Source organism: Periophthalmus magnuspinnatus, chromosome 2, assembly GCF_009829125.3.
Source record: "Periophthalmus magnuspinnatus isolate fPerMag1 chromosome 2, fPerMag1.2.pri, whole genome shotgun sequence".
Taxonomy (NCBI): domain Eukaryota; kingdom Metazoa; phylum Chordata; class Actinopteri; order Gobiiformes; family Gobiidae; genus Periophthalmus; species Periophthalmus magnuspinnatus.
In genome coordinates this window covers 15303513-15421021 of record NC_047127.1, presented here as the reverse complement: position 1 = coordinate 15421021, position 117509 = coordinate 15303513, and the positions used below count along the sequence as shown (strand labels likewise).

Below are 117509 nucleotides of genomic sequence, written 5' to 3'. Positions count from 1 at the left end.
ATGTTTAAAACAAGGAAGACCTGGGAGACCACAGAAACTAGGATTAAACCAGGACTAAGACCAGGACAAAGACCAGGAGTGCAATTATGTATAATACAGAAACAAGAGGTCAGTCCAGACTAAATGAAAACCACTTCTGGACCAGCTAGACCCAACCGTTTGACATAACAGCTGTGATGAGTGTGTATTTAACTGAACATGAAAAAGTTTAGTTCTTTGAGTGTTGCTGACGCTGTGTGACCAGAAGAGGGCGATGTTATGCACAGAATTTATATAACTCAAAATACAATAAGCAATAATAACCAGGACCAAACCAGAACTGGCCCAGTACTAAACCAGAACTAGAACTAAACCAGGACCAGATCAGGACTAAATTGGGACTAAACCAGAACCACACCAAGACTAAACCAGGACTAAACCAGGACAAAACCAGGACTAAACCAGGACTAAACCAGGACTAAACCAGGACTAAACCAGGACTAAACCAGGACTAAAACAAGACTAAGTGCAACTGAACCAGGACATTTAGGTCTTAATCAATATTAAGTAGGTCTAACCAAACTAAACCTACTCTAAACTAGTAAAAGCAGGACTATATAAGCTCTAAACCAGGACTGAACCGGGTTTGAACCACTAAAACAGGTCTAAAAATGACTAAGTCTATGCAAACTCGAAGAAGCAGAACTAAACCATGACTATAACAGTAAACCAGGCCTAAATCAGAACTAAACCAGGACTAAACCAGGACTAAACCAGCACTAAACCAGATATAAACCATGACTAGCCCACTCCCAGCCCACTCCCCTCATTAACTCATCTTCCAGTCGTGTGTGTAATCTGCGAAGGTCGTTGTTAATCTGCTTTAATCCAGTTCTCAGAAAGGAACGGGTCAGAGTTCGTAGCGCCTGTCTCTATGATGAACCACCTCTGCTTTTAACGCAATTACACTCAACCAGAAATGATATAATATAGTGGCAGAGTGGTTAGCCTAGGGATATAGGAGGGTGGGTTTAGTCCTGCTTTAGATCTCTGTTCTTACTCACACCTATGGTCATGAGCAGCCGAAATGAAGTTGGGTGCTCCCTCAGAGCACCCAGTCGGCTGGCTCCTTGACCCAAATAATAGATGGATGAATGAATAAAAGGGTATCTACACACAGGGATATTGCTTTGAATAGGCTCAGAAGTACTTTGATCTAAAAGAGTTCTAGAGTGCCAGAACATTAGAGTGATTGGACAAATGCATTGACCTAAATATGATTGTACAGGCTTTATGTGAAGAACTAAAGCATGAAACCAAGGCTAAACCAGAACCGAACCAGGACTAAACCAGTACTAAACAAGAACTAAACCAAAGCCAGGTTTAACCCATGTCTAGATGATTAAATTGAACCAATTTAATCAGAAATAAAACTTGACAAAATCAGACAATATATAGAATGAAGTTAAGGCAAAACTAAACCAGGACTAAACCACAACTAAACCAGGACTAAAGTACGACTAAATCACAACTAAAACAGAACTAAACCAGGACTAAAGTACGACTAAAGCAGAACTAAACCAGCACTAAACCAGGACTAAACCAGGACTAAACCAGGACTAAACCAGGACTAAACCAGAACGAAAGCAGAAATAAACAAGGACTAAACCAGGACTAAACCAGGACTAAACCAGGGCTAAACCACAACTAAACCAGGACTAAAGTACGACTAAAGCAGAACTAAACCAGGACTAAACCAGGACTAAAGCAGGACTAAACCAGGACTAAACCAGGACTAAAGCAGAACTAAAGCAGAACTAAACTAGGACTAAACCAGGACTAAACCAACACTAAACCACAACTAAATCAAGTCCAAACTGGGATTTAGCTAGAACAGGACCATGACTAAACCACTTGTAAACCCGGGCTAAAACTGGAATAAATTTGGGCTCATAAACAAGGGCTATGTCTACTCCAGGACGAAACCAGAACCAGAACCAAACCAGAACTAAACCATGGTCTAAACCAGGTCTAAACCAAGTCTAAACCAAGGCTAAACTAAAACCAAACACCAAACCAAAATCAGGCCTAAGACTAGACTAAAACAGGATCAAAACCAGGATTAAACTAGAACCTGACCAGGACTAAACTAGGACTGAGCAAGAATCACACCAGCTCTAAACCAGGACTAAATCTGGACTAAACCAGACTCAATCATGATTGCATGTATGTTCAAAGAGGACTAAAGAGAACTCCATGTCTTCGTTAATATCTCTGCTCTTCACATGTTTATGAATAGGACTGAAATGACTCATACAATCAGAGGCGTCACTTCGGAATCTCATTATAAAAATCTCATCTTTTACAGATCTGTGAGACCATTAATGAGGTCAGTGAATACAAAAGCCGGTCCAATATGTTTACATTCATTTAACAAAGCTGCTCACTGGAATAATCCCTATAGGAGATGTGTTCTGTTATCAGGCTATTTTTAAGATAAGGATCAGAACAGTCCTGGTTTAGTCCTGGTTTAGTTGTTTGGTACTGGCTTGACCCTGGTTGGTTGGGTCCTTGTTTAGTTCTGCTTTAGTCCTGGTTTAGTCCTAGTTTGCTCTTTGTTCAGTTCCTGGTTTAGTCCTGGTTTAGTCCTGGTTTAGTTCTAGTTTGATCCTGGTTGGTTGCATCCTAATTTTGTCCTGCTTTAGTGCTGGTTTAGTCTTGGTTTGGACCTGGTTTGATCTTGATTTAGTTCTGGTTTTTACCCCTTTATTCTTGTTACATAGGTTTGAATATTGTTTGGTCTCTCATTTAATCCTGGTTTAGGTCTAGAGTTAGTCCAGATTACAGTATGTAGTAGTAGTAGTAATAGTAGTAGTAGTAGTAGTAGTAGTAGAAGTAGGAATAGTAGAACCATTTTTAAAATATAGGTGGTTTTAATGTACTTAGTTTGAATAAGATGCTTTCTTTTTGGAGTGGGCTTGCCTCTCAACAGATCTGATATTGTAATGCCATACTGTGGAACATTTCAGGCAATGCAAACATCTCAATGCAAAATATAGGCTCTGCCCTAATATGAGCAGTGTTATAATTTGCTTTGGTTTAGTTTAAATTCAAATTTTGGGCTAACGGTTTAGTCTGAAACAGGAAATATGCAAGGGACCATGGTTTTACTTCACTTCAACTCAAGCAAGTTCCTCTTTGAAAAAACACACACCTGGAATAAAAAAATAGTACTAGTAAAAGGGTAATCTGGTGACCGACAGCTAAATTAAGATAAAGTAAAAGATAGATTAACATCTTGAACTAAAACAAGACTAAACCAGGACTAACCAAGTTCTAAACCAGGACCAAACCAGGTCTACCCTCGGTCTAACAGTGACTGACAATGTGCAGGACTAGACCCAGGTCTAGACCAGGACTAAACCAAGTTATCAGTCAGGGCTAGTCCCGAAAGTACACATTGGTACTACAGTGTATTTTAGGTCTGGTTCAGAACTTAATTAGTCGCTATTTTAGCCCTGCCACTACTACTACTACTACTACTACTACTACTACTACTACTACTACTACTACTACTACTGCTACTACTACTACTACTAGTACCTCCACCACCACTACTACTAACTACTACCTAATCACTGTTTTGTTCCCGTCTGATAGTATCCCGTACAACTACAAATACTTCTTATCACTCTTTTTATATTTATCACAGTTTCTCATAAGCCTGTATTTCCTTATTTGATAAAAAAATTTCTTCACACTTCCTGGTTTCCGTCCAATCAAAGAGATCCAAATTCATCTGAAATCTTGGTTTTTCCCTCTGCTCTGCTCAGTCTGGTCTCACTCTGCTCATTTCTCTACTGAATATCACACCTTAAAATCAATTATAAGTAAATAAAAGTATTAATTATGGGGAATTTTGCAGCCAATGAAGGACTTTCTATCTTTGTCATTGTAAGTATTATTATTTTTTTAATATTATTGAATACATTTTAGTCTTTATTTTTATCAGTATAAAGTAACAGACAAATATTACTATATATGGTCCTCATTTTTAGTTTGAGTTTTTTTTTTATATATATAAATTTTATTGCAGTAGTAATTGATTATAGTATTAATGAATCATAGTTTTTATTAATATTTGAGTAATACTGTAAATTTGATTGTGTTTTTTAAGTGCACTTATGTGATATTTGCATGTAAAATATACTTACAAACTAACAGAAAAGTACATACAATTAAAAATAAATAATTAAAAAACAGAGTTTTTGTTGTATTTTTATTATTAACAAAATGAACAGGACAGAGCTGGTTAAAGTTTACATTTGAAATATTCAAAGTACTATTACAGTCCTATTACAGTCCTCTTAGCATACTCTTGTGTATGCTTTTGTATTGTTGTACTGTTGTATTGTTGCAGAGCAGTATTTAAGAAACTGTAAACTGCCATCAAGTACATTTGGACAGATATAGTTTTTACAATGTCAATAACTGTAAATTATAATGGTGCTTTGGAGGTAAAGTCAGGACTAAACCGGTTTCATAATAATCTTCGAGTTTATGATTTTTTTAATTTTTTGTCTTCAGTTGATGAATTCCGCAGCCGTGTGTTGTAATAAAGTAACTTCTCTGATGGAGGGTGCAACGGTGCTCATGTCCATGGAGATGCTTTTCCTTTGCCTGAAATGTTCCATAATATAGTATTAAAGTTATCGATCTAGCATTGAATCAATGTCTTTATTGCTGAAGTATACCATGTCTCCATGAAGATAATAAGTTTACCGTGGATCATTCTGGGCAAAGAAGCAACACCTCCATGGAGACAAGCAGAAATGTTACATGGTGCTCTTTAAAATATAAAATAAATCCTTTGCTGTCTCCTCTTTCAGTTGGTCTGGTTGGGCATCAATGCGTACCTGTTTGTTCACTTTTACATGGCCTTCCTCACCCCCAGATGGTTCTACACTAGAGTCCTGCTCGGGGTGAGTCCTGGTTTAGTCCTAGTTTAGTCCTGGTTTAGTCCTGGTTTAGTCCTGATTTAGTCCTGGTTTAGTCCTGGTTTAGTCCTGGTTTAATCCTGGTTTAGTCCTGGTTTAGTCCTGGTCTACTCCCGGTTTAATCCTGGTTTAGTCCTGGTTTAATCCTGGTTTAGTCCCGGTTTAGTCCTTTTTAGATCTTGGTTTAGTTCTGGTTTAGTCCTGGTTTAGTCCCAGTTTAGTCCTAGTTTAATCCTGGTTTAGTCCTGGCCTAGTCCCGGTTTAGTCCCGGTTTAGTCCCGGTTTAGTCCTGGTTTAATTCTGATTTTGTCCTGGTTTTGTCCTGGTTTAGTCTTAATTTAATCCTGGTTTAGTCTTAATTTAATCCTGGTTTAGTCCTGGTTTAGTCCCGGTTTAGTCCTTTTTAGGTCTTGGTTTAGTTCTGGTTTAGTCCTTTTAGGACCTGGTTTAGTCCTGGTTTAATTCTGATTTTGTCCTGGTTTCGTCTTGGTTTAGTCTTGGTTTAATCCTGGTTTAGTCCTGGTTTAATTCTGGGTTCGTCTTGGTTTTGTCTTGGTTTAGTCCTGCTTTCATCCTGGTTTAGTTCTGGTTTAGTCCTGGTTTAGTCCCAGTTTAGTCCTTTTTAGGTCCTGGTTTAGTCCTGGCTTAGTTCTGGTTTAGTCCTGGTTTAATTCTGGTTTAGTCCTGATTTAGTCCTGGTTTAGTCCTGGTTTAGTCCAGGTTTAATTCTAGTTTGGTCTTGGTTAAGTCCTGGTTAAGTCCTGATTTAGTCCGAGCTTCTTTCACGTTAAACATGAATTATTTCCTTGCAGAAAGCCCCTTTTGTTTCCTCTTCCTCTAAACTCACAGCTGTTTTTAAACAACTTTTACTGCTAATGACCTCACTGTAGTACTAGTAGTAGTAGTAGTAGTAGTAGTGGTAGGAGTACTACATTAGGGTCAGTGGTAAAATAGCCAAGAAATATACTTAAATTAGAGCATTGTTGCTTCAAAATAATATTGTTCAGTAGAAACTAGTGGTGCAGTGCAGTAACTGTCTGATTTATCATTTGATGTTACTGTAAAGTGAAAGACAAAACATGAAATAAGCCAAACTGAATCATATCTGAAGGAGCTGCAAGAAGCACAAATATTCAAATCATTTCATATTGTCGACATAAAGCTCAAGTTACTTTAGACTTACTTAGACTTACAATGGGAAGAGGAACCACAACTTTTACTCAAGTAAGAGTACTGTTACACTGTACTATATATTAAAACTATCACTTCTAAATCACCTCTAGAATCAAAGCACTAAACTCTGTGAATCTGAGTTGCGAGAAATGTGATTTTGTTCAAAATGATGAGTGACCAACAAGCTCCTTCTTTTCAAATGCTGAAATTAACAAATCCGATTGGGCGATCAGGGGTCCACCGTCTGATATCTTTCTGTCCAGATTTACCAGGCAAAGCAACAGTAATGTGAATGTGTAATGTAGTATTTTGTATATTTGCATACTTTCTCCACAGCATGCTTTGTCCTGGGCCCGGGCTCCTGCTGCTTGTCTGAACTTTAACTGTATGCTGATCCTGCTCCCAGTCTGCAGAAACCTCCTCTCCTTCCTCAGAGGGACCATACAGGTACTAGAAGACGGATATTACATTCCTGATATATAAATAATACTCAAATCTCTCACTTTCGATACTAAGGAATATACTCATATACTAGTCTATGTGTCTTATACTTGCTCTGATACAGCTCAAAATCATTCTACATCTATTCAGGGAAAGGTTCATTTCTGTCCTGTGAATGAGATCATTTTAGTATTGATACTTGCTCAAATGAGTATCTAGTTTCGATACTTGTTTTAGCACAGATTAGTATCTGATTTTCCATACTTTTTCTCATAGACATGCAATGAAAAATCTGTGTATGTGACGGTAATTTTAACCGCATAAATATACTCATCAATGCAAAAAAAAGTAGATACTCATTTAAACAAGTACTGAAACTGAACAAAAATTCAGTCCTAGTCCTGGTTTAGTCCAAAATAAGTTCCAGTGTTTGTCCCAGTTTAGTCCCAATTTTGATGTGAACACACCCTTAGAATAATCTGTGTCCTTAACAGAGCTACAGACCTATATTCAAAGAAAAAGTGTTTTTTTTTGTTTTTTTTTTAACGATTATACACCCACTGTGCAAAGCTGACTCACCCAGCGTTGTATGAGGAGTGATTCATGCAGGTTTGAGTGATTTTCATTCTCCTGTACTCATATCGCTCTCACTCTCAGTGCTGCAGTCGCACAGCCGCTCGACAGCTGGACAGAAACATCACCTTTCACAAACTGGTCGCCTACATGATCGCCTTTCACACAGGTACTGCACAGCGTACTACAAATACACACAGATACTGCATTAAAGTGAATACAATACATACATAAACACAGATAAGACTTTAAAGTTCACCGCTACACTCATTTACACTCATATCTTGATTAACAGACACAAAAGTGAAATAAAATAGCAGGAACATGTAGAGCACATGTGTCAAACTCAAGGCCCGAGGGCCAAATGCGGCCCGCCATGTCATTTTATGTGGCCCGCTACAAGGTAAATTTAAATGTATGTCAAGTGAAAATGTCAGTTTATCAGAAGTTATGCGGTTATACAGACATATTTTTTATATCTTTGCAAATTTGAGACAAACCATTTTGCTGATGTGGCCCTCGGTGAAATTGAGTTTGACACTCCTGATGTAGACCGAACATTAATATGAAAATTTTAAGACCAAAATGACAATCGTGACAGCAGTAGTTACAGAGAGAGAGGCCACAGTTTTTCAATGTACACAATGACTTTTTTTGGCTGGGCAGTGTATATATACAGTCTGTGGGTAAAAGAGGAAGTGCTCTGTGTTTTTAAACTCCACACACCTTTACTAGAATCATTTGAAAATTTGCAGCCATGCCTAACTTGCCACATCTATTGTTTCTGCCTTGTTGAAAGTTCTCCATTTCTCTATGCAAACCAAAAAGAACAAAAAACAAAAAGAGACAAATCTCCATTCCCAAGCTCATGGTGGAATGGAGTATTTTGAAATTTGCATATGTAGATGGCCCAATAATGCAGGATTATGCAAACCTGTGTGAATGAAACAAAACACAACTCCATGTTTTTGATGAGGAAACGTTACAACATGCCTAAAAAAAGCCATATGAGTCAGTTCTGTGTAATATAGGACCTTTAAAGGATTGAAGATTTGATTTGAGCCTCTGTTTCTGCCGTGATGCACATGATAAAAGTACTACATACTGTATATACACACACAGATTAAAGCTTTGATGGAGGAAACTGGGTCAATTCAAAAGATGATATATGATGACAATATATGATGTATAAATAATCTGTGTCTCTGCAGCGGTGCACATCGTCGCTCATCTGTTTAACTTTGAGTTCTTCATGAACGCTCAGCTGGACCAGAACCAGACCCTCCCCTTTATCCTGTCCCAGATCGGAAACAACGACAATGCCTCCTTCCTCAACCCCATACGCTCCAATGAGACGGTAAACACCAGGTTTAGACCGGGTTTAGACTGAGATTACACCAGTTTTAGACCAGTCTTAAACTGGGTTTAGTTGGGTTTTGACCAGGGTTTAAACTGGGTTCAAACTTGATATGGAGCAATGAGAGTGTAAGACCAGGTTCAGGCCAGGTTAGTTTCAGTCCCATGGCACTCTGTCCCAATACAACATTATTACACCAGATTAAAGTTTCCATTTCCTCAGATGAGCTTTTTCTCAAAACACTTCCTTGTTTTGGACTTCTGCTTTACAAAGATCAAGGAGTTTATTAGACTTGCCATCTGTGGTTTTAGTTTAGTCCAGGACCAAGATTCAGTCCTTCAGTTCTATTTTTAAATGCAGTGGCCACTTAAACCTTTTTATTATTGCCTCTTAAACTGTGATGGAATGAGGATGTGTTCATGTGATGATGAACCAAGGACAAATTTCCAACAATAAAGTTAATGTTTAGTCCTGGTCTAGTCATGGTTTAGTCCTCATTCAGTCCTGGCTCAGCTCTAGTTTAGCACAGGCTCAGTCCAGGTTCAATCCTTGTTCAGTCTCTGTTTTCTTTCTCAGACAATCATCATGTCCACCACATCTGCGGGTCTAATGGGTGTGTCATCGCTCTGGTTCAGTCCTGGCTCAGTCCTGGTTCAGTCCTGGTTTAGACCTGGTTTAGACTATGTTTTCTCTCTCTTTCAGACCCAGACCATTGTCATGTTCACCACAGTTGCGGGTGTGACGGGCGTAGTCATCACTCTGGCTCTGATCCTGATGATCACTACCTCCACAGAGGTCATCCGGAGGTCGTACTTTGAGGTCTTCTGGTTCACGCACCACCTCTTCGTCATCTTCTTCATCGGACTTGTCTTCCACGGATTCCAGTACGAAAAGACCTGGTTTAGACTTAATTTAGATCTGGTTTAGTCTTTGTTTAGACCTTGGCTGGACTATAGTAGTAATAGTGGTAGTGACAGTAGTAGTAGTAGTAGTAGTAGTAGTAGTAGTAGTAGTAGTAGTAGTAGTAGTAGTAGTAGTACTTTCTCTTATGTTGTATTCCGTGTTCATGTGTATATTTCAGGCGTATAGTTCGGGGTCAGACGTTTCAGAGTCTTGAGACCAATAATCCAGAGAACTGCTCCGATCACTTCCAGGACTGGGGCAAGAACGGATCTGACTGTGCTGTGCCCGAGTTTGCAGGAAACCCCCCAATGGTGAGTCCTGGTTTAGGCTGGTTTGATCTTGGTTCAATTATGATTTAGTCCTGGTTTAGAACTAGATTTAGACCTGATTTGGTCCTAGTTTAGTACTGGTTTAGTTCTGATTCAATCCTGGTTCAGTCCTGGTTTAGACTGAGTTTAGACCAAGTTCAGACCGGGTTTAGACCGGGTTTAGATTGGGTTTAGGCCACATTTAGACCAGGCTTAGACCGTGTTTAGACCTGGTTTTGACTGGGGTTAGTCCTTGTTCAACCCTCGTTCAGTTTTGATTTAGTCCTGATTTAGTCCTGGCTTAGACCAGGTTTAGATCTGGTTTAGTCCTGGTTTAGACCAGCTTTGGCTCTGGTTTAGTCCTGTTTCAGTCCTGGTTCAGTCCTGGTTCAGGCCTGGTTCAGTCTTGTTTTTTCTTGTTGTTTTCAGACGTGGAAGTGGGTGGTGGGGCCCATGTTCCTGTATGTTTGTGAGAGACTCGTCCGACTTTACAGATCACATCAGAAAGTCGTCATCACTAAGGTCTGTAAAAAATCCAATACTAAGATAATGCATCTAGTAGAAGAACACAAATAAAACTAATGCATGTAGGACAAGAACACAAATAAAACTAATGCATGTAGTACAAGAACACAAATAAAACTAATGCATGTAGTACAAGAACACAAATAAAACTAATGCATGTAGTACAAGAACACAAATAAAACTAATGCATGTAGTACAAGAATACAAATAAAACTAATGCATGTAGTACAAGAACACAAATTAAACTAATGCATGTAGTACAAGAACACACATAAAACTAATGGAAGAGATGTATTTAGACTGATTCTGCATGTTTGAGGAATCCTCTTTTCCTGCATTCAAGTCTTGAAAATTTCCGTTTTCACCTACTCCTTATCTCCGCCCACTTCTCTGTGCTTACTTGCAGTTATTTAAAGTAGGGATATTATGCAAAATCATCTTCATGGAGTTTTCTGCCATGTTCTAACGTTGTTCCTTCATCAAAAGAATGCCTGAAAAGGTTTCAGGTGTCATCCATGCATGTTTGAGTAATCTAGCGATCTCTCCTGGGCTAGTTACTGATATTCACTGTTATTAACTTGAGCATTAGTACATCAAGATAGAAGTTTAATGCTAAAGTGCACTGTTAAATGTGTATACTTTATAATACATTGTTTTGGGTCAATACAGCATTTAAATGTATAGCAAAATATAGCAATAAAATGTTCCATGGTGACCTAAATATGTTATGTGGTAATTTCAATTCAATTCAATTCATTTATTTTTGTAACGCCCAAAATCACAACAACAGTTGTCTCGAAGGGCGTTCATGTTTTGGTTGATGGGGGAAACCGGAGTACCCGGAGGAAACCCATCCAGACACGGGGAGAAACATGAAAAACTCCACACAGAAAGGCCTGGTGACCCGGGGATCGAACCAACCTTCTTGCTGTGAGACATGAGTGATGGCACTCAGTCACCGTGCCGCCAAGACACAAAAAACAAAACAACAGGAAGAATCAGACACAACAAGAAAAATCAGACACAACAGGAAAAATCAGACACAACAGGAAAAATCAGACACAACAGGAAAAATCGTAGCAGTTAATAACAAGAATCAACAAGTACCAATGTGCAAAGGAAATAATATAATAATAAAATAATGGTTTGACTAGTCGGCCATTAAATTAATTGCTAATTGCAGCCCTGCCATTGTCATATTTTAAATGCCCAGAAGATAGCACGTCTTTGGTAAAGGCGTTGTATCTGATTTCTACTCTTTTAAAAACCTGAAAAACAGAGCTAGTTCATTTTAAACCATTCACAGTGGTCCAGAGATCTTCCTCACTTACCTTATGCATTCAGAGCATCCTAATTATTCACAGCGATGAGTTTATAAGAGCATTTCACAGCCCCGAGTGGAGTTTTGCTGTCGTAGTAAAGTTAATAACAAGCATGCTAACTGCGTACTTCCATATTCTCTGACAATAAAATGTTTCAGAATTCTCTATATATACTATACAGGCATTATACTGGGAGTCTTTGTAGTAGTCCCTTATGTACATACATTTCATACAGTGCTGTTCTCCAACTCACTTTTTCACAGAGGAAACAGTGATGGCCTTCAAATCCATCAGCCGTAATACAACAAACGGCAGAGTGAAAGAGTGGATCCAACGGTGTCAAACAGAGGTCGAATTAGATGCAGAAAGTACACAATGGGCTTATTTTGACCTCAACAGCTGCTTTTACAATATATCTGTACTGACGCAAAACACATTTAGCTAAAATACATGGGAAAAATGGGTACAGAGTGAGGGGGAAGGAGGGGCGGGGTCTGGGGGTGTAAAGAACCATGTGATTGGTCTAAGAGGTATCCAGACTTCAAACTCCACCCCTGCAGCCAGGTGTTTGCAATCAGAAACACCAGGCTGTAATAAGGGCAGTCCTATGTGATGTCACCAAGTACTTGAAACTGCACATTTTAATAAATTTTTACCAGAAAGAAATGCATCTAGTCTGCGATAAAACTGCCAAAAAATAACTAGGAACAATAGATAATACTATTAAAACACCACATTGATACTTTACTGCTGATGTCCTAGGGGTGTGATGCTAACTGTAGGCACTGCTCTATCTGAGGATTTGCTCTGGTCTGAGGTTAAAAAGTTTACGGCTGTGTTTGTTAATGTGTGCATTGAGTCAGCATGGTAACTGATGAACATTCCGCCATATACGTACATGTAGAACACCCCCGGCATGAAGTCACCGCAAAGTACGTATGAATACAGTATGAATACACAGTTTAGTTGCAAAATAAAAGTTGATGTAACGTTTAGTTTCACTTTGACTCACCATTCGTCCCTCTGTCCTGCAGGTCGTGATGCATCCCTCACGTACGCTGGAGTTACAGATGAAGCGTAAAGGTTTTAAGATGGAGGTGGGTCAGTACGTGTTCATCCAGTGCCCGAGTGTGTCCCGCCTGGAGTGGCACCCCTTCACCCTGACCTCTGCCCCCGAAGAGGATCACTTCTGCGCCCACATACGCATCGTGGGAGACTGGACCGAAGCGCTGTACAAAGCCTGTGGAGGAGACCGGCCCGAGCAGCAGCAAGCGTGGACCATGCCCAAGTGAGAGAGGGCTTTGGCCTGGGTTAGACCTGGTTTAGACCTGGTTTAGGCCTGCCCAAGTGAAAGAAAAAAGGAGTGTTAAATGGTTAGGTCTAGGGTTTGGAACTTGTTTGGTCCTAGTTAAGACCTGGTTTGGACCTGGTTTAGTCCTCTTAATCCTCTCTCTCCTCTCAGTCTCGCTCTCAGTCGCTCTCAGTCTCTCTCTCAGTCTCGCTCTCAGTCTCGCTCTCAGTCTCGCTCTCAGTCTCTGTCTTGCTCAGTTCTCTCTTAGTCCTCTCACTCCTTCTGTCTGTCTCTCAGTCTATTGCGCTCTCTGTCTCTCTCTCTCTCTCTCTCTCTCTCTCTCTCAGTCTTTCTCTCTGTCTCTCTCTCTCAGTTTCTCTCTCTCTCAGTCTCTCTGCTCTGTCTGTCTCTCAGTGTCTCTCTCTGTCTCTCTCTCAGTCCCTCTCTCAGTCTCTCTCTCAGCCTCTCTCTCAGTCTCTCTCTCAGTCTCTCTCTGACTCTCCCTCAGTCTCTCTCTCTCCCTCTCAGTCCCTCTCTCAGTCTCTCTCTCAGCCTCTCTCTCAGTCTCTCTCCCAGTCTCTCTCTGACTCTCCCTCAGTCTCTCTCTCTCCCTCTCAGTCCCTCTCTCTGTCTCTCTGTCAGTCTCTCTCTGTCTCTCTCTCAGTCTCTCTCGCAGTCTCTCTCTGACTCTCCCTCAGTCTCTCTCTCAGTCTCCCTCTCAGTCCCTCTCTCTGTCTCTTTCTCTGTCTGTTTCTCTCTCAGTCCCTCTCTCAGTCTCTCTCTCTGTCCCTCTCTCTCAGTCTCTCTTTCAGTCTCTCTTTCAATCTCTCGCCGTCTCTCTCAGTCTCTCTTTTAGTCTCTCGCCGTCTCTCTCTCTCTCAGTCTCTCTTTCAGTCTCTCTTTCAGGCTCTCTCTCCGTCTCTCTCTCTCAGTCTCTCTTTCAGTCTATCTCTCCGTCTCTCTTACAGTCTCTTTCTCCGTCTCTCTCTCTCTCTCTCTCAGTCTCTCTCTCTCTGTCTCTCTTTCAGTCTCTCTCTCATCTCTCTCTCTCAGTCTCTCTCTCTCTGTCTCTCTTTCGGTCTCTCTCTCGTCTCTCTCTCTTTCAGTCTCTCTCGCCGTCTCTCTCTCTCAGTCTCTCTCTCTGTCTCTCTTTCAGGCTCTCTCTCCATCTCTCTCTCTCTCTCAGTCTCTCTCTCCATCTCTCTCAGTCTCTCTTTCAGTCTCTCTCTCCGTCTCTCTCTCTCTCTCTCTCTCAGTCTCTCTCTTTTAGTCTCTCTGTTAGTCTCTTTCTCCATCTCTCTCTCAGTCCTCTCTTCGTCCTCTCGTTAAATAATTTCCATGTTTCTGCTTTTCTGTGAAGTGTTTACAGAAAAATGACACGTCTGGACTTGACGACTGCAGAAAGTCTGCGCCGCGACTAAAATGACAAGAACAATTACGAGTACAAAGGACAGCGGATACACCAATCTGAAATAATAAGCACTCACTCAGGAACGCTGCGGGCTACGGCGAGCAGCAGGGACAAAACACAACAGGGAACTGTGAAAGAGACACAAGGGCACAAGGAGGGAGGATGCAAGTAGAGGAGACAAGGAAACAGAAACTAGGGCCTTGGACAGAAGGTGGAAGTAATTTAAAAGATTTTCAACAAACCTTTGTTGAAAGAAGATAGAGTAAAATAAAACTTTAAAAAGCAAAGGCACTAAACAAGAACCAAGGCTAAACCAAGACAACCAAACAAAATCAGGACAAAATCTGGGCTATACCAGGACTGAACTAGGACTGAAGTAGATCTAACCCCGGATTAAACTAGGACTGAACCAACTCCTTACGGTGAAGTAGGACTAACCCAGGACTAACCTAGGTCTAAATCCCAGGTCTAAATGAGGCCTTACCCTCATCTAAAAGAGGACTAAACCAGGTCTAATCCCAGGTCTAAACGAGGCCTTACCCTCATCTAAAAAAGGACTAAACCAGGTCTAATCCCAGGTCTAAACGAGGCCTTACCCTCATCTAAAAGAGGACTAAACCAGGTCTAATCCCAGGTCTAAACGAGGCCTTACTCTCATCTAAAAGAGGACTAAACCAGGTCTAATCCCAGGTCTAAACGAGGCTTTACCGTCATCTAAAAGAGGACTAAACCAGGTCTAATCCCAGGTCTAATTCCACCATAATTTAATGATTCTTCATAATATTCTCAGCCGCTCCCAAACTTTTCACACAGATCTAAACAAGATCTATAACAGGGCTATTCTAGGTCTAATCTAGAGCTAAACCAGGTCTAAAAGTGGACTACATAATTTCCATTGTAGTCTTAAACCCTGCCATAGACGGTCTTTCTCTCCCGTTGGTCTGGTTATGATCCTGATCTAACCCTGGTCTTCCTGTGGTTTTAGGATTGCCATCGATGGTCCGTTCGGCACAGCGTCAGAGGATGTTTTCCGGTATGAGGTGGTGATGTTGGTGGGAGCCGGAATTGGAGTCACTCCTTTTGCCTCCATCCTGAAGTCTGTGTGGTACAAACAAATTCAGAACAACCAGGACACCTACACCAAGAAGGTAAGACCTGGGTTTACACTGGGTTTAGTCTCAGTTTAGTTCTGGTTCAGTCCTGGTTCAGTCCTGGTTCAGTCCTGGTTCAGTCCTGGTTCAGTCCTGGTTCAGTCTTGTTGTGTTTCAGATTTACTTCTACTGGTTGTGTCCGGAGACTGAGGCGTTCGAGTGGTTTGCTGATCTGCTTCAGTCGTTAGAAAAACAGATGACTGAACGAGACATGAGCGACTTCCTCAGCTACAACATCTACCTCACACGATGGAAGGATCAAGAGGTACTTCCACTACTACTACTACTACTACTACTACTACTACCACTACTACAGCTAGGTTCAAGGTTCAAGGAGTCTTTATTATCCCCAAGGGGCAATACAGGCCACACATAAAAACCATACACACAACAGTAAAAGCAGCAGTAAAACACTTCTCCCACTTTGCCTAGTATGAATGTGGTATGTGTGTATGAGTGTTGGTGGTGGTTAAAGGGGTCCCAGTTTGCCCCAGGACAGCTGTAGCTACTGCTGTTAAAATAGTTACCAGCACCGAGTGTGGAGTGAATATGCACTGTGTCTCTGAGTGTCAAAAAGCACTATTTAATTATTTACATTCTGGTTAATTTTAACATTTCCTGGTTGACTTCAAAAAACACACACACACACACATTTCTGACTGTTCCTCTATGATTGGTGTGCAGGCGGCTCACTTCCGGGTTCACCACGAGGCGGAGAATGATCCCATCACTGGACTCAAGCAGAAGACTCTGTATGGAAAACCCAACTGGGACAATGAGTTCAGCAGCATCGCAACCAAGCACCCAAAGTAAATACACTACTACTCATATTATTACCACTGCTAAAACTAATGCTACTGCTACTACTGCAACTGCTACTACGGTTGCTACTACTCTTACTCTGCTACTGCTACTGCTGGGATTTGACACACCGGGATGTAGCACTATGGGAGGGCATCTGACTCTCTTGTTGTTTCAGGACTAAAGTGGGCGTGTTCCTGTGTGGACCTCCTCAGCTCGCGAAGTCTCTGGAGAAACAGTGTCTGTCCCACTCTGAGGCTGATGTCAAGTTCATCTTCAACAAGGAGAACTTTTAAACCTGATCAAGACCTGCTTTAGACCTGTTTTAGACCTGTTTTAGACCTGGTTTAGACCTGGTTTAGACCTGTTTTAGACCTGCTTTAGACCTGTTTTAGACCTGTTTTAGACCTGTTTTAGACCTGGTTTAGACCTGGTTTAGACCTGGTTTAGACCTGATCAAGACCTGGTTTAGACCTGGTTTAGACCTGGTTTAGACCTGGTTTAAACCTGATCAAGACCTGGTTTAGACCTGGCTTAATCCCAGTTCAGTCCTGGTTTAGTCCTGGATTAGACCTGGTTAGGACTCTGGATGGGCCAATATTCGTTAATCGATATTTGCTGAAACCGATATTTAACTTTCAAAATCCACAGTGAAGCCCACAGATGTATCTTGTAAATGTTAATGTAATTTTTCCCTTTTGTAAAAATAATAACAAAATGTATTTATGTGATGTAAGTCATGTGTTACATGTTTGAGTCCCACAGATATAAAACAGTGTGACTCATTAGTCAAAAGAGCACTCAGAGAATGAGGCAGTGCAGAAAATATCGGTATCAAATACTGACATCAGCCAATAAAAATATCGAAGACACTGTATCGATATCGGCCGATAAAAATATATTGAAGAATCTATTGATATGATAATGTGCACCTGGTTTAGACATGGTTTAGTCCCAGTTTAATCCCAGTCTAGTTCTGTCATAGACCCTGGTTTAAATCTGGTTTAGTATTCGCTAGGTCATGGTTTAGACCTGATCAAGACCTGGTTCAGACCTGGTTCAGACCTGGTTCAGAACTAATTGCAGACCTCTAGCTGATTTCTTCATGTCCATTGTCAGTACTTCTGTTTTTGACAAATGGAGGCGGACATTTTGAAACTTTGGGGTTTTTGACATTTTCCTCTTCTTGTTTTCAGTTGCAGACATATTAATGAAATTCCGGCTTTCAAAATTCGGACTTCCCCTTTTTAAAACCAGTTTCCAGAGAAAGATTTACTTACACCTGGTTTAGTTCTGGTTCAGTCATAGTTTAGACCTAGTTAGTCCTAGTTCTTCCTGGTTTAGTTCTAGTTTAGTCCTGGTTTTTGTTTCAGTTCTTGCTTTAGTAGGAATTGATATGGTTCTAGTTTAGACCCAATTAAACACTGGTCAAGGCTTACTTCAGACCGGGTTTAGTCCTGGTTTAGTCCTGGTTTAGTCCTGGTTTAGTCCTGGTTTAGTCCTGCTTTAGTCCTGGTTCAGTCCTGCTTTAGACTCTTTTTGACATTTGTTCTTTTTCTAGATGCAGCTAACAACTCATTTTAAAAGAGAAGAGATATATCTCAACATTTTCACAGCAAAACTAAATAAATAACTATAAATATTGCTTAAACTGATCCTTTGCACATTTGTGTCACCTGTAAAAACATGTTGTTTGGTTAAATTTATTCGTGCTGCTGCAGTGGAGGTGATGGTGGTCACTTTGGATGTTGCTGCTTCATCACATGGCGTCAGTGTTTGGAAATAATAAACTTTAAACTTGACTCAAAGTGAAATTTATTTTTATTGTGCTATTTATCACCGATGAACAACTTTTATTTTTATTTAAAACTATTCACCATTCATTTCAGTCCCATTCATTACTATACTAAGGTTTATTCCTAATATATGTAGACCCTGGTTTAGATCAGATTTTGTCCCCACATAGACCCTGGTTTAGTCTTGGTTTGGACCTGGTTCAGCCCAGACTATCCTAATTTGAATCTATATTCCTCCCATGCTTTTCAGTCCTGTTCTTTATGGTGTTGAGTCTTTATATACTGTTATCAGCTTTAAAATAACAGATCAAGACTTTGTTTTGTTCCTTAAACTTCATGATGAAATCTTTAGCCTCCATCTTGTTCCTTTGGCTGTGTTCAATGTCCCATGATTCCAGTGGTATTTTTCATTTCAGAAAGATCAGAAAACAACATTCAAAGTACAAAAAAATAAAAAAAGAAAAAAAAGAAAAATAAAATGCTACTACTACTAATAATACTGCTATTTTTTACAATCTCACTACATGCAATTAAAATAAGTGTATGTTCATGAGTACTTTATGCTTGTAGTATTGTCAAAAACTACAGAAGCTACAGAAGTATATAATATCAATATCAATATAACATCTGTGATCAGTGCTTTTCTGATTTTAAAATGCAGACTTTCTTTCCAAAATCAGACGTATATATCTCGGTTACAGAAGTAATTATATTGAATTATATTGACTCTATAATCAGTGCTTTTTTATTCAGTAGTGGCAGTCACATTTAAACTAAAAAGTTTATTAAATCAAATAATTCAAAATACATTTCTTTACAAATGTGTTTTTTTATTTGGCCCACAACAGCAGATACATCAGAACAGTGACATAATAACAGATTTTAAGCAGAAATTGAAACATATCTATTTCTTATTGGCATTATTGAAAAAGGCAAAAAAAAAAAAAAAAGTCCACTTTAAGGCGTTGCATTTGTGGCACTATAGCGCCCCCTGTTGATCTCAGAGGGCATTGCGTCAACCAGTCACGTGCTCTCATGCATGTAATGTGATTTTACTGCAGTTTGAAACATAAATAAACGTTTATATTTTGTTTTGTTTTGTTTTAAGCGATAGACAAAGCAAAGACACTGACGATGCAATACATGGTGCGGTTTTCCCATTTGACAGTGCAGCTGCCTGGAAATATCAGAGAAATGAAATGTTATCACAACTTTGACCAATCACTGCTTTAAAAATGTCCCTGTGTGTCAGGTGCAATTCTATCCTCCTACAGCCCTATATCATGCAGAAAAAACTTTGACACAAAACCACAGACATAATAACCCTAATGCCTAGAAAATGCTCTTCTTTCTATCATATTTTGCGATCAAATGTTGTGTGTTTGGATAAATATAGTGGCTGAATGGACTTTGTCAAATAGAAATGTAAAAACAAAGATCTTTTGTGTAGACAGATGATCCACTCACCGTCCAGAGCTGTGTCCCAGAAACAGGAGTTCGCTGCGTGAAGTCCAGCTCCAGTTTTCTGAGTCACTGCACATGTCACTGACAAAAAATGCCCAAAATATTATGAAAAACATGAATAATTAGTTTAAAATTAAATTACTTTAGCTGTTTTGACTTAGGCTAAACTAGGACAAAATCAGACCATAGATTTAGCTCCTCTGGTTTGGACCTTATTCTTCCCTGGTTTAGTCCTGGTTTAGCCAATATTCAGACCAAATTTCTAGTCCAAATGAATTCATACTTCTAGTTTAGATTATGTTTATTATTTCCTACTTTTTACCTGCCTCTGTCTTGGTTCAGTCCTGGTTCAGTCCCTGGTTTAGTCATGGTTTAGTGTCTCTTTTTCTCACCTATATACTTGTACTGTTTGCCCAGTTTGCACAGGTCACTGATGCAGCGTTCCAAAATGGCCGCTGTCCATTTGTTGACCTGGTCTTTGTTATAGTCCTCTCCTCCGATCGTAGCATCTACACTCTGAAATAATTAAATAAATAATTACTAAAATACAAACAAAAGGCACACACAGGCAAGTCAGGAGGCTGTCACACCAGCTGTAAAACTGTACAAACCCTGAGGAAATAGGACACAGAGGAACAGGAGCTAGTGTTCTGTATCATCAGTGATCATTTCTAATAGTGACAAGGTCCATTCTTCTGCTGTTTTTTATCCAACCACACCACAACATCTGAAGATTAACTAGAGACATATGACCTGCCCCCCTCTCAGTCTTACACTACAGGGACATGGGAGGATGGGAGGGCATCTGACACACAAGGATGTAGAATATTACAGAGCACTCACCTCTTTAACAATGGCCTCTGCTTCTTTAGCACCAAACGATCCCTGTTAACAGTAAAAACAAAACATTTAAGCAGAATTATGTCTATTATAATATACTTTCTGCGGCTATAAAACAGGCAAAAATATTATTACTGAAACATATAGTTCTTGGAGTGGCCCATTTGTTTTTCTAATGCACAGATGTAAATATCAATCATTATATTTTATTATTTCATTAGATAATTGATCAAAATGTAGTGAAATGTGGAAATAGTGTAGTGGCATCTGCTCTAATGGCCAAAGGGCGTGAATGGTGGGTTGATTTATGCCGAAAAATACAATTAAAATATGTTTTAAAGTACTGACTTCGTAGCTGGTTTGTGTGTCCTCCGTTCCCGTCATGTTTCAGACAGTTTGAGTGAAATATGTGCTGATGTTTAGTAGCAATGAGGAGAAGTTTGCGGTAGATTCCGCCCTTCTGTTTTATCAAAACAATCAACGACCGGTGAAAGAGCGGCCACATCCGGGACATTCATGTCGGCTGCTGCCACCTGCAGGAGGTGTAGGGTACTGCAACCGGTTCAGTACTGGTTTACCTGGTTTAATCCTCATTTAGTCCTAGTTTGAGCCTGGTTCAGCCCTGGTTTAGTCCTCAGATCTGGTTCAGTCCTGGTTCAGTTTGCTCCATAGAAGAAACAAGTACTAAACCAGGACTAAGATATGACTAATCTGCAGATGTTGTGGTGAGGTTGGATTAACACTGGATGATGGGAGGGCACAAAAATGAGAGAATACAGGAGGGTGTGAGGGCATGTGACACACAGGGATACAGGAGGATGGAAAGGCATCTGACACACAAGGATATGGCAGATATAAATCTGAAGATTTATGCCTTCTCACAAATGTTAATGCTCTTGGACAGTTTTATGAACTTTTGACTAAAGCTTGCATTTAAAATAAGTAGATTTGATATTTTACAGAAAAATTTCAACACAATTTCGCAAAAAACAAAAACACAAATATAATTTTATCAGAATCACAGGAATTTTATTATTTATTCTTTACAGCCTCTGCAGCAGAAACAGTTAAAATCCTCAAACATGGTCGCCATCGCCAAGTCCATTTGGTGCAAAAATCCAGAAGACATCCTCTCCCTCTCTCTTTCAAAACACAGTGCGTTCATTTTAATACACAAGATCCAATACCACAATGCACCTGGATGCAGCAGTCTTCCTTTTCCCCCCCGACTACTTCCTGGAGGCGGAACTAGAGCCAGGAGGCATCCAATCAGAGCAGAGAGAGGAGTGAGTGACAGAGTTGTAGTTGGAGCAGGCACGTTTGGATACTGTTGTGGTCAGTCTCACAGGAAATCGCCGTGTCGCGTTCCGACAGCGAAGGATTTTGTGAATTTCTGTTTATTTTGATTTTTTTGGTGGTAAAATGTTCAGATGATTTCAAAGGTTTTCTTGAGCTCCACGATGAGCTGCCAGTCTGATTTCTGCATCTCGTCCCTGAACCAGTTTTTCAGAGCGTCGATGGAGGCACGGGTGATCTGAGGAGGAAGAGCAGAAAACTATTATTTAAAATTCTAAATAATTAAATCACATCTAATGAGGACAAAACCAGGTCTAAACTAGGAACAAACCAGGTACTAAACCAAGATTAAACCAGGACTAAACCCGGACTAAACGGTAGAGGACTCAACCAGGGTTAAACCAGGCCCAAACCAGGCCCAGACCAGGCCCGGGCACATATGACGGGGCACATATGAGGGGGCACATATGAGGGGACACATATGGGGGGACACATATGGGGGGGACACATATGGGGGGGACACATATGGGGGGGACACATATTGGGGGGGACACATATTGGGGGGGGGCACACATTGGGGGGGACACATATTGGGGGGGGGGCACACATTGGGGGGGACACATGAGCGGGCAGAGCATGGGGCAGAGCAGTGGCAAACACAGATCCAGTGGCCTGTGGCGCTTGCTGTTCACTGATCTAATGGTCGCTGCCCATTCATCTCTAATGGCCCAGGACTTACACCTGTTCCACCCTGAGTGTAAAAGTTAAACTTGGACATAACGCAGAGGGCGTAAGTCTCGCTGGTTCACTAGTCATAACTATAGGCTGTCTGTAATTGTCAGAAGTCAGACCCGTGCACTCCGCTCCAGAGAGAAACCTGGGACTAAACCTGGGACTAAACCTGGGACTAAACCTGGGACTAAACCTGGGACTAAACCTGGGACTAAACCTGGGACTAAACCTGGGACTAAACCTGGGACTGAACCGGGGACTGAACCGGGGACTGAATTTGGGACTGAACCAGGTCTCAGTGAAGTGATGCAGACCTTGCTGACGATGATGTCCGTGGCCTCAAAATGGCGTCCGAACATCTTGGGCGCCTCTCCGGGAATGGGCTCAATTTTCACACAGATTTCTTGTCCTTTTTTGGCTGAGTCGACAGGTTTGTGATTCATCTCAATACTCGTCACAATGCCAATGTCCACAAACTGAAACATAACACAATATAATTATAGAGAAATCAGGAGTCTAACCCACAGCCTACTGAAAAGGGGACAGGCTAATCACTCTGCCACACTCACCCCTTTGCTGGGCACACAGACTGGCGTTCCTGTCTTTAAGACTCCGGCCTCCACGTTCACTCCCATCACAATGGGATCTCTGGAGTTAAAGATGAACTGAGGCAAAACTCTGAGCTTCACCGGGAAAACTGCGATATGTCTGAGGAGAGTGAGTGTGTATTTTAAGTTTTTGTGGTCATTTAAAAAAATAAACCAGGACTAAACCAGAACCGCAGCAGTAGTAGTAGTAGTAGCAGCAGTAGTTACAGCAATAGTAGTACATACTTGAACTCCTCCTGCTTGGCCTTCTTATAGTCCTCTCTGTATTTGGTGAAGGCATCGAAAAGGTGGTAGATGATTTCAGCCGAGAAGATCCTGACTCCCAAACTGTCGGCCATCTCCTGACTCTCTCTCTCCACTTTAACGTCAAACGCCAGGATCACAGCATACCTGAAAGAGACCGGGTTTAGACTAGGACTGAGCAGACATTGAGCCGGGACCAAGCCAAGCGAGACTGATTTGGGACTTTACCACGACTAAACCAGGGACTAAACCAGGGACTAACCAGGGACTAAACCGGGGACTAAACCGGGGACTAAACCAGGGACTAAACCAGGGACTTATAACATGAGTTGTTCAGGTGAAACTCACTGAGGGTCATGTTCCAACATGGTGGATGCTTTCATAACATCTTTTTTATGAACAGGACCGATGTTGATGCCAGCATACTGCAAAAAGAGAAAACACGTACATCTCCTGAAACTTTAATCAATATTAAATTATTATTTATATTCAAGAATTTTAAGCTTTTATAAATTTGTTTTAGTAAGAATTGGAAAAAAAATCTGGAAAAGTAAAAAAATACAACTTATTTATATTGCAAAGCCTAAATGTAAGGTATTATGTGTTAAACTGACTTACAATGATTTAAACCAGTACTGAGCCAAGAACCTGACCAGGACTCAACACGGAACCCTTCAGGACTAAATCAGGATCAAATGGGTTCGAAACCAGAATTAAAGCATGACTAAGCTTGACTAAAGCAGGTCTAAAGCAAGTCCTAATTAATAAATAATTACTTAAACAACGCTCTGAAGGTTTATAAACTCTTGTACTGTATCACTGATCCATATCTGGAAATAACATCACTGTTCACCCAAGCAAAATGTAGTTATAAATTTTTATCGACCAAAGATAATGGCATTTGAAAATGAGATATGCAAATAAGTGTGGCTCTAGACTGTGGTCTGAACATTTAAGATTAGATAAACTGTCCAAGAGTTATGTATTCAGTCTACAGTGATCGATTAAGACAAAGTGTGATGTGTGCGCATACGACCATGAGAAAGCCATAAGCAAAGATTAATCCCACAGCAGTGTCTAGCTCATTTATCTGAATTCACTTCAGTCAATGGCTTCTTTTTTTTCCTGAAAGTGATTGTCAATTGTTCTGTTCTTGTAGAAAGCAGGACTAATTGAAGTACTCACAGGGACTTTGGAGGTGCGCAGGAACTCGAGCAGAGCCTCCAGAGAGCCCAGAGTGGAGGCCTGGACGTAAACACCCTTCTCCTCCAGCTTTATGGAGCTCAGGGTCTGTCTCAGCTCCTTTATCAACTCGTCCTGAGAGAAATACAATTGTAGCATTAAAGCAGACATACTGTGGTGTCTGCTCTACAGTTATAATCTTTGACCTCCATGGATCATTATTTTAAAATTTTAAATCACAATATTGATCAAAAATTACACAATAAAAGACAAGGATGAAAATGGGGGTAGATTGGAACAATAATGTCTTGAACACAGGAAAAATAAATATTACTCAAACACAAATCAGTATAAATACAATGGAGAGGGTCACTGAGAAGGACACAATTATAACATGTTTTAAAAGCTCTGAAAAGTCGATTTTGCACAGTAGGTCTCCATTAAAAATATGACCTAAACCAATAATACAGTATAGAAGAAAAATCATAATTTCATCATAATGTTCTCTAAGCCAGGTCGCTATTTCAATTTTATCACAGTTCATGTACAACATCTTTCTACTGCCTTTAAGAAGTAAACAAAGATATCTGCTTCTACTGAGGGTTCACACTCTTTGTAATTGGTTAAATTCAGCTTTCTGTCACTCACAGAGACTAACCAATAGGAGAAGTGGATGGGAAAAGGCGAATCATCTCTGTAGACTGGCACTAAGTCACTGGAGCTGATCCTAATTTGACTTTATATAGATGATATATAATTATCGGGAATCCCTAAACACAGTCTCATACTTCTTGACAGTTTAAATGTAGTGAGTATTATTTTACCCTGAGCACTGGGATCTCGTCGTCCCTGTGTGCCACCAGCAGAGGGAGCCCTGCCAGAGCCTTCTCCAGGTCTTTGCCCAGAATCTTCACTCCCTGAGACGTGCACACCTCTTTGTGCTTCTCGTACTGATTCTGTGAACATAAATCATTAATTAATTTACAAAATACTGTTAGATATCTTGACCTAGTTTTCTTCAGTGCTGAGATTAGATTTGCAAAATATGTTTAAAAGTAGGACTCTGTTCAGAGTGCACATTGTAAACCATGACTCCGTATGAAACTATACTTTTACTTGTGCATCACTTGCTTGTTGTCATATATTTGGCTTTCTGAGTACCACCAGATCTAAACCAGGTCTATAACAGCACTATTCCAGGTCTACCCTAGGGCTAAACCAGGTCTAAAAGTGGACTACATATTTCCACAGTAATTCTAAACAGGAAATGGTCTAAAGGAGGACAAAAAACTTCTTCAATTTCCCACCAGATGTGTACCATAGTTTGAGAAACATTTTCTAGAGACAGCAATCTCCATGCGGCAAGGAGGACGCGTACCCTCTATCAGAAAAAGTCATAGTGCAGCTTTATCATAATTAGTTTGTTTGTACCTTGACCCTGAGCTCCTTGAGTGGAGGAGGCAGCAGTAGACCTCTGATCTGTGTCACTATGGGCCCCTCCACACCAGGCACAATGATCGTCTCTCCCTCTCTCAGCCGACCGTTTATCAGAATCACATCGATTGTGGTGCCCATGCCAGGGAGAGCCTTCACCTGCAGGGGGAGACAGCGAGAGGGTTAGAGGAGAGTGAGGGAGAGAGGAGCAATCGCCTGAAGAAGAGGGAGGAACAGAGAGTGAGTTAGAAGAGGAAGACGGCAAAGGAGAGGAAAGAGCCTTCACCTGCAAGGAGAAACAGAGAGAGACAGAGTGAGTTAAAGAGAGGGAAAAAGAGAAGAGAGATCTCACCTGCAGACTGTGAGAGGGGGGAGTTAGGAGGTAAGAGGAGATATTTTAAGTAAATATAAAAAAAAAACAAAAAAAAAAACATGAGTTCATACCTCCATGACCTGCGCCCGGAGCTCGTCGCAGTGCGCTAACCTCTTCGCTAACATGGTCTGAGTCAGCTCCACTAAAAGAGCAATCAGGTTCCCCATCCCGTCCCCGCTGTGAGCTGAGGTCGGGATCAGGGACACGAAGGTCCTTGGGTCTTTGTTCTCGAAGAAGAGAGCAGCGTTCAGGCCCTAAAGAGGAGAGGAGTAGAAGAGGGAGTAGACAATGATCAGATCTAATGCCCCCTTTACAGTGCATTCAGGCACATCCAGGTATCACTGTATTAGTGAACAGTCTGTACATGTTTTATATATTATGTCACATTTGAAGGCTCGGTGGATGAAGTGAATAGAGGTTATGCAATGACAACATTTTTATTTGAAAAACGCTCCTCAACATTCCAACCGAGTGGCACTGAGGCAGAACTACAGGCAGCATAATAGACAAAATGTGTCTCTTTGCTTTTTTGGCCTCATGTCCATGAGGATATTTTTTCTCCCCACAGCAATTATTTCCTCAAAACTCATGTTATTTAAAGAAATAAAGATAATCAGTGTGATACCAAGTGTATCAATGATGACTGTGAGCATAGTTTGCAGTGTTCCTGTTTAGCTAATTGTTAACTGTTTTTTTACTGCTGACTTGGCTCTCTTGTTTTAAATGTCAGATACAAACTAAATAATATTTAACTGTTGTAGATGTTTTTATTTGTTATTAAACTGCAGCAGCGCTTTCACATTTTAGATTTAGCGTTTGGAGCTTTTACAGATGCACATTTCATCACTCTCTTTTGACTCTCATGTACCTTTGCCTCTCACTAATACAGTTCCAAAGGTTGTTGTCATCTGCATAATCTCTATTGACCTTATTATGCCCCATCCGCTCACTACATGCACCTAAACTGCACTTCCAGAATAAGGTGACTTCTATGTGAAGTAGTTTGCTTGTTTTGTCTGGCACTGCAGTACCCTAACTTTAACCCTTCATTCCCCTGTACCTGCTGAGCGAACTCCACGATGACGGCCTTGGCTCTCTCATCAAACTCGTCTTTAGTGTTTTTCTTCTGTTTCTTTAACGTTGCCACAACGTCAGTGTCTGGGCTTTTCTTCCAGTCATACAGACGGTCGATCTGAAAAAAAAAACGAGGAATTTAACACAAGCAGAGGGCCAAGGAGCACAGCAACTATCACATCCAAGTATTTTAGTTAAAAGCGCTATACCTGATTCTTTTCACAAGTATTTTAGTAAAATTACCCCAGTACAGATATATTGTATAAGCTGCTCTTGAGGCCAAAATAAGTCCCCTGTGTACTGCCTGCATCTAATTATAAAGTGTTTTCTCGTTAGAGAATGAAAAAGTGCATGTTATGGGGGTGACAGTAGCTCAGGTGATGGAGTTTTTGTTCACCGATCTGAAGGCTGGAGGTTCGAATCCCACTGTCAACATAAGCATCATATGTCAAGCGGTCAGATCCACTGACCCACATGTTGGTGGTGCAATTCCAGTGATGAATGCTGTCAATGTGTCTTTGGGCATGGCACTTAACGCACCTCACCCCCAGTGTCTGTGTACACTGGTGTATGAATGTGTGTAAATGGGTGAGTCATCATCATCCTTCATGTAAAGCACTTTGAGCCTTGAAGGTTGAAAAAAGTAAAAATCAGGGACAGATCCTTTAATATTTAGTAGTATGCATTCAAGTGTCTCTTTACACACCTTAACAACAAACAAAATATTAGCTTAAGTGTGTAGGACCTTGTTGAGTGCTACGATGAAGGGGCATTTCTTCTCCTTGAGCAGGTTTATGGACTCGAGTGTCTGAGGCTCTAGTCCGTGCATGATGTCCACCACCAGGATGGCAATATCACACAGAGAACTGCCTCTATTCCTCAAGTTACTGCAAAAACAAACAATTTAACATGGACTTTTGGTTCTGGTTTGAATTTTCATTTCAAGAGGATAAAGAAAAGTTACCTGAAAGACTCGTGTCCAGGTGTGTCAATGATCAGCATCCCAGGGATCTTTATGTTTTCATGATCAAACTGCAGGAAAAACAAAATCACATTTAAAATAAGCCTAATTCAAATACAACTGGTTGCAGTGCAAATTTAAATTGTGCAAAAATTGGGCTTAAATTAATTTCTTAAATTCTGGTAAATTAATATTTTTTATTTTACAACTTTGCTTCATCATTTTACTGCTGCTCTCTTTGTACTTTTTGTTACAAATTTTCTCAAGAGGGGGATCAGATAAAAGTTTTCTTATTTTCTTATCTAATGTTGGTGCTGTAATTAAGTCTCAGTGATAATAATCCATGAGTGCCGTACGTTTTTGACCATCTTTGTCTGCTCCTCGATCGTTTCTTTGGGGACGTTTGTTGCTCCAATCTGCTGCGTGATCCCTCCGGCCTCTCCGTCCTGAACGTGTGTGTGCCTCAGCTACACAAACAAAACACATTTCAGACTTCCATATATATGTTCATGTCTATAGAAATGAATACATGATGTTATTTCTCCAACCTTGTCCAGGATCTTGGTCTTCCCTGTGTCGACATGTCCCAGGACACAGACCACTGGAGCTCTGAGTGTGTCCACGTCGATGTTCCTCATGTTCTCCACACGACGTTTCTGACCCAAAACAAAACATGACATTTTGAGGACGCTGAATATTCAAAAGATATACTCTGATTTGTTATTTGCTACGGCAACCGTCCTAACTTTTCATCATTAGTGGTTTTCAAATACTAGAAAGTGATAATGTCAGACTGCCAAATTTCTCTTATGGGACTGTACTTTCTGTTGAAATGTCCAAATGGTAAATTCACAAATTTCGAATGTCAAATGTCTGATCCTTGTTTAGTGACTAGACCCAACTGTAGAACCTACTTTTTCTTAGTACTAGCTGGAAACTAAGCTATTTTTCTGTTCTAAAATTCGATTTGAGCTGTTGAGGGTTTAATAAATAACTTCCAACACTCATTACAGATGCAAACTGACTACTAAAGTGTTTCATTCTGACGTTTATTTATTGCAGTTTGTGTTTTTGAACCATATTATACATTTAGAATAGTTTTTGGGAGAATGCTTTAAGGGCATAAATCAATTTCAATACGTTTTCTTGAGCAAATGACTGCACTTCAAAATGTGTTCTCATGACAGGCCTGACACTGAGAATATGTTACTTCTGTATAAATCTCCTGACAGTGTCTCACCTCTATCCTCCTCTTGGCGCGGTCATACAGACGCTCCTCCTTTGTCCTCCCGTCATCATCATCGCTCTCACTGCTCTCGTCTTCGCTCTCTTTCGGCCGTCTTTTTGAAGTCGCCGCCGTCGCCCTGGTAGCCTCTGCTGCCGTCGATGTGGAAATCTCCTCCTCACTCTCCTCCTCTTCCTCGTCCTCCTCTTCCTCGTCGTCCTCCTCTTCCTCCTCCTCCTCTTCATCACTTCCCATTGGCTCCGGGGCGATGGCAGGCTCCTCTTTCACCTCGATGTGGACTTTCTTCAGCTCTGGAACCAAAAAGAAAAAGATGAGTTTTGTTTACTCAAGGTTTTTTATTACTGTAATTCTATTTGAGAGAAACATTTTGATGCTTAGTACTAATAAACCTCAAAAGCAAAAACACAAAAAAGTTAAAGAGTTGGGTTGAAGATGTTATACTCGGGATATATTACTTTGTCTTGAATGTTCCACAGTATAGCAATAAATGCATCAATCTGCATTTATTAATTTACAGGTGTTTTACTGTTAAAAAATAACATGGGCAAACAAACATTCTGCCTGTGAATGAGGGCCCGTCTCCACAGATCTGACCTGGTGGTTTTATTACCTTTCTCCAGAGACGGATATGTTTAATGCAATACTTTGTAACATTTCAGGCAAAGCAATAACATCACCATGGAGATGGCAGAGACAAGTACCTTGTGGAGCAAGCATAATTTACAGACTTTTGTTAAAGTTTAGTTTTAGTTCAAAATAGAACAAACTTGGAAACAATAATAAGTAAGTAAATAATAAACTGACAAACCTTTCTCTTCGTCGCTGGCGATGGCCTCCCAGTCGTCCACAGCATCGGCTTTTACCTCTGTAGACAAGAACAAAAAACAGATCATCAAAAACTAAACAATACAAAATGTAGAGTGATTGAATGTTACAATGAGCCTCTGACCTGAAGGCTGAGGGGGCGGAGTCTCTGTCTCCATTGGCAACGGCTCTGGAGTCTCTGAGGCCGGTGACGTCACCTCTGAAGTTTCTGTCAGAACAATAAATGTTTACATTTATTGTATACAATAATTTTATTATATCGCAAAAGAAAAATAAAATCTGTCAATTACACAAAACGCTGTAGGAGTGAAGACGTTTTCGCTGCTCATCCAAGCAGTGAAACGTCTTCACTCCTACAACGTTCTGTCCAGTTGAGAAATTGTATTTTTCTTTTGTGATGGATCAGACCTGGACGACTGAGGGATTACACAGATATTTTATTGTATATTAATTATATATACGTGTGTGTTCAGGAGTGATGTTGTACCTTCGGACGTGGGAGCATTGAGTTTCTTCTTCCTCATGTCTCGATAAACTGGCTTCTTCTTTGGCACAGAGTCTTTGGATGGCACTTCGACCCCTGAGGAACAAGACAAACTTGACTCACTAGAGTGATTCATGCATATTTGAGTAATCTTTTTTCTCCTGTATTCAAAACTTCATTACTCTAATCTACTTCTGTTTTCACCGCCACCGACACAAACCCACTGCTCTGTGCTTACTTCGTTCTCCAATTTTTTAAAATTAATCTATGATATGCGTAGGATTCGTCTTTGTTTTGTAGTCATTTTGGCACAGATGAAAAAAAAAAGCTGCTTGCTCCAGTGACCTGCAGCTATCCATCAGAGGTGCTGACAGCATGTGGCGCTTTGTTGTGATGACTTCACGCAATTTTCACTGCAGTCAGGGGACTTGTTTCTATTATTAAGTCGTTTGAGATCAACACTGTGATTTAAAATAATAACATAATGATCCACAGGTGTCATCGATTATAACTATAGAGCAGACACATGCGCAATATGCTTACTTTAAGAATCAATGTTACTTGTACTTATTGTTCCAAAATGCATGCATATATCCAGTCCCTTTATGGGGTTGTAGAGGTTCTCAAAAGAATCAAAAATCTGGTACCAAAACTAGACTAAAAAAGTCACATTCACACGATAGCAATAAACCTTTCCTGAATAGCTTTAGAATGATGTTGAGCTGTATCAGAACAAGTATAGTGCACATTACAGGAGTACATTAAATATAAAGACAACTTAGCAAGGACCACACGGGCCACCACCAGAGGTGACCTGCTGATCCCCCTCAGACAGACAATGGATGGGAATTAGCCTTTGGGACCACTAGGGAACCTACCTGGTCCACTGAGGGATTACACAGATATAAGGACACATGGGAATGTAACAGAAAGTACTACAGTTTAATGTTGAAAATGACATTCTATAGTTTAAAGTGTTTTTTATTATAATCGTAATTAGTATTGAGTATCGAGTTTATTCCTTAGCATCTCAATCAAGTTTAAAACTGAAATCTTAGTATCTTCTCTCACCCTGGGCCTGCAGCATCTTGAGTGTTGCCTCGGCTCGGGCTCTGGCCTCTTTTTGAGTTCTCGTCAGGAGTTTTCCTTCTTTTTTCAGTCGCTCTTTTCTCTCCTTCTCTTTCTGCTTCTTCTTCTCCTTCCTCTCCTGCTCCAGACGCTCCTGGGGTCACACACAAGGCAAAGGCAAATTTAATTTATTAGTAAATTATGACATGGACAAAAACTATGAGAAAAGCATTTAGTCGACAAAATAAACACTGAATAATACTTTATTTAATACATTTAAAGCACTAGGTCTTGAACCATGAACCAAAACAATAATTAAATGGGGGCAACACAAGCGCAGAGTATTTGTCCACTGATCTGAAGGTTGGCAGAATATGTGTGTGAACATGTGTGTGAACGTGTGTGTGAACGTGTGTGTAAACGTGTGTGTAAACGTGTGTGTAAACGTGTGTGTAAACGTGTGTGTAAATGTGTGTGTAGGGGTGTGTGTGAAGGGGTGTGTGTGAATGTGTGTGTGAACGTGTGTGTGAACGTGTGTGTGAACGTGTGTGTGAACGTGTGTGTCAATGGGTGAGTGGTTAATTAATATAAAGCACTTTGAGTGCCTTGAAGGTGAAAAAGCCCTATATAAAAATGTGACCATAACCATTTACTATTATGATATATTCCATTATAATACCAACTATTAGAGCAAAAGTCTAAGTAAGTATTTTTTTTTATAATTTGTTAGTGCACTTTTTTCACTTTGGGTGCATTCACACTTGTACTAGTTTGTTCCTCATTTCCTTAAAAATTAGTCTTGATATAGACTTGGTTTGGTCCTGATATAGTCCAGGTGTAGGTCCAGATTTAGTTTCAGTTTAGTTCCACTAGATTTTGGTGGTTGGTGTTTTGGTGCTGACAGAGACATGGCTGCCTGTCTGGACCAATGACCTCTCTGCCACCACCAAGCACTCATTCACACAGCACATACATAGTGAAGAGAGCATGTAAAAAGTTAAATAAATGGAATGAATTATTTATTTATTTTTTTTTGTAGATTTTTTGTCACCTGTTCAAGCCTCTGCTTCTCGAGCTCCTCCAGCCTCTTCAGCCTCTCTTCCTCCTCTCTCCGCGCTCGCTCCTCCTCCTGAAAAATCACAAACAAAAAACATTCAGCATGTAACTTATCTGCTACTCAAATTATTTAATCTAATTCTAATTTGATCAGTGATTTGTAATTCAGTTTCTTTTAACAAAAGTTTTCCAAAAAAAAAAGTACAAAAATAATGACGTAAATAATTACCATAAATTTGTGGTAGAAATATAAAAACTACTTCAGTTAAGTTGTTTTTAGGGTTACAGTGTTATTTATGAACCTTTAAGATGACTTAAATGTAAACATTTAACATGTAACACACAAAATCTGATACTGAGTGAGTACTCAAAGACCACGATCAGAAGAAAATCTGATGATTTTGCCATTCTCGTGGCATTTTCTTCAACTTTTAGCACCAGAAATCAGATAACCAGATTTGGAGTGTCTTATAACATTATGGCATTATGTAATAAAAATGGCAAAATACAAATTAAGTATTTGTAGTTTTCAGCCATAATATACCAACACTACGTATATTATTCTCACATCTAGAAACTTCCAGTCAGAATATTTTCTTGTTTATATATTTTCTAAAATAGAAATGATCATTTGACTAAAATAATTAGACAGAGAGCTAGTTTGTAAATGTTTGTCTCATGTTGTACCTCCTTCATCTTGGCCAGTGCCTCCTGCATGGCTTTCACTGTGGCTTTACTCGGGCCCTTCTTTTTCTCCTTCTCCTCCTTCTCTCCTTTCTTCTTTTTCTTGTCCTTTTTCTTCTTGTCCCCTCCTTCACCGTCATCTTCAAAAACATCAAGAGATTTTTATTTAGTAATTTAAGATAACATTTATAAATTCCCTGGGAGTCCCTGCTGAGACTGCTGCCCCCTCGACCCGGTGCCGGATAAGAGGAAGAAAATGGATGGATTTATAACTTGACAAAATCCAGATTGATACAACATTGGTAAAAGTTTGCAGTTTGCATATACCTGGTTTAATCCTGCATCAGTCCCGCGTCAGTCCCGCGTCAGTCCCGCGTCAGTCCCGCGTCAGTCCCGCGTCAGCCCCGCGTCAGCCCCGCGTCAGTCCCGCGTCAGTCCCGCGTCAGTCCCGCGTCAGTCCCGCGTCAGTCCCGCGTCAGTCCCGCGTCAGCCCCGCGTCAGCCCCGCGTCAGTCCCGCGTCAGTCCCGCGTCAGTCCCGCGTCAGTCCCGCGTCAGTCCCGGTTTAGTCCCGGTTTAGTCCCGGTTTAGTCCCGGTTTAGTCCTAGTTAAATTAGACCTAGACCTAGAATACTTGACTTAGACAGGGTTTAGATGTGGTTTAGTCTTCGGTTGGTCCTGGTTTAAACCTGTACAAACCTAAATGTCCCTGTGTGTCCATGGGGTCTTATTCTGTGTAAAAGTTTGGATTAGTTTGGCAGTTACCTGTTTTTTATGTCCTGGTTTAGTTCTGTGTTAGTCCTGACTTAGATTAAGTTATCCCAATTACAGATAAAATTATCCTTGTATTTACCTTCTCCTGCTGGGTCTGCCCCCTCAGCCTCCTCTGGACCCTGACTGGCTGGAGGAGGAGCAGGAGCAGGAAGTGTAGCAGCGGCTAGAGTGGGAGTGGGTGGGGTGTCTGGTTTCTTGTCATCTTTTTTCGCGTCCTCTTTCTCCTTCTGTTTCTGCTTCTTCAAACGCTCCTCCTCTTTCTTCTTTTTGTCCCTCTCTTTCTTTTCAGCCTTTTTCTGAGCGGCCGTTTTGATTTTGAAGCCGCCATCATCCTCCTCCTCGTCATCATCGCTCTCTGCCTTCACGGCTTTGGCTTTGTTTTTCTTCTTCTTGTCCCGTCTGTCAAAAGAGCAACATTTTAAGTTTAAAGAATTAAGACTGCACATGGACATTTTGGAAATACTTGAGTAAGACCTGGTTGGAGTCACGGTTCAGTCCTTGTTTAGTCCTAGTTGAGTCCTAGTTTTGGCCCTGCCCCAGTTTGGTCCTGGCTTAGTTCTGGATTATTGAATATTTAGTCCTAGTTTATGTCTCCTTTAATAGTGGCTGAGTCCCGCGTTTATGTTGCGTTCCAGTCACCCTCGGACGTGGAGAACTCAAATCAGAGGCAAAAATTGGATGCACGTTCCGGCACTAACAGCTAACAAAGCAACTTTTGAGTGTGAATTTCTGCTTTTGTTGACATCAGCCCTGTGTATACAGACCTAATGTTGCATAATGAAACATAACAGCACATTTATAACTGCAGAGGCTCAGCAGCTGCACAGGAGCAGGTTCATAGAAGCGGGTGGATAGTCTTTCTTATTCTGTAAAGCACTTTGAATTACCTTGTGTACGAATTGTGCTATACAAATAAACTTGCCTTGCCTTGCCTTGCCTAAAGAGTGTCTAAAGGCAAAATAACATGAGTACTATCAATAGTTTAACTGTCAGATATCAAAGTTTATCTATATGCAGGGCGTGGCCATTTTGGATTTCTCAGGATCTGGAATGTTCTGACTTCCGGGACTATGGGGTGATCCAAGAGAAAAATCCAACCTCCAAGAACAACAGGGACACATCATTAGTCTGGGATTTAGTCCCTGTTTTGACAATATTCAGTCTGGTTTAAGGCCTAGTTTCGTTCTGAACTGGACTTGTTTGGAGAAATATTATTTGAAATCATTATTTATCTACAGTCAAAGTTAATCTAGAATACACCAGTCACTGCTACGTCATACTTGGAGGTGAAATCTTCATCATCTTCATCATCATCGTCCTCGTTCACTGCAGGCACTGATTTCTTCTCCTCTGCTTTCTTCTCCTCCTCTTCCTCCTCCCTCTCTTCTCTCTCCTCATCCTCTCCCTTTTTAGAGCCCTTCTTTCCAGATTTGGCTTTGAGGCGAGAGAGAGAGTCGTCATCCGAATCAGAGGCTACAGAAGTCTAAAAATGTATTTGATAAATTAGCAATGTAAGATCAGAAGAATATGCATTAAAATTGAATTACAGTAAAGCATCAAAGGTGGGTTGAGTAGCCAAAATGTACAAATACTATTACTTAAAACACAACAGCACAAATAATTATTTAACCAAGTAAGAGTAAAATCTAAAGTGTTTAATGGTATTGGCAATGCAACATCAGATTTAGACCAAAAATTTCCAAAAAACAGATGATCAAATTTGATACTATAGTAGAAATAATAGTAGTAGTAGCAGTAGTAACGGTAGAAGCGGAAGTATTTGTAGTAGCAGTAATAATCCATCCATTTTCTTCTGGTTACACTGCTTAGAAACGGTAGAAGTAGAGGAAACAGTAGCAGTAGTAATTGTAACAGTAGTAGTAGCAGCAGCACTAGTAGTATTTGTACCTTTCTCTTGTCCTCTCCGTTGCGTTCCTGCTCCTGCTCTTGCCCCTCCTCTTCTTCATCGACACTCGCAGCTTTTTTGCCTTTACGAGTTTTCTTTTTCTCTTTTGGAGGTTCAATGATCTCCGGTTCTTCTGTCACGTCTGATTTCTGTAAAAATACATTTTTGTTTAAGCTGCATTCGTGTAGTGTTTATCAAAAATAATTATTATTGCTACATTTAAGTGTTCTTGACCTTTTTTCCTCCTTGTTCAATAGTAAGCTCCTCCAGTTCTTTCAAAATGTCATCCTCGCTGCAAAGAAACAAATTCACATTCAAAAGCTTAATAAGCCTTAATGGTAAACATAAAAAACAAGTATAAATTGAAATAGTACTTTTAGTTATTAAGGGCTGGGTAAAGTGACACTGTAGGTAAAAATGAATGATACATATATATCAAATCAAAGACAGTGATGAGGTCTATCCACTACCAAAGGAAAACACAAATAATAATGTATTTAAATTAGGTGTGGGCGATAGGTAAAAAAAAAAAAAATAGCACAGTTTTCTGAAAGCCATGTCACAATTTCGATTTGATCACGATTCATAGACTTAGCGTGTTTATATTGCCTGTAAAAGCTCAAGTCATCTCCTGCTCTTGAAAGTTCATTCTTCACAGTGATTGCTTAATTCAACATGTCACTCACTCAGAGGCAGACCAGTAGGAGAAGTGTTTTTGAGCCTAGAGCTACATCTATCGATATAACCAAAACTGCATATAGTCAAAAGGATGATTCTTTGTTTATTGTCATATCGAAAAGCCCTAATTTAAATATATGGGATTTGTCTTACTCAAAATCGTCTTTTTTCGCGCCCCTTTTCTTCTTCTTTCCTTTTGCTTCTTTAGCGGCTCCGGCTCCTTCAATTTCTGCGGCAAGAGCATCTAAGTCCACATCATCTTTGGCACTGCAGAAAGAAAAGTTAACAAAACCAAATTGAAGTAACTAGATATTAGTCCTGCATAATGAATCATTATTCCATCAAAATCGCAATTTGACTTGGTGCAATTATCAAAGTACTTTACTGAAAAATCTTGTTGTACCTGTAGTTTAGACCTCTAAAAACATGTTCTGAAATATCCCTGTGTGTCAGATGCCCTCCCTGTGTCTCCATAGGATCTTAATCTGTCTATAAGCTGTTAACCTTGTAGTCTAGAGCTCTAAAAACATGTTCTGAAATGTCAGATGTGTCAGATGCCCTCCTTGGGTCTCCATGTGATCATATTCTGTGTAAAAGCTACTAACCACTCTTCAGTCTCCTCTCACAGGTTAATGCACCTGGAGTTGTTTACAATGTGCACTCTGAAACAGAATCCTTCTTTTTAAACATGAATTACAATTAAAAATGCAATTGCAATACTTGACAGAAAAATTGCAAATTAGTTGGGGTTTTTTTTGTTTTGTTTTTTTAACAAAATCATGCAGTAGTACTAAATATTAAGTAAAGGCCTCAGTTGGTATAACAAAAAAAATTGGTCACTAAGACAACTACTAAAATAATCATTCTTTACAGCCCGAGACTAAACCACAGTTTCAAAACTGGGACACACAGATACGAACTGATGGCAGCTGATAACAGACTGGTGGGTCACGAGAAGTCTTCAGCTAGAAATTTAAATTATTTACTACATTATTAGTTCAATTCACAAATTATGGTCTTTATCTTCTAATCTTAGGCTTGTAATTTAAGTTCCTTTAAAACCTATGCAACCACCTGCATAATCTCAACAAGCAGAACAACGCAATGTACTGACTCTTGAACAATGTAAAAACTGACTTAGCAATGATAGTCCTTTATCTTAACTTCCTTGCAAAAAAATAGGCCTGTCACAATAATTACTACACTGACTTATCATTCAGTACATATATTACAATATTATATTACAGTATTTTTTGGGGGCCAATATTTATCATGCATACTTTTTCTTTGCACTACAGGGAAGTTGTCTATACGGTAAGATTTGCATAACATAAAAGGTTAAACTAATTATTTCTATGACTCATTACAGATACAAAGTAAGAACTTAAGTGTTTAATTCTGCCATTTATGTATTGCATCTCATGTTTTTTTAACAATATTGTAAATTTACAATCGTTTTTGTGGTATAAATCTGCTCTTGGGTTTTTTGTAAGTGGTATAAATTAGTTTCAGTATTATTGTTTATCATCTATATTTACTTCATCAATATATCACACTTCAAAATGTGTTATTGTGACAGGCATCGTAATAAAGTACATATAACTATGAACTTATAACATCATGCATTTGTATTTATATTGACATTTTAAATAATTATCATAAACTATTTGTGTTCAGTATATTTTCAGTTTAAGTCAGATTACTTGAGTGCAATTTTTGGCAGTGGGGCTTTTGGCTTGAACAAAACGACTGGACATTTTCTGCTGACAGTGCACAACCCATTCACATTACCAAGCGTTGCTCTCTTCTCCAAACTTATATTCCAAAACGTAGTCAGAATTCATATCATATTTACTTAAAAACATCCATTTATATTTGATTAGTGAAGAGGAAGAGTGTTGAAAATATTACTCAAGTTATATTACTGAAAATATGTTGTGTGCAAGGCTGAAATGAGTTACTACATGTTTGTCAAGATTTAGTTTCATTAAGAAAAATTAGGCAATAGGCGATCAGAGAATTAAGTGTTAAGTAAAGTAGATTGAGGACATCTTACAATCAAAATCTATGAGGCCCATAGTTCATTCATTCAACTGCATTGTTCCAGTTAAATTTTGTTTTAATAAGATGTATGTATCTTAAAAGAAAAAAAACAATGAAAGCCTTTAGATGGATACTGTTAATAGGGTAATAATGGTTGAATATTTATACTGGATGTTGTGTTATCGTGACAGGAAGGGATATAATCGATTGTAAGAATTGAGACAGCTGTCAGTGAAAAGTGTTGCAATCCGTATCTGACAGCTAGTCCACGAAGATGCTAACAATGCTCATAAACTCCGCTAAATTACATCCATCCGTGTTAGCCTTTAGCTCGGGACCTTAATGAGTCAAGGCTGCCCGGGTTTGGTGCTCCTCTCCCGGGCGTCAAATATCACATGGAGTCGCTGATTGAGCAGTTAACTCCGGGGGACAAGATGCTAACAGCAGCTAAGTCACCGGTTCTGTGTCAGCTGTGGCGGGTATCTGAAGCTAACATGCTAAATCCAGCAGGGATAAAGCTGTTTCAAACCGGTTTAAGTATCCTTTAGCTCGGCTCGGCTCAGTTTAGCGCTCTCGTGTGTTGTGTAATTCACCTGGAGATATTTAAAACACACGGAACACCTGCAATGCCTATGACGCGTGGTTAGCATCTCCCACTAGCGGCTAAGCTAATAGCCTGGAATTATGTTCAATACGATGGTTTGGAGGCTCTAACGCCCGGGGAAAGTTTGCCCATCACCCGTGCGGGAGGTCAACGGGAGGTTGCCGGTGTTGACGGGGGTTTGAGTACCTGTCCTCCCCGGATTTCTTCTGTTTTTTCCCCATGCTGCTGCCGTGTTCTCCGGTGGTTCACTCACGCAGACACACGACGTTGGTGGATCACATCGGACCAAGATCGTCTCTGCCCTCGGCCAGTGGAGAGAGCACACTCCGTTGCTTTTCCTCCGACTCCCGTTACCATGGAAACACCACTATTGATAAAAAGAAATCAAAGGCTACATTTTTTTATATATATTTTCAGTTTTGGTTGGAAAGTATTATAGATTAATCAAATGTTACCGAACACCAAGTTTAGTTTAGTTTTTTTTTTTTACAAGGCATGACAACCTACAAAAGAAAGTCTACGTTATTGAAGAAAAAAAAAATGACGTACAGTTGAAAAATACATTTACCACTTATAACAATATATTTCAGAGTTCATTAATAACTAAGGTAATCACAACAAAGTACATTTCTTCGTACATTTTTAATGCAATTAATGTTATAATGGTTTATAACATTTCTTTCAGAGTGATACCTCAGTTTTGTGCATAGGAACCTCAGTCACAGCATGTTGTACTGCGCATGCGTGTTGGGAATTAACCTTACTGTCAGGCCTTAGAAAGTTAAATTACCAAACTCAATCATAACAATCACATTGTAAATAAGAGTCTAATGCCACTGGTTTTAAAATATAAATTTTTATTTTACTGATGATGTGTAATAATAATAGTGTAATTACCATAGTATTGATGTAAAAAAAAAAAAAATGACTTTACATCATTCCTTTATTACTCAAACTCATAAGCCCAGTAAAAAGTAGAATCAGTGTTGCTGGTTTTCTGGTGATAATAGTAAAACTACATCCATAAATACTTGACTTTTAAATAACAAATAAAACACATTGTTGTACTGTTACATTATTTGGAGTTTTCCAGTCTTTAGGCTCCATTTTGAGGACTTTTGGAACCACTGAAAGGAATATTTTGCTTTGAATTGTAACTTGGCATAATTCTGAAAGCCATGGATCGAAAAATACACAGGTTCTTTATTGTAAAATTAAGGTGTAAATATCCCCTCTTTTCCACCGTCTTCCTGTAACCCTAACCCATCACACTGATGACAGTATTGCTCAACTTGTGCAGTCTTCTTTGCGTTTCGTCTTGTTCTGATTTTATTAGTGTTGAAACTGCAGCAGCCACTCGATGTGGACAAAACCTTTCTCCCGTCAACACATCACAAAGTTCATTTATAAGTGTTTGTTGAAGCCATTGGTCTTGAACAGTAATGACGATACTAGAAATTAAACCGTTTTTAAGTTCAATATGTAGCTGAGCTGTGGTGTGTTCAAGTGTCAAATCATCAGACAGGGAAAGTTCAGTTTCGATAGTGAATTTCGGTGTTTTGCCGAAAGTCCAGTCCCAGCTGCGGAGCTCTGACGCCATACAACCAATTCCAGGAAATAAAGATTCATCAGAAGGATCCAAGAGACTTAATGGAGACGAGAGACCAAACTCTGTGGAAAATGAATAAAAATGTACAGCTGAAAAACAAAAAAATATCTCTAAGCTAAACTGAATTAACCAATGAGGAAAATGCATACTTTCAAAGACTTAAACATAAATGATTTTGGAATAAACCATGTCTAAGTCAAGCATAAACCAGCATAAATTAATACTAGAGATTTTTCAGAGTAAAGGTGCACCATGCAACTTTTCTACTTGTTTCCATGGAGATGTTATTGCTTTGCGGCAATCACGTACAAAGTTAGAATGCATGTTTCTCAAGGCATTTTTAAGCAGCAAATGCTCAATAGATCAAAGTTTAATGATATACCGTGGAACATACCTGATAAATCTCAAAGAAGACAAGACCAGAAAAGTTACATAGTGCACCTTTATAACTTAAAACGTATGGTGCATATGAGAGGTTAGACTACTCATGTCACTAAAACATAGTTAATATTCAAGATTTCAAAAAAGTTTTTCCTACTTTGACCATTTTGGTGAAGTTTATAAATGTACTTCCTAGTTTGACATGAGCAAAAACAATGAATAACACGCATTTTTCCATCAAAGTAATATTCAGTAAAATATATACAATACAAAATATATCTGACAATGAGCGTATTAAACCAAGTATTTCTGTTCTGTGAGTAAAAAGCATTATAACATGGTCAAAAGCTCACACCTGTGTTAAACTGTTGAACCAGGGCCTGCGTTAGCTCCTCCCACGTCAGTGAAGGGGCGTGGTCTGTCAGGTTGGTTACCGAGGAGACGACACTAGGCGTGGCATTGCTGTGGATACCAGGGGTCGAGGGGCGGAGCACGGATTGGAGGGCGGAGCCATCAGCCGAGTGGAGCAGCGTGCAGTGGTGATAGGAAGCCTTACGACTCAACCGTGAAGCACTGCCTGGAGGAAAAGTGAACACAAAGGGGGTTAAATACAAGGAGCTGCAGTAATATTAATATAAGAATTCTACACTTCTGCTTATAGTATTGGAAACAGTAATGCATTTGATTTGTATTAGAGATAGAACTAAATATCTGTGTTTGGTTGGGCTCTACTGTGAATGTCATTGCCAGTGAAATGGTTTTCTTTATTATTATGCTATTATGTAGAGCGTTATCCTATAGTAATGTACTGCAACTGAGTTAATCACATATATAATTATGGGGAAATAATCAAAATTGGACCCGTATATTAACAGACCATATCAGCCAAAAAGCATATTGTTGGTGGGTCTTTAATTTATATAACACTTTCTTGACTCTTTGCATTGTGCCTAGGGGTACACAGATAGATAGAAGTGAGCCTTCCGATATGATATTTTTCCTTGCATTGATTGATCATAATTTTAAATTCTATGTTATTATTTTTTATTAAAACCAGATAAATTGATTTTAACGATTTCAGAGCATGATCCCAAAGTCTGCTCCAAACCACACGCTTTTACTGTCTCTGGTAAAACCCTAGGCTGATCAAGTTAAATTCAAATTCAATTAACTAGCCTCTCTAATCACCAAGCCAAGTTCGTTAAAAAGTTGTGGGACCAGCTTCAGTCCTGTTTTACCTGAGATCTTGTATTTCCCATTAAGAACTATATCTAGTCGCTCTGTAGCTCTGACATCCAGCTCTGGCCTGGCTCTCCTCAGAGCCTCCGTCACCACCTTCAAATTTCTCTGACGATCATAGAGTTTTCTGCAGCTAAAAAACGTCAGGTTAAGATTCCCCATGTCATGATAAACAGTCCCACCCCCACTACGCCTACGAGCCAATGGGACGCCAGCTCTCCACATGGCACCCAGGTCACACTCCGCCCACGGGTTTTGGTGTCGACCAATCACGACAGCAGCATGACTTCTCCATAAGAGAAACAAACGGCGGTTGGTTAGATCCACGTTAGTCTCAATCCAGTCCTCCAGCGCCAGGTTTTGGTGAATGTCTGTGGATTTGGACTGGAAAATTAGACTTCCATCTTTAGTTAATTTGGAGTGAATCCCGGCACTGAAAAAGCCAGATAAATGAGTTCTAACTGGGAGCAAACCAGTCCAAAGTCCAGGCCGGAGAAACATTTTAGAAAGCTGATGGTGTCACCTCAACATGATGAGAAATCTGTAAAAATATAAATAATTGTAATTAAACAAAAAATATGACAGAAATCAAGCTACTTTACTCAATGTTCAGACTAAATGTCTTCCGGTTCATATTTTGCTTGCCTGACCAGCCAGTCCCTTCTACATTCTGTAAAGTTTGGTTTGTAAAATGTGTGGTTTTGGCTGAACAGCTAAATATTTTGCTATTTTGAACAGCGCAACCTTTAAAAGTATGCATCAATAAATTTTAGTGTGCAGTTTTGGGTACTGACATTTAACAAAATTAGTACATAAGAGGAAAAACATAATTTGATTTAAAATGTTTAAAATTCCAAATATAAAATAAAAAAAATCATTAAAAATAAAAACTCATTATGATACAGTCACAAGGGCATCTGACCTGTTCAATGTGTTGAATGATTGAATGTAGGCCTCGCTAGGACTTGGTTCACAAGAAATTATCACATTACTTAGGAGTCTAATAATGGAATAAATAATGTTCTAGTTAAAACTTACACATTGTTTGGTTTTGGGTTTTTTTGGTTCAATAAATATATTTTAATCCATTTAATTTTGGAGGAGGAATTTAAAGTCAGAAAATCTAGTATGTTAAATCCATCATCACTCAACTTTTAATCATTACTTTTTTTTCTTCCAAATGATGTCATGTAACATTTGTTCCCTGGTGCATTTATGTTATTGGACACGTCGAGAGCAGAGGTGGCATACACTTTATAATGATAACGCTCAAGTATTTAACTTTTTGTTTCACAGGAATTCCAGATGTTTGTAAGGCATTATAAGATTTGATGGGGAGTATTTCACATTTGGAAAGGTTTACTTTGAGCCCTGAAGCTCAGGAGAATGTGGTTAATGGATTAATAGCATAGTTTACATGAGTAAAGTCATTTTTTTTAAAGTGCTGTTTTATCAGCTAGCTGACTGAAATGTATTTATTTTCCTTAAAAAAAACACATTGTCCAAAATGAAGATTTTAGTTTATGACGTACGCGGTGACGACACGAACCTTTCACTGGCCCAGCAGCTGAAGGGGCTTTAGCTTTAGCATTAGCTTGGCAGAACAATTTTAGCAACAATTTTAAAACCGTGGCTAAATTAGACTTTATTCCATATGTAGCTCAAATGTCTTTTAGGTAGAGTTTATGCGGTGACGTGGACTCACGTGTTTATGGTTCAAGCACTGCTCCTGACCTGATACATGCCCGACACGAGTGCCCGAAATGCAGCGGAAGAGACGAACCAAAACAAACGCAACTATATCCGGTCTGTCTTTTCAGAGTAAAAGTACGAGTAGGTTTCTGGAAAATGGGGCCTAAAATCGCCTGTGGTTCAAAATACCTTTCCACACAATTTTTATTAGATATATAGGTATATATTAAATAATAAAATAACCTACTTTTATTGTATTTAATGAAAACATGTATCCAGGCAAGCTTGAATTTTATATTTCAATATTAACAGGAGTTTCGCTTCTACTTTTCTTAACATCTGTATCTGATCTAGTAATAACAAAATTATAATACAGAATTTATTGTTATTAAACAAGTTAGCTTGCAAGTTCTAAATATAGTGAAGTCAGAAGACAATGGAGTCACATAAATATAATAACTAGTCTATTATAAATAACATTTTACAAGAGCATGAAACATAAGGGAAACTTTAGTATTGCATTATATGTTTCCGTAAAAGGAGGGCACTATGTAACCTTTCTGGTGGTGCGTCTGCCATTTGCTCGTCTCTATAGAGATGCTATTGCTTTGCCGGGAAAATTCAATTTTATGGCCTTAAACTAGCTCCATGGAAATGAGTTACAAGTCAGATCTTCATCTCCATGGAGATTAGCAGATGGCAAACCTTAAAAGTTCATGCTTTGCTTTTAATTTATTTTAGACCAAGTTAAAACCTGATGAATCGTCTTAACCTCACAGTCCTGTCTGACCTATAACATTAAACCTCTGTAGTTTCGTGTCTCAAACGTCACATCAAGGAAGAGTCAAATGGGGCCGAGAGAGGAAGACCTTAAAGCCACATCCTGAGAGAGTCTGCAGCCGACAGCCTCACAAACTCTTCTATAGGTGAGTGACTTTATATTTAAAAATAAATACAGTTTGTTCTTATATTGCAAACATTAATCCATTTTGCGCAGTAAACTGTTTTAGGGAAGTGACACAGAAGGCTGTATTCAAAACTGTAACTTTGCTCTTTGCCCTTGACTTTTTAACCCAAATTTCACAATGTTTATTTGTGCAAAGTGCTGCTTTCTGTATAATTTATATAATTTTAATACATTCAGCAGCATTTGTGGACAAGAAAATGAAAAATGGAGATATAGCCGCATTTGAAGCTGCAGGGTTTTTTTTGTCTTAGATTCAGGAAGTATTGCTATGTAGTTTATGGGAATTTTAAAATTAGAAAAAAGAGACATAAGATTTTGGCCTTGATCAAACTTTCGAAACGTGGGTGTAGAAGCTCATCTGGCTTTACTGCTTTTATGTGGCGCTTGTTTATGCACTGTACGTTTCTATTGTTGTGCAGCTCTTTGATATTATTATGCTTTATAATATCTTAAAGATGTAGACTTTACTCATTATTCAATTTTTTTTATATATTAAAAAAGTTGGTATTTTCAGTCCTGGTTGATATGGCAAAATAAATAAATAACTTTTTTTCTTTGTATTGAATGGTCACAATATACGATTCAATGGGTTTTATATAAATATGGTTTAAAATTTCTTCCTCCAAAGTCTTGCATCTGTTCCAAACCACATGCTGTTACTGACAGAGGATTGATTGTAGGCCCCTCTAAAAAGACCTAAGATGATTACTGCACATTAGAAACTACTGGATCTCAATTTGATCAATATAAGAATGATTGCACAACTCCAAGTATAAATATATTCCCCCTCTCTAATTACAACAAAGGTGTACTGAATTCAGAGACACCGAGGGTTACCAAGGGATGTTTAGAATAAGTCAATAATCGTGGTTATACTGGACACAATAAGTTAACTAACTAACTAAAAAGTTCGATCTATCCTCCATAAAATTAAGCCTACATATAAAGTGCTTTTTATCTGTCTGTCTATGTCACACTAACTTGATCTTATTCATAAAGTTTGATTTGATAAAGCTGGTCACATACTAGAGGAATGGTGATCATGGTGACTTTTTTATTCAAAAAGTCTGATTTGAATTAGGAATTACACTATTAAATTTCACTATTAAACTGACTTAATAATCCTGAATAATTGGTAGATTTCAGATTGTAGAATGTGATGATGTCATACTCCCAGATGGGCGCAAGAGACAGATTTCTCTATTGATTACGCTGTACTTTAGCATGAAATCTCCAAAAGGTAAATTCACAAATGTTGAACCTGATCAGTTCCATTAGTGACTGGACACAAGAAGTCACTGTATTACAACAAATCTGCCATATTCACCATATTCACCATGTTCATTTTAGCTGCCCCCATCTGTAGTAAATATTATCAGCCTATTGAATATTGTAATGTCGTCTCATGTCCCCCAGCAATTGTAATATTTCTTCACACAATGTTGATACTGTGACAGTTCTAAGGCTAATTAATGGAATAGATAAATGTTCATGTGAGTTCAACTATGTGTGCTGCAGAGGTACTCAAAACTGTTTGTAAATAATATTAAAACAAAACTAAAATCTATATGCTTCCTGCTTTAGACTGTTAAAACGGCAGTCTGATGCAGCAATAGTTTGGAGATCTGGCATAGATAAAGCTGTTGACTTCCTGTTGTGTTTTCACAGGTCACTTTGTTGAAAATGCGAAACCGCAGCTCTCAGTGACGCCATGACGGACCCGAGACCATTTCCTCCTCTTCCTCCTCCCCCTTCCTCCTCCGCATCTCCCAGAATGCACCACTGCACTCTGCCTCCCCCCGTCATCACCTCCCCTCCTCCTCATCATCAGCCCATCTCACAGTTTATGAACCATTCTAACCAATCACAAACACAGGTAAACTGGATGGCACAGTGGTTGGAAGTAGTGTTGTCACGATACTAATAACTTGATTTTGATACTAAAGAATATACTTGATCCTCAATGTTGATACCGATACCATGATGATAATAAAAAACACACTTTCCACATTAAATTACATTACTTTATTTTATATTCTCATGTATATCTGTGTAATCCCTCCGTGATCCAGGTAGGTTCCATAGTGGTCCATGGGTGTATACTAGTCTATGTGTCTTATCTCTGACAAAGCTCATCATCAAGATCATTCTAAACATATTCAGGAAAGGTTCATTTCTGTGTGTGACTTTTTTTAGTATTAATACCTGCTCAAATGAGCATCTAATTTCAGTACTAGTTTTAGGATAGATTAGAATCTGATTTTCGATACTTTTGACAACCCTGGTTAGGAGTCTCAACTCTTGTTGAAAAGCTTCTTGTTTCAATTTCATAAATACTGTTTTGTTCTTGTATTTTTCAGCACCATTTCGCAGGGCAGAATTTAGACACGGCTTTGGAGAGCAGTGACTGGAGCCCAGCACAGTTTCCCAGCATGCTTAGCGACTACATCTGCCCAGAACAGGTACCGGTAACTATCACAATGAACTTTTATATTGGTTAATTATCTGCACTTATTTTTATGCACATTTTTTTTATTAAATAAAAACACTTTACACAACCTAACATTATGCAAATGTTGATCAACGAAAATGCCATTAACTTTTGTAGACAGTGTAAATAAGCTTTAAAGCAGGGGTCACCAACCTTTTTTAACCTGAGAGCTACTTTATGGGCACTGAGTCATACGAAGGGCTACCAATTTGAGACGCTCTTCTGAAATAACAAATTTTCTCAGTTTGCCTTTAGTTATACATTATTAATAATGACTACAGGTGGAAATGAGTATTTATGCTATAACCTGGCACCATACATCTTTCCGTTTTTTTAAGGTCAATGTAATGTTGTGCACTGTCCCTGTTTCAAATAAAAGTATACCATACCATACCATACCATAAATGATACTCATCTATGTGAACACACTGATCACGTTGCAAGACACTGATCACATTAATGATTTCTCAAAACAATTATCAACAATGAGAAAGGAGGGAAACAGATATCAGTATTCAGCACTTTAACTTTACTAATCTTAGTAATTGTTACATTTCCAGATGACACTTACATCACTACATCTCATAGGAAAAGTGTCCCATTTTCACCATGTTTCATAAAGTTATCAAATATGTAATGTTAAAGAAAAATAAGCTTACATATTTTAAATAAATCTCGGTTGCGATGAGTGACTTTTTCACCGGTGTCGTGAAAAAAGCCTGTTGTTGACCCAAAGCTGCGTTTAGCTCTGGGCTTGTTCTGCCCATAGTGTGCGCCCCCGTGGGGAGTGTGCGTCCCCGTGGGTAGTTAGTGTGGAGCTTTGTGAGACGTAGTGAAATGTCCCTCCACATTGTGCCGCTTTGCCGTCACCACAATCGCTCCACAGATGAGATACGCACAGGTTTCTTTTACGGTCTTAAATCGTTTTGAAAGTGATCACTTTATTTTCTACCATGTTTTGGAGTAAGAAACTGCATTCAGCGCATCCAGCGCTCGCGAGCGGAGCACTGGTTTTGTCACGCGCACAATACTGACCTTTGAAGTGAGTAGGTCAAAGTTCACCTTAACTTATCTAAACTTCACGTATAATGAACATATGTTTAAGATATTGTCATTTTAAAATCTATATAAACGCAAGGGTGATTAAAAAAAAAAAAAAAAAAGCAACAGAATAAAATTTAATTTTAGATGCAGCTCATTAGTGAGTTGTGCTATTTTTAGAACCGGTCTGCGGGCGACTCATGTGGGGCTTGGGGGCGACATGGCGCCTGCGGGCACAGGGTTGGTGACCCCTGCTTTAAAGCATTATGTAACTTTTCTGGTAGAGGGTATGTTATTGTTTTTGCTGGAATATTCCACAGAATGGCATTAAGCAATGGAATTTCCATGGAGATAAGCATGTAACATCACCAGGCCAAGTTATTGGTTACCAAGAAGTGACCAAGGCATCTAGCCTGCAATTATTCACTTACACTCAAGTTTAATGCCATACTGTGGAACAGTTCAGAGAAAGTAATGAAGATAATCAGATGATGGACCCCCCAAGTAGTACACTGTTAGCATGCTAGTTGTTGTTGGTAAGTGACGAAAAACATTGGACCACTGTAAATCATTTAAAATGAACTAGTTCTGTTTTTTTAATGAATTAATTTATTTATTTTTTACTTACTAAGAGAGTAAAACTCAGCTATGGGGGCTTAAATGTCTAAACTCATTTGCTATAGATCAGATTTTTACCCTAGTTTGGTAAATAATGTTAAATGTATTAAAAATGTTAAATGTCTTTGCAGAATTGGGATCTCCACACGTCAAATCTGTTCAACTCTGCTTTAAACTATGACTCATTTCAGTCTGAAGTTTTCCACTATCCCGATCCTCAATGTCATCAACCCAACAATGTTTACTCCCAAACCTCCTCCACGGCCAACTTGTCCCACTGGGGGGCGATGGAGCCGACCACACCCCAGATTCAGTGCTCATCTCTGGGCTACACCTCCAGAGACGCCACCCTGGGATCCTGGAGCTCTACGGAATATAACTTCACTTCAAATACAGACAATTTTATTCCGTTTTATCCAAACAGCTACCAGGAAAACCAGTCTTTCCTGAGTCCATCCACACCAGGGCCTAGTCCACATTATCCTCCCTCCTTTGTGACGAGTCCGACTGGTGAAAACAGCATGGAGAGACTGGGATATCAAACGTTTGTGGAGCCGGGAACATTTACTGTAAATTCTGAAATCACAAGTGTCCAAAACGACGTGATTTACAAACAGACACAGCCGAAGAAGACGACAAGAGGAAGAGGAGGAGGAGGAGGAGGAGGAACGAGACCACGCAAGAGTCGGACATACAGAAAAAAGGTTAGTAGGGTTGTCAAAAGTATCAAAAATCAGATACTAATCGATACAAAAACGAATTCGGAAACTGCATACAGTACTCATTTGAGCAGGTATAGATACCAAAAAATCACATCCACAGGACATAAGTTGAGCTTTCTTCAACAGTTTTTGTGTAATTTTTAGCTTTATCAGATCCAGTGTACAATAACATAATAAATGTAACATAAAGATAGTACTATTATTATGTATGAAAATCACATACTATCTTCATGGTGGTATTGTAATCGATATGGATTATCAAGTCTATTCCTTTGTATCTGTCATGATGTCAGTTTTCCCTGTCCTCCCGTGCTCTCTCCCCCTCCCCTACCTGTGTGTCTGGAGCTGGGTGGAGTGCCTGACTCCTCCCGTGCACACCTGGGGTGCATCAGCCTAATCACCACCACCTGCTGCTGAGTACAAGAAGGCTTGGCAGTCTACACTCGGTGCCAGACCGTCCGCGTGTAAAACATTCCTGCCTCCACTCGCCCAGCTCCTGCCGTCACGTTCCAGTCCCGGTATCGTCTCCTGCTCGTCTCGTCTCCGGCTCGTCTCGTCTCCTGCTCGTCTCGTCTCCTGCTCGTCTCGTCTCCTGCTCGTCTCGTCTCCTGTCCGGTCCTGGTCTCTGGTTTGTCACCCGCTCCCCGCTCTGGTCTTCGTCTGCTCCGCCCGCCCTGGTACCGCACCTGCTTCTATCCCCGTCCTGGTCCTGTCCTGCCCGCCTCTACCTGCACCGCACCCGCCTGACCCGTCTCCCGCTCCCCGGTTCCTGTACCTGCTCTTGTGACCTGTTTAAAGACTGCATTTTCACCGCTGTAAATAAACACTGTTAAAACTGCTCTGGTCTGCATCCTTTGGTCCTATCCGCACCGTTACGACAGAACGGTCTGGCCACTATGGACCAAGCAGGCTCAGACCCGGACCAGACGCGCCGCCTCACGCACTCTCACCCCGAGGCGGTGCTGGGTCAGCATGAACAATCCATTCGAACTCTATTGGAGCTAAATCAGACATTGTCCCAGCAGGTGGCACAGCTTAACCACCAGGTGGCCGCGCTCCTCGTCACCCCGCCTGCTGCAGCTGGAGCGCCGCCACGCCTCCCGGAGCCGAGAGGCACGGATCCGGAGCCGTATGCTGGACAACCTCACCTCTGTCGCGGATTCCTGTTCCAGTGCGAGTTCATGTTCCAGCAATGCCCTTCTCGTTTCAGCTCGGGGGCCACCAAGATCCGGTATATATGTGGATTACTCCGGGGCAGAGCTCTCCAGTGGGCAGAGGCGCGCCTAATGAAGACGTCTGTGGATAGCCTGGATTTTAATGAATTTGTGTCCACGTTTAAGCTGGTGTTTGACCACCCGCACTACCAGGACAATGCTGCCTCCCGGTTATTGACTCTCAGCCAGGGCTCCAGGACGGTAGCGGATTATTCCATTGAATTCTGGACACATGCGGCGGAGCTGGACTGGACGGACAGCGCGCTGCGGGCTGTGTTTGTGCGGGGCCTGAACGAGACTTTGAAAGATGAATTGGTTTCCCGGGACGAACCCCCCGACCTGCGGAGCCTCATCTCCCTCACTCACCGTATTGACAACCGGCTACGGGCTCGTCGCCGAGAGAGACGCCGGTCACCGGTCCCGCCGGAGCCACGCGCTGCCCCGCCCCCGCCAGATGAGCCCATGCAACTCGACAGGACCCTTGTGTCGGCCGAGGAGCGTCAACGGAGGCGTCGCCTGGCCGGGGCTTGCCTCTACTGCGGTGAGCGCGGACATTATGTGGTCACTTGCCCAGTTCGGCCAAAAGGGGGGGCCCACCAGTAGCGCTGGGAGTACTGGTGGGCGAGCAACACATCCTGGACTCTACTAATAGACTGCGGCTCAGCGCCACCCTGTGCGTTCGCACAGAGACTTTATGCGTTTCCGCCCTTATCGACTCCGGGGCTGAGAAGGACTTTATTGATGCCCAAGTCGCGGAGCAGCTCGGGGTCTACCTGGAGCCCCTCGAACGCCCCTTAAATGCCCAGGGGCTCAATGGACGTTTTCTGGGGCACATCACTCACATCACAGAACCTGTCACCGTGATTCTGTCCGGCAACCACCAAGAGAACCGTCAGTTTCATGTCCTGTCCTCCTCCGCTTCTCCTCTGGTCCTTGGTTACCCCTGGCTACGCGCCCACAACCCTGTTTTCGATTGGGCCAGGGGCGGAGTTTCGGGCTGGAGTCCCGATTGCCACGCCAAGTGCCTTCGGTCCGCCCTCCCTCCGGCCGGGAGGTCCGTTCCTGTCGCTGATCCGTCCCCAGACACCCCCAATCTGTCCTCGGTGCCTGCTGAATATCACGACCTGGGGGAGGTTTTTAGCAAGAGCAAGGCCCTCTCTTTACCGCCCCACCGCCCATATGACTGCGCCATTGACCTCCTGCCGGGTGCCCCACTACCATCTAGCAGGCTATATAACCTGTCTAAACCTGAACGCGAGTCAATGGAGGACTATATCCGTGGGTCCCTGGCTGCCGGAATCATCCGCCCGTCCACTTCACCCGTGGGAGCGGGGTTCTTCTTTGTGGCTAAGAAGGACAAATCCCTGCGGCCTTGCATTGATTACCGGGGTCTGAACAATATAACTGTAAAGAATAAATACCCGCTTCCCTTACTGGACTCGGCATTTACGCCCCTCCACGGTGCGACCATCTTCTCCAAGTTGGATTTGCGGAATGCGTACCACCTGGTGCGCATCAGGGAGGGAGACGAATGGAAGACGGCCTTCAAGACACCCCTGGGACATTTCGAATACTTGGTTATGCCCTTCGGTCTCACCAACGCCCCTGCCGTATTCCAAGCCCTCATCAACGATGTGCTCCGTGATTTCCTTAACCGATTCGTCTTTGTTTACTTGGATGACATCTTGATTTTCTCGCGGTCCCCCCAGGAGCATCACCAGCACGTTCGCCAGGTTCTCCAGCGCCTCCTCGAGAATAAACTGTTCGTGAAAGCTGAGAAATGCGAGTTTCACGCAGAGGAGGTCAGCTTTTTGGGCTTCATTGTGGGGCGGGGCCAAGTAAGAGCTGATCCTGAAAAGATCCAGGCTGTCACTGAGTGGCCCGTTCCTACCAGCCGGAGACAGCTCCAGAGATTTATCGGCTTTGCCAATTTTTATAGACGTTTCATCCGGGATTTTAGTAGGGTTATCTCGCCCTTAACTAAACTCACCTCTCCTGCTTTGCAGTTTGCCTGGTCTCCTGAGGCGCAGACAGCCTTCGAGAAGCTTAAGAGACTATTTACCTCCGCTCCCATCCTGCACCAGCCCGACCCTTCACGGCAATTCATCGTGGAGGTCGACGCCTCCGACTCGGGAGTGGGGGCCGTGCTTTCGCAGAGGTTCGACCCCCACAACCGCCTCTGTCCCTGCGCCTTCTTTTCCCGGCGATTGTCCTCGGCCGAGGTCAATTATGACGTGGGGGATCGGGAGCTCCTTGCCGTAAAGCTGGCCTTGGAGGAGTGGCGCCACTGGCTCGAAGGGGCGGAGCAACCATTCATCGTCTGGACCGACCATAAAAACTTGGAGTACATCCAGTCCGCCAGGCGCCTCAATCCCCGTCAAGCTCGTTGGTCCCTCTTCTTCAGCCGCTTCAACTTTCTCCTCACCTACCGCCCCGGATCTCGGAACGTCAAACCAGATGCCCTCTCCCGCCAGTTCGCCCTGGAGGATAGCCCGGTCACCGCAGAAACAATTATCCCCTCCTCGTGTGTGGTGGCCGCGGTCCATTGGGATATCGAGGACACCGTCCGAGAGGCCCAGACCAACGACCCCGACCCAGGTAACGGCCCTCCAGATAAACTGTTTGTTCCCGATTCTGTCCGGTCTCAGGTGCTCCAGTGGGTCCATGCCTCCCGTTTCGCCTGCCATCCTGGTGCCGGTCGCTCTCTCTCCCTCCTCAGGAGACGCTTCTGGTGGCCCACGATGGACACAGACACCCGGGCTTATGTCGCCGCCTGCCAGGTATGTGCTCGGGCCAAGGCCTCCCACTCACCCCCTTCTGGTCTCTTGCATCCTCTCCCAGTTCCTCGTCGCCCTTGGTCCCACATCGCCTTGGACTTCGTGACGGGCCTTCCCCCTTCCCAGGGGAACACGGTGGTTCTCACCATTGTGGACCGCTTCTCCAAGGCCGCCCATTTCGTTGCCCTGCCTAAGCTCCCCACAGCCAAAGAAACTGCCGACCAGCTGACCAGTCATGTCTTCCGACTCCACGGCATCCCGGTGGACATCGTGTCCGACAGAGGGACCCAATTCACCTCTCAGGTATGGCGGTCTTTCTGCAACAGTTTGGGGGCCACGGTTAGCCTCACGTCCGGGTTCCATCCACAATCTAATGGGCAGACGGAGCGGGCCAACCAAGACCTGGAGTCGGCCCTACGGTGCACAGCCTCCGCCAACCCCGCGACCTGGAGTACTCACCTGCCCTGGATAGAGTACGCTCACAACTCCCTCGTGAGTTCCGCCACTGGTATGTCTCCCTTCGAGGCATCGCTGGGATATCAACCCCCTCTCTTTCCCACGGAGGAGAGGGACCTCGCCGTCCCGTCTGTTCAGCGCCATCTCCAGCGCTGTCGCCGGATCTGGAAGAAGGCCAGGGCGGCCCTTCTTCGGGCTGGAGCGCGCACTAAGGCGACGGCCGATCGCCACCGTGTCCCGGCGCCCGTATACCAACCTGGCCAGATGGTTTGGCTCTCCGCCAAGACGGTCCCGCTGAAGACGGACTCCCGTAAGCTGTCCCCCCGATTCCTGGGACCGTTTAAGATCATGAGGATCATAAATCCATCGGCGGTGCGCCTCCAGTTACCCCCGTCTCTCCGGATTCATCCGACCTTTCACGTCTCCCAGGTTAAACCAGTCCGGACCAGCGACCTGTGCCCTCCGGCCGATCCCCCACCGCCCGCCCGAGTCATTGACGGCCACCCGGCGTTCACCGTCCGCCGCCTGATTGACGTTCGTCGCCGTGGTAGGGGCCTCCAGTACCTCGTCGATTGGGAGGGTTACGGTCCGGAGGAGCGATCCTGGGTGCCCAGGGCACGCATTCTGGACCCCGACATGGTGAGAGACTTCCACCGCGCTCATCCTGACAAGCCTGGGGGTCCACCAGGAGGTGGACCTTAGGGGGGGGGTACTGTCATGATGTCAGTTTTCCCTGTCCTCCCGTGCTCTCTCCCCCTCCCCTACCTGTGTGTCTGGAGCTGGGTGGAGTGCCTGACTCCTCCCGTGCACACCTGGGGTGCATCAGCCTAATCACCACCACCTGCTGCTGAGTACAAGAAGGCTTGGCAGTCTACACTCGGTGCCAGACCGTCCGCGTGTAAAACATTCCTGCCTCCACTCGCCCAGCTCCTGCCGTCACGTTCCAGTCCCGGTATCGTCTCCTGCTCGTCTCGTCTCCGGCTCGTCTCGTCTCCTGCTCGTCTCGTCTCCTGCTCGTCTCGTCTCCTGCTCGTCTCGTCTCCTGTCCGGTCCTGGTCTCTGGTTTGTCACCCGCTCCCCGCTCTGGTCTTCGTCTGCTCCGCCCGCCCTGGTACCGCACCTGCTTCTATCCCCGTCCTGGTCCTGTCCTGCCCGCCTCTACCTGCACCGCACCCGCCTGACCCGTCTCCCGCTCCCCGGTTCCTGTACCTGCTCTTGTGACCTGTTTAAAGACTGCATTTTCACCGCTGTAAATAAACACTGTTAAAACTGCTCTGGTCTGCATCCTTTGGTCCTATCCGCACCGTTACGACAGTATCAAAATCAAGTTTAAAATTTTAGTATAATGGCAACACTATTACTCATACTATTCTGTATGTTTTGATTCATGATATAAGCTATGTTAAAGGTGCACTTGTAACTTTTCTAGCGTTCCATAGTATTACATTAAACTTATCTATCCTGCATTTATTCAGTTGTAGGTGTTTTTATTCACTTTGGATAATACACATTCTTACTGCAAGTGGGCTCACCTCTCCAAAGATTAACAAAAAGATGATTTTAATTATGGTGAAAGTATTTTGGGGAAAAAAACATATTCTGATTTGCAATTTATAGTTTCAGGATTCTGTTCACATTTTAAATTTGTCCAGTTAACATCCGAGAGAAGACTGAAATCTGAGCTTTCAACCAATCAAAGAATCCCATGCATTTTAGAACATCTTTGTAGAGGTCTTAACTAAAGGGTTAGCAGCTTTTGCACAGAATAAGACCCCATGGAGACACAGGGAGGGCATCTGACACACAGGGAGGGCATCTGGCATTAGGTCTAAACTACAGGATTAGTTTTTGCAATAACAAGCAAACTATTTTGTTGTTCGCAGAGGACATTATCTTACCTAAAGTGATTTCAACTGTTTCTGAGTTTAACTAAAACTTTTTTTTCCAGATCAAAGACTCACCTGAGCCGTCTGTACCTGTGGATGTTGCGGTTGTGACGCCTCTTTCATTACCGCAGCGCTGTGGTGTGAGGAAGGAGGAGTCAGAGTTGGCAGGTCACAGGGAACAGACTCAGAATCGCAGCCTGATGAGCGTGATCACAGACGGGGACAGGAGTCACTACAGGCCTCCCCCGATCCTCAGCCCCACCAGAGCAGGGGCCGGGCTGCACTGGGCTGTGGCAGACAAATGTGAGTTTAAGAATGCACTATGTAACTTTTCTGGTAGGAGTGTCTGCCAACTGTTTTTCTCCATGGAGATGGTACTGCTTTGTCAGGAATGATACACAATATGGTATTAAACGTATCTATCTCCATGGAACGTGACCAGGCCAATTAATAAGCAGCCCCAGTCACAGTAAGGATGCATGTTTTTCAAGGCAATAAAAAAGCACATCTGTAATTGAATAAATGTAAGATATATGAATTTAAGTAATGCCATAGTATTGAATATTTCATGCAACACTACCTCCATGGATACAAACCTCTAGACCTGACCAAGTAAAAAGCCCCCAATTTGAACAGCATTTATTGAAATAGATTACTTACAGTTACACAATCTTTAAACATATCGGTAGTTGTATTTTGTTTCATTCACACATGTTTGAGCTTTCCTGCATAGTTACTCTGCAGAGGTCAAAACACTACACCTTATGATGTCATCAGGTGGTAATCCAGAAATTGTTCCCTTGTGTTTTTAAATCCATAGACCTTCACCAGACTCATATTGATCATTTCTGTGCTCAGATTGTCGTCACTAAAAAGCATCTCACCTTTCAGCTATTGTTATTTACACTGTTCATCTTTAGGCAGCGCTGTTTTGATGGCGACGGCTTCATCGGGAACACTAACCTCAGGACCCATTGCACCGTAAGTACAATAGGTCTGCTCTATATGGATTTTATGAACTATTCGTACCTTTTATTTTACATTGTCAGGTGTATCAATATTGGGCGGAGCTTCCAGGCCCAGATTCCACCCCTCAGAAACAGAAGACATGTCCACTGTGACTCCCACAATGCACTGCTACTGTGGAGGCCACTGAATGAGACGGAGCCATCTGAAAATCAGCAAAGAGGTACAAAAACACAACACCTTTAAACCTGCAGCATAACCAGGACATAACCAGAACTAAACCAGGACTAGACCAGAACTAAACCTGGACTAAATGAGGGAGAACCAGGACTAATGCGGGACTAAACCAGAACTAAGCCAAGACATAACCAGGACTAAACCAAGACTGAACCAGGACAAAACCAGGACATAACCAGGACTAACGCAGGACTAAACTATGACATAACCAGGACTAACACAGGGCTAAACCAGGACTAAACCAGGACATAACCAAGACTAAAGCAGGACTAAACAAGGACTAAACCACGACTAAACCTGGACTAAACCAGGACCAAACTAGGATTAAACCTGGACTAAACCAGAAGTAAATCAGAATTAAACCAGTAAATCTGAGATACTTTTTGGGATCAAGTAAAATAGCACATAATTATGTACTGTTTATAAATGCATAGTAATATAGCTAATTAAAAAACAAAAAACAGATTAAACACATTTTCAAAATCAACTAATCTTAACTGCAAAATATACAATTGACTAAATAAGCAACATTTATTTTGAAGATTACTTGGTAAAGATTGTAATTACATTTCATCATTATACCCAAAGCTAAATAACATTGCTTCTATACACTACAAACTAAGTTATATACTGATAAGGGAGGGCATCTGATGTTCTTAAATTGTACTTATGTTTGATTTCAGTGGAGGCGTTGCTGAAGTTGGCTCAGTCCAGTGCAGTGCCAAAAGGCGGGACTAAGCCTGAAGACGTGCTCCTGCTCCTATCACAGAATAGAGGGGACTTCCTGGTAAGACCACTTTAAAAATGCACTACGTTTTCTAGTCTCCATGGCAATGCTATTGTTTTTATTTGCCTGGAATGTTCTACAGTATGGCATTAAACATATCTTTGTTGCATTTATTCACTGGTCAAAATCATGCATTATTACTGTAATCTGTTTAGCAGTTAGTTCCTAGGTTGGTTAGCCTGTGTAGTGAAGGTGCTGAGTTATTGGCTGATGTATAATTGTAGTGCTGTATTCAACTAAAGTAATTCTTGTTGCCAATCAATTAGTCAACTAAAAAGGGGATGTGGTAATCTCAAAATTGTAATGTATGCCTGTGTATCTGACTCAAACTGCACTCACAAGACATGCAAAAACTATTATTTATGCAGAAAAAACAAAACATTTATATAGACAGAACAAACTTGTGGATCATGAGTTTAATCTGTCTTTTTCCTCTTTCCTCACTCACTTCTCCTTTCTGCTGTTATGCTGTATAAATCCTTATAATATAAAATGATCAGTCAATATCATTGACCGATTAAACAACTAAAGGTCTATTTGATGATAATATTAATATTAATAATAATAATAATAATAATAATAATAGCCAACTAAATACCAGACGTTTCTTTTATTTTTGCAGCTCACACTGGAAAAGTTGCTGACACTTCCCAAAAGCATCAACAAAAGACAGGTATAAATATAATATATAATATAATGATTATATTCTGTATAAAATGGTTATGCTCTTATGTTCGTATGCTCCTCAGGCTCCCAAACGGCACTCTCCAATAACACACAACTACATCTAATGTGTCTACTCCAGGGAAATGTCTGTTATATTTTTTTTTTGTAAATATGGTAAATAAATAAACTAAATCAATGCTTTTTTAAAGAAAGGGAACTTTATTAAACATGAAACCAGGACAAAAGTATAAGTAGAACAAGGGGGGGTCACTAAACCAGGACTAAACCAGATCTAAGGTAGAGCTAAACCAGGACTGTAGAATATGGATTTAACTAGGACTAAAACAGAGTTAAACATGGACTAAACCAGAACTAAACCAGGACTAAAGTATAAGCAGAAGAAGGGGGGGGGGGTCACTAAACTAGAACTGAAGTAGAACTAAACCAAAAATAAGGTAGAACCAAACCAAGACTGTAGAACTAAACTTGGACTCAACCGGGCTTAACCCAGGACTAAACCAGGACAAAATCAGAACATTACACTATTAGTACTGCAGGGCATTGCGAGACACTTTATTAGCTGAATGATTCCAGTCATAATCTAGTTATTTTTGCAGTGTCTCTGTTTGTTTAAGGAAATTTTGCATGTTTAAATTTAAAAGTAAACCAAAAAAACGTTAAATGCTTCTTAAACAAGCAGACTGACACAAAACCAGGATGTCCTCCGTGCTGCTGTGTGCCTGTATTTCCTTTGCTTCTAAAGTTATTCTGCAAAACTCCTCCTCTGAGTGCAAAGTCCGCTCAAAGTACCCTGGGAAAGTAACAAAGTAACCTGGGACTAAAACAGGACTAAAAACAAGAGGTAAGTTATGATACAGTTCTTCAATAGTGCACTATTTTACATGTAGTTTAAGTTTTGTTTTTATGGTTTAGTCTTGGTTTGGCATTTCCTTCGGCTAAAAAAATTCAGGTCAGATCAAGAATAGTTCAGTGAATTTCTATTGCACTGGGCTGATAGCACTGATAGCATTGGATTTAAATGCGTTTATGTAGTGCCTTTTTCATCACAGCTTGGCTCTAATTATAATTTAGGACACTCTAGTCAAGGTAAAATTTATAGCTCTAGTTTAATGCAGTTTTAGAGTCTAGCTTTAACCATTTTAGTCATGTCCAAAGTTTGAAAGCCAGATTGCATGATCACACAATGGTTTATCTCCTATTATCATTGTTCCGCTGACCGAGACTAAAGACTAAACCAGGCCTGTGCTAGTTTTCCTAAAAATTGAAAGCTGGAATGTGTGTTATCTCTACTGATTGCCCTGGCCAAGAATGTTTATACTTTAATTTAACGTTTATTTATTTGCATTATTTTAACCCTGGCTTGATACAATTTTGGGTCTAGTTCTGTTGCTAATTTCTTATATATTGTTATAAGGTTGCCATGCACATGTTTAATGTAGGCCTGGCTATAATGCTGGGAAATACTTGCACCAGGAGAATAGAATCAAGCTAGTGTTGCCACAAAAGTAAAATTTCAAACTTGATTTCAGTACTAAAGAATAGACTTGATACTCAATACAGAGTCCAATACCACAACGATAATAAAAGTAACTCTTTATTTAGACAATAGAATGTGATTTTCAACATTAAATCATAGTACGTTCTATTATATTCCCATGTGTCTTATATCTGTGTAATCCCTCAGTAGCTTCCATAGTGGTCCATGGGTGTATACTAATCTATGTGTCTTATACTTGTCTGATACAGCTCAAGATCATTCTAAAGATATTCAGGAAAGGTTCATTTCTGTCCAGTGAATGGGATTTTTTTTAGTATTGAGTATCTAGTTTCAACACTAGTTTTAGTATCAATTCATATTTAATTTTCAATATTTTTGACAGTCCTAAACCAAACCAAGTAATGATAAGGAGAACATGAAAACCTGTCATATGTGCACTTTAACTGTTGTGTATTGTAGTCTTCCTAAAAATTAGTAAGTAGGCTCATATTAAAGAACTGACCACTTTGACAGCAATGGGAGCTTTAGAAACAGAAGACCAACCTGCACCAGTCAGTCCACTTAAACCCAAAAAACTGAAGACCTCCAAGGACGTTCACTTCAGCGTCCTGCCCGATAAGTATGAGCCTCTGGAGGAAGAACGCGATGAAGAGGAGGTGATGGAGGACACAAAGGAGAGACTGAGGAGGAAGGAGGAGAAGAAACGAAAGAAAAAGATCAGATACAAGAAGTACAGGAAGGTAAGACAGCACAGGGACAGGGAAGGGGGACAAAATAGAGAATTAGTACAATGAACACTGCAAAAAAAAAAATTGGGAGATGACATTGACAAAGTGTCTTATTTTAAATTAAATAGTTTTGAAACTACTAGAACAACTTTAGAAGAAATTTTATCTACTACTGGCAAAAGCTCTTAAACCCCATTCCATATCTCTATGTATCTGACCAAAACTGCAGGGGGATTTCAAGCAAAAACAACAATTTATGCAGCAAAAAGTACTAGGAAAGAACATATTTATATCAATACAGATTAAACTTGTAAATTATGAGTTTAATCTGCCTGTTTACATAACTAACTCACTCACTTCTCCCTTCTGCTGTTGTCCCTTACAAATCCTTATAATCTTTTTGTTCTTCTGTTTGTTGGAGTAAATTTGAAAGTAAACTAGAATTAAAGGGTGAATATTAAAGTAGTAATTAAACATAAGTCAGCAAAAATAGCATCTGAAGGATTTATTAAGCTTATCCAAGGATCAGGGTGAATATGCAACATCTACACCAGCACTGAACTAAGGTGGGGTTTGTCCAGGTAAAATCTACAAAACTGGGACTAAATCCGGACAAATAAATGATGGTGAAACACAAGTATCTACTAAAACTACCGTAAATGACTTTAAATGGGAATAGGAATCATCGTTTCCCATAGTTTTTGCTCATACATGTGTTTTATTTTGTGCAGAACATGGGTAAAGCACTGCGGTTCAGCTGGCGCTGTCTAATTGCTGGATTACAGAGTTTGGTTCCCGTTTATATGGGACCGATGGCTGCTGCATCTTCTGTCGTCACCACAGCCAACACTGGACCCACAGCACGATGAGGTTCAATAACAGGAAAAACAAGACATGGATGCGCAATATTCACTACCAGTTTTGGAGCTATTTTAATGTGAACTTTTCTGTTTTTTTAATATATCAAGTATATGATTCTTAATTTACAATATTTTGTAAAATTGTTTAGTTGTTATGTTGCTTTTGAAAGTGGTAACTTTTTCAAAGGTAAAAGTGACTGGATGACTGGAGAACTGAAATGAACCAGGATTGAACTATATTTAACTACCTGTCTATATATAGAGCAATATAGAGCTCCACAGTCCCACCTACTCTGAAGTCAGCTCCGGTTCCGGGAGTAAATTTTCCATTCATTTTCCCCATAGAATTTTGAAAAAAAAAATAATATTAAGAGTTCAAAGGCATTTCGGAGGATAACCAGCTATGTGCTGACTAATACCCATAAAGCGTTTTTTTTTTTTTTCGTTTTTTTTCTTTGTAAAGTCCATGGGAAAAGTGAAAACAAAAAATAACAAAATATATGAATTTGGAGGTCTTGGTATTCTTAAACGGTAGACCAATGGCTAACTTAATGTGACCTGTTTCACTAATAGAAGCCTGTGTACAAGTGTAACATGTGAGTTGTTGTAAGTTGGTTCACTTTAAGAAGTATAAAAAGGAATTGGGCTATGGACATAATTTCTCTCTGTCACATAAACTTGCACTTGGGATAGTTGCTGTTGCTTAGAATATGGAACTATAGATTCACCATGTCGTTGCAGTACAGTAAGGCTGACAGTCCTGGCAAATTTTTTGCTCAATTTTGTCCATTGTTCGAGTTCATTCAAGCCAAGTTAATATACTGTATGTAGGTCAGTAATATCCTCCAACTGCCTTTCACCTGAATGTTATAGAAAGAAAGCTACTTGCACAAAATGTAAAATGTTTTCTGATTTCAGGCTTATGTGCAAAAGGTGAGCATTTAGTCAAACTTGTATACTTGCAGTGACCACCTCAAATTGGAAAAAAAGGAGGGACATGGTGGGACGGACTTGGGGAATTTAAGCTCATAGATAATAATAACTGCAATACAACACCATATAGGTTTTAGTTTTAGCAATTGCGACACAGAGATTTGAATGAAACATGTTTTATCTGAAAATCTAGAGGTGGTGACACCATGCATACTCAAATAACAGATCAGAATAGATTAGATTAGACTAGAATAGTCACAGTGTTGTAATTGGTTTTCATGGACACAAGATGGCGGCCAGGTACCTGACAGAGCGTCCATGTGAGAAACCTCTGGAGAAGTGTTTTTCTTGCGTCTTGACACTAAAGAGAAAAGAGGAGGGGTTAAAGTTTGTCGAGGAAAGTTCACTGGAGTCACCGTCTTGTTTTGGCAGTCCGGAGAGTTGACAAATGACAGACGCAGCTGTGAGAGTAGAGAAATAGGAGAACCGGGGGCACGCAGCGGAGGCTCAGCCCGACATGACGCTCGGACATCCCGCGGAGTGGACAGCTCTCAAACCCGGGTGCTGACGGCTCCCTGCTGCATAACTGGAATTACTTTTTAAAACTTTACACTGCTTGGAGTATTTAATACGTGCAAGAATTAAAATTAAGGTACGTCTGTCTGAATTAAAGAGGGAGAAATTATGATTTAGGTAGCTAACAACACTCGGTAAATCTACTGACCTCGAGTAACCATTATGTTTCCACTGCAGTTGGTGGTTTACTGGCGTATCTCGTTATTTTTTTCGTCTTTCTTCTTGTTTTTGAACATTTTAACAGTTCCATCTGCCCTAATCTGGAATAATATCTAATTTAGAATTGCTGTGAAGTTTTAAAACACCAGAATAACCACCATGTCCCCGCTGCAGTTGGCTGTTTATTGGCGGTTGTCGCTCATTTTCGTTTTCTCGGCGTTTCTCTTCTTTTTGGACATTTTAACGGCTGCAGCAGTGGCGGACACGTGTAGCCATAACAACGGCACCGAAGTCACCGCGAGGACAGGCCTCAACCAATCAGAGCCCGCGGAATTATCAGACCTCAGTGATGATTGGACGGGTTTCAGCTGGAGCCAAGATGTGAGTTTAAATGATTTATACTTTCATGATTTTTATTTGTATTTATTGTATTACTTATCATATTATTTTATTAGTATTTTTAACTGCTCAGTGTGCTTAAATGAATAGATGAACACTGACTGACTGATTATTTTTGTTTATTTAAAGAGCTATTTTCTGATCTTGGTTATAATAATGTTTCCTTATCAAAAACATATCTGGAGTTGCGTTTTGTGTCATTCACACATCTTTAACACACAAACTTTGCATATTTAGGCTAAATTATTATCTCAAACAGAAAACACTCACCTTATGATGTCATGTGGTAATACAGGAAGTGCTCCAGTGTGTTTTTAAACTCCATACACCTTCACTAGAATCATTTGGATAATTTCAGCTCTGGAATTGCCAATCTCTACTGAACAAAAGGTAAGGTAGCTGTTACCTGTTACAGCTTCATGACATCACAAGGTGGAACAGAGCATTTTGAACTTTGGAGATGTAGACAGACTAATAATAAAGGGTTACTCAAACATGTGTGAATGAAACAAAACACAACTCCAGGTCAGTTTTTGAAGAGTTGACAACATTATAACATGATTTTAAGCTCGCAAGACTTTATTTTTCATAATATAGGCTAAAACAGGCTAGATTTATTCATTGCCTATGTCCGATAGGTTTTCTAAGGCATCTTTGAGCTGTAAAACACGTAATAAATGTGAGATAGCAAGTTTAATGCCATATTGTGTAACATTCCAAGGGACAAAATAATATCACAATGAGTGTGGGACAGGTGGGAAAAGTTACACCTTTATAGAATACATTTTTGCTTTAAAGATGTTTAATTCTAGTTCAGACCTATATTTTGTCCATTTTAAAATTGTAATTAGCAATAAATGTGGCTTCCTTGTTTTGAGTACCGGTAGTCCTTATTTCCCGTGTGAATGTGCACTGTCATATAGGACAATAAAACGTTAACGACTAGCCAAAATCATCAATAGTTGGATAATGTTTACCCTTTGTGTGTGAGCTAAGCTGTTATGACTTTTGCACATGTCTGCACATGTGAGTTTGTTTGTTTTTCTGTTAAAGTTCCTCGAAGCTGTTTATTTTGAACCTGAATGCAAAATCACGACGCTGCCAGTTAATAGACAAGAGCTTAAACACAATGTTACCAAAACCTCTGTGTTTAGAAGACACCACAACCTCCTGTATTAATATTAAAATGCACAGGTCCAATGTCTCTAGTTAATCTGCAGATGTTGTTGTGTGGTTTTAAAGCATGATATATCACTACTGAGAAATCTTGCAGTAAATGATAATATTGAAAATACTTTATGCCACTGAGGCAAAGCTGGAGAATCATAGTAAACCTATTTTAAATATACTGTGTCATTAAAAAGCCTGAGCTGTAACAAATACATAGCAGAATGATAATCAGCCGTATAAGTCATTTATTCTACTGTCTACAGCTCAAATCTCTGTATATATAATTGTATTATATAAAAATGGCAAAAATTTCCATACTATTATAAAGAAAATTTAGCCACAATAAATATTGAGCCCCAACATAAATAAATAATTAAATAAGTCAGTATAGTAAGCATCATGACCTAGTGATGTGACCCTCATCCGTGAGTCAGCTCTTTTGAACGGTTCCTTAACGTGAACATTTTTTTAAAGAATTTAATCTTTTTTTGTAATTTTGTGCATTTATATCCTTATTAACGCTGAATACACACAAGAATCAGAACAGAAGCAGAGAAGGCAGCACAAGTGAAAGCTTTGTGCACAAAATCTATTTGACGTCATAATTATTGTTTTGCAAAGTTTTACTTAGAATATGCATAATTCCAAAGGGTAAACACACTCTCACTCACTCACCATTTTAAACACATCTGAGCCTTGGTCTTTTCTCTCTGTGATTAATTTGTAGATAAAATTAGTTCTCATGTTGGCTTCTGTCATATAAATAAACAAGCCAGTCTTTTGAACAGCTCTTTGAAATGAAAAGATCCAAAAGATTTGGATCCCATAAAAGAGCCAAAAGTCTCATCACTAGTTGGATAAATGTAGCAGGAGATTGGACCTTGTCACTTATACAAATGATCAGGGAAAACATTTGTGGATTTTAGTTTTTGAGAGTCCTTATTAAAATACCAGAGTGACACAGAATATTAGCTGTTTTGTGTTTATTTATTTTCATTTAGAGTCCCATCATGTTTGTTATTTTTTGATTTATATTTGAGAATCATTTTATAATGAATTGAATGAGGATGAAAACATATTTAGGTAGTTAGAATTTTAAGATGGTTCAGCCCTTACATGGTGTTTTCAAGTTAAGAGAGTTCATAGTTGTGTTTGTAACAAAACAGAGGTGGAGTCTTTTTACGCTCAAGTCAAGTCAGAACAAGTCATGTGTTTTTAAGTTGTTGCAAGATTTTATACAATAATACAATAATATATAATAATACAATATACAATAATATTCCAATTTCTAGCACGTTTTGTATTTAATTAAAATTGTAATACAATTTTTATTTTATTTTATTGACTGCAAGACAAAGTCATACCAGCCATATACAATGGTGACAAGTGGTAATAAGACATACCCCAAGGCATGCCAAGGCATACCAATTCATACTAAAGCATACCAAGGCATACCAAGACATACCAAGGCATAACTACGCTTATATGTATCTGAATATATATTTATATATGCGTATATATATGTGTGTGTGTATATATATATAGTCATATTTATATTTATGAAGCTAGTAAGTTGCTATATTACTTTGAAATGTATGTATATGAGTAGTCTAACCTGTCATATGCGCTACATAATAGTGTTGTCTTGTTGAATAGTACAAATCTATTTTTTTCTAGTGTAATGACTTGTTTACATGGCTCCTCTCTTGTAGTCCGTGTGCAGTTGGAGGAGGTGGCTGTGTTATGGTCAGACTCTCTTCATGGTCGGGCTGCTCCTAGGGTCTCTGGTGGGAGGAGCCATTTCAGACAAGTAACATAATGCAATCATTTACAAATAACATTTTCTGCATTCTGTGACCCTCTCCTCTGCTTCTCTGACTCTCTCCTCTATTCCCTCTGATCCTCTCCTCTGGATCCCTTGACCCTCTCCTCTGCTCTACGCCTCTGCTCCTCTGCATCCCCTGACCTGCTCCTCTGGTTCATCTGACCCTCTCCTCTGCATCCTTTTGACCCTTTCCTCTTCGTCCTCTGACCCTCTCCTTTTACTCTGCAGGTTTGGTAAGCGCCCGGTGCTCTTGGCTTGTGCCTTCCTCCATTCTTTCTGTGGTCTGGTCCCTGCGGTGGTCTCTCAGCCGATCATCTTTCTTGCTGTTCGATGTGTCACTGGACTCTGCTCCTGCATCATCAATAACTGTGCCTTCAGCCTTGGTAAGACACTCTTATGTTTTATCATTTTATGTAGTTCTACAATCTACTTTCTAGACTTTTTATAATGTAGTTTTATATTGTTTTTGTTTTGTTGTTGTTTGTCACTCACCTTGTGATGCCATTAGGTAGGTAGGTCTATATATTGCTATTGACAGGTTACTGATCAGATTTAGAACAAATGACTAAAACCCATACAACCCTTTTCATCTCCTTTTCCTCTTTCTTCACCCCCTTTACCTACCTCCTCTGTACCTCGCTCACCCCTCTCTTTCTCCTCTTCTTCTCTCTCTGTCCCCTTTCACCTTTTTCTACAACCCCCCCCCCCCGTCTCGTTCCCCCTGTCTCCTTGTTACCTGCCTCCTCTCCCTCCCTCTTTCTCTCCCTTCTCATCCCCTCTCTCTCTCCCTCTCTCTCTCCACAGCTGTAGAGTGGACTCTGCCCCCCTCTCGTCTCTGGCCTCCTGCGGTCCTCCCGTTCTGTTTTAGTCTCGGGACAATGGGCGGCGCCTTTTTGGCCTGGGTCAGTCCCAACGTGACCTGGCTGCACCTGACGCTGTCCCTGCCGCAGATCGCCTGTCTACCCCTCTTCTAGTTTGTATTTACTATTAATATACAATATAGTAACTTTAATACATGTATTTTTACTTACAGGTCCTGGTTTAGATATCAAGGTTAACACTGTAAAAGAATTTTATTGTTATTAAAGGGGTGCAATGTAACTTTTTTGGTAGAGGTTTCATAGCTTGTTTTTCTCCACGGAGATGTTATGGGGACAAGCATGGCGACACCACCAGGTGGAGTTACAGGTCAGATTTTTGGAGAAGCAGTCACTGAAAGAAGACATTTTTTTCAATTTTATTAGCAATAAAGCCTCCTGTAAATGTATACAAGATAGACATGTTTATAGACCTCAGACTCAAAGGTTACAAAAATGATATAAGTAAACAAAAGATAAGCAGCTTGGTCACAACTGGTAAATAGAATGTAGAGAAGGTGTCAGCGGTGGTCATCTGGACACTGTTTTAGTGATCAAGATGTTTTGGCTCCCATCCAGAAGACATTTTCAATTTGATGGAATGGGCTTGAAACTGTAGACTGTATATATAAATGGACATAGCTAACCTGCTAGCTGCCACGTTCCAAATAGGAAGTGATCATGGGTGAGCTTCCGCCTCCATTTCACTTTACACTGGAAAACTGTTGCCCTTCTCCCTGTAATGACTGCTGTCAGGCTCGTCATTTTGGTTTTAAAATGTTTATATTAACCCGCTTTCCATGATCCTGATGTTTTTATTTCACTATTTTGTCCATAAATCAAGATATGAACATTAATAAAAAAACAAATCAGGCACTTTCTTTCCACTTTTCTTTCTTTCCAAGGTCACTCCCCCTAGTGTTAGCAACAGGTTGGAATGACAGCATTGGTAAACACCTGTTCTCAGGTAAATCAGCAGTGCGGATGGGAAGGGACGTTGCCTTCAACAGCCTTGCTCCTGATTGGCTCTTTGATTCCTATGATACTTGCCCCTACAACTGTTAGCCTCGATGACCTTCATTTGACTGGAACCTGACTTTATGGGTGACATCACACTCACTTCGTACACTTCTTTATACACTATAATGTCAGAATTATCTTTTTAAAATCTCTATGGGTTAAACATAAGCCTAACTCAAAATTTTGTGATGAGTGTGATGCTACAATCTCACTTTATAATGCTATACTGTGGAACATTCCAGGCAAAGCAATAGCATCTCCATGGAGACAAGCAGGTGGTGGGTCTTCCATGAGAAAAGTTGCAAAGTGCACCGATTTTTTTAAGTTTAGAGATACCTTTCAAAAATGTCCCATTGATAAGTGATGTAATGTTACTTCCTGTGGTCAGCTGGATACCAGAGTCTCCACGTTGGCTCCTGTTAAAGAAGAGGACGGACGTTTTGGAGCGTTACCGCAGCAGCAGCAAAAAAGACAAACACTGTCTCGACCAAGTACGACTTTACATTCAACCTCATAACATAAAGATGTACGATTTTCTATTAAACTTTATTGCATATTTAATTCAACAATGAGTCAAAATCAGATTAACATAGTATTCCCTTCCTGAGCTGGACTAATTAATCAAGACAATAAACCAGGTGCAAACAAGCATTAAGCCAGAGCAAATAGAGGACTAACCAGGACAAGAGCTGCAACAACTAATTGTCTCATCATCATAAGTACCGTATTTTATAGACTATAAGTTGCTCCAGAGTATAAGTTGCACCAGCTAAAAATGCATAATAATGAAGAATACAACATATATAAGTCACACTGGACTCTAAGTTGCATTTCTGGGGGAAATTTATTTTACAAAATCCGAGACCCAAGAACAGACATTTTATCTTTAAAGGTTATAATAATAAGAACAATAAAAATAGAGAACTACAGGCTGAATAGTAGTACAGCACGCAAATATAACAGAATGTATATTTATTCAGCTACATGAAGCATAGACAGAACTGAACATGTGTCTGGTTTGTTAACGTAAGATATTCATACTTAATCAGATAACTAAAGCATAAAATCAGATAACTAAAGCATAAAAAACAAGCTAACAAGTTTACTCTAGATCTCACTCCAAATCACTAAATCCATTGAATTCTTCATCCTCGATGTCACTTCAACTCCAGAGATAGATGAAGCGATTTTCTTTTAGGGGGCATTTTTGTTCAGTCTTTCTCAGATGTCTTTATAATTACCGTAATGTTGAAATTTTCAATTTTCAATGGTACAGGAGTACCTGATGGTACTACCAGTAGACTGGTACACAAGTCTACAGTGCCCTTGCGCGGTTGTCAGTGTGACAGTATCAAAGATGTGAAAATATATATTTTAATAATTTCACATATAAGCGAATCTGAGTATGTGCAAAAAAGTGCAACTTATAGCCCTGAAAATACGGTCATCGACTATTAAAAATAATGATCTCTACTAGGACTAAACTCGGACCAAACACCAGTACCAAATCAGGACTAAACTAGGACAAAACACTAGGACCAAACAGGACTAAACCTGGACTAAACCAGGACTGAACCAGGACCAAACACCAGGACCAAACCAGGACTAATCCAAACAAAGACTAAATCAGGACTTGATTTTGACCTAAACCAGGTTTAAATTAGGACAAATTTAGGACCTTTTTCTTTTCTTGACTGTTTTATATTTTCATTTTGTCCATTTTCAGCTGCTGGACTCTGCGTACTCTGAGCTACAGAAAGCCACTGAGGCCAAAATAGAGACAGACTCCGCCCAGTGTGACATCGTCCACCTGCGTCACCCCGCTGTCCTCAAACGCCTCTTCATCATGAGCTATATCAGGTAAGAATCTTCATCAAAGTTTAACTTTAAAGTGGGCTAAAGTTTTACATTTTACTTTTGAACATTTTAACTTTGGCGTTCTATATACTGGTAGATTATCTTCAGTCTGGTCAATAACAGGCAAGCAGATTAACCAACCTTCTCAGGAAACTATCAAAAGCTGTCCCAGGGTGTCCCCTGCTCTTAGACACTCCTTCTCAACAAGGAAAACTTGTCATGTTTTAGTTGGAGGAACAATATATGTGGTTAAAACCCCAGTCAGTTTGATACTGACAACCCAAATGAGAGGCTCATGGAGGCTCAGTCCGCTTTCTGATTGGATAATTGTCTGGAGAACCAAAACAACAAATTAACAGCTTGGCCATCAGGTCCAATGTTTTTGTGATCAAAGTCGCTGTACTTGATTTCTTAAAAACATAAACAAACTAGAAGTAGTTCATTTTAAGTGGTTTGCAGTGGTCCAAAGATATTCTTCACTTACATTAAGCATTCAGACTAGCCAATCGACAGAAATTTCGGGACCGGGGTCAAAAAGCATCACATGGGCCCCTTCTAGTATAAATGAATAGGAAAAGGGTCAAATTCTGGGCCATTAAGACAATGGAGCCCAAGACAACAGACCCCTTTGTCTCCCTGTCGACTCCCCCACATTCAAAGCATCCTAATTATTCACCACAATAAGTTTATAAGCACTTTTCAGAACTTTCAGAGACCAGAGCAGAGTTTTGCCATAATGCTCGAGCCAACTAGCATGCTAACCGCAACACTTTCTGATTCTCAGACAATAAACTGCTTTATAATTAGATGCAAACAGTACACGGGACTTATTTTGACCTTAAGAGCTGCTCTTACAATATATCCGTACGTGTATAGATGGGGAAAATCAGGTACAGACCCTTTAAGGATAAATCAGCATTAGTTATTATCAATAAAAGCAATATTTGATTTAAACATGTTTACCTCATATCTGGGCACACAGATAGGTCAAGTTTATGTAATTAAACACAAATTTCTACATACAATTTCTTTAAACTCTGCCCCCCCTCTCCACAGCGTTGCTTCAGCGTTGACGTACTACGGCATCTGTCTGAACATTGGATCGTTTGGTGTTGGCGTGTACTCCGCCCAGTTTTTCTCCGGCTTATCAGAAGCCCCCTGCCTCCTAGTTCCATTGGTCAGCTTGGGACGGCGACCAATCACAATCCTCGCTCTGTTCCTAAGTGGTGCTGCCTGCTTCCTTTCTCTGCTCATGTCAAAGTACAATTGTAAGGAAACACACTAGGGTCAAATGTAGAAAATTACTCATTATAAAGAAATTAAAATCAACACACATTTTCTTAGAACCTATGCCACAATTTTCATTTCATAAGAACCCTTCTACACGCTTGTTCCAGATCCAGCTCTGATGCTGACGTGTTTTGGCTCTGTTCTATTCCTGTTTTAGTCCTGGTTCAGTCTTGATTTCGTTCAGGTTTAGTGGCAGTTTAGTGTCAAACTTCATGTGGTGGGTGTGCCTGTCCAAACTTGTGATCCACAGATGTTGAAACTTCTCATTATTTGTTTGGGATCAGCTCCACAAACTTGTCATATTAATATTATGTCTTAAATTCCTGACAAGACACAATGAATTTGGGTTGAATAATGGGACCACTTTCTGAAGCTATTGTGAAAAACTAATCCTGAACAGTTTCTGTCTCATGTGAATTGCCCCAGTAATTACAGAGATATTAACCGTAAACCAGGTCAACAAATCTGCAATCTGACAAGTTAAAAACCAAATTCCACCATAAAGTCTGTCTCCATTCTAATACTGTGATGTCTTTTGTCCAGGTGAGGCTGTGCTGGTCATGTCCTCCGCTCTTCTGGGGAAGCTCTGTATCTTAATGGCCACTCTCATCTCCAACCTGTACAGTATCGAGCTTTTCCCCACCATTGTCAGGTAAGTATGTCTACCGTTACTTTAAAGTAATATTATTCAAGTAGAAGTGATTCAAGACAAGTGAGAGTAGAAAAGTATTTGGTGAAACTACTCACTTGAGAGTAACTTCATTGTCTGAACATAACATCTGATGTATAATTTAAAGTTAAAGTAACACTGTGTAGCTTTCTGGAAGAGGCATGTGACATGGATGCTCCAGGGAAACAAATTAAATCCCTACTTCAGAACATTCTCCATAGCGATAGATACATTTATGATGGTATACTGTGGAATATTATAGCCAAAAGAGCAACATTTCCTTGGAGACAAGCAGGAAGAGGCCCTCCTCCAGACCAAATATGAGTCTGGTATGTGGAAATACAAGCCTGCTCAAAGTAAGGACTCATGTTATTTGACCTTTTTCAGTGCAGTAAAAAACATCCAAAAGAAAAGTTCATGCTTTTTTTTTTTTTTTGGTAAAAAGTTACATGGTGGAGCTTTAATGTAATTGGAATGAATACATCAAACACCAAAGGATGTGCATGGCATACGGTGGCAAAACAAAACTAAAAAAATCCTGTCTGAAGGAGTGCTTTTCATAACAGAGTTTGCCATCATGATAACATTAACTAGCATGCTAACCACACACCAGCCTTACTTCTCGGACAATAAAACACTTTATAATTACATGCAGACACTATACAGCTGACATATTTTGACTCTCTCTACTGGGGCAAGACACATTTTGGTCAAAAACATGGGAACAGGGTACAGGCCCTTTAATACCCTTAACTTGTTAATTTTGGTTCCAGGCAGCGCTGTGTGTCTCTGGTGAACCTCTGCTTTCGACTTGGATGCCTTGCCAACACATTAGTCCCACCCAGCTCTGATGGAGCAATCTCATTGGCTGCGATGTTGGTGTATAGCAGCGGACCAATCATAGGCTGCGGTTTGTGCCTCTTGCTCCCGGAGACGAGCGGAACGCCACTTCCTGATTCTGTTTACGACTGTCAACAACAAAATAAGCAAGCAAGCAAAAACAAGACCAACAACAGTGACAGTATCCTCTGCTGGCGATGGTGAGGGAGAGACCTGGTTTATAACTAGTTTAGAGCTCCTATAGCTCCAGGCATAGTCTTATTTAGTCCTGCTCTAGACCAGGCATAGGTCTGGTTTAGTCTGAGGTTAGACATCTTTGGAAACTAAACTTTTCTTATCATACACCTGCTGTAGGTAAAAGTGGGACATGGCAGAGGCTGGGCTAGGCCAATTTTAGTCCTGGTTTCTTCCTGGTCTAGTCCTGGTTTATTCCTGGTTTATTCCTGTTTTATTCCTGTTTTAGACCTGGTTTACACTTAAAATTTGTTTTTTCTCTTCCAGGACCAATGTAAGCACCCACAGCTCGCAGACAGAGATACCTTCTACCAAAGAACCTGTCGGACTCCTGCTCTGATCTCCCACAGTGCACCAGGAGAAATATTGGGCAATTCCTTAAGGTCTTCGGTTAATCCTGGATTTACCCATGGATAAAACATTGACCTAGTTACAAAAGCTGTTAAAGGATAATTAACATAACATTTCAGTTATACCACCCCTAAGAGAGTCCAGATAAGTTTTAGTTCGTAATATAAATAAATATAATAGTATAGTTTCTAGCATGTGGTAATGAAGCAGAACATGTATTTCAGTGAATTTTTTATATCAGCCTAACATTACAAGGATATAGGATAGGAGGGCAGCTGACACACAGGGATATAGGAGGATGGGAGGTCAGCTGACAAACAGGGATGTTGGAGGATGGGAGGGCATCTGACACAAACCTGGTCAAAGATAGACCAGGGCCTTTCTTCAAATGTGTTTTATATTTTTAAAGACAAAAACCTGGTTTTATATTGTGTTCCTCAAAAATGACAACGGATTCTTTAAAATGAAAATGGGAATATATTTGGATTTTTTTTAAATAATGTCTTTAAGTAAATAAAATAAGTGTTTGTTGGACAATCTTTTGCACACTCAATATTTTTTGTATTAAAGGGTATATTAACGCCCTTTTCTGATCCGTTATGTCATTTCCTCATCACAAACAGACCTGGAGTTTTGTTTTGTTTCATTCACACATTTAACACACAAACCCTGTATATTTAGGCCGAGTTCTTCTCTCAAATGGAAAACACTGTTCCACCGTGTGATGTCATGTGGTGATACAGGAAACGCTTCACTGTGTTTTCAAACTCCATACTTTTTCTCTAGAATCATTTGGATAATTTCAGTCCTTGAATTGCCAATCTCTACTGAACTAAAGGTAAAAGTTTCCAGTTAAAACAACCTCTTCGTGGCATCATAAGGTGGAACAGAGTATTTTGAGCTTTGAAGATATAGACAGACCAATAATAAAGTGTTACTCAAACATGTGTGAATGAAACAATGTATGTTTGTCTGCGCTAGCAACATCATAAAATGGTTTAAAGCTTACAAGAGCAATACAAGCCATAAAAAACAAATCCACTTCTCAAATTTCAAAATAGCTTTATTCCATTATTACAATACTATACCATAAAAATAAGCAAATAGAAACATTTTGCTAATTACTTTATAATAATTATCCACAAAATTCACCTAAAATAACCATGCGACCAACCTTCATGCGCAGAAAAAGTGCCATTATTTAGAATAGAAGTTAGTGCAAGTCAGAAGATAATTTCACAAATCAAAGCAGAAAATATAAAACAGGATGTGATCATTTTATTTTGAAACGGGGGAAATTTTTTGTTTGAGCACAGAGATGTCAAAATACCTAAAAGTTAAATAAGTCACAGTAGACATTTTATACTGCTTTCATTACAATAGTTTTTAAGGCAGTAAATACAAAGCAAAGGCAACATTTTGATATGTATGCAATACATTAGTACTATCTGCTGGTATAAGCTTGTATTCAGTGACCCTTTTCTTTTTACCTGATCCTAATATTTTGAGTAACTAGTTTAACAGCAAAAAACATGATTTTTGTCGTTGTGATAGTCTTTTGTATTACCTTCAGTTGGTACCCTAGTTGTAGTTCTTTCAGTAGTATTTTTTTGTCCTGTGTTATTTCCATAGCTGTAGTTTCTTCAGTAGTTTTTTTTTATTGTGTCGTTTCTGTAATTGTAGTTTCTTCAGTGTTTTTTGTTTGTTTGTTTTACCATTTTTGCACTATTTGTAGTTTAAGTCTTTTTTTCACCCCGTGTCATTTCCATAGTTGTAGTTTCTTCAGTAGTTTTTTTTTTTTTTTACCATTTTTGCCCTAGTTGTAGATCCTTCAGTTGTTTTTTTACCGTTTCTGCTGTAATTGTAGTTTTACTTCAGTAGTTTTTTTACCCTGTGTTGTTTCCGTAATTGTAGTTTCTTCGCCCTTTATTTTTGCTGTAGTTGTAGTTTCTTAAGTGTTTATTTTACCCTGTGTTGTTTCCGTAGTTGTAGCTTCTTCAGTAGTTTTTTTGACCCTTTATTTTTGCTGTAGTTGTAGTTTTTTTTCCCCTTTACCCTTTGTTGCCATAGTTGTATTTTCCGCAGTAGTATTTTGACCTTTTGTTCTTGCCATAGTTGTAGTTTCTTCAGTAAGTTTTTGGACCCTCTGTTACTGCGGTAGTTATAGTTTCTGTAGTTGTAGTTTTTTCAATAGCTACAGTTTTAATTTCAATAGAAGTTAGCTGCAGTTTTTTTGACCTTCTGTTATTGCTGTAGTTGTAGTTCCCTCAGTAGTTTCTTTAATCTGTTGTTTCCGTGGCTGTAGTTTTTTACCCTTTGTTGACACCATAGTTGTAGCTTTTGTAGTTGTAGTTTCTTCAGTATGTGACGAAGTTGGCGGGGAAGATGCCCGTTCTGCCATCAGCCGTCTGCCCTTCCCACCAGTCGTACTGAGAATCGGTTTTAGTGATGACAGTGATGTGTTCACCAGGGGCAAATGACAGGTCACCGGGCTGTTGTCCGGTGAACGGGTGTGTCGCCGTGACAACTATAGGAGCTGAAGAACCCCCATCTCCCCACGCTTGTGCTCCTGAGGCTGCAGCGCCACCTGCTGAAGATGCAGGATAACATTAGCCTACCTCTAATAATTGCAAAAATCTACTGGTGTTAAATCAATCTTCACCTTAATATTTTTTATACTTATAGCTCTACTGTGGAACATATTACTCAGTAAATAGACTAAATACAGCAACTGGTTTTATTATGGGTCTTTTGTTGAAAAATACTTTGAAAAACATGCAGCCTAGTGTTTTGTTTCGTTTAGCGTTTTGTTTGCTCTTGTAAAATAGTGGCACATAAACTGAAATGTTCCACAAAACAGCTTTGAATAAAATAAATTGTATTTTTTAGGTTTAGTTTACCTACCATAATTATTTGGAGTGTGCCTCGCTGCAAAAAAAGGAAGGAAATATTGCTTTTGAAAACTGCCATACATTTTGTTTAAATGAAGGCATTAAATGACGCCTCTTTTGGTGAGGTCATGACTTACATGAAGTATCAGATTTGTAAACGGAGATGCTGGGGTACAGTGTATTTTTACTGCCTGTGAAACAGAAAAATATTCTCATTTGATCATTTACAATCAAATACAGAAATATAGTGAATTAAATCATTCACAAATATATATTTATGATGCAGATTTAGCCTTTCCTCTCTATCCTTTATGTATCTCTCTCTTCTCTGACAGTAGCACTTGCTTATCTCTCTCTACTCTCCCTTCCACTCCCTCCTCTATTAAAAGTGCTTATTTTCTTTCTCTCCTCCTCCTATGAACATATTGTATCAGAAGGTTGTGGTACCGGTGGGCGGTGCAGGTGGAGGCCGGTTCTGTTGATAGTGGACAGGTGGAGGAGATGGTTGGTATTTCGTGGGTGGAGGTGGTTGGTAGTTCGTGGATGGAGGTGGCTGGTAGTTCGTGGATGGAGGTGGCTGGTAGTTCGTGGATGGAGGTGGCTGGTAGTTCGTGGATGGAGGTGGCTGGTAGTTCGTGGATGGAGGTGGCTGGTAGTTCGTGGATGGAGGTGGCTGATAGTTGTTTGTGGGTTGAGGTGGTTGGTAGTTGTTCGTAGGTCTCTTCCCTGGAGGAGCAGGTCTGGATGGAGCTGTGGATGCCTGTAAATAAATGGAGAGGGTGTATCTCCAGCTTTTAATTATACTGGACAAGCACTGCTTCCCTTGATCGCCCTGACCGTATGCCATTGCTATAACGACTTATCCTTCAATATATGATAGCTAGATCAATATATTTTGGAGCTCAGTATCATATATATTTGCTGTGTGGAGAGATTTCAGGTATTGTTGTAATACAAAAACATTTGAGCTTAAGAGAACTGAAAATGGAACTTCCATGGCTAATTACTGCTTCATTCTGCAATTTATTTGGTGCTGCTCATGCTTTATAATGATACTGTCTAATTAAACATTTGTTCCTTGTGATGATGATCATCATCATCATCATCATCATCATCATCCAGCTTTAGTGTGTCAATAGCATAAAATAGTTTCAGTATTATTGTTAATTCTCTATTTTATTATCGTGCTTCAAAATGTGTTATCGGGACAGGCCAAACTTTGAATTGTGCCGTTGTCTCTCACCCTGGCGCTGGGGTTCTTGCTGATCCAGTCGGCCGTGTAGGCTTCAGCGTATACCTCTAAAATGTGGTACAGGTCGTAGCATTCGGAGGGAGGCTCCACGTCCCCGTTCAAAATGGCCGACGCTCTGATTTCACGACCATAAAACCTAAACATGATCAATACCCAAGAGGTTATGGTAGGAGCAGTAAAAGTAGTAGTAGTAGCTGTCACATACTTGCACTTGGTTTTCTTGTGTTTAAAGGATAGGAGTAGTACTAGTTCTATCAGTAGTAGTAATGGTAGTAGTTGTAGTAGTAGTAGTATTTTGTTTCATACATATTAAGGTAATAGCCATACTAGTAGTAATGTACACTTTACTGTCCCTTTAGTGAAATTCGTCCTCTGCATTTGACGCAGTAGTAGTTGAAATAACAGTACATTAATAGTAGTAGGAGACCAATCACAAGTACAAAACAATCTATTTTCAGAAATACTACTCCATGTGTTTAAAAGATAGTGGTAGTACTAGTTTCAGTAGTAGTAATACTAATAGTAACAATAGTATTTTGTCACATACTTGTGTCTCCTTGTGTTTAAAAGAAGTAGTATTAACAGAAGCAGTAGTAGTATTTTGTCTCATACTTGCGGTTGGTCTCTTTGCGTTCGATGAGGCCGGATCCCTCCAGTGAGATTCCAGCGAACAGCCCTCTGGATCTGCAGTAAGTGAAGACAGCAGCCGGACTCCTCAACGCCACGTCTGCCTCCACGTTTCTGAACGAGAAATGAACATACGTGAATCATTTTTGTTTTTACCAAAATGATTCAAATGCCCACTATGTAACCTTTCTCATGGAATGTCTAGAACCTTCTGCTATTTTTTGCCTGGGATGTTCCCCAGTATGGCATTAAAGTCAACTGTAGGAGACAGAAAAGTTGTTGCGTGTTTGCTGGATGTGTGCGTCTGGTTGGTCGAGAGCCGAGGGGGCAGGGCTCACATGGGCAGGTGTGTGTGCATGTATGTGTGAAAAGGCGAACTCACCTCTGGCACAGGTGTTGAGAGTCACGGCCGAATAGCCATAATTTTTGTTGACCGCCAGTTTCACCTTCATTTACTCATCTTACCACAGCCTCTTGTATCCATCCCTGTCCATTCGCTGTGCTGCTCTGCTGATAGCTCTGTGTGTTTGTCAATAAATCACCGCAAAACGCATGTTGGATCTTGGCGCATTTGTTTGCAATAACCTCCCAGCCCGTCACAAAGCTACGAACCTAGGACCCACTCTGGCTCTCACCGCGACTTCACAGTTTAAGGGAAGCTGCTATACTCAACTCAAGCTTTATTTAACAGTTTATTAATGACTGACCTGCCCATGGGCCCCACAGCCACAGTGCAGTTGCCTCCGAGCGTCAGATTCCCTCCTTTAGAGAACGCCTCGACGGCAGAGCGTTGGTTCAGGATAATCACCAGATCTGAAACCTGCAACAGACAATAAAACTATCAATAAGTCTGTATTCCTATAGTGAAACATCAAAATAAAATTAGAATATGATTTTTGTTTTAGACATTTTATAAGCAGCATGGAGAAAATGGATAATATCTCTATTGTTATTTTGGAGATATGCTTGTATCTGCTCTATAGTTATAATCTATGACACTTGTGGACCATTATGTTATAAATTAAATCACAATATTCATCTAAAACAACTTAATAAAAGAAACAAGCCCACGTTAGAAAAGGACAGTGCCCAATGGTAGCTGGGGTTGATCTACAAAATGGAGTCTTGAAAGTAAGCGATTATTAAAGCTTGCCCAAACATTCACAAATCACTCACAAGGAGAAACAACTGTAACATGGTTAAAAGCTCTGCAAAGTCGATTTTGCAGAATAGGGCAGATTAAAAAAAATACCTCAAAAAGAGACAGAAATGTGTAATTTGGCAAACAAGTATGACATTTTTGCACTTTTGTGGTTCATTTTTTGCTCCATTCTCGTTTTGTGCAAGATTTAAACCTTAACCAGGATACTGCCACACATACTTAATACACATTTGAGCACAATCCTAATTGCACAGTTAAAATCTCATCTTAGTGATATATATATATATATATATATATATATATATATATATATATATATTATAATTAATTTTAAAAAAAGAGAAAAAAATATATATATATGGGCCAGGATTAGAGCTATGACATTAGAGCTATGACTGTTCTGACCAGTCCATGTGCATGTGCGTTTCTCTCACACACACATCCCTGGAGGCACTCTGTTCTTTTGCCTCCCATTACACAGCAGACCCATGTCTTTCTTGTGTGCTCCCCAACCCACAGCAAACCAGCTGAGCTCCTCTCCCCCTGGTCACACCCACTCCCAAAGCAGCATAATTGGAATCATTTTGTCATAAAATGAAATGGAGTTGATGACAGAAAGACCAAGAGGATGTGAAGAAATTGCAGCTTTAGGACTGCAGACGAAGACACACTTTAGGATAGCTTTGTAAACAGCCTCACATGAATGAGCAGCTCTTGTATACATCCAGATCAAACCAAACTGTAGACCAGCGCTCAGCCGATACAGGGAGGGGGCGAGGGGATGTGCTCTGCTGCGAGCATCCAGCATGCAAAGCCTTTTGTTTAAAAAAAAAAAAATATATATATATATATATATATATATATATATATATAAATTCATATGCGCATGTTTTTATTTGGGATGGCAACCCTAATTCACCCCGCAGGAATGGTTACTGAGGCTCCAGGCCTGTGGTTCACACCATATGGACACGAGGAGGGCCAAAAATTTTAGTTACACAATAGTTATTCATATTTTCATAACTTCTGTTGTATCCTTTCTTATTTGATTTTGTTAGAATTAAATATACAAACCAACCAATGTTGCACATTTTTTCTAGTAACAGACACCATTCTTACTAAACAGAATGGAAAAGATACGAATTGCCAGTCCTAACCTCTACGCCGATCTCAAACCCTCCTCCTAAACCGGCAATCCCAATGGCGGAAGGCGCAGACCAACCTGAAATCACAAACACAGACCATTTAAATTACAGGTGCACAATGGAATTTTTCTGGTTGGGGAGCTGCCACTTGCTTATCTCCATGGTGATATTGGAGTTTCAGAATGTGGAAAAATTGGGACTGTTGTTATAGCGATTATATAGTAATATAGTTTAAAACAAAATATTATTAAATGTGGCATATAACAGGAGCTGAAATCATAAAGGTTTTCAGCTTTACATATTACACTAATAAATGTCAAATACAGAGAAGTTGATATAGTGTAAAAGTGTGCAAGATTCCATACAAAATTAAATAAATGTTTTTAAATTCTCACGTCTGTCTGCAAGTCGCGCTATGACGATGCCACTTCCTCCTCGAGCTGTGATCATAAATCCAGCTTTGATCACAGAAATAATGGCCAAACCCTCCGCTTTTGCGATCACATGAGCTACACACAATAGAAAATAAACAAGAATTATTACAATATATTTAATTATGTAAGAGGAGTAGTAGTAATAGTAATAGTTCTAACCAGGGACATCATTAATCTATGTTTGGTGTTAACAAAAGTCATTGTAGAAGAAATAATAATACATCAGTCTTAAGTAATGCTTTTCCTGATGCTCAAAGTCTCTGTACAATTCTGTGCATTATTCACTCACTCTTTGCTCTGTAGTGGTAAGATACTATTGTAACCATAGCTGCCCTGGGACAGATGTGAGGCTGCCAGTCTGTGCCATCGGTCCTTCTGACCATCATTAACACACACACACACACACCACATTCATAATAGGCAATGTGGGTGATGTGTCTTGCTTAAGGACACAATGGCAGCTTAGCCACAGGCGTCCCACTGTTGCACCTGATATTTCAGTGGTCTCCCATCGAAGTACTAACCAGGCCCAGCCCTGCTTAGCTTCAGAGATCAACACCAAAGACCTTGACTGGATCACAGTAGTAATAGTAACAGTATTACTGGCATAACATACGTGGGATAAGTTTGTCGGGTCCATTTCTGTTACTGATCTCAGTGAATTCTCTGAGGATTTTGGCAGCTTTTTTAGCCTCTGATTTTAGATTGGAGGGTATTGGGTTGGCCACTGCAAAACAGACAAAATACATAATTTCAAGCAGAGAGAAATGGGAAATTGCATCATTAATAGAGAAGTTTTATTTAAAATGACTACAATTAACATGGCATGTATGGTATGTAATTTTAATAGCCTATAAATGTTATGAGTCCATGTTTTGAAATGGTCTCCTTGCTCCTGTCATGTCACTGCTCCTGTCTGATCCTCCACACCTCTGTATAGACCTTACATACACACACACACACACACATTATATATATATATATATATATATATATATATATATATATATATATATACACCCACCCCAACACACCCCCACACACCCCCCCACACACACACATACACACACACAGGGTGGGTTTCCTCCGCAGGTTGGCTGGGCACACCCTTAGGGATAGGGTGAGGAGCTCAGTCACACGGTAGGAGCTCGGAGTAGAGTCGAGAGGAGGCGTGGCTCTGGCATCTGCTCAGGATGCCTCCTGGATGCCTCCCTAGGGAGGTGTTCTGGGCATCCCCACCGGGAGGAGGCCCCGGGGAAAACCCAGGACACGCTGGAGGGACTGTGTCTCTCGGCTGGCCTGGGAACGCCTTGGGGTCCCACCGGAGGAGCTGGAGGACTGCCCCCGCGACCTGGCCCCGGATAAGCTGAAGGAAATGGATGGATGGATATATATGTGTGTGTGTGTATATGTATGTGTGTATATATATATATATATATATATATATATATATATATATATATATGTATGTGTATGTGTGTGTATATATATGTGTGGAACTTAATAGGCCTTTAACACTTCAGGAAATTATACTTTTCTGAAACATGACATGACAACTGTACTTAAGGAAACATTTGAAGTCGATTCATTGTGGAAATATTTGGAACCAGTAAATCAGGTTAGAGCCGTGTCAAAAATGATACTGTGTGACGTGACTAAAAGTACGTCCTTTACATTTCAAGCAAGATATATACAAAATACAGTGATTGTATGTTAAACAATCAATATACAAACTATCTGTATCAGGATTAAACTAATCTTAAACAAGGAATACTTAGAGATAACATCTGAACAGCATCAGTAGCCTAATTTTGAAAACAAGAACTAAAAAAATATCATACTTTCGCTTTTGATTCGCCCCCCGGTCGCCTCTTTATCTTTCATGAACTTTTCTGAATAATTTTTCTCCCTTTACAAACTGAATAATTCCACTTACTCGTGTTTTTGCTGCTCTGTTCCGCTGTTTACCTGCGCACAGGTGTCTCCAGCGCTGTTGGCTCACTTCCGCCTCACGTCACCTTAAGAGCCGAACGTGGACTACGTCACACCGACTCAAGTTTAAATAAACTGCAGTTTAAATAGCAACAGAATATTTCTACACAACACTTTTTACTATAAAAGCACCGAAATCGAAAAGAAACATAGTTATTACTTAAAACGACAATACTAAGTAAATGATGTTAGTTAAATATGTGATATTTCTTTAAATTTGAATTCTTTATAGATTAAACGTTTATGATCATCTTTTAATTTTCACGTCGACTGACATGCGTGATTACGTCATGATGACAGAAAATCGGGCTAAAACTTTTGTTTGTTACATAATAAAATTAATTTAATATGAATATTTGTATTATGACACATAATTGCAATGACAGGCTGTGATTGTTATGAGACAGATGCACATAAAATAATACCCAATTTAAATAGCATGCACATTTAAACAAATGGACCCTATAGGACACAGGTTATAATAAAAACACACACAAAGCCACACACACACAGAGTCAAGAATGGAACATTGGGTAACACCACAGAAGGGGAGCTGAAGAGGATGAGAAATGTCCCAGTACATCAGAAAGAATAGGATGTGAAGTAGGATGAAAACCAATATCTGAATATGTTTTAGCGGGATGGCAAGGTCAACTGAATCAAATGTAGAACTTAAATCAAGCAAAACTAAAATTGAACATAAATCTTGGTCAGCTGATAAAAGATCATTTGTAACTCTGATAATGGCTGTTTCCATGCAGTGTTTGGATCAAAAGCCAGACTGGAACTTTCAAAAAAATATTAATACTGTTCATGAGTCACTTGAGTGGCAACAATGTTTTCAAAAATTTTGGCCTAGAAGGGCAAATTGGAAAAAGGCCTGAAATTGTTCGACCAGTCCCCAAGAAGCTGTCACTCGACCCCTCAGACCTGAACAATGGCATTTTTAAAGCCACAAGGTAAACAACCAGATGATAATGAACAGTTCGTAAACAAATAAAATGGGCCCATGGGCCCAGTGTCAAATATTTCCTTCATGAAACGAGCAGGCATAATATCCAGTTTATAGGTAGCAGGATTAGCATGGCAGATAAGATCCCTTAAGATATTTAGAGATTGGTTCAAAATGCACAACAAACAAGACCAACTCTACATAAAATCTGTTTTTACAAAAAACACATCTTGATTTAGCAAGATTTGTCTCCTCTGCACGGCATTTTTAAGTTTTTTTTGTGGCAGCATTGGTGATTTTTAAAATGAGTGCGACTATAAAACACTTTTCCACATTGTTCACATGGGATCCTCATTTCTTTGGTGTGGCTCAGACGATGTTTGGCTAACCCTGATCGATAAGTGTAGTTTTTACCACAATATTCACAGTTAAACAGCTTCAGTTTGTCGTGAACCCTTCGGTGTGCAACCAAAGCTCTTTTTCTGAGGAACTTCTTATCACATTGATCACAAGAATATAGTTTCTCTCCATTATGAATGAGTTTGTGAACGTTTAATGCTGAACTGTGTCTAAACGTTTGACCACACTCTTCACACTTAAATGGCTTTTCCCCTGTGTGAATCAGCATATGAGAATTAACATGAAACCTGTTTGAAAAAGTCATCCCACATTCGTCACAGCTGTAAGGCTTCTCTTGGCTGTGGATTCGTTTGTGTCGGTTGAGATTCCCTCTGTCGGTAAAGGCTTTTCCGCAGGTCTGGCATTCAAAGGGGCGTGCGCCGCTATGGGATCGGGAATGCCGTGAAAGATCCCCCGAGGAGGTGAAGCTTTTGGGGCACTCGGAGCAAGGGAAGGGTCTCTCTCCAGTGTGGGTGCGGAGGTGGACTTTGAGGATGCTGACCGAAGCGTACAACCTTTTACAAATGTCACAACGAACTGCCATCTTGTGTGAGGAGGAGACTTCTGTGAAATGCAAAGACATAAGCATAAGCTGTGTTTAAGCAAGTTTTCAAAGAGTATAATCTGTAGTCAACAAAAGAAATACTTGGTCAACACTAGGGTTGTCAGACACACTGAATATCTGCTACTAAGTGATGCTAAAATTTGTTTTGAAAGTAGATACTCATTTGAGCAGTTATGAATACTAAAAAAGTCCTATTCACAGGACAGAAATGAACCGTTTCTGTATAGCATTAGAATGATCTCGAACTGTATCAGGACAAGTCTAAAACACATAGACTAGTATACACCTCATGAGCAACCTGCTCCAATTGTCTCAGGTTTGAAGGGTGCCTTTTCCAGACAGCATGTTTCAGCTCCTTCCAAAGATGCTCAATAGGATTTAGGTCAGGGCTCATAGAAGGCCACTTTAGAATAGTCCAGTATTTTCCTCTTAGCCATTCTTGGGTGTTTTTAACTGTGTGTTTTGGGCACATTTCTCTCTAGAATTCCTTGATAGTCTTGAGATTTCACTGTACCCTGCACAGATTAAAGCAAAGCAGCCCCAGAACATAAAGCCTCCTCCATGTTTCACAGTAGGCACACTGTTCATTTCTTGATATACTTAATGTTTCCATCTGTGAACATAGACCTGAGGTGCCTTGGCAAAAAGTTCCATTTTTGTCTCATCAGTCCATAGGACATTCTCCCAGAAGCTTTGTGGCTTGTCAACATCTAGTTTGGCAATTCCAATCTGGCTGGCAAAGTCCACTTTGGCTCGAACAACAACGGATGGTGAAATCTGATACTGTTGTTCCTTGAGGTTGAAGTTCACCTTTAATCTCTTTAGAAGTTTTTCTGGGCTCTTTTGTTACCATTCGTATTGTCTCTCACTTTGATTTCTCATCAATTTTCCTCCTGCGGCCACGTCTTGAGGAGTTGGCTACAATCCCATGGATCTTAAATTTCTGAATAATATGTGCAAATGTAGTAACAGGAACATAATTTTCTTTCTAATCTCCGGGGACAACTCTTTCTTTTGCTTCCTCTGGTTCATGTTGAGTGTAGTACACACTATGTCACCAAACAGCACAGTGATGACCTGTAGCCCTATATATAGACCCACTGACAGATTATAAGATTGTAGACACCTGTGATACTAATTAGTGGACACATCTCGGATTAACATGTCCCTTTGGTCACATTATTTTCAGAGAACCATAATTTTTGTCCAGGTTTGTTTTATGAGTTTTTTTTTATAATTCCGTTGAAGCCTGGTTGAAAAGCAATGTCTGACTTTCATTGGTTAAGTTTCATAGAATTTTTATTTATTATTACTTTTGTCAGATTCAAGTTATTTCTGTGACCATTGTGAGTTTCCTTTCATTAACCAAAGGGTACCAACAATTTTGTCCACGTGTGTATTTTACGCTGCTTTGATTTTTTTCAGATGTCTGCTGTTTCCGGCTAAACTCGCTACAAAATTTACGATTAATTCTCAGCGAAAAGAGGTTTGAAACGTCAAAACAAGTTACTAATCCACACGTGGCGCCAGAGTCACAAGAATACATGAAATACGTGCATATAAAACAAGGAATATTCACCTTAAAATGAAGAAAAGTGGAGTTTACAGCACAGCAGCTGCACGCGCAGAGCGGTCTGTGCGCGCTCGAGACAGCGCCCCTAGTGTCTGATGTGCTAAATGTGCGCACAAGAAGACCACTGCCCCGACTGAGCGGCTCTCCCTGAGATGCTCTTACATACCGCGCTCTCACACCCCACGAGTTTAGACTCGTCTACGGAGCATAAGGTCAAGACAGTCTCTCACACACAGTAAACAGCTGCTACTTTTCATCAGAGCAGGGCAGAGTGGAGCTCTCAAATCTACTCAAGTGTTTTAGAAGACTCATAACCACTCTTCCAGCCCTGCTCTCAGTCTGATTGTTTTAAAAATGTGTCGGGAGGTTTGGGGGCTCAATATTTATTGCGTACAATTTCTTTGTAAAAGTGAGGAGGTTTGGAGTATTTTTTTGTTGTAATACAATCAAATTTGAGGTTGAATAAATAACTTCTGTGTGTAATTATTGGTTCATTCTGCCATTTATTTATAGCCTTTTAATGAGATTGCCCATTTTAAATGGGTCAGTTTAAAATGGGCAAAATGGGTTTGTGTCAGTGGCATAAAATACAATACTATCGTTTATCACAGTATTTCTCCATAGTGATATATCATGCTTCAAAATGTGTTTTTGTGACAGGCCTACTACCACGTTATGTTATATCACATTTCCACCAAAGAATTCTGACCTGTCCTCCAGCTCAGTTTAAATCTTAACCAGGTCTAAACCAGGACTTTGACTCAACCAGGAAAAAACATATACTGAAATAAACCAGGTCTAAACCAGGACTGAACCAAGACTAAATCAGGACTAAATCAGGACAGAACCAGGACTAAATCAGGACTAAACCAGGACTGAACCAGGACTAAACCAGAACTGAACCAGGACTAAATCAGGACTGACCAAGACTAAATCAGGACTAAACCAGGACTAAACCAGGACTAATTCAGGACTGACCAAGGACTAAATCAGGACTAAAACAGGGATAAATCAGGACTGACCAAGGACTAAATAAGGATTGACCAAGGACTAAATCAGGACTGAACCAGGATTAAACCAGGACTAAACCAGGACAAAACTAGGACTAAAACAGGACTGACCAAGGACTAAACCAGGACTGAACCAGAGCTAAATCAGGACTAAATAAGGGCTAAATCAGGACTAAATCAGGATTAAACCAGGATTAAACCAGGACTAAACCAGGACTAAACCACTGACTTAACAAGGACTAAACAAGAATTGAACTAGAACTAAACCTGGAGTGAAACAGGACTAAACTAGGACTGAGTCAGAACTAAACCAGGACTGAACTAAGACTAAACAGGGACCTAGGTCTATAGCAGACATGGGCAAACTATGGCCCAGGGGCCACACATGGCCCTTTGGGCTTATTAATTCGGCCCGCCGAACATGACCAAATTATATTAAAATAGGTAAGGGTAAACCTTGTTCAAAGTTTTTCTGCTGTATTTATTTAACTGAAATTGTATAAATTATTATTCATTTAATTAATAGATTTGGATTTAATTTAATTTAATTTAATTAATGGATTAATGGATGAATTAAATTAATTAATTGGAAAACAATTTGTACAATAAGCCTTACATATTCATGCTTTGCTAGATGTCACAGGCCAAATCTCTAATGTCATATTTATTTATTTGACTGGGTCAGTGCATATTGATGAACAGACATGATTCAACATGAATGTAAATACGCTAGATCAGAGGTCACCAACCCTGTGCCCGCGGGCGCCATGTCGCCCCCAAGCCCAAGCCCAAGGATAATGGGCTGTTGTGACGTGTACAGCCGCACGAGGGCGCCTTTGCTCCACGTTATTTCTGTTTCAGTCACGTTGGAAAGGTATGAAATATTTATCATGTGAATTGGATTTCAGAGTGTTTTGTGCACGTCAGGAAAGACAGAACATGTTTACGCACAACTAACGCAAATTATAAATTGAAAATCACGTAAATACCTTTAGTGGAGCACTTTTTCCCATAGTTTCTGAATGGACCTAAATAACCTGAAGCTGCAGTGATGCGCCGCAGATCGGGAGGACTCAAGTTTGCCTGGAGCGTCGCCTCAAGTTACGACTTTATTGACAGATAAGTTAGTAACATTACTTTAGTATAAGCTTAAAAACTCAAACACTACTCTATAGCTAATAATTTATTGTTTTATTGTTGTTAACTAACAGCATAAGCTATTGTAGAGAGTTAACAGTAGCTAGCTTAATTGGACCGTTATGCGCTACCTGATCCGTCACTAACTTGGCAAACGTTTTATTAATTAATTAATACGCTTCGGCTGTTTACACACGCTTGTAGTGAAGATAACATAAGCTAGTTAATGGAATTTGATGATTCTACTACAGCTTATTGTAAACATGCAATACATTTGTTAAACTCAACTTTTTCCCCTGTGATAACATGGAAACGTGTGTTTTTAGATCCCTAGGTCCTTTTCTGGTGAAGGGCCTTGCACCTGTTTGTCTCCATGGAGATGTTATTGCTTTGGCTGGAATGTTCCACACTTTGGTAGTACTCTGAACTGTCTTGACATTATTCAATTAAATGGGTTTTTATTGCTAAAACAGTTATTCTTGAATGGGTGTCGCATCTCCACAGATGCATGGATATAGATAAGTTTAATGTCATACTGTGGAACATTCCTGGGAAAGCAATGGAGCCAAGTAGATGCCAGACCTTTCTCCATAAAAGTTACATAGTGCACCTTTAGTTTTACAATATGAAATAGCTTTGACAGAAAAAAAAGCCCATTGTTTATTCATTAATTATTTTATATTCTTGCACATTTTTTAAACTTTAGTCATGATAACATTCTGGTGCTATTCTCTATTTCCAGGTTGATGTGATGTTGATGGGAGTGTGAGAGCTGGAGACCGTGGAGCACCAGGGGGCATAATGGCACAGAGCGGCCTGGGACAGAGCAGCTCGGTGGGGGGAGAGCGGCTCGTGGAGGTCCAGCTCAGAGGAAAAGCTCCATGGGGCTTCACTCTGAGAGGGGGAACAGAGCACAAGGAGCCACTGGTCATCACCAAGGTCTGAAGGGGGAATAGATAAAGGTGGATTGTGTAACTTTTCTGCTTGTCTCCATGGAGATGTTATAGCTTTGCCTGGAATTTTCTGCAGCATGGCATTACAAATATAATTGAATAATTGCAAGTTATATTAGTTCAATCTCTGTAGTACTGTAGAAGAATACTCCAGGCAAATCAATAAAATCTCCATGGTGACAAGCAGGTGGCAGACGTCCCTGGTGAAAAGTTACATACTTCTCCTTTAAAATGTACAAGTCGTGGGCTAATACAAAATTATGCAACATAATCTATTATCAGCCATTTTCCTTGAAACTGGAACTGTTTGGGTTATGATAGGAAGGGCATTTGGCATAAAATCAGATCAAACTGATTCTCCATGCAGTGTGTCGACATCTGTTCTATTATTTACAAGACGATTCCAATAATTCTCCTAATGAGTGGTACTATCTCAGAATATAATTTACATGTGCAATCTTTAATGCAAACTGCAATGACCCTAAACCAGAGGAGGTAGAGAAGCCAAAATTTGTACTCAAGGAAGAGTAATGCTACTTCAAGATAATATTACTCAAGTAAAAGTAACATAAAAGTTAACGTAAAGCTTTTGCCACTTGTAGATCTACTCATAGTGGGAAGACTAACCACAACTTTTACTCGAGTAAGAATACTGTTACACTGTACAATAAATTACTCAAATAAGACTACAAGTATGCTGCTAAAGAAGTATTCTGAAAGGTACAGTTTTCTCAAAAAGTTCTCAGATAAATGTAACCTAGTACTACCCACCTCTGCCCTAAATCGGGACTAAATCAGGTTCAACCCTGGAGTTTAAACCAGATCTAAACCAGGACTGCACAGAGACTAAACTATTGTACGCTTATTTATTTATTTATTTCTGTCTTTGTGTTGCAAGGTGGAGGAGGGAAGTTGTGCAGCTGCTGTGCGTCTGCAGGTCGGGGATGAACTGGTGGGAGTGAACTCAGTCATTCTATGTGGGTCTAGACAGGAGGCCATCTCTCTGGTCAAGAGCTCTCACAAGACTTTGGCCCTGGTCCTACGAAGGTAAAAACTCTTAACCCAAACTCAGACAAATGCTTAGCTCAACCCTTAGTTATTCTACATTAACACAGTGTGCCAGATCAGGAGGGCAGGACAGTTCTTATCTGCCCTCGTACAGTTTGTGTGTCCTCTTCTGACACTTCTGCAGTCATGTTGTTATTGAAATATTGATATTGTTAATGAAGATAAGATATATTTTTTTGGTTTTGTTAAAGTTTTATTTCAAACATCAAAACAGCTGTTGTAGAATAAATTGTTGTAGTAGAGGTGAAGAGAAGAGGCATGATGCTGGAGTTTATTTACATCAGAAATTTATTTACATCAATACAGGGCCCAGGACCTGGAGACATGAACGCCAAGACATTATGACATAATTGTGTTGTCTATTCCAGTCTGAGTATTATACCTCTGATGACGTAGGCCAAGATAACTGAGCTGGCTGTGAGAGCCCTCAGTGCAGCACAGACATGAATTTTCACCAAGGATAAAAAAATCACGTGTTCATTTGTACATTAGGCATCTTCTTCTTGGACATTAATATTGAACATTAATATTGCAAAATTATATTATTATATTATATATTATTTATATTATTTCATTAACCTTTTCTATATTGTCATCATTTATCATAACTTTTTGCTCTGGTGTGATTTTGTGGTTCCTGAATAGCATATATTTTCTTTAGTTTTACTTATATTTACTGTTCAATATGTGTTAGAAAGAACAATATTTTTCAGGCTCAATAAGTATCTTCTTTGTAGAATTCGGGAACTTTTTCTAATTTTCATGTTGTAACAAGGTTATATGACATTTGAGCTGTAGATCATTAACGTCTGTGACACATTATAAATATATAATAATATAAATAGATCTAACTACTAAAGTATTTCATTGTGCTGTTTATTCATTGCTGATCTATTTTTTGGAAGTGACATAAAGTACTTTAAATGTTACTGTTTATCATGATATATTGCACTTCAGAATGTGTTGTGACAGGCCTATTTTCAATATCATGCAGCACTCAATCAAAACAAAACAAAAAAGTAAAAACTATATCAGTGCAGCATTCTGTGGATCCAGTATAATTACAGAGACAGAGGGTAAATCTCTGTCAAACTTGTGAAATCTAATGAGATAAACATTCAAACTTGTGAAATCTAATGAGATAAACATATAAAGCCTTCTGTGCAGAGTCTTATCTGAGCGTTGTTATCAGACCCTCAGAGGGCCCCTCGCTCCCACTGCTCTCTGTCTCTAACAAAAGCCACTTTTGTGCCTTTGAGCCAAGTGTTAGCACAGCACAGATAAACCAGACAGCAGCCTGGACACATGCACTAGCTATTATCACATATGGACCTGCAACAGCCAACCTGAGTCTGTGAGGGGAGCTGCCCTTTCATTTGGTGCCATTCAGAATACAGTTACTTTGCTAAAATCAAAGGAAGACATTGCGATTTTTTTATTACAATTTTGTTTTCCCTAATTAGTGACAAATAAATACATAACAAACAGTGCAACAAACATAAAGCTGTTTTAATCCCATGTCATGCTTTTTACACTATAATTTAATAAACTCAACATATTCAGAATACAATACTTGGACCAATGCACCAGTATTGTGTAACTGGTGACATCGCCTGCTTGTCTCCATGGAGATGAAGTTTAATGCCATACTGCGAAATATTTTAGGTATAGCAAAACACCTTAATGGAAACAAGCAAGTGGTGGGCTGTCCAGAAAAGTTACATAATGCACCTTTAATTACCAAATCAGCAGATGACTATTTCAATTATCAATAAGCTTGTATTATTTTTCAGCCCTAACCTGAGCAGCAAAATGTATTTCCCTATATTATGTGAATTTGAGTTGTAGGCTATTCTTCATTCAAGCATTAAAAACTACAAATTGTAAGCATTTCTTGACCTATATTTAAGTTTTCTCCCTGTTCCATCTCCGTCGTCCATCTTTGTTTGTAGTCCACGGCTTACTTTGTAGTCCATCTCGTACTCTGGTCCTTTACTACAGTTACTACGATGATCTGGACCTGGCTGCACTTGTCCCTTTGCAGCAAATGGCAACACGGACTTAAACTCTGAATCCAATTACAAGCTTCACAAGTGCATGCTCAGCTTTACTGCTCACCTCCACTCCATAGGGGGAGCCACTCACTTTAAACTACAATCTCTCCTTTAAATACTCAAATCTGTTAACATTCTACTATATAATATCGCTTTACACACTTATAACCTTTTGCATCAGAAAAAGACTAAACCATTTTGAATAGTGATTTTTGAGTTATTGTGGTGTTAAAGGCAGCTTTTCCCCCTCTGAAAAACCAAAGTGGTATGTTCCATGTTGCCTAGGTGAGTTGACAGTGCTTAGTGGGATATCAGAAGGGTCCATTGTTTCCCAAAGCTATTAGTGGTCGCTCCAGGCGCTTTTTCAATCTCCCTGTCCCTCTTTTGGAGATGTTTGGATTTGAAACTTAACTTTTTCTGTCAGGTATGTCCACATTCACTTTTATAACTTTAACTAGGTCACTGAATGGATGTACTTAAAGGTTGAGTTGGAGGTTTGTAATTATGATCTGAAATCTAAATTGATAATACTTTGAGGTGTAAATATATAAAGGAGTGCTTCTGTAGTTTTAGTTGTAATTGTAATAGTGTTGTTACACTACAAAAATTTCTGTTCTGATACAGCTCAAGATCATTCTAAAGATATTCAGAAAAGGTTCATTTCTGTCCTTTTTTTTAGTATCTATACTTGCTCAGATGAGTATCTAGTTTTGACGCTAGTTTTAGTGTTTAATTTTTGGTACTTTTGACAACCCTAAAAAGTAAACCATTTGTTTAATTAACTGCAATAAGGTTCTTTCTTAAGTTGCATTAAAGGTCTTACATTTAATCAAATTTCTAGTATGGTGCAAGGTTCATTTAAACATGTTGTTTTTACATTTTTACATGCCAGCGTTGGTAACTACGGTATTACAGACTTGTTTTGTTGGTGCCTTTTGTCTGGCTTAAATTGCTTTATCCAGGTCACATATAGTTATTTCTGATGTCAGGATAAAGTGAAGTAAATTTTATATATATATTTATATATATATTTGGAGAACACAGAAGCACCATTGTAGTAAGGATTGATTTACCTTAGCCTAGATTTTTGTTACAGGTTATACCTACTGCACTGAGCCTGTGGTATAAGTTTAAGGATATTGTATACACACACTAGCACTGTTTTTTAATGTATATGGATTTATATACTATACTATGTGTTTTGTTAGTTTTTTTGTTTGTATTGTATTTTGAACAGGGCACCCATGAAAAAGAGAGTCCAAGTGCTCTCATTGGGTTCCCCTGTATAAATAAAGAAAACAGAAGAAAGGATATTGTGATCTTTAAGAGGTTTGCAATAGCTAGAAATATTTCAAGGTTAAGCATTTTTAGTAAGAAGCATAAGGTTTAACGTTGTAATATCAAAAGTCTTAAAGTCAACATGAAGAAATTTGTATTAACACTAGTCTTTCAATTTTTATATATCTTTTTAATTTAACTTTGTGGTTTGATTGGACATATAATAGTCACTCAATTATTGGGTTGGACAATCCTATTTGAGCAGTGGTGGAAGGTAACAAAATAAAATGAGTGTACTTGTGTACTTAAGTAGAATTTTTAGGTATCTGTACTTTTTACATTTTACAGTGGCTGTATTCCACTTTTACTTCATTACATTTGAGAGCAGGTATCTGTTCTTCTGTATCTCTACTACACTACATTTTTGAACTGGACTGAAAAGTAAAAAGTGCGTTTCATATGATTTGGGAGGTGATTTTGACCATGTTCATGATAACATCCTGAATAAAGTTTTCAAGTTTTACTTGAGTAACAAAATTTAGTCCTTCATCCACCACTGTATTTGAGGCATACAACTGCAGCGATTAACTAGACTAATTCTGACTTGCCAATTATTAAAATGTATTTTGACAATCGTCATTATCTGACTATAACACATTCTAAAGACCTTTTATAGAAAATCAAAATGGCAAAATAGAACGCAGAGTTTCTGATTCGCAATAACACACTATCTATCATGAAGCCTTCAGTCACCATCACTATTTGCTCACTACAGTTAAAATAATCGTTCCGTCAACCCAGTATTGTCCATTATCAGTTTGTTTTAATTCCACAAACTCCTCCACAGAGATATGTTTATGAGCACCTGTTGCTTGTGCCAGTGTTTTTGCCATAGGAGACAGAGAGTTGCCGAGAGAGGGAAAGAGAGGAGGGGAGGGGGAGTAGTTTTTGGGAGTTCATGTTAATCCCAGAGCTGTGATGACGCCTGCACTTTCCTTTGTTTCTCATGTGAGTTCACTGTCTGGCCCTCAGTGTCTGGACTCCAGTGCAGAAAGGAATGAATGAATCAGCTATAAAACAGAGAGGAGATGGAAGGGGGGGGGGGGGGGGGGGGCACAGGGACAGGTGCAGACAGGAGTGAGGTGTCCAGGGGAGGGAAAGGTGAAAGGTCATAAACAGAGTGATTAGATGTCATGTTTATAGTTTCTGATTGGCAAGGAAAACTATGCAAAAAAGCAAAATAACATGGCAAAGATGAAGAAACATTCAAATCTGTCAATTGGACAAAAACTTGTAGGAGTGATATGACTTTTTCTGTTACTATGGATCATACCTGAATGACTGAAGGATTACACAGATAACGTGGCAAAGACAAAAATGAAAAGATTTATTTATTCTGAAAATCACTGTACTTTGTTCTGCAAGTACAACAGTTACTCTAAAAATCCATTGATTAACCAACACCAAGTATTTTTGATGATCAGATAGATTACACCTAGGACCCTGGCCCCACCCCTGACTCCACAAGCCCCACCCCCTGGGCTAAATCCCATTGTAATCCTCACACGTTTGGACTATTTTAGACCAGGACAATGAGTTCTGATCTGAGTGAGTCCAGTGAACACACACGAAACTGGAGAGCTCCTTTAAACCATAGACTACCGTATATACAGTCCATGGTTTAAACAGGGCGGGTCCAGGTCAGTCTGTGCAGCTCTGAGGGAGGAGAGGGTCATTTGAGTGGATAGCTGAAGTCAGTTTACATTATGAAAACTAAAGAGAAGAAAACTAAGTAAGGAAAGTAAAAACAATTAACTTCATATAAATATAACCTGAAGCAGTGGTTCTCAAAGTGTGGTACGGGTACTTCTGCTGGTAAGCCAGATCAATTCTAGCTTTTTAAAATGTATATAATTTCTTAGCTTTCTTTCTGTTAGTTTATATTTAACTACTACTACTAGTAGTATTACTTAACTTCTACTTAACCTGATTGAGCCCTATTTTGGACTAGGAATGGGACAATAAACATTAATATTGCTTATTGTCTGTGGTACATTTTGTGATATCTGCGACAAACCTGATCTCCGTTATATCACCAAACTGTGCAGAAAAAGCTACACATCCATTATGTTCTTTTGTATATCACGGCTGTTTAAACACTCAATTATTCATAATAAGAAATGATTAATGTATTTATAAATAACATTTTTACACAGCAATTTTAAATACCACGATATTATTGTTAATCACAATTATTTTGGTCATAATCATTGTGACAGATTTCAATATCACTTTGTTTGGACCTGGTTTAGTTCTAGTTTGGACCTGTAATAGACCTGATTTGGTTGTACTTGGTGATAATGTTGTGGAACTAATGATTCATTGATCATTGCTTGATTAAGTTGTTGTTGTGGCAGACCTACATATGTTGCTTGTTTGACAGTAGCTCCTGAGGTGAGGTATCTCTGAGAAAGCTGGGTCAGAGTTTAGTGTTTAAGTTTCTTCTGTTGAATCAAACCTGGTTCATGTTGCTCTTTTGCAGATCTATGACAGAGCAGCACAAAAGCTAACGTTAGCATGTCCATTGTCCACGCGCCAAGAACCTATCTAAGTACACACAGGAGGACGTCATGGCCTAACACTTCAGGAGACAAGAATACTACAGAAATATTACTAAGAACTTCATTGATGCAAATTCCAATAGAGTCCATGATACATTACGTAACCAGATACAGGCTTATCTCTAAAAAGGGTCTTAAAAGTTCACTAACTTGTATTATTATATAGAATAACAAAATGCATTTCGATTTTAATGTTCACAAAACCCTTAATATTAGAACACAATTGATTTATGAATTGAAATAATGTTTTAACAGATTCATCCTTATTGCAGAAGTCAGCATGTGTATAACTTAACTATTTATAGCAAATCAACATTGTTTAACACAATGCAGCATCTTGTGTTGATATGTGTATTATTATTATGTAAGTCTGCCACGATATAATGCCGTATGATATGTTAAGTTCAGCCCTTTAGTTATTTTTAGTTGTAATGTACACCCATCACAACCAGATAAAACCACACTGTAGTTTAGCTAAGAGAAATTCCTCTGCAAAGAACAAAATATACTGTATTTATATTCAGAAACTTTGTACTGTAGTTTAGAACTCCACAAACATGTTCTGAAATGCATGGGATTCTTGGGTTAGTTTAACAATTCAGATTTCAGTCTTCTCTCAGTCGCAAAGCTAAACGTAATTTGATTTTTTGGAAAAATGTAAAGCATCACTGCCCCATCACTGAGTTAGTATTAGTAGGCTGAACTTTGAAATAATTGTTCATTATAAGGCAAACCTTTAGAGTCTTCCCCTCTCCAGTGTAACAGAGAGACCTGTGGGAGTTCTGTTTGTGTTAAAGGATAAACCAGGAAAAAGGCTGCCAAATTCCTTTAGAGAGGAATGAACCGTCTACTGTCCGAGAGGCTACCACTACTACTACTACTATTACTACTACTACTACTGCAGCAACTACATCCTCTGCTGTTACTACTAATACTACTACTAACTTCTCATACTAATTATGAATCTGAAAAAATAAATAAACTTGAATTGGAATTGGCTTGATTAATTGTCATTTTGTTCTACCAATATATTGTGCGATTATAAGTGTTGGTAAATACTGTTAGCTGTAAAAGTATAAGTCACAATAGCAGCAATAGTAGTAGTAAATAAACTATGAAAAAAAACATTGACCTAAATCAGGACTGCCCTGTTTCTTATAAACTGCTTAAACAGGACAAACCTAAAGTAGATGACTAAACCCAATCTCTCAAACCCTCCTGTTTGTGGAAAAATAAAGCATTTTTTTGTCCCCATCATTCACTGTTTGCCCCCCTTTCTCCCGCTGCGTCGTGCCCCCTACAGGACTAAAACATGGTGGACATAGCATCTCGAGCCACGATGCCGTCTGAGTCTGAGGTGCACGTGGCTCGCAACTTTCTCACCAAGATTTTACGAAGTTCCATGAGGTATTTCCCTCAGTGGTAGATCAGTGAAAATATCGGTGCATATGTAATTTTGTATGTGTTTAGAGTAGATGTGGTTGTTGTACGAGTCTTTTACATTTTACACATTTGGTCCACATACAGTAGAAATGGCACCCAAAACATGCACAGTAGTCAAATCCTCCAGTTACTTCCAACCAAGATCCTGGCTCAGACCTCTGCTCCTGACAGGTTTAAACACAGTAATATTAATATATGCACAAAGGAGGATGATAGTCCAAAACATGCATAACAGGTCAAGTCCTCCAGCTAAAGTCGTCCTGACCAAGACTAGCTCAAGATTTGGAGATGGGCCACTGACAGGTTTTACCCAGAGACACTAAAGGATGGGTCAAATGCAGAGGACACGTTGCCCTACAGGCATCAGAGTCAAATGTTTGTTGACCATTTCACATCTTAAATATTATTGCCAACACAGTCTTTCTGTCCCATAAGGTTCTACTGTCTATGTTTACAATGTAAATTAAGAGAAAGTAGTGTAGTCATTTCTACAGGCCTTGAAATGTATTTTTCAATGCTAACTCAACATGTCTCTGTTTACCATGCTTTCAAGGAGGAATCGATTCAAAGGGTATGTAAGAGTAAGAGTTGATCAAAATCAAATCCAAATGGTTAACTGAAAAATAACAAGTGCAGAAACATCACTTAAACATTTGATAGATATATTAGAAATGTATTTTGCTTAATAAAAACATTGATTTGGACATTATTTTGAAGGCCATATACTGCCCACCTCTGGCTATGTTGTCAGTACAATGAATAGAACAGTGTGAGTTATATGGGGTTGTTGTTGTATTGCAGGAAGCATGGCTCAGGGTCGCGACCTCACTCCTGGCACTCGTCGAAGCTGACAGAAGAGGAGACTTCTGGGAAACAGGCCTCCGCTCCGGTGTGGCAGCTCAAACATGACGCCAGGTACAACACTGGAACAAACCCTTCAGATCAGATGACTACAAACGCTTTTACACCAGGGAAAGTACGGCAGTGCTGTGCATAGAGCATCAAAGGCACATAAAGGGCACATATAGAAAACCTATTGTGTATTTTATCCAAAAGGTAACAATTTTTATACTAATAAAAGTATTTGTTTGTAGAGTAGACATTTATAACACTCAACAAATGAACACAGGTACGACAATTATTATTTTTCCCTATAAAAAAGACAAGCTTGAAAAGGGCACTAGAGGGACAAAAGGTCTTAAGCCCCCTTAATCTGCTGGTGACACTTAACCTACAATTTGATTTTAAAACTATTTGATTTTAATTTCATACATGTCAAATATTATCTATCCATCTGTTTGTATTTCTGAAGAGCTGAGCGATATGGTGATTAAAAAAATGAATTGTGATCTCTTTTTTGTGATATCATCACATTATGATTCAGTACTTTTCTTTTTAGGACTAAACCAGGATTTATCCAGGGACTAAACCAGGGACTAAGCCAGGGACTCAACCAGAGACTAAACAGGGACATATATTCAAAGATTTACATGAATCATTGTGATAAAATTGAAATACTGAAGGAGGACCGGGAGAATGTTTTTAGCACACCGCCCATCATTATTTCTATCTATCTGTCTGTCTGTTTATTTCATTTAATCAGGCTTTTCTAGTATTAACATAAGCATTTATACTATACTGTGTTTCTTGTTTTTAGGCCCAAATCCTCCTCTCCATCTCCAGATGAGCAGGTCCAGCGTCAGTCATTAACCTCTGCTCTGAGCTCAGCGAAACCTATGGAGCGACTGGAATACTCTTCACACCCTTTAACCCCGATGAAATACTCAGCCAATTCTGACAGCCCCAACAACAAACAAGACCCAGCTCTCAGCTGTCTGACAAACCCCAATGTCCACGATCCTCCATTCAGAAAGGGAACCAGCTCCGAAAACATCTTCTTCAAGGGGCTTCACCAGGACAGAGGGCGTTTTTTGGGCAACGGTGGCTGGGAGGGGACACAATACCAACCCATGTCTCGTCTGTCTGTGGGTGGAAGATCAAATGTCGCCCCTGTTTGGCAAATCCCAGAAAAGAAGAAATCGCAGTCCCCTCCTCCGCCTCCTCCTCCACTCAGAAGTGACAGTTTCGCCGCAACTAAAGTTTTTCCATTTTCAGACAGTCCGCAAAAATCTCAAAATCGATCCATGGAGCATTTGATTGATAATAATCTAAAAAATCAGCAGGATAAGTCAGAGTTAAGAAGAAGTTTGAATCCATTACCTATTAATAAAGATTCGCTACATCCCAGTTCAGCTGCAGATTCTAGTTACAAACAGTTACAGCCGAACAAACTATTTTCCCTTTCGAGTATTGACGTCAGACAGTTTGGTCCTCAGCCGGTTCACCAAAGACAGTACAGTGATGAAAGCCCGTTATATTTAAACACAAGAACTGTCCCGAACGCTAAAAGTCAAAGTGTAGCGAGCTATTATCGCAGCCTGCAGGATCTACCCAACAACGGCCGCAAAAATCATCGAAGCGCCACACTGAACTCACCTGCGATTCAAAATATTGGGAAATTTTACCGTCCTGCACAAGATCTGCACAAGTCGCATTGGTTAAGCAGTAATGAATCAGGTTTGCAAATGGACTTTAAGGCAAAAGCGTTGTACAATCTACCTCCGGAACGAAATGAACAGTTACAGTTTGATAAACAAGATGTTGTGAGGAATCATGAGGAAAGTGATTTGAAAAAGCAACTTGAGGTAAACAGACAGCAAGACCCATGGGTGCCACAAGAGGACCATCGGATAACACCCCAAAAAACACCTCTTCTGCATTCGCTAGCACAGGAAAACCGCTCTTTAGCATCTTTAGCCAGCCAGGGGCCTAACGACGCTACAGCGAGCGGGAAAATTAGCCGCCGCAGTGACCGTTATGCCACAACTCTACGAAACGAAATCCAACAAAAACGTGCACAACTGCAAAAAAGCCGGAGCGCTGCCACTTTGTCCTGTGAAGTGGAGGAAGAGGAGGAGGAGAGTGAAGATTGGAAAACCACGGGAACGTCCAATACTTACAAGGATCATCTAAAAGAAGCACAAGCTAGAGTTTTACAAGCTACTTCATTTCAGAGACGAGATTTAGAACCAATGACCAGTGTCAAACCGAATGGGAGAGTACGAGGCAGAAAGCGCTTACCTTTAGCCAAGAGAACGCATTCTTTTTCTGAGCCTGATAAGATGGACAAGGTCGGAGTGGAAGGAGGGCATCCGACACAATCTTTTGAACGCAAGAAATTTACTGAAACAAAACCAGCTTTTTCTAAACCAGTAGCAAAACTCAGTGCAAGTCAGAGCAATGATGGCACAGGGACAGAGAATGAAAACAGTCAAATCCAGTCCGAGCTGCAGAGGTTGGGGACGTTCGCAGAGTACCAGGCCACGTGGAACAAACAGAAAAAAGAAACTAAAACTCAAGGCAGATATCACTCAGCAGAGAATATTCTAGACACAGACGACAAATCTGTGTGTGTCCATGAACGATCCAGGTCCTCCCCATCTGCAGACTTTCACTCAACAGTAAGTTGCTCCTGTCTGCTCCTGTCTGCTCTTTCCTGCTCCTCTCTGTTCCTGGCTGCTCTGTCCTGCTCTTCTTCGCTCCCATCTCCTCCTGCCTGCTCCTGTCTGCTCTTTCCTGTTCCTGTCTGCTCCTGTCTGCTCCTGTATTCTCCTGTCTGCTCTTTCCTGCTCCTGTCTGCTCTTTCCCGCTCCTGTCTGCTCCTTCCTGCTCCTGTCTGCTCTTTCCCGCTCCTGTCTGCTCCTTCCTGCTCCTTTCTGCTCCTTCCTGCTCCTGTCTGCTCCTGTCTCCTCCTGCCTGCTCCTGCCTGCTCCTGTCTCCTCCTGCCTGCTCCTGTCTACTCTTTCCTGTTCCTGTCTGCTCCTGTCTCCTCCTGCCTGCTCCTGCCTGCTCCTGTCTCCTCCTGCCTGCTCCTGTCTACTCTTTCCTGTTCCTGTCTGCTCCTGTCTGCTCCTGCCTGCTCCTTTCTTCTCCCGTCTGCTTTTTCCTGCTCCTATCTGCTCTTTCCTGCTCCTGTCTGCTCCTGTCTTCTCCTGTCTGCTCTTTCCTGTTCCTGTCTGCTCCTGCCTGCTCCTGTCTTCTCCTGTCTGCTCTTTCCTGCTCCTGTCTGCTCCTGTCTGCTCCTGCCTGCTCCTGTCTGCTCCTGCCTGCTCCTATCTGCTCTTTCCTGCTCCTGTCTGCTCCTGCCTGCTCCTCTGGCTCTGCTCTTCTGGCTCTGCTCTTTTCTGCTCCTTTTTTAAAATGCATTTTTCATTTTGTTTTGTTTTTTTCAGAGTAATCCTTCACCATGGAGGGACAATCCAATCCAACAGAGCAGCCAGACCAGGTAACAGAAGAACACAACTGCAAAAAATATATTTAGGAAAAACTAAAAGCATGTTGTTTGCATAGCATGTTTAGCTCCCTGCCCTCCACATATTTTGTCTTGGCCTTTCTGACTTTTCATTCCTGTCACTAAAATGTAGTATGTATTTTGTTGGTGCCATATTCGAAACTTGTCTTGTCTCCGGATCGTATCGCGTCGTATCGCGTCACTGTTACACCCAAAAGTACAAAAATGCGCCTAGTTTTTGAGATTTACGACTGAAGTGGAGGGATCGATTACAGCAGACAATGAGCGCTGATCTGTGGCCTACATGATTTGGATTTCTGGAGCCAAACAGAAAGGAATCCTAGACATTTGCTTTTGTGTAAAATTAAATCTATTATGCAAAATCAACTTATCAGACGATTCTTTCTCATTTATCCTGTGAAATTGTATTTAGAGTAATTCATGAATGTTTACTTCATCTTTACTTTCCTGTATTCAAAACGTCATTGTGTGGTTCTACCCGTTTTCACTGTCACCCGTATATGCCCATTGCTCTGTACTTAGTCCCTTCTCCAATTTTATTTTCTTAATTGATGATATGCCTAGGATTCGGCAGCATCGCGAAGTCATTTTAGTACAAATGAAAAAAATCTGCTGCTTGCTGGTGTGATGTGCAGTTATCTATAGGAGGGGCAGCATGTGACGCTTTGTTGTGATGACGTTTATGGCGATGTCGGTTCCCATTGGACACCGTCATTTTCTAACGTGGAGGACATCGGATTTCTTTCTTTATTCAATTTAATTAGATCAATATTGTGATTTAAAATGTCGAAATTATGAACATAATGATTCACGGGGTTCATAAATTATAACTATAGTAGACAAAAGTACAATACCTATTCCTTAATGCTTTACTACTGAACATTTCTCCTTGCACCCTCTATTGGCTTTTTGGAGAAACAAACTTAAGGACTCAATAAATAAATAAACAGTTAAAAATATAGGAGCATACAAAATATGAATGCTGAGATATACTGACAAGACTGTCACAGTGTTGATGTAAATGTATTTTATTGGAGAGTGGAGAGTGGTTATCTGTCCCGAGCAGCTGTGCAGGAAACATGGAGAAGACAATAGATGAGTGGCTTAAAGAGATAATGGACAAACCCACATGTTTGAATAAGGTTAAATGCCAAATGGCTGTCTTTGGTCTTATAAAAACAGACAATGCGTAAACTACTGCATATTGGACATGTTTATATTAGTAATTGAAAATAGTGACGATTTATCAGAATAACTGTTGCTAAACAACTACTGAAATAATCACTGACTATTTTAAAACTCGTCAACTGAACAATACACACAATTTTATTTTATTTAAAGGTTAACTTTGTAACCTTTCTGTTGGAGGGTCTGCATCTGCTTGTCTCCATGGAATTGTACCGTAATTGATATCTGGAACTTTCCACAGTGTGGCATTAAGCTTATCTATCTCTATGAAGACAAGCAGGTGCCCCACAACAGGCCAAGTTACGGGTCAGATCTTTCACTATAAAACACATGTAATGGAATAAATGTTAGATATATTTAATGCCATACTGTGGAATCTTCCAGGCAGAGCAGTAACTCTCCCTCTGTGGAGCTCAACAGTCCCACCCACTTCAAAGTCAGCTACGGTGCCGGGAGTAAATTTTCCATAAACTCTTAAAATTATCATTTTAAGAGTTCAAAGGCATTGTGGAGGCTAACCAGCTACATGCTATCTAATATTCATAACATGGTTGTTAAGTAAGCACATTTAAAATGGAAGATTCTGAGAGATACTTTAATAACTTGGTGGTTTATAAAGTTTCAGTGTATGTTCTAACTAAAGTGGTCATTAATTGCAACATAGCTGATTAACCCTGAGCTTTCACACTTTCAATATACATTTTTTTTTTTTTTTTTGGAAAGTCTATGAGAAAAATGAATGCGAAATTTACTTCCGGAACCAGGTGTGGGTGGTCACTGTTGAGCTCCATGGAGACAAGCAGGTGGTAGACCCTCCACCAGAAAATTTATAGTATGTTCCATTGACCTCCACTGCTTATTTCCTAGATGTAAATAGAACATAATCAGGGAAATACTTGAGGTTTTTATGTCCTCTATGTCATTTTATTTTGTTCATATTTCTGCAGAGAGGAACCAGAGACTGCGGTTGAACCTCCAGACCACAGCCCACAGCCACCACCCTCCATGCCCAGGAACGAGTGCCCTTTCCTGGACGACCACAACCGCCGCTGCCTCAGTCCGAACCCTGGAGCTCCAGCAACTCTTTTAGCTCCAGAAACCACATCCTTAAAGCCAGAGCCTACCCAACCAGAACCAGAGGGAGACAGCGCTTTGCCCGTCTCGCCTGACCCAAACACTAGCTCTCCACAGCTGTGTCCGGCCAGGATCACCGACAGACCTCCAGCCGAGTGCGCTGAAGGCTCCCCCAGGTAAGAGGCTTATGCTGGGGCAGCGTTATGTAAAGCTCCCACACAAGAGGCTTTGGAGAGGAGGATGTAAACAAGGGCACGGGAGACTTCTGTACCAGGCAAACAAGTTTTCATGTTTTTTTTATTATGACTTCCTTTGATGGGATAGTAACTGCAGAGACAATTTACACAGATAGAAGGCATTTTTCTGACAGTTTAAATCTTCATTTAACAAAAAAATTGTAAATTGTTGTCTTTTATTTTTAGTCTAAAAATAAAATCATGGTTGCTAGGTTACAGTTATGAAATCACCTCTATATATATGTCACTGTTACCTGTGTCCAGCCAGGAAGTAAAATTATAAAACAAAAAAAGAAAAATTGGTTAATACAATAATTGGTTAAAATACAATGTTCTGAAATGTGGCTTTTATGTGTTTGTTTTTAAACATAAATGCAAATTAAAAGAAAGGGAAAGGGATGTTTCTATAATATGTTTTAGTTATTTGTGATATTTTGAACTATTTTGTTTTCTGGGCATTAGAATTAGAGTTACTAATTGGTTAATAGCTTCTATGGATATATGGAATTAACTTGCTGCATATGTAATTTTTCTCTGCAGTTAGACAGGAAAATGTATTTGCACAAACAAGAATATAGAGTAAGAATAATAAGAATAATAAAGTGATTTCTCTGCACTTGGCCATACCTTCTTGTCAATGCCCAAAAATACTGAGATTTACATTTTTGTTAATATTGCCCGTCCCTGATCAAAAGACATATTTTTAGAAATTTTTTATGATCTGTGTCTCCTCAGATTGGAGTGTGAGTCTGCTGTGATAAATTTGAGCCCTGTGAGGAAAGTCCCAGTGAGAATCCTCCACTCAGAGACAGGCCCTGAGCGCTGCCTCCTGCCACAGAACAGTGCACCGTCTTTGGGCAACACTGGCTGCTCTGCACCCTCTCCCACCAGTGCCTTCACCCCACTCCCAAAACAAGACAGTCCACAGCCATCACAGACCTCACATGTAACGGGGTAAGTGTAGGCCAAATTAATATTTCATATATAGGTTTGTGGAACTAATCTCATCTTGATGAGGTTCAAAATTTGTGGATCATACGTTTGGATATTTCTTTTAAAAACAGTGAATCTTGAACCTGGCTCACGTAGATGATTGATATGTGTAGAACTTCAGTTCTAAACATCATTCTGGAAAAGTTGAAACGTTATAATAAAAATCAAATTAAACTTTATTTAAATCCAGCTGAGAGAAAAGCACTGACATCTTTCCCTCCACAATGCAAGTGCTTCCTCTGCACGATTTTCACAAACTAAAAAATATCCTGAAGTACTTCCTTCAGCATCTCCATGTTTGTTTTGGTTTATTTGGGCGCTTCACTTTTGGCTCCGCCCAAACCATAACATTGCTCTGTGATTGGTCTGAACCCTTGTTTAACCAGGCAATCGCACCAGTGGGAGCTGGGTCAGATGGCTTTTCGAGAGTTTGTAATTCATAAATTTTATGAGAATTCTTCTTGCTGGCTTAGTGAATTATATAGGACCCTGCCCTCCATCTGAAATTAAAAACATTATTATTATTTGTGCTATAATGTTTGTTTATCACTCTAAATCTATGGCATTAAAATGTTACAAATTTGCCCAGGCCGGACGCCCTGGAGCCCACTTACCTGGAGCCCACTCCCTTGTGCCCCTCGGACACCCACACCGCAGAGGATCTGAAGAGGGCGGAGCTAGTGCGTGACATCATGGACAAAGACCGGTCTCTGGCTGAAGTCCTGGATCAGAGTGGCCGCAGAACCACCATGGATCTGATGGAGGGACTATACCCAGCCGAGGAGGGGGTCCTGGGGGGCAGCACACAGAGGCGCAGGGCCTCCACCTCCAGAGCTCCAGCCTCTCCACGGAACAATGACAGGTGGACCTGGCATTTATTATGGAATATAGAAATCTGAACTTTAAACTAATCCAAGAATCACACGGGTTTGTGGAGGTCTAAGCTACAGGGTTAGCAGCTACAATGTCCTAATCTTCTCATGGTATAGACATGACTTAATCCTAACAATTTCAGTTTGTTTGTTTAGATCAGGCGTGTCAAACACATTTTCACCAAGGGCCACATCAGCAAAATGGCTGCTCTCAAAGGGCCAGAAGTAAAATAAATGTAACTACTTTTTAAATTTGTTAACTGTTTCTATATTTATTACTTATTCAAGTTACAAATTTTGCATATGCGTTTGCAAAGATGTTAAAATATGGCTGTGTAACTGCATATCTTCTGATAAAACAACATTTTAATTTACCCTGTCGAGGGCCACATAAAATGATGTGGAGGGCCACATTTGGCCTGTGGGCCTTGAGTTTGACACATGTGGTTTAGATTATAGTTAGACTTAGTTTAGTTCCAATTCCAAGCCCTAATTTGGTAACTTAATATTGATTTAGTCCTGCATTTATCACTACAAATTATAACATTTAACGCCACATTATAGAAAATGCTACCATTCATCACTGCCCTCTAGTGCTCATAACAGAGACTACATACATATGACTCAGTATTAAAAGATTTAAGATTTTCATTTAAAATTTCATAAACATGACCTATCTGTGTACCCAGATATGAGGTAAACATGTTCAAATCAAATATAGCTTTACTGATAACTGTTATACTGATTTATTCTTCATTACAAAAACATTAGAGATGGTGGCCAGGTTTATATTATAATTTAGTGTTTTGGTTCTCAAGACAATTATGCGATCACAAAGCAGAATGAGTCTCACATGAGTCTCTCATGCCCCAGAACAGTGTGGGGCATGAGAGACAGTTTAAATGCTGAAATCCAGTTGGTTTAAACCTAAAATGCTTCTCTGATCTGAATGGTCACTACCTAAACCCCAGCACCCGCAGCCACTCATGAATCAGAATGCCTCTGCAGCTCAGCGAGTGAATTCTGGAGGTTCTTTCACATGAGGCCTGTCCATTTACTGACAATGAGACAAACCTGGATGTGTCTCTATCTGCAGGTTGAGGCTCTGGCAACACAGTTTCAGTTGTGACTGTAGCACCTTTATTAAACAGTAAGATTGCAGAACACATACAGTTCTTTTAAGTGTTTTCTGTTGGTTTCAGGAGAGAGGAGGAGAGTTCGTCTCTCTCGGCCTCTGCGTGTCTTGTCCCCAGTTCTTCTTATTATAACACATCTGCACCTAAAGCTGAGTTGCTCATCAAAATGAAGGACATGAGACAGGAGCTGGAGCAGGACTCAGAGGACGAACTGGACACAGACCTGGCCAGCAAAAAGGTACAAAACTCACCACAACTCTGTGAAAATATCTGTACACTCTGTAGGGACACAATGCCAGAACAGTGTAGATATATTATACATAGACGTTAGTATGCCTGATGATGATGACTATGATAGAGAAAGTTATACTGGACAAAGTGATATTTAAATGCTGGTTTGGGGGCTCTGAGGAGGTAGGGACTGGAAGAGACATGAGGTGTGATTACCTATAACTGTCACTATAACATATTTTGAAGCATGATATATATTGCTACAGAGAAATATTGGTATAAATTATAATATTGAAACTATTTTATGCCACTGATACAATAACAATAATGCCATAATTATAGTAACCATTTTTTACTAGACGGTATCATTCAAAAGACCTGAGCTGCAACCAATAAACAGTGGAGTGAAGAAATATTTAGGCATAGAAGTTAATTATTCAACTCTTTTCAGCTCACATCTAAAAAAAAACCCTAAAATCTCCCCTGTGTAACTTTTCTAATGGTGCACCTTAAAGCTGAATTACACAACTTTTTTCTGACAAATGAGTAAAGTAAATTTTTCCCTACAAGTGCATTTTAAAAGCAGAACCACTACAAGAAGTTTTTATCTAATTAGAACACATTTTATGCATTTGAATACCAGTCATGTGCCAAAGGCATTGGGAGAGATACGAAAAAGTTAGATTGATGTTTACCTACTTCCTCCTTTCACAGTTTGAAAATCAGGTACCTCAGATTTAACCTAAAACAGGCACATAGGTTTTACATAAAAAACAGTCCAGCTAGATACTCCCCTGGACACTGGCTCAGATCTGGTTCAGTTTTACCCTGACACACTTCCATGTAGAGTTGTACATTTTGAAGTGTCATCTGCTGTTGTTCTCCAGTTAGAGCTGATCTGGAGTCTGGCGCGTAAACTGGAGGTGCTTCGTGACGCCCGGGAATCTCTTCAGGAGGATGTGGAGCAGAATGAGGCTTTGGGCAGAGAGGTGGAGGCGACGGTGCAGAGGAGCTGTCGACCCAATCAGCTTGAGCGCTTCCGGATGTTTGTGGGAGACCTGGACAAAGTGGTGTCTCTGCTCCTGTCTCTGTCTGGACGCCTGGCCCGAGTGGAGAACGCTCTGAACAGTTTGGAGGAGGATGCGCCCAACAACGAGAAGGTAGCAGTGAAAAATGTCATTCCCCATTTCATTTAGATAGTTTTAAATATAACATTAAGAGGCAGCGAAGTAAGTAAAAGTAACAAACATTCAGTGTCACAGAACGACAATACGAAGATATCCCCAAAAAAGATATTGATTCACAGGGATCAGGCCATGATTTGGTTTTCATCACCACATGGACCAGCTCTAGTACAGGCGCATTGAGTTACAGAGGGCTGCTACGTGTGAGGCTCAGGATTACTGTAGAGTTATAGAGTAGAGTTAAATGTTCTACAACCAGATACTAATGTGTCACAGCTGCCATGAGTCAGACTGACAGAAACCACCAGCAATCACTACCATCTTAGCCACTGCCATCAAAACCAAGGCTAAAGGCCAAGGCTCGTCTGGACTGGTCTAAACTAGGGACTACGCCAATAGTCAGGACTTTAGCAGGACTAAGCCATGCCTAAAGCAGGACTTATATAGGCTGAATACATACAGTTCTAAACCAGGACTAATCCAGACCTAATGGACCTGAACAGTGACCACCACCCCTGGCTCCGGAAGTAAATTCCTCATTCATTTTTCCCATAGACTTTCTGAAAAAAAAAAAAAATTAAAAGTTTGTATGTTTGCATATGACTAATTACCACAATATCTATAATTTTATTTAAAATCTGTTTTCCTCATGTCTCAGCACACCCTGACGGAGAAGCGTTCGCTCCTGATGAGGCAGCACGAAGATGCCAAAGAGCTGAAGGAGAACCTAGACCGCAGGGAGAGGCTGGTGTCTGTCGTCATGGAGACGCACCTCGACCCCGAGAGCCTTGACGACTACCGCCATTTTGTGAAGATGAAGTCTGCGCTTATCATCGAACAGCGCCGCCTAGAGGACAAGATCAAACTGGGAGAGGAGCAGCTCAAGTGTCTGTTGGACAGTCTGCCACTGGAGCAGAGGCCACTGCTGTGAAGAACAGACTCAGAGGGACAGAGAAAGTGAAACTGGACTAAAACTTCTCTGAGAGTTTCATCGAGTTATAATGATGTCCTGATAAACCTCAGAGACCCTCCACAGTACTGTTTAGTCTCATTCACATATTTGTCTCAGCTAAGGTTGTCAAAAGTATCGAAAATCAGATACTAATTGGTACTAAAACCAGTATCCTAAAAAGATACTCAATTTGGCATATTGACACTTAAAAAATCCCATATTCATGAATAAATGTGACCTTTTTTGAACAGTTTTAGATCTTGAACTTTATAAACACCAGTTTAGAGCCACACAGTAACTTATAGAAAGCACTATTATTTTGTGCTGACAGTGACGTTCTATATTATTGTCTAAATTGTTGTTCTTCTAAATTGTTCTTTTTTCATTTTGTGGTATCGAAATTGGGATCAAGCCTTGAAATTTCAAAAATCATGACACTATTTTTTTGTCACAGTCACTGCATTCACGTTCTGATCTAGGGCTGCAGGCGACTCAAGAAATTATTTGATTGACGAAAGTCTTGTCCTGTGAATCAGTCAGTTGACTAAAAATAGGTGTGGCATTAGCAAAAGCTTAAAACTCAAATCTCAGTGATCCGACTATATTTGGCCCAAAATGCACTGGCAAGATAACAGTACGAGTAAACTGAGTAAAAAGGCAGAATACATTCATTCACCTCCGTCTGACTCTTTCTCCTTTCTGGTGTTGAGCATCATAATTAATAAATAATAAATACATCCTTTACAGTCCTAATAAAATATGTAGTTGAATAATATACAATTTGGTCGACTAAGACTCCATCGATTGATTCAGACTAAACGACTATAGGTTTACAGCTTGATTTCCTCATTTCTGTTGCCTTCACAACAAAGCATTTATTAGTGTCATGTTGCTTTTGTTTTGAAGATTTGTGGATTTGACTTGACTTAAAGGGGCATTATGTAACTTTTCTAGGGAAGGCCACCTACTTGTCTCCATGGAGATGTTATTGCTTTGCCCAGAATGTTTCGCATTATCTTGCGTTTCTTTCATTACGGATATTTTTATTGCTCAAAAATACATTGAAAAACATGCAGCAGGGTCTCCTCTCCACAGATCTGTCCTGTAACTTGCTCTAGTGAAATTGCCTGCTTGTCACCATGGAGATGGATAAGTTTAATACTAGACTCTGGGACATTTCAGGTAAAGCAACATCTCCATGGAGACAAGCAGGTGCCTACCTAAACTATATTATTTAAGTATATTCTTATATCCAACCAAATAGTAACTTATAAATACTAAATCTATTGTAATGTATAATGTATTGTAAATACTACACTTCTTATTCTCCTCCAGTGACTGAAGTGAAATGTGTAATCTTATTGTTTGAAGATGTTTTATAGTAACTTATTTTAGCCTTTGGAAGTATTTAACCCTGAGATGAGACATGTGAACATATGAAGAGCAGCCTGAGAGTTTAAGAGGAGAGGCATGAGGCTGGAGTAAAGTTTATTTACATCAGTACAGGACCCAGCACCTGGAGACATGAACCCTCTACACATTGTGATAGTGTCGTCCACTGTTCAGTTTAGTACAGTCCAGTCTCGCTATGCTTCCGTTGTAGGGAGTATTATACCTCTGATGACGCAGGCTAAGACAGCAGGGACTGAGCTGGCAGTAAGTGCAGTTGATACAGCACCCAAATGGAATTTTCTCTCTCAAACTGTATTACTGTAAACATGTACTATGTAAAGGACTGTCTTATACTTTTAACTTTTGGATTTTGATGTGAGAATCTGAATTACAAATATTATTCCTGACCAATTTTTGATGTTTGCATACTGGTTCCATTAAAAAATCTAATTGTAAAAGATTATTTTTTTTAAAATATGTATATATAGTTATAAATAATTATATATTATGTATGTTTACTATGCATGGATTATATTCTCTTTCCTTCTTAGTCCTGGTTTAGATGTAGGTTAGACCAGATCTAGTCCCTCATTCAGTGCCTGGTTTAGTCCTGGTTTGGTCCTGGTTTAGTCCCCGATTTAGTCTTGGTTTGGTCCTAGTTTAGTCCTTGATTTAGTCATGGTTTGGTCCTGGTTTAGTGCCTTGTTTAGTCCTAGTTTGATCCTGGTTTAGTCCCTGGTTTAGTCCCTGGTTTAGTCCCTGGTTTAGTCCCTGGTTTGGTCCCTGGTTTGGTCCTGGTTTAGTCCTTCAATCCTGGTTAGTCCTGGTTTAGTCCTAGGTTGCCTTCTGGTTTAGACCTTGGCGAGTTCTAAACCAGAAGGCAACCTGGGGTTTAGTCCTTGTCTGGGGGTTGTTGAGTCCTGGTTTAGACCTTGTTTACAGCACTTTCAGTCTTAGTTTAGCTCCTGCTTTAGATCAGTTTTAGTCCTGGTTTAGCCTCCTTTTCAGTCCTAGTTTAGTCTTGGTTTAGTCTTTCAATCCTGGTTAGTCCTGGTTTAGATCTGGATTAGACCAGATTTTGTCCTATATCCTGTAAGTCAATGTTCACCTGTGATACTGTTCCATGAGAACATTTTACTTTGAATAATATGGTCAAAAAGTATGACCAAACAACAGTAGTTGGGGCCATTCACGATCATAAAACATCAATGATTTACTCCAGTTTATGAGGAAACGCCTCAGCTTCAGGAAAGGAAATGTCTTGTTTAATTCGATAAAAGTATTTCTCATACTGGAGAATGACCCAGAATACAACGGATACCACTGCTAAAAGGTAGGTCAATGCAGGACTAAACCAGGACTAAACCAGGTCTAATCAGGAATAAAATGAGACCTAAAGAGCATTGAACAAGGAAGGACTGAACCACAACCAAGGACTAAACCAGGTCTATAAAGGGTCTAAAAGAGGACTTGAATTGGGTTAATGAGGGATGAAAAAAGATGGATGAAACCAGAACTGAACAAGGACTAAACAAGGGCTAAATTTGAATTAAAACAAACTAAACATGGACTCAACTATGACTAAATCAGGTCTATGAACGGTCTAATAGAGGACTTGAATTGCATTAACAAGGCATGGCCAAGGATGGACTAAACCAGGAATAAACCCGGACTAAGCTGGGACATGAGCAGGTCCTTGATGAATCCTTGGTTTTGTCCCTGGGGCTTGTTTAGTCCTGGTTTGGTCGTAGTTTACCCTCAGGCTTACACCTTGGTGAAAATCTGGGTTTAGTTCCTGTTAGGTTCTGGTTAAGTCCTGCTTTAGATCTGTTTTAGTCCTGGTTTTCACCCCTTTTCAGTTTAGTCCTTCATTAAGTCCTGGTTTAGTCTTAGTTTTCCCTCTGTTTTAGACCTTGGTGAGTCCTTGTTTTAGTCCCTGTTCAGGGCTTGTTTAATCCAGGTTTAGTCCTGATTTAGTCCTTCGATCCTGGTTTAGTCATGATTTAGTCCTTCCTCAGTCCAGGTTTAGTCCTGTTTTTTTTTTTTCCTTCTTTGGTCCTGGTTTAGTCCTGGTTAAATCTTGTTTTAGTTCTGGTTTAGTCCTTCCTCAGTCCTGGTTTAGTCCTGGTTAAATCTTGATTTAGTCCTGGTTTAGTCCTGGTTAAATCTTGATTTAGTCCTGGTTTAGTCATTCCTCAGTCCTGGTTTAGTCCTGGTTTAGTCCTTCTTCAGCTCTGTTTAGTCCTTCCTCAGTCCAGGTCTTCCTCTGCTCCACCTCCAGATGCCGTACCTCGCCCACTCAGTTCATGCCCAGCTCGGCGCCCTCCCTCTGGGATTGGTGGGTTGGACTCTGCTGGCTGTGTCCGTGGGCCTGGTTCAGTGGCGTGTCTGGATCCTCTCGTTCTTCTCAACTGAGCCCTCTGGAGTGGCATGGATTGGGATCTGGAGAGCCTGTTTTTATTCCCAAGAACAAGCGTCCCCTGGCCTTCTGATCATGCACTGCTCTTCCATCAACTTACAAGATTCCTTCACCCCTCCAGAAATTGCTACAGCTCAAATTTCAATGTTTTTATCTTTAGGATTTGGAATTTTGGGATTCGTATGTGGAATTTATGCTTTACGGAATGCCTTTTTTGGGATAAAATCACTCACACAATGCGCATTTTGCCTTGGAGGAACGCTAACACTTCTGGCGGCAATTTTGGCTCTAATTCCTCTTCTTTGGAACCTCGCTGCAGTGTTGCGCAATCAGCCGATACAATTCCCGGATGAGTTCAAACTCCCAGAAACTCCGAAGGCGCAGCAGGTGGGCGGGGCAGTGTGGGCGGGGCTGCTGGGCGTGGTACTCTTGGCCATCACGGCGATAATAGACATTTCCTACAAATTACCGAAAGAAGAAATGAGAAGTTTACGAAAGAGACAAGGCAGAAATAACCCCGCCTTTGAGTTTGATGACGTCTGGCTTTAAGATTGTAGACCCGCCCACAAAAACTCTGAGCCAATCAAAGCACTTAAAGCTTTTCAATAGACTTCCTGTTTATAGGTCTATTAAATGAAGAGTTTACTGAGTTTACTGTATCTATAAAGCAAAAGGCGTCTGAAAAATGACCCACAACAGCAAAGAAACAAGACGTTACTGAGTTCTCTATAAAGATACACACACTTTTGCGGTTGAGGGTCCGCTACATGCTTGTCTCCATGGAGATGCTTTTTTCTGTTCAAAATGTAATGTGATCTAACTTGTATTTATTCAATTGCTCCCTTCAAAGTTGAGACGTGAAGACAATTTGAACTGAAATTAAAGGTCTTGTGTCTTGTGAAACTGCATGGACTAAAAATACAGAGAAGCACTTTCGGATTATCACCTGATGATGTCACAAGGTGGGAGCAAGCAGTGAAGGAGAGATGGACTGCAGGATTGCTCAAATATGTATAAGAGAAGCAAATCACAACTCCATGTACGTTTTACGGAGATAAAGCTAAAAAAAAAAAAAAAGGGCACTATGTATGATTTTAGCTGATGGGTCTGAAACTTTCTATTCCCCATGGAGATACAGTATTGTTTCTTTGCCCTGAATGTTCCACAGAATGACATTAAACTTATTATCATGCAGGTGATTCTATCCAGCCAGCTATTATTGCCAGTAAATACTCCTGTAACTGAACAAATAAAAGATAAACATTTATAACATACTGTGGAATATTACAGGCAAAGCAATAACAATAAAGTGACTGAGCCTCCACAAGAAAAGTTACATAGTGCATCTTTAAGAAAAAAGTCAACCAAGAAGATTTATCTGAAGAGGAGTAAAATACTGTCCAATGTAATAAAGCTATGGCGCCCCCAAGATGTGGAGCGACACAGTGCAGTCTAAAAGAGAGAGGTTTACAAGTAAAAACAAGTACTTTAAAAAATAACCAACTAGAATCTGTGTTGTGTCTGTAATTTCATTTTAAAAGGTTTACTGTGTAACATTTCCTACTTGTTTCTATGGAGATGATATTTATTTTTCTTCATTATTTCACAATATTTCAACTGATCTATCTTGTATTTATTTAACAGTTCAGTCTGAATAATACCTCATTTTCAGTCTTTACATTTTGTCAATGCTTTTGGGTTTGCCTTTTATGAATAAAATGAATAAATAATAGTAAGCAGAAAGTCTATTGATACTTTGCAGTGACATCACACTGGGGGTGCACAGCATTTATATCTATGGTGGAATGTTCAGCAGTTACCACGGTGAGCAAACACAGCTGAAAAAAGTTTAAAATTGTCTGAAAACTCAAGAAAAAGTAGAAAACCTCCTGAAAACACATTTTCAGGAGGTTGTGATCAGTCCGAGTGTTCATGGTCCTGTTTAGGAGTTTGATTTTACACAAAAAGGTGAGAACGGCAAATTTTACGTGTGAGGGACTTTCTGGACAGAATGTTTTAAAATAAAGCTCAGATTAAAGTCTAACAGAGCTTCAGACAGAGCAGTGCGTACAGCTAGCAGTATGTCGATGAGGACCATACCATTAAAAAAAACACTACAAACGTGTTGTGTTGTTTTGCATATTTTATTCCAAAAGAACAAACAGCTCTTTAGTTTCAAACCATCTGCACCAACACATGCACAGGTCAGAGTTCAAAACAAAATCATTTCATCTGCAAATAAATGAAAGTTACTGTTTCACTCTAT

At 40.0% G+C, this 117509-nt stretch overlaps 10 protein-coding genes across 13 annotated transcripts; 6 read left to right on the top strand and 4 right to left on the bottom strand.

Annotated features, from left to right (window-relative positions):
* Positions 1-3813: 3813 nt before the first annotated feature.
* Positions 3814-18042, top strand: LOC117380391 (cytochrome b-245 heavy chain). 2 transcript variants are annotated; one of them, XM_055227162.1, is made up of 14 exons: positions 3824-3933; positions 4869-4961; positions 6486-6596; positions 7248-7332; positions 8375-8520; positions 9223-9404; positions 9602-9734; positions 10161-10253; positions 12613-12866; positions 15266-15428; positions 15550-15696; positions 16116-16240; positions 16411-16541; positions 16652-16678. In XM_055227162.1, the coding sequence occupies exons 1-13, from the start codon at positions 3889-3891 to the stop codon at positions 16526-16528; spliced, it is 1695 nt and encodes a 564-aa protein (XP_055083137.1). In that variant the 5' UTR covers positions 3824-3888; the 3' UTR covers positions 16529-16541; positions 16652-16678. The 2 variants fall into 2 exon arrangements, with proteins under 2 accessions (XP_033833091.1, XP_055083137.1); XM_033977200.2 differs by having other exon boundaries at positions 3814-3933; positions 16411-18042.
* Positions 18043-18844: 802 nt separating this feature from the next.
* LOC117380403 (dynein light chain Tctex-type 1-like) lies at positions 18845-20818 on the bottom strand. Its single transcript, XM_033977210.2, has 5 exons — positions 20681-20818; positions 20336-20377; positions 19885-20008; positions 19496-19573; positions 18845-19205 (listed from the first exon to the last, which is right to left on the bottom strand). Exons 1-5 carry the CDS (start codon positions 20714-20716, stop codon positions 19132-19134), a joined length of 354 nt encoding a protein of 117 aa, XP_033833101.1. The 5' UTR covers positions 20717-20818; the 3' UTR covers positions 18845-19131.
* A 910-nt stretch (positions 20819-21728) lies between these two features.
* eif5b (eukaryotic translation initiation factor 5B) lies at positions 21729-39910 on the bottom strand. The gene is made up of 27 exons (XM_033977188.2): positions 39788-39910; positions 37108-37221; positions 36511-36568; positions 36279-36425; positions 35651-35853; positions 34450-34769; positions 33602-33738; positions 32910-32987; positions 31862-32012; positions 30794-30886; positions 30431-30514; positions 30290-30346; positions 29476-29771; positions 28784-28891; positions 28592-28702; positions 28239-28306; positions 28020-28161; positions 27261-27392; positions 26272-26454; positions 25825-25986; positions 25218-25349; positions 24397-24528; positions 23560-23636; positions 23194-23358; positions 22930-23068; positions 22675-22836; positions 21729-21866 (listed from the first exon to the last, which is right to left on the bottom strand). The coding sequence occupies exons 1-27, from the start codon at positions 39820-39822 to the stop codon at positions 21759-21761; spliced, it is 3594 nt and encodes a 1197-aa protein (XP_033833079.1). The 5' UTR covers positions 39823-39910; the 3' UTR covers positions 21729-21758.
* Positions 39911-40832: 922 nt separating this feature from the next.
* On the bottom strand, positions 40833-44663 carry lipt1 (lipoyltransferase 1). Its single transcript, XM_033979859.2, has 4 exons — positions 44536-44663; positions 42830-43371; positions 41947-42168; positions 40833-41272 (listed from the first exon to the last, which is right to left on the bottom strand). Exons 2-4 carry the CDS (start codon positions 43329-43331, stop codon positions 40860-40862), a joined length of 1137 nt encoding a protein of 378 aa, XP_033835750.1. The 5' UTR covers positions 43332-43371; positions 44536-44663; the 3' UTR covers positions 40833-40859.
* A 673-nt stretch (positions 44664-45336) lies between these two features.
* LOC117382970 (uncharacterized) lies at positions 45337-59502 on the top strand. The gene is made up of 10 exons (XM_033980217.2): positions 45337-45448; positions 47158-47365; positions 47850-47951; positions 49771-50343; positions 56757-56997; positions 57615-57675; positions 57744-57883; positions 58581-58684; positions 59307-59357; positions 59434-59502. Exons 2-10 carry the CDS (start codon positions 47201-47203, stop codon positions 59473-59475), a joined length of 1479 nt encoding a protein of 492 aa, XP_033836108.1. The 5' UTR covers positions 45337-45448; positions 47158-47200; the 3' UTR covers positions 59476-59502.
* Positions 59503-60135: 633 nt separating this feature from the next.
* On the top strand, positions 60136-62897 carry c2h1orf115 (chromosome 2 C1orf115 homolog). The gene is made up of 3 exons (XM_033980237.2): positions 60136-60212; positions 61383-61609; positions 62329-62897. The coding sequence occupies exons 2-3, from the start codon at positions 61385-61387 to the stop codon at positions 62464-62466; spliced, it is 363 nt and encodes a 120-aa protein (XP_033836128.1). The 5' UTR covers positions 60136-60212; positions 61383-61384; the 3' UTR covers positions 62467-62897.
* Positions 62898-63712: 815 nt separating this feature from the next.
* On the top strand, positions 63713-75222 carry LOC117382960 (solute carrier family 22 member 6). The gene is made up of 10 exons (XM_033980208.2): positions 63713-64506; positions 67407-67504; positions 67748-67902; positions 68324-68492; positions 69785-69887; positions 71123-71256; positions 72310-72521; positions 73087-73195; positions 73987-74253; positions 74555-75222. The coding sequence occupies exons 1-10, from the start codon at positions 64285-64287 to the stop codon at positions 74625-74627; spliced, it is 1542 nt and encodes a 513-aa protein (XP_033836099.1). The 5' UTR covers positions 63713-64284; the 3' UTR covers positions 74628-75222.
* A 659-nt stretch (positions 75223-75881) lies between these two features.
* sh3yl1 (SH3 and SYLF domain containing 1) lies at positions 75882-84170 on the bottom strand. Of its 3 annotated transcripts, none has more exons than XM_055227192.1 (11): positions 84086-84170; positions 82766-82876; positions 82111-82224; positions 81728-81792; positions 80116-80228; positions 79394-79522; positions 78773-78917; positions 77977-78289; positions 77667-77720; positions 77543-77566; positions 75882-77228 (listed from the first exon to the last, which is right to left on the bottom strand). In XM_055227192.1, coding segments are annotated over exons 1-11 (1302 nt in total). In that variant the 5' UTR covers positions 84087-84170; the 3' UTR covers positions 75882-76995. The 3 variants fall into 3 exon arrangements, with proteins under 3 accessions (XP_055083167.1, XP_033836117.1, XP_055083170.1); XM_033980226.2 differs by having other exon boundaries at positions 75882-77225; positions 84086-84169; XM_055227195.1 differs by lacking the exons at positions 77543-77566; positions 77667-77720 and having other exon boundaries at positions 84086-84157.
* A 6408-nt stretch (positions 84171-90578) lies between these two features.
* Positions 90579-111441, top strand: LOC117381080 (protein Shroom2). The gene is made up of 11 exons (XM_055228743.1): positions 90579-90716; positions 91629-91777; positions 99996-100109; positions 100852-102715; positions 103487-103539; positions 105702-106004; positions 106800-107018; positions 107647-107919; positions 109132-109303; positions 110184-110456; positions 111139-111441. Exons 1-11 carry the CDS (start codon positions 90579-90581, stop codon positions 111409-111411), a joined length of 3831 nt encoding a protein of 1276 aa, XP_055084718.1. The 3' UTR covers positions 111412-111441.
* Positions 111442-114082: 2641 nt separating this feature from the next.
* Positions 114083-116085, top strand: LOC117383583 (claudin-34-like). Its single transcript, XM_033980787.2, has 2 exons — positions 114083-114157; positions 115106-116085. Exon 2 carries the CDS (start codon positions 115106-115108, stop codon positions 115790-115792), a length of 687 nt encoding a protein of 228 aa, XP_033836678.1. The 5' UTR covers positions 114083-114157; the 3' UTR covers positions 115793-116085.
* The last annotated feature ends 1424 nt before the right edge of the window (positions 116086-117509 follow it).

What these genes read in the sequence shown, in the direction of transcription:
- LOC117380391 (XM_033977200.2), top strand. Translation starts at nt 3,889, where the DNA reads ATGGGGAATTTTGCAGCCAATGAAGGACTTTCTATCTTTGTCATT. An exon ending in GACTTTCTATCTTTGTCATT is followed by an intron (nt 3,934 to 4,868) that starts GTAAGTATTATT and finishes CTCCTCTTTCAG; the next exon opens with TTGGTCTGGTTGGGCATCAA. An exon ending in CATGATCGCCTTTCACACAG is followed by an intron (nt 7,333 to 8,374) that starts GTACTGCACAGC and finishes GTGTCTCTGCAG; the next exon opens with CGGTGCACATCGTCGCTCAT.
- LOC117380403 (XM_033977210.2), bottom strand. Translation starts at nt 20,716, where the DNA reads ATGACGGGAACGGAGGACACACAAACCAGCTACGAA. An exon ending in CAAACAGTACAAGTATATAG is followed by an intron (nt 19,574 to 19,884) that starts GTGAGAAAAAGA and finishes ATTTTTTGTCAG; the next exon opens with TGACATGTGCAGTGACTCAG. An exon ending in CTGGGACACAGCTCTGGACG is followed by an intron (nt 19,206 to 19,495) that starts GTGAGTGGATCA and finishes TGATATTTCCAG; the next exon opens with GCAGCTGCACTGTCAAATGG.
- eif5b (XM_033977188.2), bottom strand. Translation starts at nt 39,822, where the DNA reads ATGGGGAAAAAACAGAAGAAATCCGGGGAGGACAG. An exon ending in CAATGCTCCCACGTCCGAAG is followed by an intron (nt 30,515 to 30,793) that starts GTACAACATCAC and finishes TTGTTCTGACAG; the next exon opens with AAACTTCAGAGGTGACGTCA. An exon ending in ATGTTGGAACATGACCCTCA is followed by an intron (nt 23,359 to 23,559) that starts GTGAGTTTCACC and finishes GGTCTCTTTCAG; the next exon opens with GTATGCTGTGATCCTGGCGT.
- lipt1 (XM_033979859.2), bottom strand. Translation starts at nt 43,331, where the DNA reads ATGTTTCTCCGGCCTGGACTTTGGACTGGTTTGCTCCCAGTTAGAACT. An exon ending in TGGGAAATACAAGATCTCAG is followed by an intron (nt 42,169 to 42,829) that starts GTAAAACAGGAC and finishes CTTTTCCTCCAG; the next exon opens with GCAGTGCTTCACGGTTGAGT. An exon ending in GGTTCAACAGTTTAACACAG is followed by an intron (nt 41,273 to 41,946) that starts GTGTGAGCTTTT and finishes CATTTTCCACAG; the next exon opens with AGTTTGGTCTCTCGTCTCCA.
- LOC117382970 (XM_033980217.2), top strand. Translation starts at nt 47,201, where the DNA reads ATGACGGACCCGAGACCATTTCCTCCTCTTCCTCCTCCCCCTTCCTCC. An exon ending in CTAACCAATCACAAACACAG is followed by an intron (nt 47,366 to 47,849) that starts GTAAACTGGATG and finishes TGTATTTTTCAG; the next exon opens with CACCATTTCGCAGGGCAGAA. An exon ending in AGAATAGAGGGGACTTCCTG is followed by an intron (nt 58,685 to 59,306) that starts GTAAGACCACTT and finishes TTATTTTTGCAG; the next exon opens with CTCACACTGGAAAAGTTGCT.
- c2h1orf115 (XM_033980237.2), top strand. Translation starts at nt 61,385, where the DNA reads ATGGGAGCTTTAGAAACAGAAGACCAACCTGCACCAGTCAGTCCACTT. An exon ending in GATACAAGAAGTACAGGAAG is followed by an intron (nt 61,610 to 62,328) that starts GTAAGACAGCAC and finishes TATTTTGTGCAG; the next exon opens with AACATGGGTAAAGCACTGCG.
- LOC117382960 (XM_033980208.2), top strand. Translation starts at nt 64,285, where the DNA reads ATGTCCCCGCTGCAGTTGGCTGTTTATTGGCGGTTGTCGCTCATTTTC. An exon ending in ACAAACACTGTCTCGACCAA is followed by an intron (nt 69,888 to 71,122) that starts GTACGACTTTAC and finishes GTCCATTTTCAG; the next exon opens with CTGCTGGACTCTGCGTACTC. An exon ending in GCTCATGTCAAAGTACAATT is followed by an intron (nt 72,522 to 73,086) that starts GTAAGGAAACAC and finishes TCTTTTGTCCAG; the next exon opens with GTGAGGCTGTGCTGGTCATG.
- sh3yl1 (XM_055227192.1), bottom strand. An exon ending in ACCCGACAAACTTATCCCAC is followed by an intron (nt 82,225 to 82,765) that starts GTATGTTATGCC and finishes TATTGTGTGTAG; the next exon opens with CTCATGTGATCGCAAAAGCG. An exon ending in TCCACCTGCACCGCCCACCG is followed by an intron (nt 77,721 to 77,976) that starts GTACCACAACCT and finishes TCTGTTTCACAG; the next exon opens with GCAGTAAAAATACACTGTAC.
- LOC117381080 (XM_055228743.1), top strand. Translation starts at nt 90,579, where the DNA reads ATGGCACAGAGCGGCCTGGGACAGAGCAGCTCGGTGGGGGGAGAGCGG. An exon ending in CAGCTCAAACATGACGCCAG is followed by an intron (nt 100,110 to 100,851) that starts GTACAACACTGG and finishes TCTTGTTTTTAG; the next exon opens with GCCCAAATCCTCCTCTCCAT. An exon ending in CAGACCTGGCCAGCAAAAAG is followed by an intron (nt 109,304 to 110,183) that starts GTACAAAACTCA and finishes GTTGTTCTCCAG; the next exon opens with TTAGAGCTGATCTGGAGTCT.
- LOC117383583 (XM_033980787.2), top strand. Translation starts at nt 115,106, where the DNA reads ATGCCGTACCTCGCCCACTCAGTTCATGCCCAGCTCGGCGCCCTCCCT.